Raw genomic sequence first — 144,179 nt, 5'->3', positions numbered from 1 at the left:
AAGTGAAGGCTGTCAACTCGGGTATTTCTCTTCAACAAGAAGACACATCTGCTAAATCAGCGGGTGTCAAAACTTTCGTTAGAAAGAAGGTTGTGAAGAAAACCCCAGTTGGAAAAAGTGCTGAAAAAGCTGAGATTTTGCAGCCTGATGCGATGATTGAGCCATCCAAGTTATCTGAAGATAATGTGAAAAGTGATGCTGGTCCAACTGTGACACCTGGAGATGCCCCGGTAAAAACGATTAAGAGGAAAATAATAAGAAGGGTGGTTAAACGGAAGGTAACAGTGGGAGAAGCCACCGAGAAAGTTTCTGTTACAAAAGATGACAGCAAAGAGGCAACCATAGAAGGAAAAAAAGAGACAGTGGCTTCTGGTGACCAGATGATTGTGGAGAAACAAGATAAGGATGTCGATACCAAAAAAGCGCATGAGTTACTGACCCCTGCGAAGCAAGGAAGGAGTAATGAGAAGCTTACAGTTAAAAAAAGTACCTCCGATCCAAAGACTGGCAATGGGAGTGAGAAGCAAAAGGCTTCTAATAAAGGGCATCATGTTGATAAGAAGGAAAAGCCAAAAGAAAAGGAGAAAGCGAAGGATAGTAAAGATAAAACCAATGGAAAATCAATCAAGGAGGTTTCAGAAAAGAAAAGGCTTGAAGAACCTCCACGTCACCCAGGCTTTATTCTCCGAACAAATGGCAGCAAAGATTCTAAAGTATGGTAATTTTGTAGAAATTTCAAGTTTAAACGTTCTTTCCTTATGCTTAACAAAGTTACTATTAATGTGTCAATTATTTATAATTGTCCTATTGTAGCTGAGGTCAATATCTCTATCGCTGGATTCACTTTTGGACTATACTGACAAGGATATTGAGGAATCAAACTTTGAGGTTTGTATATTTTGCAATTGGGCCTAGGACCATTCATAATCACTATTTTTATGTGTTCACCTACTTTGTTCTAGTTGGGATTGAATTTGAGTTATTGCTACTATGCACGGATGTTCGATGCTAGCTTATAATCGCTTCATCTGACCTTTGGTTGGACAGCCAAACAGAACTTCTGATAATATTTTTGTTCACCGAATTTTTGCATCTCACCAACTCAAAATATATACTTTAGTATTAAGGATAAGATAGCCAGCTTATGATTTGACATTCTCTTTCTTTCCTTCTACAGCTTTCTCTGTTTGCGGAAACATTGAGTGAAATGCTGCAATATCAAATGGGAAGCCGTATTCTATTGTTTCTCCAGGTTAATTTTGTTTTTTTGTTCTAATCTCATTGTATTACATGCACACGAATCGATATCGTTCTCATTAACATATGCACACATGAGAAATGGTTATGGTGTATAAGGATTGTATCCTGTTCCCATCGTTTCTCAGTGGATCTAATTTTAGTCCTGATCTACTTATCTTCATCTTGCCTATCTGTGTTTCTTTTTCTTTTTGTATAGCAAGTACGCATAAAATTTCTGAGGAAGAGGTACCAAAGGAAAAGACAAAGGGAAGAGAATTCAAAAGAAACTGACCAGAAATCATCAGAAAAACGTCCAAAGACTGATGATTCTAAACCTGCTAAAGTAGATGCAGATGGTGAAGCTCATCCGGATGAGAAGAGTGTTCCTAAGGACACCACTCCCATTGATAATGTAATGGGTAATAGTGAAGAAGATCCCAAGGAATATGATGATAATGCAGAAGAAGATCCAGAAGAGGATCCTGAAGAGGATCCTGAAGAAGATCCTGAAGAAGATCCCGAAGAGGATCCAGAGGAGGATGAAGAGATGCAGGAATGCAATGCCGAAAACAACTTATCAAATCAGGCAAGGGTTTTCATTATTGCCTATATTTTGTTTATGAAGTTGTTATGTATGTTTGTATTTATGGATGTGTATGTTGTTTAGCATCCTAATACAATTTCTTAACTAATAATTCTCTTCTATACTTGAGTGAGATTGCAGAATGCCAGTTTCTTTTTATTATTATTTTGTCTTCATAAGACATCTAAAATAACTCAAGGATTCCTACTTCATATCATTTACAGGAAGATGCTGAAGTTCTCAAGAAAGATGAAGACTCTATTGTTAAACCTGAACCAGTGGATAATCTGAAAGATGAAGCCGGAAGTTCCAAGGAAAACCAGGACATAAAGCCCATAGTACATTCTTCGAATAAGGAAAAGGTAAAAATAACAAGCGATTAAACACCAAACAAACCACTTTATTTATTGGGTTCATTCTTGATGCATTTTCATGTGGAGTGAGTACAACATTCTTCTGTTTGTAAGTTTTTTCTGTATATATATATTTGAGAGGCCTCGTCTCACAATACCTGTTATTTGGTTAACAATTTTATAGGGAAATGCTGTAGATGATGTGAAATCTGAAAAGGGGAGTAGTTCAGAGGAAAAAAAGTCAAAGCATTCTGAGATAGAAAAGCAAGTGACAAAAAATAAAATGGCCCCAGCTAGTGTTGACAAGGAATTACTGAAGGTGACTTTTATCACTTCTCTTGTGGATTATGTTCTAACTGGAATTCTGTTATAAATATTTTAAGCCTTTTTTTTTCGTTTTTGGGAAATCAGGCATTCAGGTATTTTGATCGTAACAGAGCTGGATACATTAGGGTAAGAAATTAAGTCTTCATATATAGGAGTTGATAATGAGTATGGATGGATGCCTTAATCTTTGTACATTTTTTCAGGTTGAAGATATGAGGTTGATAATACACAACTTGGGGAATTTCCTATCTCATAGGGATGTAAAGGTGCGTACCATTTTCGTTAGATATAGATACAGATGGATGGGATTTTGCGTAATCGCATTTCCCATATGAAAATTGATTTGGTTCAAGATTGTTTCTCCATCATGATATCGATTCTCGATTTGATATTATTGTGATTTTTTGTAATAATTTGGATGATTCTGTTGTCTATGATTGATCAGGAGCTTGTGCAGAGTGCACTTCTGGAGAGCAACACTGGGAGGGATGATCGAATACTCTACAATAAGCTTCTTGTCAGCAACAGATTCTGATGCAATTTGTATTGCTTGTTTTCTGCTTCCTTCTTAACAGGATATTTCTAAATAATGTTACATTTCTTTCTTTTGAGGCCCTATTCTAGATGATTTGTCTACTCTACTTTACATTTTTCTATTATTATTATTGTTAGTTCTTTTAACTTCAGTTATATTGGAGAGATTTGCAAAAATATGATCAGTTTGTTTAATGTTCAAAAATTACTTTATCATAAGAGTTTCTTCTCTGTATAATTCATTCTTTGATAGTTGATGTTTTTTAACATATATAGGATGATAATTATAATCTATTGTGCCATTTGTCCTATGCAAAGCAAATGGTTCAATTCGTAAGTCATCTTTTAAAATTACTTATTTATCCTTATTATTTTTATATATTTATATTTATTTATTTTATATATTTAAATTAATTTTATTTATTTAATTATTATATTTTTCTTATACATTAAATTTAATTAATTATTTTGTAATATTTTTTTATTTTTTTATTTAATATTTTTTATATTGATTTTTGAATATTTAATTTTGTTTTTTTATTTCGTTAAAAAAAAAATTTATTTAAAAAAAAAATATGAATTCATTCGTAAATCTTATGTAATGTTTTAAGTATTTTAAAATATATATTTATATATATATAATTAATATAATAAAATATTAAATATTTATATTTTATTAAATTACGACACACTTTAATATTTTATATATTTTAAACAATTATAATATAAAAATAATAATACTTTATATTTTTAATTAAATAATAAAGTAAAAAAATATATATTAAAAATTAATTAATTAATTTTATTTAATGATAAAAAAACTTAATAATTAAATAAAATAAAATAAATAAAATAAGAAAAATAGAGATAAATAAGTAATTTTAGGGTGAGTGAGGAGTGGGGTTAGTGAGAATGTCAGATTGTTGAGAAAAACACTTCCCCATATATAAAATTAAAATTTTTGTGGAGAAGATTATCAATTGTTTTTTTTTTTTTATTAAAATAGTTATTATTTTTAAAAGGAAGGAATGATAATTATATAAGATTTGTGAAGTAGAAGCTGTTGATATCCTTATTTATAATTCTTTTAAGTATCATAAGATTGAACATGAATTAAATATAGCTAATAGCTGATTCATGATTTATCATTAGTGTGTTTTGAGAAATCCATCCATTCCGATTATTTCTTTTTCTCTTAATTCTTTTTTGATTGAGAGCCTAGGAAAAGCTATGCTATGCTCTACCATTAAAATTATTTCCAAGGCTACGATAGTGGCAGAACACTAAGCAATTCACGTATCATTTTCTACGAACGACTTTTGATTTACTACCGTCCTACAGGCTTGACTTTTTATCGAGCTACGAACATGAGTAGATAGACGGCATAGTGGGGCTAAAGGGTTGCCTTTTCAATCCATCTCTGACCTCGACCACAAAAGGATATTTTCAAAGATAAGCTCCTAAACTAATTGTTTTCAAAAAGTAGGTTCATCATTGCACTATTCTATTTGGTAAAAGAATTTATGAAAATGGTAAAAAATCATCTATCAATAGAATTTATCTAACAAATTTTATGTAACATGGTTTACAAATTTGCCTTTTATTTATTTATTTAAAACATAACTTGTTTAAATCATATTTTTCATAGAATCGCCTTCTATTTTTATTTCAACAAAATGTGACAAAACATAGTTTTCTAAAATGTCACGCCATTATTATAACTTAAGTGAGTATTGGGATTAAAGCTACCAAAAAGCACACTTGCTAGGCTTTTTAATTTCTCCATGTTCTCACTTATAATTGTTTATTTATTTTGGTGGGATATTGAAAGTTATGGATGCCAATTAATTGTATTCTAGCAATTATTTATAAATAAATTAAAATAAATGTCAGTCTTTGGTTATAAAAAAAAGATCAACTCCACGTGGATTTCAAATAATGCTGAATTGAATGTGTACTTGCTCATAATAATATAAAATAAAATTTCTGAAAAAAACAAAATTACACATATATATTCTAATATAAACATAACATTAATAGTCCAACTATTCTTGGCTAGTGGTAGGCTCTAGCCAAGTCCTAAAAATAGGAAACAAATCAAATCTTCCAACTTTAAATGTGTTATATAACTTTAAATTAAAGTTAAAATCAAGATTCTCGAGAAAATTTGATTCTTGATTCGGGACTAAAAATAAATGTATTAAGTAATTGATTTTTTTTGTCGAAGATGTGACTAAACATCGTTTCTAAATTACCTCTAAGTTAAATTAGTACATGATAACGATCCCATACCAAAATAGCAATGGACAATTTAGTAAACCATCCTTACTAGTATACCACAAATTAATTTAACCCACTTACTATCTTTATCCCCAAACAAACCTTCAACACTATTGAAATAAAGGTGCATTTATTGAACTTCATGATGTGTAAATTTTTTATCTATGAATATTATTGAGGCATCGATAATAATTTCATTTTACCAGTGTTTCATTACATTCCAAATAAGATATTATTTAATAATTTTGTGTTACTCTTTTATTATTTCATTTCACAATTTCTCTATTTATGTCATTTTTTCCTTGTCATTCTTCATCGGTGTATTTAATGCGATATAAGGTTGTGATGAAATTACGAGGCTAAGTTTGAACTATGACAATTTGTAAAGAATATTATAACAAAAAAAAAACTACTATGAAGATTAAGCTTCAACTAGATATTTCATTAAACTATAATAAAAAATTCAATAAATCACATCTAACTCAATCTATAATATATATTAAAAGAAGAGTTACAATTACTTAACATATTTGGAGGTTTATGACATTATGACTTCTTTATTATGTTTAAGTTGAAGCTTAAGTTACAAGATGAGATACATTATAATTGTCAATTGACCACATATATAATTAATTCATTTCACATGTAACAACTTCTGCTTGACATATTCTTGAAATTGTTATTTAAATTTTTAGGAAAATTGTCACAAAAATACAATTAAGAGATTTTATTTTCATACAACTAACATAAAAAACAACCAAATACATTCCATCAAAACAATGAAATTCAATGGCTCTCAAAATCAACTCTCGAACACAAATAAAACAGATACTTTTAATTATTTTGAATCAAGTCAAAGAGAACTTCTAAATTATTAAATTGATACTAGATATCATAGCATATTAGTATGTCAATCACATAATTAAACCCAAGAAAAAAACAAATTAATACTTCATATTTTTTTTTTTTAATTAGGACTGTTTAGAAACATATTTTTGTTGTTTTTTATAAATTTAAAGGGAATATATTGTATTAATATGTATTTTTTTAAAATGAAATAATTTTATTAATTCATATTTTTCTAAAGATAGTTTATTATTTTTTTTTTAAAACATACATTGTCATATTGAGAGTAGTTTAAGCCATAAAAAAAAAAATACAGTCAAATATATTTTGAATCCCTTGAAGAACTTTGAACAAGATAGTCCATATAATCAACTTCTCTGTAAAACGGACATTTGTAGAGACGATTATCGGGCATTTGTAACGATTCCTTATCAATCAGACATTTGTAGGACGAGACAAGTTGTCGTCGCCGGTATTATATAATTCATGGTTTTGTGTTTGTTTTATTGTTGATTTAAATTAAATGATATAAAAATGTGGAATCTCAAATGGGCTATGTTGATTAAAGTTAGACAATATTGTGAATTGAAAAAAAAATAAAAAGATCTTAAAGAATAAGATCAATGTTCTAAATAACGGTGGCAATGTAGTACCTCGCGTCCTTAGGCAGTGACTCGGCCGGTTCAAATATTTTCGCTATATAAGTATAAATATAATAAAGATATTTTATATTTACTTTTTTTACCAAAATAATATTCATAAAACATAATACCATTTAAAAAAAATAAGACTACAAGTCTAATTAATCTTCTAAACCATCTATACATGTAAGGATGACAATGGGACGATTCGGGGTTGGGAATGTATTTATCATCCCTGCCTCGTTTTTATTTTGGAAATTTTTTTAATATCATTCCCGTCCCGTTTGGTTTGGGAGAATCCCACGGGACACCGTTAATAAAATATTTTAACAAAAAATAAAATAAAAAAATATGCAATAAAATTATATAAATAAATTTTTTAAAATAATATATATTGTAATATATTGAAATTTTATATTAAAGAAATAAACTTACTATTATTATAAAAATATAATGAATAAATACATATATTGATGATTTAATATATTTAATTTTGTTTATAGTGTTCGGGGCAAAATCGGTGTGAGATTGGGGCAGAGCGAGAGACACAAATATCATACCCGTCCCATTCCCGTTCAGTTTCGGGGGAAAACCATCCCAAAATGGGTAATTTGGTTCGGTTTTCACGGGATGATTTTAAATTGTCATCCTTATATACATGCACCATCAACTATATTCATAATTCTCTCATTACCAGACTCAAAATCAACATTTTTTTCAAGTTCTTCATATGATGTATCTAAATTCTCGTCAAATTCTCCAATGGTGATGTCTCTTCACTTCTCCTTGGTTTAAGTACTTCGTATTCTCCGAAGTCTCTACTATCATTTTCCAAATAAGTTCCAAAACCTGACTCGACCTCATCTTTAACACCAACCTCGAAAAATCAATCTTGAGCTTCACTAGTTTGAGAGCATAAAATCAAAAACTCCACCTATTTCTCTTTTATTTTCTTCTTTATAAGATAGTTATTGAATTTCACATATACTATATTATTCAACTAGAAACTATAAATAATAAACAGATTATACAACTATTAATATTAAAATTAATTATTTATAAACAATAATTAAAAATATATATATATATAAATAATTAAATCGCTAATGTAGAAAAAAGTCGTGGTCCAGTATGCTCATTAAAAGTTTTGTTTTTATTGTCTTAACTATGCTAAAATATCTATGCCTTCATGTGGAATGCATTAAGTTTAATATTATTTTTTGACTTATTCTTGTCAAGGAGATGCTTACAAATATATATATTTTTTTCATCCCATTTTCAAAAAAAGTTGTTCACAAGTCAGATTTGATGTGATGATTATAAAAAAATCTCTTAAATGCGTTGTTCGGTTAATTGTGCAAATAACCATTTCAAAATATTTTGACGAAATTATTCCGTTGCGTAACGCAAATGACAGATCATATCGCAAAGAAAAAACCTGTGAAAAGTCCAAAAAGATCGTGTCCTTCGCGTGACGATCGTACCATTTCGCGTTACGCAACAGGGTAATTTCACCGATTTTCCCTTCGCGTGACGATCATACCTTTCGCTCTATGCGACGGGGATAATTTCGTCTGAATATTTTAAAGTGGTCATTTTCGCAATTAAATGACAAACGCATTTAATACTTTTTAGGGTCATTTCGTCAAATTTTCCGATTTTATCATTTTTAACCTTCGTTTACAAACATCCTAAAGTGTAGGATTACTACCATTATTTATTGAACCCATTATCATTTTTTTTAAAGTGACAAAAAAGTTTTAAAAAATTATTATCAAAACATTATTGTTTTTATACATTTAAAATTTATTTTAATCATGGTTTTGTATAAATATTAAGAAAATCACTTTTTACTTTATTTAATTATAATTATAAAAAGATAATTGTGTTTATAATGATAAACTATAAAACAACCTTTTCAAATAATACTCATTTATGTCATTGTAAAATTTGAATGTTACATGATAATATTATTCTTCATTCAAGCTTCCATTTTTCTTAAGCTCTGGATTCCTTCCATGGTTACTTCTTTCTCTTTCCTACTCAGACTGATCGGAATCGGATACCCAGTTAAACGATCTCTCACAAGTTACAAACCATTTACGTCAACCGTTGTCTTCTTCTTCTTCCTCTCCCAACTGTCCCTTTCTTCTTCTTCTTCCTCTCTCTCTATATCTATCTGTATATATATATATATATATATATATCATGCTCTTCAACTCCTCCTGTTTACATAGCTTTCCTTTTCTATTGTCCTTCAATAGTTGTAGTTGACTGGACTTGTTAAAAGATGACCATTGCGATTATCAGAGAGCAGGATATGGAAAACCCACCTTTGCTTCTCGAATCAGATTACTGTTCAGGACCTCGTAGAATAGCTCTGTTCGTTGAGCCTTCACCCTTTTCGTAAGTTTTAATTTTGTGAAGTCTTTGTGTTTGATGATTTGACTTTGAGAAATTAAGGAAACCGATCTGAAAGTTTTGATCAGATGTGTTGTTTGTTCTCTTTAACTTTTCATTGCTGGATCTTGCTGTGATTTGAAGTTTTGGGTTTTTGTTTATGTAGTTATGTCTCTGGATACAAAAATCGGTTTCAGAATTTCATTAAATACCTTAGAGAAATGGGAGATGAGGTGGGTACATTTTACTTTGTTTGACTATGAATAGAATGAATCAAATGAATCAAATGAATCAAATGAATGATTGTTTCAGCAAAGTATAATCTGTTGTTTTGAACTCTTTGATTGTATAATCTGATGAATTTACAATTTGATATGGGTAAAAACTCTAGGTTCTTGTAGTGACAACACATGAAGGTGTGCCAAGTGAATTTTACGGAGCAAAATTAGTTGGATCGCGAAGGTATTATTGCGTTATAAGAAGTTAAGAACGTATTGTTTACTAAACTGTTCCTCTTTTTTTATCTGTTTCATTTCCTTTTCCAGCTTCCCTTTTCCTTGGTACCAAAAGGTTCCACTCTCCCTAGCATTAAGCCCAAGGATAATTTCAGAAGTTGCACAGTTTAAACCTGATATTGTTCATGTCACTTCCCCTGGTGTTATGGTAAATTTCAAGTTTTGCAATCTAATGTAGTTTTACGAAATAACTTGCACCATGTAAAGACTAAAGTTGCAATTTCAATATTGATAGGCATTTGGTGCTCTCACTATTGCGAAGCTATTGGCTGTTCCTCTAGTGATGTCTTATCATACACATGTGCCAGTGTGAGTAAACATTCTTTCATTCGATCTGTCGCTAATCATCGCTATCTTAAGTAAATATATTATGTAGGTCAAAACAGCTTAATCATCAATATAAATATAGCTCAGTAGTGCTGATTCCTTGTGGATTTGGGATGAAAATATGTGGAAAATCAAGTATAGTATCTTATTCTTACAATTTAATTAAAACACATGTATATGTAAAAACAAATCTGCAAAAATAAGGAACAGCTAATTATTCTCATTCTTACTACTGTTTATGCAGTTATATACCAAGATACACATTTAGTTGGCTAGTCAAACCAATGTGGATGGTTATAAGTAAAACATCTCTTCTCCTTGGCCTGGCTCTATTATTCGTGAATCTTCTTGTCAATTGACGAAACTTTTGTTTTTGTTCTTGACAGAATTTCTTCATCAGGCTGCAGATCTCACGCTGGTGCCATCAGCTGCCTTGGCTAAGGAACTTGAAGCTGCTAAAGTGACAGATGGTAAGCAAAGACATGAGGGTTCAGTTTTTGTCAATTTTCCTGCTTCAGCTGCATTTTTTTCACTAAAATGGTGATTAGTAATATTGTTTGCTTTTTATGATAAGGTTTGGGATCTTCCATTTCTTTTATTTCTTTGAATGAATATGTTCATGTCAACATTGCTTGAATTTAGGAATTCATATTTATCTTCTTTCATCTTTCAATTCTTTTGCTGGTTTGGTTGAGGCCTGAACAGTCTGAATCTGTTTAGAGTCACTTCGAGCTTGCTGACAAGGCAGCTGAGTAGATTGTTGACTCGGCTTTGACTACTAGCATGTCGGTCTAGTCAGCTGTTGACTGGGCTCTGTATTTTGATCTTTAACATTTCCATTTGGTTCCTTTTTCTTCTTTAAAGCTGACAAGATCCGGCTGTGGAATAAGGGTGTTGATTCAGATAGTTTCCATCCGCGTTTTTACTCTCATGAGATGCGGTTAAGGCTGAGGTATTGTTGTTGTTGTTTCATCTCCATTAAAGTAAACAGAGAGTGTGTTCATATATAAATGAATTTCTTTCTTTTGTTATCAGCAATGGTGAGCCTGATAGACCTTTGATAGTACATGTTGGACGACTTGGAGTGGAAAAGAGTTTGGAGTTACTAAAAAGGTTTGTTTTTCTTTTCTATTGATAAATTTTAATGCTCCCCTGCTATTCTGTAATACAGATCACCTTTCCCTTTCCCTCTCACTCGATCTCTCTTCTCTTTATCATTTCCCACTAGGATGTTCCAATAAACAATCTTCATTCCATTTATTCGTTCTCTTCCTCGATTACTTCAAACTCGAATCTTCTACTTTCCTTTTTATCGTATGTGAAGTTAAATTCCAAGTTGTAACACACTCTTTCGAACTTGAATTTTTATTTCTCTCATTTACCTTTTCATTGCTCCTTCTCCACTTTTAATAAGGAGCACACACCTCTGTAAACCAAGTACATTATCCCCTTTCAATGATATTCATGATTGTAAAGTCAACAACTTGAAAGCTTCATTACTTGTACACCGAAGGCCTTCCACACTAATTTCATCTTCATCATCAAGCGCATATTCCACAAGTTCAAGATCACTTACTCCATTTAGGAGCCTCAAAAGAAGGCCTACTTATGTGGAAGAAGCTCAAGGTGCATAGATCTTGGTGAGATGGGTTTTGACCTTTTGTGTTTCATTGGTTGGAGGTTCTTATTCAATTATAATCTCCACCCTTGTAGGTTATTGGGCCTTCTTGTCAATGTCTTTTCTTCATATCCCTTTCTTCTTTTCTCTCGCCATTGTTTTATGTTTGTATTGCAAGAAGTCATAACCAACATTAAATTTAATATCAGTTTAACATTCGTTATGACTTCATGTGTTCGAGAGTTGGTATAAATAGGTTAAATTTCATGTGCTGTCCTTTTTCTTGATCGCTGTTGTGCCCCTATTGATTGAACAGGATAATGGACCAGCTACCCGAGGCACGGATTGCTATCATTGGAGACGGTCCATACAGGTAATTATGATACTTATAAGCAAAAATCATATAGGCACATTGTATTCTAGTATAGTAACAAGAACCTGCCTATGGTAGTAACTACTAGAAACGTTTTAATGGGTGTCTCAATTGTCTTCCCATTCTATATCCATGCTTGTTACCTATGTTTGAAGCTGTTTCAACAAGTACGTTGGCTTCATTATATGAAAACACATTTATCTCCAATTTCTCTTTTGGGTTGAAAACAAGATGTATGTTAATCTATTCTGGTCCATAGGCAAATCTAGATATGCCTAATGAAGAGAATTGTTCTTTCAGTTGGAGGTAGTATCCGATTGGGCTCGATGACGAGTTCAAAATATATTTTTTTGATAAAAGGACGAACCTTTTATTTATAAAGAGAGAAAATAAATGTTGTGAACAAATAAATAACAAATATTCCTGTTAGTCACATTTCTAAAATAATGTAAGAAATTAAGAAATTTTGAGTGGAGTTAGCAACTTTGTTCCATATTCCACTTTGAGTAATTGTATACTCTTGAATCTCCTTCCAAATTACTTCAAATTGTTTCTAGGTTTGGAACCAAAAACTCTTGAAATTTCTTTCGTTCAAGATGTCATGGACACAAGCTGCCAACAAACATTTGTATTTAGTTGAAAAACGAACATTTATATAGATTCAAAAGATTTAATGACAATCGTCTAGTTGGATCATCGCCTTTGAATTTGGCACGATTGCTAGGGTATCCAGTTAACCATTTATGCCAAACGTATATGTATCTAGAAATTCATTATATGACCGTCAAAAACTCTCAATCTATCTCTGAGACTCTGACTAATCATTAAATTCTGTTTCCAAAAGTGATCTCAATTGTATCCACAAGAGAAAAAGTGTTTCCAAAGAAATTGAACAGTTTCTCATCTACATTCATATATTGTATCCAGATCCATGTATTGATTTTAAATCTTTCTCTCCGAGTTTGTTGTATAAATGCTGAGTTCTTCATCTGCGCGACACACAGGGAGGAGCTAGAAAAGTTGTTAGTTGGTTTGCCAGCAGTTTTCACAGGCATGTTAGGAGGAGAAGAGCTCTCCCAAGCATACGCAAGTGGTGACATTTTCGTGATGCCATCCGAATCAGAAACACTAGGCCAAGTCGTTTTGGAAGCAATGGCCTCCGGCCTTCCAGTTGTGGCTGCACGTGCAGGGGGTATCATGGACATCATTCCAGAAGATCAGGAGGGCAAGACGGGGTTTTGCTTCAGACCTTCTGATGTAGATGACTGTGTACAGAAACTGAAGTCGCTCTTGGACAGTTATGAACTTAGAGAAACTATAGGAAAATCTGCACGCGAAGAAATGGAGAAATACGACTGGCGAGAAGCCACCAAAACTATAAGAAACGAGAATTACAATGATGCTATCAGGTTCTGGAGGAAGAACAGAGCGATTCTTCTCAGACCTATCCAGTGGCTGTTCAAACGCATTTACCAAACGCCGGAAGAGCAGGATTACAAGTAGAAACTATACTATAAAATGGCTTGAGACGCCCTCTCTGGCTTCAAAGATGGGGCATTTTGCTTAGATATATGTAGTGGCTATTTGTATAATATATTCAAGTGGAACAAATTAGAGGTTCAGTTATGATTTTTAGGCATTGTTTTATCTTATTCTTTTGCGGTTTGTTATGTTTTCTTGGTGTGGCTTACGAGCTGGAATAGTTCGAGAATGACGAAAGTTTATCAAAATGTGTCTATTTATCACCAAGGTTTCGTTGATTTGTATCAATGATTAGCGAGAATTTTAGTTTGATATAAGACAGCATTGTAGTTCAAGTTCATGCATAGCTGCATTTGATCCCTTAATAATACAGCCTTTTATTAAAGGCCTTGTTGTAGGTATTTAAATAACCTAACCTTGTTAAGTTGATTTTTTTAAATGGAATTCTTTAGGTAAAAAACTAAAATGAGATTAACATATAAATAATAAAGATATATATTTCATAAAAAAAAATGATATTGGAGGTGTTTAGTGTTTTAATTGAATTGAATTGAATAGAATAGAATAGGACTAATAAAGGAAAAAAAAAGTTTATTAAGATAGTAAATTCTATTCGAACGAGAAATGAATAACAAAATTTAGGAGTTTGAGAATTTTCAAATAGTCATTTTGGATTTAATGGTCAATTTGATTTGATCGATTGATTTTATTTGTTCCACCAAAATAATATAATTAACTAAAATTTAGTTTAAAACAATAAAATGTTAATTTATAGCAATTTTAAAAGAAAAACAATTTAAGCAACGACAAAGAATGACATGAAAAAAACGTTACTCAATAAATTATCAAAAATAATGAAATTGCATATTCAACCTTCTTGTGACAAATACGACTAATCATAATACAATATTTTTCATTCACATAACATTCGTAAAAGTTTCACCGTGAATAACATTTTATTCAAATAATATGAATTTTGAATGAAATCGTTGACTTCAAAATTTCTCCGAACATAAATTATATAGAAACATCTTAGCAAACAACTTATAACAATGTCTAATATCCATGTCTTATCAACGCAAAATGTTTTTTAAAATGAGGACATTTCTTATGTTCCTATCAAAAATAAACTTAACTATTCTCAATAAGATTGAAGTATAACTCTTAGTATCGTTCGATCTGGGTTATTTAAATAACTCAAATTAATCGAACATTATTTCACACTTCTTTTCATCTATTACATCACTCAAATCATTAAAAAAATATTAAAATATTTTATATTTTAAATTATTATTTATTATTTTGTTATTAAAATATCTTATATTTTAAATTATTATTTAATATATTTAAATATTTTTATTAAATAAATTATAACTCTTCAAAATTATTATCATTTCTATCTAAAATATTGTTTCTATATCAATAAAGCATTGTAAAGTTGAGTTTAATTGTTTGAAAAGGGATCGATTTTTCTTACATATTTTATGTCTCTATTACTACAGAAAATTGGATAAATAAATAATACTAATATTTAATTTATGTTTTAATTTCTTCATACTATTTTATTCACACATGCCATTGATATAAATAGCTTATTTTATTCACACATGCCATGTTTTCTCTAGTTACTTTTGACTTAATTGGCAACTTGCTGGGTTAATATTATTAATCATCATCATATAATATTACAAAATTTTATTATTTTATTTTTTTGAGATAAAGAAACTAGTATATATGATCACTTTCACACATTCATAACTTTTATTTTATGTATTTTAAGTTGAATTTTTTTTATTGAAAATGAAAACTGACCAAATTCAAAATAATTTGAGCTTCTTTGAGGTAGTTTTATTTTATTTTTAAAAAGAAAAACCATTTTTTTTTATCAATTTTGTTTTAGAAAAGTGACTGCATCCCACTTTTATTTAAAATATTTATAGTTAAAATTAATTTCTAATATCTTAGAAGGACTATTATCACTTTAATTACGTACCACTATTATTTTAATAAAATATTAAAATTAAATTTTATATTTTATATTTAAGTAATTTGTTTTAAAAATAATAAAATATTTTTTTAAAATTAATTAATTATCATTAAATTCAAATAAGAGTGGTATATATTAAAATAAACCATTATAATTATATAAACAATTTACAAAAATAAAACTCTCATTAAACAAAATCAACGATCATTTAATTTGTTAATTTGTTGAGAGTTCCTCCAAAGAAAACTCATGTGTTAAAGTAGAACAAACTGAACGAATCATTGAAATAGTGTCGGAAGATTCTACCAAATATTCTGAGCGATAAATTTATCTTTAATCGAGGGTTGGTAAACAATGACAAAAAAAATTATAAAATAAAAATAAGTCATCTATAGCATATTATGGTAAAAATTCGTACAAATCATAAGAGAATATTTTAAGAGATTCTCAATTAAAAATCAAATCTATTAGTTTTTTATTATTGTTAATAAAGGATTAACACGAATTCGAGAAATAATCACCAACACGATAAAATTGTATCAATAACAAACAATCTATCAACGATTTAGAGTATTATTCGGGTTACAAAAATTTGAGAGGAAAAATCAAAACAAAGCACATCATTACCTTAAATCTGAGTTATAATCACAATCAATAAATAATCAACATGCTCTCAAACTAAACCATGTTGCAAATGACATTAAAAAAAAGGTCATATAATGTTTGGGGTTCTTTAGTTGGTCAAAGATCCCTTTTGTTTTGTTGGCCACCCATTTTCTTTAAAATGTGTCAATCAGTACATAATAATTATTTGTTATTATATTATATTTATATGTTTAGATCTGAACTCCCTTCTTTCTTTTATATTCCTCTCATTCAACATTTTACTTACTTTTTTTCTTTTCTTTTATTTTTAAAGCTGAATAAGTTGTTTTTTCTTTGTATTAAAGTTGTATCATGTATGTTATAAATTATTCTCAAAACTATCTTGGGCTTGTTTGAACAAATGGTTTTATTTTTTTAAGGTATTTTTGTTAAAATTTTGTATCTTATTTAAATTTTTATTTATTTTATATGTGTTTAATATTTAATAATAATATATATATATATATATATATTTATATAGTATTTAGATAAATATATTTTTTAAATGTTGATGTAAAATTTCTTTTACAAATTATTAATAATAATAAATATCTCAGCCCTCAATTATACATCATTTCATTGATAATATAATATAAATTATCTAGCAAATATATTTATATATATATATATAAACTCAAACAATCTTACTATTTTTTTAATATTCTTTATAGTAGAAGCTATTTATTAATTAATATAACGACTATATAAAAAAAAGTAAAAGGTCCTAAGAAAGATATATATAATTTGTGAAGCTCTTTATTATTTATCTGATTCATAAAATTGTATTTTGTTATTTTTTAATAACCATTAAAAGATGGATAATCAACTAAAATATTATAGACAGAAACATTTGACGTTGAGTTTTAAGAATTTTTGACTTATTCGTTCTTTAAATATATTTGAAGTTAATTTTTTTAATTTTTTATTAAAATTTAGATATTACTTTTATTTTATTTAAATCATTTTATTATTCAATTTATTAAATTAAATACTATTATGTTATTCTTATAAATTTTAAATATAAATATACATTATAATAATTCAATCAATTTAAAACTCAAATAAGTTACATTTTATAAAATAAAAAATCTTTAAAAAAACATTTTCTCAAATAACCAGCATCAAACAAACAAGCTCTAAAGAGAAAGAAATATGACAAAAACATCAGCACTTTATCAGCTAAAGTTGATGATTAATGAGCATCCTTTTTATATCTTTGTTATCTTATTCATTATTAATATTATTAGGCCGTGTTTGTTAGATAATATTAAACTGTAGGTATAAAATAATAATACCAACAGTAAATTTAATTAATTGTTTGATTGATTATTTTATATAAACAGTGTTTGAAAACTATATAATTTATGCTTCAAACTAGGTACAAGTTTGTACCTAGTAAAACCTGTTACAAGTTTATATAAACAAATATATTCCATATTTACCCTTAACTTTTACTTTTATTATTTTCTTTATTTGAAAGTCTTATTTTTACATTTACCCTTCTATTTTAATTATGTTTTTTTTTTCTTCCTATTTGATATGTTATTTACATTTTTTGTAATGTATAAAAAGTTAATATATGGATCATTTACTCCCTCAATTTCAAAAATGTTAAAATTATTTTAAAAATGTATTATATATAGATTATATTTAAATATATATAATATTAAATAAATAAAAATTTAAATAAATAATTGGTACTATAAAATATATAAGATAATTTAATATATTGTGGTAAAAATAATAAAAGAATTAAAATTAAATAAATATTAATTTAACAATTAAATTAAATTTATATAAATATAAAGGGTAAAATTGTCTTTTACATTTTATACAACATTTTTATATTACCAACCAAACACAAAATTATAAAATCTATACAATTTATAACCCTCTTATATTTTCAACCAAATACAAATAACATATATAATTTATACCTCTTAATACCCCTTTACAACTTATACCCCTTACAATTAATACCTATATAATTAATACCATATAACGAACGCTATCTTATTATTTTGTATTATCTATTCTACATTATTATTATTATTATTATTATTATTATTATTATATATAAGAAATGATTGGGAAATAGAATTTGAGGGAAATTAAGCTGTAAAATTAATAAATTTTTTCTCTCTTCTTTCTTCACTTTTTTTTTTTTTTAACCGGTGACAAGTCATTCTCTTTTCTAAATTTCATCCATTATCAAACTCCTAGGTAGGGATGACAATGAGGCAGTTCGGGACGGAAATACATTTACCATTCCCGCTCTGTTTTAATTTTGAGGATTTTTTTAATACTATCCCCGTCCTGTTCGTTTTTTTTTTTTGTTTCAGGGAATCCCGCAGTGCATCGTTAATTTTTTTTAAAAAAAAATAAATAAAAATTATACAATAAAATTATATAAACTGATTTTTTTAATATAATATATATTATAATATATTAAAATTTTATATTATTATAAAGAAATAACTTTACTCCTCATATAAAATATAGTAAGTAAATAAATAAATATATTGATAATTTAATATATTTAATTATATTTATGGTGTTATGGGTAGAATCGGGGTAAAATTGGGGTGGGGCGGGTCGGGCGGGGGACACAAATACCATCCCCGTTCGGTTTCGGAGAAAAACAGTCTCAAACGAGACAATTTGATTCGGTTTTCGCGGGGCGATTTCAAATTGTCATCCCTACCCTTAACTATCTTAAAAATAAAGTTTGAGTGGAAAGCACAGTAATTCATCCTTATAAGCCCCAATTACAGCTTGGTGAAGATTCAGAGTTTCATGGGTTAAAGAAAAATTGTTTAATAAAAAAAAATTATAAAAAAATCAGGGTTTATTAATTAAAATACTTTAATAAAAAAAAATTATAATTCCATATATGAAATGATAGTTGAATTTAAGATAAAAATTAACAAAAGATCTACCAACCCAATATCAAACAAAACCCAATATCAAACAAGCTTTAATTTTAGTTATTTAAAAAAAAAGAATGATATTTCAAGTTAATAAGTTTCTTAATTAATCCAAGCTTTTTATTAGAATAATAGTAAAATTGACTTGTCATATTATTTTAATCTCAAATTTAATTTATTATTAGTTTAATAACACTAACTATCTAATTTGTTTAATTAGATGATTTTTTTTCGATTTTGTTAAAATTTTATTTTAATATAAAAACTAATTTTATAACCTAAGATCTCAAATTACAATATATTATTTTTAAAATACAAATAACAAACTATAATAGAACAAGAAAGCCAAGTTTAATATACAAATAAACCATTATTTAAAATAATAAATTGAATCTATTTAGGATCATAAAATTTCATTTGTACAAAAAGAACAAAATAGTAATAATAACTTGTTACAACTTTTTTTTAATCAAATTTTGAACATTTTTTTTAAATTAGTATTGTCTAACAATTAATCCCTTTCATAATTATAATAACTTTTAAAATTTGTTTAAATAAAAAAGTAATTTTTTTATTTGATATGAAATATAAAATCAAATTAGACAAAAAAAAATTACATAAAAATATATTAAATAAATAATTTTTTATAAATTTGTAGATCATGTTATAAAAACTTTTTTTAATCTGAAATATAATTTGTTTAATTGAAAAAAAAATGATGTACCAAAACTTGTTATGTAATAGGATATAAAATTTATTTTTCATCTAACAAAAACTTAGATAAGATTAAACTCTATTAGGTGCATTTGTTTCATTCTCTGCTAAAAAGCGGTTTAAAAAAAATAAAAATAATGGTGTTCGATGAAAAAGTAAATTGTTTAATTTTTTTAATTTGTTAAATTACTATAAAGATAAAATAAATAAAAGTATTTTAATCTTTTGAATTATAAAAAGAGTTATTTGATAATTATAATGATAATAATATAATAGAGATAATTTATAAAATAATTGCTGGAATCCCATAAAACCTATCTCAAACAAACTCTAAAGGCTTGTACGGTAAGTTTTTTTGAATAACCTCGGTAGGTGTAATGCTATCAAAATCGAGAGTTTGCGTAGAATCGTTAACTAGTTGTAAACTCGTAAAATCTAGAGTTTACGTGAAATCGTAAGAGTTTAATTTGATAAAATAATAGTTATATATTATTATTATTTATATATATATAATTAAGTATTTTGTACTTAGTCAATTTTAAGAAATTATATCTTTTAATATAAAATTAATTAAAAAATAATAATAAGTAATAATAACACTATAAAAATTATATTTATAAAATTAATTATATTAATTAATTAATTTAAATAAATAATAATTTTAATTTTTAATTTAATTAATATAAATTTTTATTTTTAGAAGTAAAATCGTATAAAATCGTAAAATCGAAATTATTTATAAACTCGTAAAATCTTATTATCGGAAATTTAAAATCGTAAGAGTTTACCTATTGAAGAGTTTACTTAAAATCAGACTCGTTAAACATATGTGAAATCGTAAAATCGTAAGATTTTAAGAGTCAACTCGAGATTTTAACAGCCTTGGGTAGGTGGGTGGGTTGGACGACATACATCTTAGCTGTAGAAAAAATTTGACGGCGGGTGATGGTTTTAAGGAGACTTAGATATTTTTTTGGATAAAATAACTTAAAAGATATTGATATATATAAATAAAATAAAAAATAATTTTTTAAATAGAGGTAGGTGTTCATCGATTCAGTTTTGGGGTTATCCCGAGTTACTTAATTCGGGTTTTTAGAATTTTATATTTTTTAAACAAATTCAAAAACTGAATAGAATATTGAAATTCGAATTCGGTTTATTCGAATTCGGTAAATTCAAATTCTGGTCGAATTCGGTCAGATATTCGGTTTAGACCAAATATTTAACACACTTACACAATTGTAGTATTTATTACAATAATTGTACTTAACAATTGTAGTATTTATTATAATAATTGCACTTACACATTTTTTTACCATTACCTTAATAAATTTAAGGGGAGTCTTATAGATTTAGAAAAACTAGCAGTTCACCTAATTTAATATATAATAAAATATATAATAATTTAATTATATCTATTAAAAATATAATAAAATATATAATAAAAAATGAATTCAGTTTTCGATTTGGTTTTCAAGTCCCAACTCGAAAACTAAACCGAAAACCATATTTGAATTCAAATTTGTTTAAAATTCGATTCGAAAATCGAAAATAAAATTTGAATTCGGTCCGATATTCGGTTCAGATCAAATATTGAACACCCCTAAATAAAAAATATTTTAATATTTTGGTTAATAAATTAAATAATTTAATATATAAAGGGAAAATGAAATGATGTTTGATTATGTTATGTTATTTAAATAACCCAAAACCGAACCATGACTAAGAGCTTGTTTGATGTTTGTTATTAGATAAAACTCACTTTTTATCTCAAAACTCAAATATCACATTAACAATCTATTAATCAATTTTATCTATTTAAAAAACTAAAATTACCTTCTAATTAAATTTAACATTAATATATATATATATATATATATATATATTAAATAAAAAGTTCAATGATAATTTGATCTTCAAGATCTTTTTAGGAGAAAACCCATCTAATAATTAAAATTTTGTCTAATAGAAAGTTAAATTATTTAAGAATTTAAATATAATAATAATGAAGTTAAGAATATTTGATATTTCACTTGATAAGTTAAATAATTTAATAATTAAAATGTTACTACTGAAAAAAAAAATAATTCAAAATGATACAAGTTAAATGAGCTCTGGCTTGTTTTGATTTGTTTTTTTAAATGAGTTTTAAGTTAATCAAACTATAATTTTGAAAAGTATAGATTTATTTAGTAAAAATAATTTAGAGGGTTAATATATAATAATAAAATAAATAATATTTTAATATCTTAGTAAATGAATCAGGTGATAGAATAATTGAAAGAATTAAATGATATTTGATTAAGTTGATTAATTTAAATAACATGAAATCAAACTGATTTTTGATTATTTGATAAATAAATTTTTTTACTTTTTTTTTTCCAAATAAACATAGCATTTACGTCCATGTGAATAATGTATAAATGCTCTATATACTATAATATTGTTTAGTGAACAGTACTATAAGAGTATAAATGGTAAGAAGCTATTAAGATATATAAATTATACCGTACTAAGTTTAAGTATAAATTATATAAATTTTATTATTTTATGTTTAGTTTGTGATAAAAAAAAAATATAAGAAAGTAATAAAAAGTATAAAAATTATTTTACTCTTATATTTATATAAATTATTTTTAATTATTATTTTAATATTTATCTTAAAGATAGTTATAATTATTAATTATATTAAAATAAATAAAAATAATATTTAATTATCATATGAATATATTTTTTTAAAATAATACTAGTTTATATTATTTTATATATAATTTAACTTATATAGTTATATAACTAAAATTTATATATATTAATTAATATTTTTTTAATTTGTATTTAAAATTTGTTTATTATTATAAATATTTGTATATTTAAAAAATATTATTAAATTTTTGTGTATAATAAAATATTAATAATAATAATTTTATAAAATAATATTGAAATTATAATGGTATAATTGTTTATTTATTAATATTATTATTTAAATTAGAAATAGTTAAATATAAATTAATATTTAGTTATAGTTTATTATTATTATTATTATATTTTGAATATAATACAAAAAGAAATAAAATATGAATAATTTTATAAAATTAAAGGATAAAATACAAATATTAAATTTTATAAAATTTTATACATTTTTGTACCAAATAAAAGTAGGTACTATCATACTATTTTGTAAGTATAATTTATACTTAAATAGTACTGTTAATTATAATATTAATATACCAAACAACAATTATACTTTACTAGAGTATATTTATAAGGTATACCTCACAAATGTAGGGCATTAACAAATTATAAGATGTGAATCAAACAAAGCCTTAACATAAAATAAACATTTTCTTCTTTTCTTCTTTCAACAGTGATGCTCCAGTTATTCAGAGCTGTCCAAATTCTGATTGTTGCCTGCAAACTAGACAGACAAGTCCTTTTCTGCAAACAGTTCACATATTATAATAACAAAAATGATTTTTGTTCTTTTATTTAATATATGAACTGTTTTTTTTAACTATTATCTATCATATAAATAATATAATGGTTCTAAACTGATATTTTGAATTCAGCTTACAAATTGATTTTTATGGAATAAATTATCATGAATAAATAAAGTAATATATATATATATGAACAAATAAAAATACTAAAATAATGTTTTGTGGTGTTCAGTTTAGTTTATTTAAAATATTGAGTGATGTTATTTTTAAGAATGAAATATTTAGTTATGGTTTGATATGAGTTTATTACAAGAAAGAAACTAAAAAAAATTAATATTTTTTATTTTTAAAAATATAATTTTTTAAAATATTTTTTTAATAAATTAAAAGACCTGATTGATGAGATAAAGAAATAATAATATTTTATTATGGTTTGATTTTATGTAGATGAAGTTTTTAAAGAATATTAATATATATTTTTTAAATATTTAATATTTTAAATATTGAATAAAGTAAATATATATATGATAAAATAATATTTGATAAGAAAAACCATGTGTTTTCAATTTTTCCATAAACACAATTAAATTTTTAATATATTAACATGTATATATTTTTAAAGAATTCGTTTATATAATTTTATTATTTTTTAAAAAAAAAATAGTAAGAAATTCCTTAAATTTGAACATAAATATCCGAAATAAAATAGAGATGATAAATACATTTTCCGTATCTTATCAATATTATATGCCTAAATCACTAAATCAGCAATATGAGATAATTCAAAACAACATTACTAATCTAATCTAGTACTAATCTAGCAAAGACAGCAGCATGAGATAATTCAAAACAACATTATTAATCTAGCAAAGAATGATTTCATTCTAGTAGCTATTTGAAGGAACTAACTGATCATAAGAAAGATAGCATCATTATATATAATGATGATCATCATGATTGCTTGATTTTGACCACAATGATAACTCTCTTTTATACCCACCACCACCAACAACTAAACTAAACTAAGAACATTCAGACACAACAACAACAACTAAAAACTAACATCAATCAATCTAAACAACTTCTTCAATGCAGTTGCAGCACACTCCTAGCAATCTTGCTGTTCTTAACATCTCATCCTCTTCTACTGCCACTATTGTTCATCATCATCATCATTTCACCTCTCTTTTTCCCAAAAGAACCCAAATTGTATGAAGAATCTCTTGATCTTCTTAAACTCCTATTCCCTTCCCCAACCCCCCTTCTCATCTCCGGCCAAGACTCTGAATAAGATCTCCCAATCCCATTTCTACCTTCATCTTTATTATTATTATTCCTTCTATGGATGAATAATCCCCAAATGTTCCAACCCTTCTTCATCCACTTTTTAGATTTCTTCATACCCTTTTCTTCATCTTCTGAATCCCATTCTCTGTAATCAACACCAGCCTTCATTTGATCGAGTTCTGCAACCACTGAAGCTGCAGTCTTCCTTATTGAACTCGACCGATCAAGGCTCTTCCTCCTGCGTGAACTCGAATCATAGTATTCTCTAGTCTGTATAGATCCTCCAGGAACTCTTTCGTTTTCTTTAATGTAATTCTGATTCAGACCTTCTAATGGAATTTCTGTATCTGATCTCGAAACATGAATTATTGGAGAATCCTCTACAACAGATAGCATTGGTGGAAGACGGGGAAATGTCCGGCCAATTAAGTGACCATCCCATGAAGCTCGAGGTTCATCGAAGGAGTAACGAGGATCTTCAAACGACATACGGCCGGCGTCGAGGGAGAAACGGCCGGCGTCGAGTGAGAATCTTGGATCGGTATCGCAGGAACGACGGCCGAAGCCGTAATCAGCGATTTCTGATTGAGTTTCGTGAAACTGACGTGAAATTGGTTTCTCAACAGGTAATGCAACGGAGGAAACATCGAGATTACGTTTCTTTACCTTTTGCTTTTGCCTCCATTTCTGCCATTTCTTACTGAAAACTGAAGCAGCTGCCCAAAAACTTCCCGCCATTGAAGAAGAAGAAGGTTTCTTCGTCTGTAAATCGAGATCTATGTGAATATGATCCTTCATTGTCTTGATTTCCTCCTGTACAATGGATACTATCTCTTCTACTGCTTCCGAAACCCTAATTTCATCTCCGTCGCAGTCGTCTTCAATTTCTCCCTGTTCTTCTTCCTGTTCTTCTTCCTCCTTCGATTCCAGAACAGGTACATTCACAGAACTGATAATCTCAACCGGCTGATCAATTTTGGAGATGAATTTACGTTCTCCTTCCTGATTAAACAGATTCCATAGAGTACTACGAGTTCTTACATCGCATGACTTCCGTTGCGGCTCAACAATTCCTGTAAACCTCTCGTTTTTAGAAGCGGAAAACGATTTCGTACGACGGAGCTCCGGTAAGAATGAAGATGCAGCGGAAGCCTTATTTCTACCGGAGACTCTGAAAATAGACTTAATAGCTGCGGCGGCGGCGTTGGAAGGTCGACGGGAAGATGAAGAGGCCGGAGATTCATTATCTAGTGTACTGAGACGTTCGCAGAGACAAGTAGGGCAGAAACCGTTATACTGTTCGCTTGGATGACGGTCACAGCTGAACGATAACCGGTGAGGTTGTTGTGGCGGAAGCAGTTGTTCGTCTGATGGATTCATAACCGGCGAAAATGAAGAATGAAGAATCAATTAGTACATTGTATGATGAGAGAAAGAGGAATTGAATTCGAAGAGATTAGGTTTTCAGAGGTTAGAACAATGGCGTCTAACGGGAGAATCAACGAAGAAGAAGAAGAAAGGTTAGAGAGAGAAAGAGAAAGTGTGTGTTTGTGTGTGAGAGAGAAAGATAGTATCAGTAAAAGATAAAGTAAAAGGAAAACAAAATTTCTCGTCTCCCTAAGTTTCACTTTTTTTTTACTTCTATACGGAATTCATACAACTGACTGAAACTACTATTTTGCCCTTCATTTTATTAACTAATTTCCGATTTTGATTTTTTAAATGTTAATTTTTTTTTAAAAGTTAATCAGATGTACTTTTTTGGAATTCATTTATATATTATATTTTTTTTGATACATAGAAAAAGAAAAAAAAATATAATGTAATATTAGTTTATATTATTATAATAATTTATTATACAATTAAAACTTATTTTATCTTATTTAAAATACATTAAATGCAATTAGAAGTAATAGATGTAGGAGTATATAGTCATGTTAGCTTTTTAAGTTACACAAAAATAAATTTGTTTAAATTATAATATAATTTTTAATAAATTTTATTTAATACAAAGTAATTCAATTGACTAAAATCTTAATTAAGAATACAGAGATTAAGAGTTTTTAATAAAAAAAGAATTATAAAATTAAACTGAAATAGTCATTAATATTTAATATAAACTCAAAGTATTCTATTTAATATTTAATTATTTATTTAGAAAATTATATTTTATCCACATGTAATATATATTAAAGAAAAGAAATGGAGTAGTATAATATAAAAAACAAAACAAAACAAAAATCAACTAATCTTGAACGCCTAGAAATAAATAATAAAAATTAGATCTAACTAGAATCACACTCCACAACTAATCATGCCCCCTCTTCTAGATAGAATCAAATGAATCAGTGACATTTGGATCTCTATAAAAAATATTGATATTAAAGAAAAGAAAAATGTACTATAATTATATAGTTAAAATGTAAATAATATGATATTCATTACGAGATATAAAATATGATATTTTAATATAAAATTAATAAGATAGTTAAATCGGCCGGTTAGACACACTAGTAAAAAATGCATCATCACCTAGAACGATTGAAAACTCCCGAAAATAATTATTTCATAGAGAGAAAACCTTCGCTCTCATTGATATTTATTAAAATCACCGAGAGTAACACTTCGCTCTTGCTGATATTTCTTAATACCGAGTCATTGGTTTCTCCTTTTAGTGAATTTCATTTATTATTTATCTCCGAGGACACCCGATGACACCCTCGTTGATTTGTTTCTAATATTGCCCTTACGCATACGCTTCTTCCTTTCTTCCTCATTTCTTCTTTATTTCTTCTTCTTTTCGCTTCCATCGGTGTCGCTCCATTTCCTTCTAATTCTCGTGCCTCCGATTCTGACATCTTCCTCATTTTGATTCACCCAAAATATTTGATTCTCACACTCCGTCATTGCCCGATTTCCACCACCCTGTTTACTGCTTCCACCCGATTTTTCCGATGAACACGAAACTCTCTTACGCCCAAGAAGAAGAAGAAGCAACAAGGTAATGTATTCCATTTGCGTGTTCTTTTCTGCTACTGGATTATAAACTTTTTTGCGTATTCTTTTCTGTAGCTGGATTAAAAACTATATTTGATTTTGTTGCTACTGGATTTAGGGATTACAAACAATATTTGATTTTGTTGAGGATTTAGGGATTAGAAACTCCCTTTGCTTGATTTTGTTTAGGATTTAGGGATTATATATCTATGTTTTTTTTGTTAACGGTAAGTGTTAATATCTTATTTTACTAACTTTCATTCTCTAATACATAATAATAATTAATCTAGTGTCTTTATAGAATCGTTTTGAGGCAGAGTCGGAACCTATTGAGTATTATCAGAAACAAATAATGGAACATGTTAAGGTGACTTGAGATAGGTACCGATGTGATCTCAACCAGAATCATGTTAAAGCTCATGATTTGGATATAGAAGCGCTATCAGAGCACACAAACCAAATAAATATACGAAAGATGATTAGAATTACATTTTGGATCGTCACTTTCTCTGAGACGATTTCTGGGTGAATTTTTAAATTTTGAACTTTATATATCCTTGTTTATAATATAACTAAGTATTAATTGATGTTTTCAAAAATAGGTAAGAAGTGAGCGAAATTCACAAAATATGAAGAATTTTTTAATGACACGTCATGCGGGGAGTGTGTCAATTCTCAAGTGTTAGCAAAAATGGTAAGTGTATCTATTCGAGACTCCCATAATATGTTAACTACATTTTGATAATTGACAATGTTAACATTTAATCTTCACAGGAGAGGACTACGAGTATGGCGCCATCACACATATTTTTTTTTACGAGACATACAGTAAAAAAAGAACAAGTGATGACTCTACTCGTGTGGTGGATCCCCATATACAAGAGAAAATTATAAGTCTACTACATATTTTCTATACTTATTGATGTTATGATTAACTAATCAACTTTTGTTTCTTTTTGTAGGATGTGATGCGTCGAACGCTCAAAAGAAATCCCGATATGTCCGATTATGTGCTGACCGAGAACGTTTTTGGAAGACAAGAGCACATGAGGGTCATTGGAATGGGATACGGGGTGAAGCCCACCCAGTTTAGAAGAGATTTGCGTGGTGGAAGCCAATTGCAACGGAGAGAGCAATAGTACGAGCAATTGCATACTGAATTACAAGAGGAGACTTTGAAAAGAGAACAAATGAAGTCTCTAATATTTGAGACAAAAAGACAAGAACTTGATACAAAAAAACAAGCTCTTAATGCACAAAGACAAATGGAAATACAAATGAAAAAACAAAAAGAAGAATTTTATAACCAGTTAGCGGCGTTTATGGCGAGTTATCCTCAACCTCTGGATCATTCTGGTATATGATATATTATTTAGACTTGCTTTTATCTTTTAATACTTTGACCAATATATTGGATAATTGGGATTTTGGTTTATTAGATTATTGTATTTTTGAATGAATTGAGATTTAAGTTTATTGGATGATTGTATTTTTGGATTATTGAGATTTTAGTATATGAAATTTGATAATTTTAATTTGTGTATGATTTATGTCTGAAATTGTTTGGTTTAAATAAGTAATATTCGGTTTACAATCGTTTTATTTAAAAAAAAAAAAAACTCTATCATAGCCAAGAGCAATAGGCTTCATTAATAACTCTGAGACTCTTTATAAAGCTCTCATTAATAACTTAAAGTCTTCTCCGAGAGCAGTGTTAATGCTTAATGCTCTCGGTAACAATTACAAGTCTTCATTGAGCGCCTTTTATTACTACATATTCCCTCGCAAATATTTTTTTCCACCGACAACTGTATCACTAAGATGTTGCGAGGGAATTTATCGTTCTCATTGAATACTATAACCGAATGCATTTTGCCCTTCTCCAAGTGTTTTTACTCTCCTTAAAAATCATTTTTTTTTATTAGTGACAAGACTTACACCAAAACGATGACTACCCTTTAGTGAGAATAATTTATTTTTATTTGAAAACGAAATTAGTTTATTAGTCAAAAATAAGTTTTAATTTAAATTAAGAAACACAACCTAGTTGGAACCTATGGTTCAAATTTTGACTATATATAAAATAAGAAATATTTATACATTGAGTTATGTTATTCATTTTGTACTATTTGAAATTTTAAACCATTTCAAATAAAAATAAATATAGAATGAACAATTTTAAACAAAATTATGTATAAAAATATTTAAAACTCAAGTAAATTATATATATTTTTATGTGAATTTTCTAATCACATTGGAAAATCAAAACCATAATGATTATACTCATAATTAGCTAACCTATAATGAATTCTAAATAAAAATAAATAATTATAAAAAAAAAAAAAAGTTCAACAAAAAGGATGATCAGCGCTTAGACCTTCTTCGGTACTAGGTTTAAGTTCAAGTTTTGGAGGCTGACGCTGTTGTTGATGATGATGATGGTCCTCCGGTGCTGATTGATGCTGAAGCAACAATTCCGGTTGTTGTTGTTGTTGAAATTGATAAACACCATCATGATGATGATGTTGTTGATGAGAATTACCCAAATCCAGAAGAGGTTGATCATGCATTTGAACCTGTTTAATTAGTAACATCTACAATATCAGATCCAATCCACCATTATTATAAAAAATGAGATTTCCTCACCATCTCTAGCTTATCTCCCATTCCAGCAAATTGTTGCAACTCCATCATCTGTTGTTGTTGTTGATGATAGAACTGTTGTTGTTGTTGTTGTTGATGTTGATGATCCCTAACCATCAATTGTTGTCCATCAGGCTGCTGCTGCATCCCTCCTATCAACTGATGATGATGATGATGCTGCGACATGTGAGGTCCAGGTCCAGGTCCGCCGGGAAAGACCGAAGAAGCGTGTGAGAGGTTGTTCGAGTGTTGTTGTTGTAGATCGTTTGGAGGATGAGATGATAGATTTGGTATAAGAGCAGAAGAACCAATATATCCAGCTAATTCTCCTCTTGCCATAGCTAGATCATATTGGATTTTACTTAACCGGTGTTGAAGAACAGATATTATGCCTACGCAACCGTATACCGGATCGCGAAGGCGGAATTCGGCTTCATATGAGAGGGAATTCACAGCTTCTTCACGTTGTGAGGCGTGTAATTCGCTTAAGAGCTTCGAAACATTGCTCGCTCCGAACACTCTGTGGACATTGGCGAACTTTTGAGGATTGTCCGGTGGGAAATAGGGAGCAAATACGCATTCGTGCGTACATTTACGACGGAGGAACTTGCATGCTGCACATGGAGACGAAGACATTTGTTTTATGAATCAGCAGATCTTCTGCAATGCATGAAGAAATCAAATCAATATAAAGATAAAAGGAAATCAATCAATGAATAATCAATAATCGATGATACATGGATCCATCCATGGAAGAAGAAGAAGAAGAGAAGATGATCTGATTTATATGACAGTTTCCGTAAAAGTCTCTCTCCCCTCCCACTCACCCCACACACTCCCATCTCTCTCTCTATCAACTAGGGTTTCAACACATCTTGTTCAGAGTTTTTCGGAGATATCATGCATACTTTTTCTTTTATTTTATATAAAAAAAGGTTTGAACTTTTCTAATTAATTCTTACTCTAACTGAAAACGGTTTCAAATCATACCATTTTTATTATTTTATATAAAAAATATTAATATTATTATATTATTATTGTTTTTTTTTTTTAAACTAAAAAAATATAATATTCTTATTCTACATTTTATTCGATAAAACAATTATCTTTTCACATATTTTTTTTATGAAGGAATATCTCATTTCTCATCTTATGACCTTACACTTTCACGGTCTCAAGACTTTCAATTGATACTACCTTATTATACATTGGGCAAACCACATCTCAATCACAACATTTTTTTTATTGCTTATCATTTTTTTTCTCTTTAATTTTAAATTGTACATGCATTAAAATATTTAATAATTTCTCTCTTTTCAATTTTTTATTATTTTAAAAAATATATTTAATAATTTAACTCTCTTTAATTTTTTTATTATAAAATGATAATAAATATTATTTCATTTGAAATTGGATCATAAATTATTTAACTTAAACTAGAACCTAATAAATATAACTCAAATACTAATATTAAACCTAAATAAAAAGAAAATTCTATAGTAATTAAGTTATAATATTATGTGCTGAATTAAATTTTTAATAAATCTTATATGAGGATGAAAGGGTAAAAAAGAAGAGTCTTTTTTTTTTTTTTTTAGAGAGAAGTAAGATAGAGAACTTAAACAAAATAATAGTTTAGTAATATATATATATATATATATATAATTAATATATATATTTTTAAAATATATTTTATTAATTTGATTTATTCATTCTATTTATTATAACTTAATAATTTTTAAATTTAACTTTTAATTTTCTCTCATATTATGTATATTTATTGATTTATTAATTTTTTTAAATTATTACTTTTAAAAATATATAAATTAATTAATTAATTTAAATATATAAATAAATAATTACAAATTAATAGATAAAAAATATATAAAACAAAATTTTCCTAAAGGTTCTCCTTTTGTCCCAATATAGTTTCACTATAAAGTTTTTTTTTTAATAAATAAAAGAGAATAAATTATTAAGAAAGAAATAATTAAAATGCATTTATAGTGACATGTACAATAATTTTAAAAAATATTTATAATAATAAAAAATACAAAAAGAGAAATTATTAAGTATTTTTTAATAATAAAAATTAAAAAAAAAATCATTAAATGTGTCCTATTTAAATATTTAAAAGAGAGGAAAAGAAAATGTAAATATTAAAAAAAATAAAAAATAAATATAGACTTAATCAGCAAGTCTAATTAGCAGTCCATACATCATTCATTCGTTTGTCTAATCAGCGCTCCACACATCATTCATTCCTTTCGTTACCTTTTGCTACAAATATTTGGCTTCCATATAATTACTCATTTTATATATATATATATATTTTATTTATTATTTATGAAATAGTATAAAAATTTGAAGTTTTGTTATAAGGGAAAATTGTTTATTGATTTGATAATTTCTTTCTCTCACACACAACAATCGCACACTCTTTTATATTAAATCGAGACTAGGAAGATCTAGGGGAAATTGGAAATTTGACGAAATGACCATAAAGAATGACTTATTTTGTATCCATGGTCACCCGATAATTTTTATTGCTTTGGTGACCACTTTATTTTTTTGGAGGAAAATACCTTTATCTCGTAACGTGAATTGAAAAAGTTCTTTATATAAATACTTATTTTTTTTTCATTTACGTTAGTTCCTTTCTCTCTCTTCTCTCTCTACTCATTCTTCTCTCTTAGACGAAGGCAACGACGGTGGAACCCTAAATGAAAACATCATACAGATCGATACTAAAACCCCATTTTTAATATCATGTGTTAATCGATCATGCAGATCGATTTACGTGTTTATTTTCATTATCTTCATTTCAAACCCTAAATTGATTTAACTTGTTCTTATTGTTCATATTGGTTCATATTTTGTTCATTTTATTGTTCATATTGATTTTCATATTCGTTGTTCATATTGTCGATGATGATATTTGTAGATAATTTTGTCGATGATCATGGGTTCTGTTTTAGGGAAGATTCACTTTTCGCTTCATGTTTCGCTAAGTTCTTCCCGTGACGTAAAGTCATTCGCGTTTTGCTAAGTTCTTCACGTTTCTTTAAGGACTTCGCGTTTCTCTAAAGGTCAAGATTTTTTGTTATTTATAGTTAACCATGACTTCATTTGATAAGGTATTTACATCACTCATGGTTTTGAAGAGAATTTGTCTTAACAAAATAAACCTTAATAATATTTACATAGAAACATTTAGATTCTTCACAAAATGCCTTTGAAGAAACGATCATTGAGCTTCCGTTAAGATGGTATGAAATCGATTTTGTAAGTCATTAAGAAAAATAATTAATGACTAACGAAATTGATTTCAAACCATCTTCTCTTACCTAGAACTCAATGATCGCTTCTTCAAAGGCCTTTTCTGAAGAATCTAAATGTTTCCATGTAAAATTAATAAGATTTATTTTGTTAACACATATTTTCTTCAAAACCATGACTTTGTTATTGATACATTGTCAAACGAGAGAGATTACCTATAAATAAATAAAATTGTACTTAACGTTTCGTTAAGGACTTCGTGTCTCGTTAAGGACTTATGTTTCTCTAAGGAAGTCGAAGAGGCGCGCATTTTTGCACGCGCTATACCTTATTTAAATATTCTTTTCTGTGTGCGATGAACATTTCATTTCTTCTCTCCCTCGCGAAAGCCTCGTCTCTTTCTAGCCTCTGTTAACTTAACTGCTCCCTGCCTTGACGATTCTTCCTGCTCGTCTTCTCATCCGTCATTAATCAGGTTTGTTTAGTTTTTTGTTTAAACCGTCTTATGTTAATGTTTTTGGTTTACACCTTCTTATGTTAAGGTTTTGGTTTTTGCTCGTCTTATGTTAAGTTTTTATGTTCATGGTTTCTCAATGGGTCTTCCCTCGCTATGGGTTTAGGGCTTCGCTAAGTACTTCACGTTTCACTATGTACTTCGCATTTCGCTTAGGGTTTGCGATGGTATTTTTATTTGTTCTTACATTTTTGTTGTTTTTTTTAGATGGAAAAAACCACAGTTACTGAGTTTCCCGATAGGATTTCTTAGAAAAGTGCCCTCTGCCTCAAGAAGATTGCTAAAAAGTTCGATACAATCTTTTGAAGAGGGTTTATAACACCTAATTTAGATATTTATTCATAGCTCCAATCTTGCAGTTCTCAGGAACTATTGTACATTATATGTTGCTTAGGAGGGTAAGCTCAAACTCTAAGGAGATAACATTCATGGTCAATGGGTAGAAACTTGTATTTGGTATAAAGGAGTATGACTTGGTTACAAGCCTAAACTTCGACAGATTTCCTTTGTGATCGAAGAAGATGAATGTCGAGGTTTTTCACCTCTCTTAGTGAAATATTTTAAAGGGAATACAAATGTACGAATGAACGAGTTGAAGAATGTTTTTATGAAATTCACTGATAAAGAAGATGCATGGAAGATGTGGCTGGTATGCCTGATTTGCCAGTACCTATTTGCATTTGACCCAAGGAGGAAGGTATTTGAAAAAATCCTCCATATGGTGGAACACGAGAAAACTTTCCTCAAATTTCCATGGGGGTATGTCTCCTTTAGAGCCACCCTCAAGGGTTTGAACAAGAACATGAAACGTCTTATTTTCTTATATTTTAACAAGAAGAAAATGATTACTCATCCTTATGCTCTTTTTGCTTATAACGTTTATGGGTTCGCACTGGCATTTCAAATGTGGACATATGAGGTCATCAAAAGCTTTGTCCTAAATTCGCCAAAAGGAATGAGTTTAATGAGCCTCTACACCCAAGGTTGTTAGTTTATCATTCCAACAAAAAGAACACCTTGAACGAGATAAAGTTTGCCCTTCAGACCACGGATCTGACTGAGATGGAAGAGTCCTCCATGGAGAAGAGGTTATATGGTGGTGTGGACTTTGAACAAATAGACGAGTCAACTGATGATTTGTTTGAGGGATTTACAGATGGGAAGATATACAAAGATGAAGTTGAAGTTGAAGTTGAAGATGAAGAACCTACTCTCAAACCTGCCACCAGGAAGAGAAAGACTGAAGTTACTCTCAAAGAAGCAGCCAACCTGAAGAGGAAGCTTGCTTATGAATCGAGTCCCCTCCGACATTATTCCAAACCTCCCAATGACAACATTCCTAGTCCCCCACCGCGACGTCAAGTCCTCCATCACCTCCAACACCTTATGTTGGATGTAAATGTGATGATTGAAGGAGGAGATAAAAGAGCTGAAAATAGAGATCATCAAAGAGCTGAAAATTACCATCAAAGAAACTCAAGAAACTCACCATGTTTATATGAAAAAGTTGGTTATTAGTATGTCCGAACAATTATTAGCCAAATCTAACCAAAAGATGGTCATTTTATTAGCCAAATTAGATAATATGGAGGAGAAGAAAAAGAAAAAGAAGAAGAGCAAAGTGGACAAGAAAAGGAGAAGATTGAGGTTAGATATTGAAATTTGTACTTAACGTTTCTCTAAGTACTTCACGTTTCGCTAAGGACTTCGTGTAATGTGAAGGACTTCGCGTAACGTAATAAAACTTCACGTAACGCTAAGGCCTTCGTGTTTCGCTAAGGACATATCTGACCAGAATATTGTTCTATTTTGTAGGAGATGAAGACGAATGAAAATGAGGAGATGAAGGTGAAGGATGAGAAGAAGGTAGTGGAAGGTGGAGTAGGAGGAGGTGCAACATGAGACGGTAGAGTAGGAGGAGGTGGAGCAGGAGAATGTGGTGGTGGAGGGTGTGGAAATGGAGATGAAGATGAAGGTGGATGAAGCGGAGAAGAAGGTGGTGGATGGTGTGGAGAAGAGTGTGGAAGGTGAGGAGAAAAGTGTGGAGGGTGAAAAGGAGAAGGATGAGGAGAGTGTGGTGGAGGATGAAATGTTGCTCACTGAAATGATGCTGCAAGGAATTGATAATAATAATAAGAAGAAGGTTGAAGAAGACGATGATTTCAAATTATACAACACTCCTCCTAAAACAACATATGTGCGAAATAGGAGGATGAGGAAGCCGAAAACAATTTTCTCGTACATCAACCCTCCTTTGAAAAAACTGGCAAAGACAAATGATCCATTAACAGTTAATCCCCTTAAAAAATTTGATGATGAGCTGCTCGAAGAAGTACAAACATGGATGAATGATCCAAAAAACATAAATGAGAAAAATAATGTCGATACTTGCGAAGCAGGGAAGGAGGTGTTTGTTAAAATTCTAATAAGGTTCACCTGGATTCAAGATACTGTAAGTCGTGCAATTCATTTTTAATGTTATTCTAACAAGGTTCTTTGAAATATACTTACTGAATATTTTCCCATTGTGCTGGAAATCGACTCATGATGCCACTTGTTGAGAAAAAGGATTGCAGCATATCCCACGACTTATAAGAATTCTAAAGTGACAATAGAGGATTGCTTATTCGCAGATAAGCTAAGGCAAAAGTACAAAACTTTTCATAACGCTCCTGAAAAGTATGACCACGAAGAATTTCAAGAATATTTCTTTGGTGCTGAACGTAGATATATACCTGACTGGGCATCAATAGACGATATATATGTGCCTTTGAACATTATAAACAAGCACGGGATACTTTGCGTAGCTCGTTTACAAAAGAATCACATTGATGTTTATGACTGTGATTCTTATATTTTTAAGAATTTGGAACCATACATGAGACCGTTGTGTGACATGATTCTACATTTATTTGCAAAGGAAGCCTCTGATGCTGAGCTAAGAAAGTTCCCTAACTTCAACTTCAAGCCCATGACATTCAAAAGGCTTCCACACCCCAAAGGCAAAATTGCACCTAAGATAGGGGAAATCCCTAGAGCAACCGAAAGCGGGGACTGTGGTGTGTTCATGTTAATGTATATGGAATACTTAACTGCAAACCAAGGTGTGTGAACTCAAATGAAATGGAGTTTTGGAGATAGAAGTTTGCGGTCAGGTTATTCCATCAAATTATAGAACCATAGTATTGTAATCTTGAATTGAATTTTGGAGAGAACTTGAATTGAATATTTTGTACTTGTAATTTGATGTGAATATTTTGTACTTCAAAACCAAGGTTTTGAAGTGAATATTTTGTACTTGTAATGTAAATGTAATATTAAAATATTTGTATATTTTGTACTTGTAATGTAAATGTTAAAATATTTGTAGTTGAATTTTGTATAATTTGAAGGACTTCATGTTTCGCTACAGACTTCGCATAAAGCTCAGGCCTTCGTGTTTTGCTAAGGACTTCGCGTAACGGGGTGGCCTTCCCGTTTCGCTAAGGTCTTCGCGTCTCGCTAAGGACTTCGTGTGATGGGATGGCCTTCGCATTTTGCTAAGGTCTTCGCGTCTTGCTAAGGTCTTCACGTCCCGTTACCATAATGTTTCAAGAAATCAAATCCTTACAGCTATATTGAAACAACAAGGTATCATCGATTAATCCAAGAAACTAAGGAAGGACACTAAATTGAAAACCTTGGAAAACCTTCATTTGAAAATCTTGGAAGTGAAACTTCAAGGTTGAAGTGCAGTAAGGAATGATACTAAATTGAGTATCTTTCCTTGCCTGCATGTATGTGTAATAGAAATTTTACCTCTATTTATAAACAAAAGAAACATAAAAAGAAGTGTAACTTTAACTTTAATTTTAAACTTTAACTTTAAAACATTAACTTTAAACATTAACATAAAAAGAAACATAATGCATGAAACTACCACAATTCAATTCAATTAACAACATAAGGAACACTACTTATCACAAACCATCACAATTCAATTCAATTAACAACATAAGGAACACTACAAGTTATCACAAATCACCACAATCTGAAATATATAGTACACTAGATGAGTTAAAATAAATGGTTCAAGCTAAAGGCTCGTACAATTGAGATGATGGTTTATACTATTGAGATGATGATGCTCTTGCAGTAGATGGTGCAGACATCACTACTTTTCATGTTTCCCTATTATGTCCTAGACGAGTACATGATACGGACCTCACCTTGGGATAACCTACGCTTTGTTTGTGACCACCCTTTCTTAAATTTAACAGGTGGTTTTAGACACACGCGTTGTTTGCCCAATTGTCTTCATCACCAACAGGATAACATGTCTCCGCATATGCATTCATCCAAGATTCAGTTGTGTAATACTTGTGAGCATGGAAAATAGAACGATAAAATAATTGGTTAAATAGATTGAACATGTGAGATGAATAATACATTGAACAGAAGTCATAAGAAACCGAATTGCAGTGACGGGCAACAGCCATTGCATGCGTACAAGGAAGACCTGAAACTTCAAATACCCTACAAGTGTAGTTCATGTGTTTCAAATGGACTTTAAAATAGGACTCATTGTCATGCACATAAAACTCGAATCGGTTAAGCGATGATTGATACTGTATAAAATATGTCCTTCTCGAATCCCTCATGTAATAACTTTTCATAAGTTGGAGATAAAAGTTCTTGGTGGTTGGACGCTTTTTCTCTTTAATCATTAAACCAATGTTGTATTGTGAATCTTAAATACTCAGTCATTGTTATAATGAGATACTTTATGGCTTCCCTACTCTGACTATTAAAACTCTCAGCATAACTGCTTGTGAGTTGATTGTATCGCTTACTGGGGAAAAATGCTCTACTCCATCTTTGGAATCCATTTTCTTCCAAATAGGCAGTAATCCTTTGATCTTTAACCCTGATCTTATCAAAAAATGATTAAAATTGAGAACTGTGTACGCACGAAAAGCCAAATCAAACTCCATCTGACATTTATCAGTTTTGAATTTGGCCATATCATCTTTATGTGATATGTGCACGCACCGTGGTCTGCTTCTAGAAAAACATCACACAAGGCATTGGCAATGCTTGGGTGTCTATCGGATACGAAGACGATATCATCAATTAATCCAATTGTTTCTCTCAGTTTTTGCATAAAATAAGTCCATGAGTTATTAATCTCTGAATCAACAACGCCGAAAGCGACATGATATAGTTTCTCATTCGCTTCCAATGCAATAGCCACCAATAGTTGACCTCCCACATTATGCTTAAGAAAATTGGAATCAACGCACAATATATGACGATAAAAGGCTTTGAAACCCCTAATTGAGAGGCCTAGGGACATGAACATATACTTTAAGTGGTCGAGCTCGTCTGTCTGGATGTCTGTTATGGTACCCAGATTATTCTTCTCTAGCATGTACAGGTATGATTGCAATTTTCTATAGGAATCTTATACCGTTCCTCGCACCGCCATTAAAGTCTTTTCCCTTGCCCTTGAAGCCTTATTATAAGTCAAAAATATCTCATAAGTTGTCTGCATGTCTTTAATTATTTTATTAGGTAAGTGGTTATATTGATGGTCCATGTACTTACTCTTCATGCACTGCCCAATAACATATGCTGGTGTTTGCATTTTTTTCTCTGGCCTCGACAAAACTGAGCATGAGTGTTGTTGGTCGAGTTTCCGGATCTCAAACATCTTAGATAATTTACCTTTCACAGCACGCAATCTCCACTTGCATGTCTCATCCAAACATTTAACACACGAAAGATGTTTTCTTGACTTCTCCACTTTGAATTCAAAATGATTAGTCATTGCATATTTATATAGCCTCGGTTGAAGTTATTTTTTATTATCAAACAACGCACCGACTTCCAATACGGTTTCACTACTTAATGCTATCGCAAATGAGGGGTCTATCGGTGATGTGTCTGTCGGGTCTGTCGATGGTGTACCCATTGATAATCTTCTTGCACTAGATGGTGTACCTATTGATGTTCTTGCACTAGTTGGTGTACCCATTGATGCTCTTATTGTAGTAGACTGTGTAGGTATTGATGCTCTTGCACTAGATAGTGTATCAATTGATTCTCTTGCACTAGATGGTGTAGGTATTGCACTAGTAGTAGCATGCAAGTTCTGAGTAAGTGGGATGTGAGGCAAAGAGTTTTCTCCTGCTTTATTTTGACTTTCAAAGATATCGAGGGTACAACCTCTAGTACAATTTTTTGAGTAAGTGATGGTGGTAGTATACTTTCTTGAGTTGGGTATGTAAGAAGTGGTATATTTTCTTTAGTAAATGGTGACTTCTCTACTATAGAGACACACAATGGTGACACAGTTCCACCCGAAAACAAGCGTGATAAATATGTGCTCACATCCTCATCTTGATCAATAACAATAGGGGGAGGATTTGTGATACGCGGAACATCATACTTGACTTGCAGCACTAAATCATATGTAAATTTCTGCACATTAAGTCTATCATAGATGATATGAACTAATTCGGCAAACGTAGTATTTTGGGGTAAATCCAATGTTTTGATTGAAGTGCCATGAAAATACATTATACAATCAGCATCAAATTTTCACTCTCTATTATAGAACACGAATACTTCAGCTGCAATAGAAAACATGAATGAATGGATAAATAATACTATTGAAGTGCAGTGAAAAAGGAAGTCCTTCGTGTAATAGGAAGGGCTTCGCGTAACGGGAAGGGCTTCGCGTAACGGGAAGGGCTTCGCGTAACGGGAAGGGCTTCGCGTAACGAGAAGGCCTTCGCGAAACGTGAAGTCTCATCGGATAAACAATAAACAACAATAGTATATGTGATTCGAATATGCAGAAACCGAACAACAATAAACGTGAAGTCTCATCGGATAAACATACCATGTGGAACAGTGCTCGTGCTCGTCGTGCTCATTGTCCGTCGTCGAATATCGCCACCGCCGTCGTCGAAGATCGCCGTCGCCGTTTAGGGTTAGAGAGAAGGAGGAGAAGAGCGGGAAGAGAGAGAAAGAGAAGAAGAGAAATGAAAAAATATGTCGAAGTTATATTAAATAGTAAATGTATTATTTACTTTTCACACTTTTCCATTTCGCGTAACACGAAGTCCCTTTGCGTTACGCGATAAGGGTATTTTCGTTCAAATAAATAAAGTGATCACCAAAGCAATAAAAGTTATGTGTCACCACGAATGCAAATAAGTGAGTTATTAGGGTCATTTCGTCAAATTTTTCTAGGATCCGATCTTTTTTTAATGGAGCCTATTTAAATTTATTTTATTTTATTATTTTATATTAGGAATAAATTAATCTTTATTTAAAAAATATTAATTATCAATTAAATTATTAAATAATATAATATATGTTATTATTAAACTTAATAATTAAAATAATAATATATTTAAAGTATATTATATATATATATATATACTTTAATATATATATAATTAATAAAATTTAAATAAATTCTAACATGAAAATATATATTTAATCAATTTCTATATATTCAATTAATATCTCATTAATTATTTAAAAATAATAAATAAATCAATAAAATTGAAAGAACAATAATAAAAATAAATAAAAATATTAAAATTTTCTCATTTTAATTAAAAACCAAAAATGATATTCTATCTATCTATCATTTAAAAGCAAAAATTATATAACATTTTTAGTATTTCAATTAAACAACAATTAATAACTTATACTTTCTTTATAATATATATTCATATATAATTTATACAGTGTAGCATTATATATTAAAATATTTGTATGAAAATGAGACAAAATGGACAATTTTCTTAAATTTGGACCGACAATAGAAACAAAGAAGCATTTGCCTCCATACCCAAATAAGCTAATCTATGTAATAGCATGAGGTATAAAGTAGTGATCAACTTTACCTTTTTCTTTATATATAAAGCAACAAAAAGATTAATTACAATAAGATTTAAAAAAATTATTTTATTTTTTTAATTTAAAAACTAACACCACTTCTTATCGTCATGATTTTCAGTCAATTTAAGAATTACAAACGAGAATCAAACTAAATGTTTAACATAACAAGTTTAATTAAAGTTATACATATTGTAAATTTTTAATGTTTTAATTCAGATATAAAAAAAAATGTTATTAAAAAAGGCCAAGTCTCTCTTAAATAATAAGTCTTAAGTCCAAAATGGATAAGTGATCCCTAGTATTTATATTATACTTACAATTATATTTGTAGAGATAGAAATTACTTTTTAATAAATTTTTAATTCACATTTTCTTTTTAAATTAAGATTTATTCACTAGAAAAAAAAACTCCACACATAGGTTTTATAAAAGAAAATAATGTAATATAAAACCAATTGTTTCATAATTATTATAAAATTCTATTAATGTAGACTCATACATAACAATTTTCATCCATGGACTTATAATTAATTTGCTAGTGTTATAAGTTTATAACCACAACAATGTTATTTCACATTTTTTCATGAATTTTAAATGTTTTGTTGGTTAATTTTGTCACACACTTAATTGAGTATTTTAAAATCAAAACTTTCATACCAACCTCTTAATAATTAACTTAGTATTAATGCAACAAAATCATTTATTCAAGATTATTTGAGCATTGTATTTCTTGTGGAATGATCAAAAGTTGAATTATTAAGTGAAAATGTATTAAATATATAATTAATATTTATTTAAAATTATTGAAATAACCTAGAATAATTAATGATTTAAGAAAAGTTAATTAGCAACAAAATAAATTTATTTTTTGAATTTCAAACCTGTTGGAATGAAAGCTGATCAAACTGCAAGAATATCCTGCCACGGTCAGACTACGGTTTTGGAAATACATCATCAGTATGAATCTGTACGTTGCTAATTTTAAAAATAAATTATATAATTTTTTTAATTAAATTAATAATGAAACAAAGTAAATAAAACAAATTCACAAGATTATATTTTCATGGATCTTATAATTTCTGTTACTTTATTAAGATCAATGTTCCATTATTGATAGAGAAATCAATTATTAAAGATATTTATTGAATTGTGAATGAGTGCATCTTATTATAACTAAGTTGTGTTATACCGAATTTAAAAATACTTTATAAAGTTATATATGCATATGAGTTGTTTAAACAAGAAATAATAATAAAATTATGTAACTAAATTAAGTTATACTTCAAAATATTATCACATCTAAATGATCATTAATATGATAATTGAGATAATTTCCATTGAAACCCAGACACAAATTAACTTTGAGAAAAATTCCAAAGAATTATATGAGATGGATGTGTATGAAAATTGATGAGAATAATTGTTTTATTTATTTTAAGATAGAAGAAATAGTCTCCTAGCTGCTACTACTACCTTTTCTTTTAAGAATTTTATTTACATAATAATATTTATTTTCATCTGCAGATAGATGCATGGAGCCCAGTATGATGTTGAATTCAGTGCTTTCATTTCATATATAATTGGGCTGTTTTTTATCAATGGAATATAATAAATGATTCTAAATGGTTTTCAAATCATATTTTCAATGATTGTAAGGAAATGGAATTCAAGGTAATTTTCATGTTTTCTTGAATAACCATGCATTTTATTGATAATAAGAAGAAGTTACAATTATTTATGACATATTATTGAGCTTTTTCGACGTAATTGTATAAGTAAATCTATAAGACTTTTATCACTTAATCTAAAAATTAAGTAGGGATCATTTGCGGACTAATTAGAGCATCCCCATCCTTGTACCCATACATAGGTACAAATATGTGCCACATCAGCAGCCACATCACAAATAAATTATACCTCTCAATTTATACCTCTATTCCCCAACCATCTCAAGTACAATTATGGTCCCACAATCCACATCATCTAATTCATGCAATATTTTTTAATTCAATAATTCAAGTAATCTTGTTTTATTTTTTATTATATTAATTTGTTTAAATTAATAAAACTAATATTTATAAATTATATTAAAAAATTGAAAAAAATCAATAATTTTTAAAAATAATTTAAGAAATTATCATCACAATAATACTTGAAAAAAATAGACTACTAAATCATATTTTGTTAAATAAAAAATTAAATAAAACGGTTTATTTTTTAAAAAATTTAAATGTTTATTTTTTTTTTATAAAAAAGTGGGGGTGGGGACCACTTTTTTTGACTTTTTCTCATTTGTAGCAAAACTTTGCTACTCAATTTTCTCTCTCCTAATTTGTACCCATTTTCCCATTAGTGTATCCAGGTACAAATTTTGTCCACATCAGATTTGTACCTACCGATGGGGATGCTCTTAGGCGTCATGTTTGACAATATATATATTTGTATTGGCAAAATATTTTTTCTCAATCTTGAAAGTCTCCATTTTTGTTATCAACTCATCATGAAACCTTATAAAAAAAACATCAAACACTCATAGAGGACAAGAAAGTAACTTCATATCCTTCATTTTTTTTCTTTAGCATGATGTAATTTTTTTAACCATTAATTCATCACAAATAACTAACAAAAGATAATTGAATTAAGCAAAATGGGTCTATAAAGTTTTAAAAGAAAAAAAAACATGTTAGTTAATAATTAGAAAGTGAAAAAAAAAATTGTTTTGAGTAAAAGCATATATTATAAAAAATAGACAGAAAGAATCATTTTGCTCCATCCCCAAATATATATAGCTAAGATAGGCATGAGGCATAAAGTGATATCATGTCCTAAACTTTACCTTCTTTTTTTATATAATAAAGCTACAAGTATTAATGAACTACCATTCCTTTTAAAAACACCTTTTATTTTTATATATATTTTGGATTCATATTCATTAATTTAATTCTTTTGTATAAAGTCCTCAAGGCCATAATGTTTTTTAGTTTTGAATGAAAATACAAGTTTTCTAAAAAAAGTTGGGTGTCTCTTAACTGAGTTTGAATAAAAAAAAATGTTATTAAATATTAATTTTATAACATTATTTTTATCTAAATCAATATTAGAAGAAAATATAAAAAAATAAAGTTTTTAATTAGATAAATTTAAATAATGAATTCAAACACACATCCGGTTCTGATCGGATCCATGTTTCCAAATAAGGTTGCAGCTTTTTTTTATTTGTTTAATTGATCAAATCCAAAGGTGATAATCTTAGTTTGATGTGTTTTTTATTTTATTTTGATCCAAAATCTAACAATCCTATCATATTTTTTTTTTATGAAGTATTAAATTAATCAACTAAACAAAATTATTTTTGTTTTATTTTTATAAAATTAAAAATTTTAAATATAAAAAAAACATTATTATAATTAGAAGCTCAATTAACATATTTTTTCATATTAAAACTATCAAAAATCTCTAAAATAATACAGCATTGAAAAGATTTTGGTGATATGTATTAAGAATAAATCTCAGACTTATGTCTTACTATATTCTCTTATCTTAAATAAATATCACATTTAATATTATCATTTTTTTTCCTATATATTTTTTTCCCTATACAACAATATTCCTGATAAGAAGGTTAAATATTTTGTTTGAACCAAATATTCGATCGAATTCAAATTAACCAAATTCTTTATGGTATCGAAACTCTGGCTTAGTCACAATCTACATTCCCTCTCGTTTCATAGGAAAAGTGAGGAGTGAGTAACAAGTGAGGAAAGATCAAACTCAAGTCAAGGGGTAAGGTGTAGTCAGCCTCCCCGCTCACGTTTCGGCCTTCGGGTTTCTAAGGTTAGATTCTTGAAACAGCAGTCCTAGGAGGGAAGTTTTGGGGGATATACATCGTCGGTTGGCGAGCGAGATATTTCGATTCTTCACGGTTGGTTCTGCCGGCCATCTACTAAGATGACTTTCATTGTCAATTTGTCTTGCTTGCCATCGACCTTGTTTTGGTGTGAGTTTCTTTTGAGTTAGGATGTCACTCGTCGTCGCATTATCTGTCTTGACAACGAATTGTGAACCGCCTTCTCTTTTTCAAATAATGCACTATTATTTTGTTTTCATTTTCAATTTTTCATTGAGTTTTGAATTAATTCGAATTCAAATACGGTTTTCAAATTGATTTTCAATTAGGTTTTAACTCAAAAACCAAATCGAAAATCAAAATTATTTTATTATTATTTATTTTATTTTATATAATTTATTATATAATAATTTCTCTCTCATATGTAGGAGTGAGCCTTATATTAGGAAGTCCAGGAGTAATATTACTCCTTTAGTTTTCGAATTAAATTTCTATTTTCGTCGTTCAACATTTATCTCTTCCATTGAACATATTAATTCAAATTTTGTTTTTGAATTAGAATAATTCAAAATCAAGATTTAGCAATAAAAGAAAAAAGAAAATTGAATTCGGTTCGAATTCAAATTATTTGAAATTGATCCAAATATTAAATTCAAATTTGGTTAAGTTTTATTATAATTTATTCGAATTTGATTCGTTTTCGAATTGAGTAAATTTTAAAAAAAAAGAACCAACGAACTCGAATAACTCGAAAACAGAACCGATGAACACCCTCTTATAAATCCACAATTTCATTTATAGCGTCGTCCTCACCAAAGTGGTCTACATCTTCGTACAATCGACGCCGCTATTAAAATATTGAAGGGTGTCACCAATTTTTGAAGGTTTCCATTCATTGGCACAAGAGTTTTAGAAAAATGATTTTAAAAAAAATGGAAGCTGGAGTTGGGCCAGTCACCTTTAATTCAAATGAGTATGTACTTAAAGCTGAGTGAAATGCACCCAAATTCCAAATAACATCATATTTCTCAATAAAGACAACTCACCAAAGCAATTACAATATATATACTCTATTTGTTTTAGAACGACGGTTCCGCTTCTCTTCAGATGTGATTAATCCCCGCAGACTAAGCATATAGCTCACAAACACAGTTAATCACCGCGACTAATTCTTGCTCAAAAATCTCTAGGATTATTTTCATTTTCTCAATTTTACCATTAGCTGCCTCCTCTAATAAATTAATGGAATCCAAAAAGAATTTATTAATGGAATCCAAAAAGAAGTGTCTCGATTCTGTTATAATGGTTAGTGAGTATGTTGTAGTTCGAGTGTAAATGACTCAACTCAAATTTTGAACTTTATTCGATAAAATTGCCCAAGTTCGAACATCAAATAATAATTGGGCCAAATAAATATAACAAGTTGTTGCCTTGTTGGTGAATATAAGTTAGAAGTTAGGAAAAACATGAACCTTATTGTTGAAACAAATGCTCCAATTGTTCAATATGAAAGCTAATAATGACTTGAAGAACACTAAAATTAGTGTTTAAGAGAGATCTGAAATAATTTGTTTGAATTTCATTAACAACTGAAATTTATGAAAATGAGATTCAGTTATAATTTTTATTCTATTTTTTAAATATAAGAATTATAGTTTTCTAAACATATGAATTTAATTATAATTGAATATAATTATTATAAAATTTTATTATATGTAAGTTTGTTTATTTGATTCTAGACTTATCTCTTTTATTATTATTATTGTTGTTTTAGAGTTTCTATGAATCATTTATTAATAAGGTCGTACATTTTTTTAATTAATTGTATGTAAGTCCAATTTTATAATATAATCATATTCGCATTTTTGGATCGGACACGAGTTAATGGGTTGGATTGGGCAAGGGAAGCATCTCGGTCGCGAACGATTTTTCTCGATCATTGTCGATATGTTCTTTAGTCGTGTGTTCTTGCAAGAACACATCGTTGACAAAAATAACCCTAATCCAAAATCTAGCTAAATCAAAATGTTAATTGACATGTTTATAACAAGAATTCAACATCAAACAATAATCCATGACATTAGAAATCAAAGAACTTGAGGGTGTTCTTCACCAAAATAATATTTTTTTAGTCTTTTAAAATCTCATGTTTAGGGGTTATAAACAACACATTCATATTACACACAACAAATCAAATATTTTTGAGCCTTATCTTCAAATAAGGTTCAAGAAAATGATCAAATCAAATCAAAACCTTTTTCAAATTTATGCGTTTTAAATATAAATGAATAGAACAAATCCGAAAATATATAAAGTTATATTAATCACTCACACAATCAGAACATGCCTACAATAATTCGAAAATAAAAATATGATGATATTATAAAATTATGTTTACAAACATTGAAAAAATATTTAGAACATTACAATGGCTATAAATAGTCCTATGAACAACTCCTAAGAAACACCAATAAAAGAAATCTAGTCTAGAATAAAGGAGACTATCTTGATGTGTTTAAAGAAAAATCAAAAGTAAGGAAAAATTGAGAGTTGGTTCCTATATTTTTCTATGATTCTCTAAACTTCTCAGTGAATAAAATAGAAGAAAAAAAAAACATGTTTTGAGCCAATTATAGGTTTAAACTAGATAATTTTGGAAACTATTTGGCTGTCAAACTTGAGTAGCAAAATTTAAAATGTGTGACTCTCCTTTTTTTCAAATTTGTTGGAATATTTGAATTATACACACTTCAATTTTCAAGAGTCAATTTGAAGCCCCAATCAAAAATATGTCTTTTTCAAATTTTCAAAAAAGAATAGGGATTTGTTGGAGGCCAAAATAACCTTGCAACCTCCTTCCAACGATTTGTGTTCCTTCAATTTGACAGTTCAGATGAGTTCCCTTGGCGATCAATGTGCAAGGGAAACTAATCCCTAATAGGTTGGCTACTTGTTGATCCAAGAGACTTTCATCGAGTCTTCCCAAATCAACGATTTAGATGACGATTCAGGTGCGGTTCATGTTGGCCTCTCATTCGATAACTCCAATTCGCACTTGCCTCGCCATTCGACGACTTTTTTTTTGACAAAATCCAACTACATACTTTTTTCCTTTTTTTCAAATTGCCTACAAAACAAACAAAATAATATTTATAACCGATAAAACCAATTTAACATATTTATTTTAATTATTTGAATTTTATATCTCGAAATTAATTATTTTTAAAGTACAATTAATACAACACCGTCTCCAAAAATAATAATTTATTTAAAATATGTGTAACGAGCTCTTAAATGAATCCTCATAAAAATAAAAGGTTCGAGATTAAAAATATATTATAAATTGAGGAGTAAAAATGAGTAAGGATGACAATTTGAAACCGCCCCGCAAAAACCGAACCGAATTGCTCCGTTTGGTACAGTTTTCCTCCGAAACCGAACGGAGATGGGGCGGGAATGGTATTTGTGTTCCCGCCCCAATATCACCCCGACTATACCCCGAACACTATAAAACATAATTAAATATATTAAATTACCAATATATTTATTTTTTCACTATATTTTATAAGAGGTGTAAGTTTATTTATTTATAATAATATAAAATTTCAATATATTATAATATATATTATATTAAAAATCTGTTTTTATAATTTTTTTATTTTTTATTTTTAATATTTTTTTAAAATGGTGCCTGCGGGGATCCCCGAAACCGAACAAACCGAACGAGATGGGAATGATATTAAAAAAATCCCCGAAATAAAAACGGTGCAAAGATGGTAAATGAATTCTCCGCCCCAAATCGCCCCATTGTCATCCCTAGTCTACAATGTATACACCGAAATTTAAAAAAAACTACGTACCGTACCAAAAATCAACGTTTTCAATATTTTATGGTACCGTATTTACCGAAAATATTGATAATTTTTCACCTTAATAATTCTTATCTTTAAGGATGTATGAGTTTTTTTTTTAATATATATATATATATATTGTAAATTAATATATAAAAATAATGATTTTAAAAGAAAACAATTTGTAATGTTTCTATTTTCTTATCTTGGAAGGTGAGATGGTCGTTGGTCTTCCTCTTGAGCCAATTTGATAAGAGAGATAAGAGAGAGGCCGCTTGTCGGCTAAAACCTGCTCCGATCTCATCGGCTTCCCCGATCTCATCGTCTGCTCCGACGAAGACCTATCCTCTTCAGTGCTGCCGGACGGACGGACGTTCAATTTCCCAATTGGTATGTTAATTTATGCTTTAAGAGAAAAATAAGGAACAATTCTTTGACTCTTTGAAACTAGTTGGTAACTGGAGCAATCAACAACAAATACCCATTACTCTATCATCTACCATTTCACATCTAGTTGATCAAATGGTTTTCCATGGTGTTTTGATCGTTTGAAACAAAACCCTGATTAGATTTCCCCAATCTGATTGAAAACAGTGGTGTGGGTTTCAATTGGTATTAAAGATCAAGGTTTCAAATTGGGATTTAGGGTTAAAGGGTTGTGGTGGTGGGGGAATGAATTTCAGGAGCATGGATGAATTTTGGCCATTTTATATGAACCAACATTCGAAACCAGCAACAAGGAGATGGCATTTTGCAGGCACAGTTGCTAGCATTCTGTGTTTGACATACTCATTGTGTTTCAATTGGTGGTTACTATTTCTGGTTCCATTTTTGGGTTATGGATTGGCTTGGTACAGTCATTTCTTTGTTGAAGGTAATACTCCAGCTACATTTGGTCATCCAGTTTGGTCTCTTTTGTGTGATTTCAAGATGTTTGGTTTGATGCTAACTGGTCAATTGGATAGGGAAATCAAGAGGCTTGGTAAGAGGCCTGTTTTGCAGGTCTTTTGATTTCTTCTTCATTTGGAACTGATCATATATTATATTGTTCCTTCCCTTCTTTGTTTCATTACACAATTGTTATTTTTTCTTTCTCAAATGCTTGTACTTGTTTCTCTTATTGTTATCAATCATTGAAAAGTCTTCAACTTTTAGGATTCTGATGCTAAGGGTCTTAAAAGCATTCTGATTGAAGGGGGTTATAACTGCTTGAGGTTATACATGTTAAATTTGAAACTGGGATTCTTTTGAAATTTAATAATGGTGGAGATTTCATATGCTTCTCATAATTGTGATAAGTACATTGTTTTATTTTCGACTGCTCGTGATCGAGTTGCTTTTGGCTTTAAGATCAAATTGAAACCTTGTGTTTTAACTATCCTGCAATATGTATTTGGTTTGATACTAATGCTTATTTTTGAAACCAGAGTTTATTATATCTAAAGAAGATATTAGACTTGTCAACATGGTCTATATTTCAATTTAAAATGTTTGAGGTGAGAAATTGAGTAAAAGATAGTGCCCAATTGAACATGGGTGCTAAATAAATAACCAAGAGCATCGTTAGTTGCCTACCCTCAACAAACTTGTTTATCCTTGTCCCTCCGAATGTAAGGACGACACAGAAAGAAACAAGAAAATGAAGAAGAAAACCTTCATATGATCCGAGTCTTTATGCAAATGCAAGAAAGAATTATGACCCACCAAATTTGTATTTTGCTCATTTATGAATCTGGGATAGTTGCATAATCGAATAAGAAGGCCCGAAATAATGATTGAGAATGAACATTTAACAATTTATCGAGAAAGACAAGTTGTAAGAGTATTTGAGAAACTACTTTGCACTTGGTTTATAGTTTGAATAGCCATTGATATGATGAAAATGAAACACCGAAAATATTTGTTTGTTTTTATAAAATGGTCAGGATGTGAAGTTTTGAATTTATGACCTTGATGATAGAAATGACTGGATTTTTGAAAATTTGATACTCGGAGGTTTTTCGGAGTCGGGTAAGGATAATTGTAAGTCTGGAACTGTGAATGCAAATCGGAGTCGGGTAAAGATAGTTGTAAGTCTGGAATTGTGAATGCAAATTGGAGTCGGGTACGGATAATTGGAGTCTAGGATGGGAAATGATATTTGTATTCAGGTATGGAGTTGGGATTGGAAACGAAAATTGGGATGGGAAATGAACCGCCGCCTCGAGTCCTTCGGAGAATTCTACAATCATTTCTATCAGAAAACATTTACTCTTTAAGCCAATTCTTTAGTTTAAACTATTTAATGAGTTTATTTTACATTGAATTATGTAATACTTATTATTTAAAAAAATGTTAATAGAGTACAGCCTAACACTATTATAGATATGTATAATATATATTATTTCTAAATACACAAACTAATTTAATATAAAGAGTATGAGTTTTTCTTGAACAAAATGATAATTTTGACCAATTGTTATTGCATAAAAAAAATTAATGTTAAATCAACATAGATAATAAATCATTTTGACTTATTACTTTTAACCTCAATTATTATTTATATATATGTTAACAAGGTAAACTTAATTTGAAGGGTATTTGTTAATTTAACTTTATATTATTTCACATGCATTTAGTGTTTATTTAAGATGGTTGTGAGGTGGCAATATTTTTTAATTTATTGCAAGAATGTCTTATTATTACAGAATCTGTGTTTTTTTTCATGTTTGACGAAGGGATAATAACAGCCTACCCAATCATTTTAATATGTCTTTTATTTATTAATTTAAAATCACCTTTTGAAAATTATATACTATGAGAAATAAGTGTTTGTATTAATACTAGAAAGTATGATGAAATTTGATAATTTTTTTAAAATAAAACATAAATAAAAAAGAATGAAAATAATGACTATGGATGTAGGGATGACAATGAGACGCTTCGGGACAGGAAATGCATTTATCATTTTCGTCCCGTTTTTATTTCGAAAATTTTTTTAATAACATTCTCGTCCCGTTTTTACTTCGAGAATTTTTTTAATACCATTCCCGCCTCGTTCGATTTCGGAGAATCTCTGCGGGGCACCGTTTATACCATATTTAAAAATAAAATAAATTATACAATAAAATTATATTAACGAATTTTTTAATATAATATATATTGTAATATATTAAAATTTTATATTATTATAAAAAAATAAACTAATCACTCTTATAAAAATATATAATGAATAAATAAAATATTAAAGATTTTATATATTTAATTGTCTTTATACTGTTCGGGGGCAGAATCGGGGTGAGATCGAGGCGGGTCAGGGCATAGGACACAAATGCCACCCCGTTTCATCCCCGGTCAACTACTGATCAACCGGGGAATAACCGCCCCATACGGGTAAGGATGGCAATTTGAAACCGCCCCGCGAAAACCGAACCGAATTGCCCCATTTGGGACGGTTTTTCCCCGAAACTGAACAAGGATGAGGCGGGATGGTATTTGTGTCCCCCGCCCCGACCCGCCCCGATTTTACCCCGTTTTCACTCCGATTCTGCTCCGAATACCATAAATATAATTAAATATATTAAATCACCAATATATTTATTTACTATATTTTATAAGAGTATTAAAATTATTTCTTTATAATAATATAAAATTTTAATACATTATAATATATATTATATTAAAAAATTCGTTTATATAATTTTATTGTATAATTTTTATTTATTTTTTTAAATAAAAATTATTAACGGTGCCCCGCGGGATTCCCCAAAACAGAAAAAAACCGAACGGGACGGGGATGGTATTAAAAAAATCCCCGAAATTAAAACGGGACGGGGATGATAATTGCATTCCCCGCCCCAAACCGCCTCATTGCCATCCCTACATACGGGGCAATTCAGTTCGGTTACCGCAAGACGGTTTCAAATTGTCATCCTTACTCTGGTGGGATGTTTTATTTTTTTTAGGGGAAAAACGACTTAGCGTCATTTCATTAAAAATTCTTCAAAACGGGAAAAAAAAACCCACGAGTTTAAGAGATAATTCTAGACAGACCTATAATGATTTTGAAGTTGTAACATTCTCTCTGGTGGGATGTTATTATATATGGTAACGATGGATTAAAGCGGTGAATTTAATTACTATTCCCGTCTCATTCTATTTTAGAGATTTTTTTTAGTATCATCTCCATCTCGTTCAGCCGTTCAGTTTTAGAAAATCCCTGTGGGGCACCATTATATCATATTCTTAAAAATTTGAATAAATAAATAAGAAAGGATCGAGAGAATTTAGAAAAAAGAATCTAATTTACTTAAATATAAAATAAAAAAGTTATCACTTTTTTTTTCATTTTTTCTAGTTAATATTACTTACATGATTTCTTCTCTTATTTATCTCTCAATTTTCTTTCCCCTATTACTTCTCTAAATAAATATATTGATAATATTATATATTTAATTGTGTTTATAAGTATTCGTATTTATAAGTATTCGTAATATAATGAGGGTAAAATGACATAAATACCATCTTCGTCTCATCCCAGTGAATTAACGATAAAACCGAATAAAACCTTTCAGATGGAATATTGCATATTGATGTTATAAAGTAATTTTTTGATAAATTTATTAAAAAAATATTATTATAGAATATTTTGTATAATAATTTTTACTTTTGACCACCAAAGTGAAAATTTATGTTTCAAAAAAGTCTCAAAATGAAATAACCACATAACTATTAGCAAACCCGGTCTAGCCGGACGCTCGGACCGACCCTTAATGGCTCACAAATAGCAGAGTCTCTCTATCTCTTTGTACTATTAACGGCTAAACCGAACAAATCTGGTTCAATCACTCTCTCTCTCTTCTCGCATAAGAATTATCGACGCCTCCACATACTATAACAGGCGGAAAAACCAAATGTAAACTGTCCGCTTGACGATCTTCTCAATTCTCATTGCTTAACTCTCTCTCTCTACTTCCTTCAATCGCTACTTCGGCTCGATACTTCAATCAGATCTTCCTTTCCCAGCGATCTAGCTCGAATTCCAGCAAAAATCTCCTTTCAGTCTACGGTATGCTTCTTTGATTGTTCAAATCTTATTCAGTTACCTAATTCATGTATTTTAGTGTTTTCGTTTCTTGTTGAACTACCTGGAGCTTAAATTAACCTTCATATCGATGAAATCAGAACAAATTTTCTCTGTTAAATAGTATCACGCTCTTCAGTTTCATAGAATTGTTGAATGCTTAACATTTGTTAGTTAACATTTACACAAGTTTATGCATGGTTACTTTTAAAGTCTGATTTGGTTGATTTAGGAGAAGAATTGAAGTATGGCTTCGATTCCTCACTCTCTGGTGATGTCTAGCGGAAATTTGGCTTCCGCTGCTTCAGTTTCTGATCTTCTCCGTAGCTCGAGTAGCGGTGTGCCTTTGAAATCCCTAGGGAGGACACGATTTGGAGTAAAGAGAAGTGAAATGAGTGTGTCAGCGAAATTGAGGAAAGTGAAGAAGCATGAATATCCATGGCCAGATGATGCAGATCTCAATGTGAAGGGTGGGCCACTCGTTCATTTATCTCATTTCAAACCTTTGAAAGAGAAGCCGAAGCCAGTTACTTTAGACTTTGAGAAACCTTTGATGGATCTGCAGAAGAAGATAGTCGATGTAAGTCAGCTTAACACATGATAACTTGATAATTATTTAGTCTGAATCGTACTCTTTCCCTTGATTTGTAGGTGCAAAAGATGGCTAATGAAACTGGTCTGGATTTCAGTGATCAAATTATCTTACTTGAGACTAAGTATCAGCAGGTTCAGTTAATATGCTTTCACATTGTCTTTTGCACAGTATGAATTCAACTGTCAGTAGGTATTCGAATGTTGATTAAATTATCCGACCTATTGTGGAAGTTATTGGGATTTTAAGCTTGGTGTCATTTGGAAAATCTTATTTGAAGGGTGCTGAAGAATAATATAATGTTGGAAATAATCGTCAAGAGGCAAAGTTTTGAATTAGTATATGAGATATCCATTTGAGAATCTGAAGTAATTATACTGAGTTTCTTGTTATTCTTATTTTCCTCCAAGTTTCAGGTGAACATTTAACTGGCATGTGAATACTTGAAACTCATGTAACATGCACACAAGTTTAACAAATTTCTTCAGTCTCAGATTCACATTCTGTAGACATTATTGTATTTTCTGCAATGTAAATTATTCACCTACAATTTTGTTTTTTTCAACCAGTTAGAAATAGAGGGACTAGTGTCCATTGTCAATATCCAAGTTTGTTGGATGCCATGCTAAGTGTTATTGATGACAATTTAAATTATATATAATTGGAATAAAAGGCATTCTTATCATGTGCACACAATTAGGTATATCAAAGAATAAAGCTAACACATCTGCACTTCATGGTTCTGTTTGAAAGTTTTTGTTGTGCTGTCATGTGTTTGCATCTTTTGATTAGAACTTCTAGCATGAATAATCCGTTTGTCACCGAGTGAAATTCAGTCGCAATTTAACAGTAATCATTTGAAAGTGCAGGATAACAGTAAGTCGATATTCCTTGTTATCATGTGGAACCCTAAAGTGTAGTGTTACATTCTATAATTGTTGCATTAGAAAAAAAACTTCACCCTACTGGAGTTTCCATTTGTGATGTTTGAAGAATATAAATATATTCTAACACATTAATTATTGTGTTGTCAGGCTTTAAAGGATTTGTACACTCATCTTACTCCTATACAGCGAGTTAATATTGCTAGGCACCCAAACAGGCCAACTTTTCTGGATCATATTTTTAATATCACTGAAAGGGTACTACTGTTTTTTCAGTTTCTTAAGGAATCTGTTTGTTAATAGACTTGACTGCTTATGTAAATTGTGCACTTATTCTTTTGCTATGTCAGTTTGTGGAGCTTCATGGAGATCGATGTGGTTATGACGATCCCGCAATTGTTACTGGTATTGGAACCATAGATGGTAAAAATTACATGTTCATGGGTCATCAGAAAGGTAGAAATACAAAAGAGAACATTCAACGTAATTTTGGGATGCCTACTCCTCATGGGTATGTAACTTGGCTTGACCTACATGTATTTTTATTCATATTGATGTTTTAACTAATGCTTTGATTATGTAATTAATCAGTTACCGTAAGGCATTGCGCATGATGTACTATGCTGACCATCATGGATTCCCAATTATTACTTTCATAGACACTCCAGGGGCATATGCAGACCTTAAATCAGAAGAACTAGGCCAGGTATGTTAATTGTATTTACATGTTTAATTTTCAATGTGACAGACTGACAGTTAAACTCAACTTGTTATCTTTTGAATGTAGGGTGAAGCCATAGCCCACAACTTGAGGACTATGTTTGGTTTGAAGGTACCAATTATTTCCATTGTAATTGGAGAAGGCGGTTCTGGCGGGGCTCTAGCAATTGGATGTGCCAACAAAATGCTAATGCTTGAAAATGCCGTCTTTTATGTTGCCAGGTAATTTAGGCTGTAGTACTTATAAACAATACGAATTTTCTCTCAATCTCGATGAAGATTAGTTCTGTCTTCAGTACTCCTAGTACAGACCGCTACTTGGTGTGCAAATATGAAAACTATTAGCAAAAGGTACAAACTTCCAAATGTGACGATGCCTTCAAATATAAAAGTGACACATATACATTTATGCATTTGAAGGCATTGGTTCATTAACATAAAGCATCACAACAGTTTGCTGCCGTTTCATTGATTGTTATAAAATTGAGATATTACCTTGAGTGATGTGATTTTCATTTTAGTCAAGGCTTTTACTAGGATTCTCATATCATTGATCGAGTTCAGTTTAGTTTATAGTTTACAATCACATTCTTGAGCCATGTCACTTGTTATATTTTATTATCTTTTTAATGCCAATTGATTAAAATGGTGTAACCTTAAAACGGCAAGCGAATCTATCCCATATTAATACTTCTTTGCATGGTTCATATAAGAACACAACATGTTTCACAACTGACTCAAGTAATAATCATGTGTTTGTCATGCTACACTTAATAAGGGCAGCAGTCGGCATATTAAGTCTATTATGTAATAAGGGTAAACCGGTAATATTATGTAATGGTAGAAGTAAATGAAATAATATGATACAAGAAGAGATAAGAAAATAATGGCCTAAGCCAATGAGAAGTTTGGAGAAAAACCTTCATAGATCAGAGAAAGCAAAGCACAACCCATAAACAGTTAAGGGATTCCAATGGATACAAAACTCATTAAGAAGAGATGGCTGATTTGTGCTAAGTAAAGATTCTCAATTAAGGGTACAACTTATTCAAATATTCCATGAGTCAACAGTGGGCATTTAGGTTTCACAATGACCTCAAAGAAGCTACAACAAGTATACTTGGTCAGCTTCCATTTCTTCTATATTTTGGAGCTTCTAGCTTCCATTTCCTCTCCACTGTTTTCTTAGTCTAATTTGGCCGCAAAGCACACTCTATGTTTCCCATCCCTTTCAATCTATTCTACTTAAATCTGCCATTATCCCATTTCCTTTTATTTCTCTTTTATCCCATCTCCTTCTTGATATTGTGTAATTGGCTTTAACTATTACAGAAAGCCACACCTTAAATCTTCCATTCTATGCAATTGAAGCCTGACTAAGCTGAAAAGTAGCGGCCATGTTAGTTTCTCTTGATAAGGTTCATCTTAAGTGTGAGATTCATGTTGAATATCACGTTACATGGTTGATGTTCAATTTGTGTTTTCGGAAATATTGTAGTTAATATGGAACTTTAGTTGGTCACTCCAAAACATAAGAATTATTTTAACTATCCAACATATTCTGGGTAACAAATTTTCCAGGTTCTTCAATGTGAGAACATAAATTGTGATCATGCACGAATTATATATATATATATATATATATATATATATATATATATATATATATATATATATATATATATATATATATATATATATATATATATATAAACTCCCTTTTTCTTGGAGAAAAGAAGATAAACTCCCATCTGCAGGTTTACACATTTTGTTGAAAGGTTGCATCTTATGTTGCGAACACATCCTATTTTATAAAGTCTGAAATTGTAATCTACATCAGGTTATTTTAGTGATGTAGTCATATTCTGGTGGTATGCAAACAAGGCATTAGGGGTATACACATTGTTGACATCGAGCCTATTTGTAAACTTGTATTTGTCACGTCTCTATCACAATCACCACCATCGAGTTAAAATTGAAAGTGAATTTTTTCGTTTGGTATAAGATTTTTTTGTGATGCCCGCATTATTTTTTTGATGATGATCAAAATTATACTGTAACTTTTGTTGCATCATTTGTATACAAATTATTTTCTAAATCATGATCCAAAGTATTGTGTAATTTTTTTGGTATATAGATTTTTTTTCTAGATAATGATGAGATTATTTTTCAGATCATGAAACAAATTACTTTTTAGATAATTTTGATTTTTGACAATCTAACTAGTATAGATTTTTTTCAGATTATCATCAACATGAAAAATGGTATACCAAAACAGATATTTGTTTAGCTATGCCTGCTGAGTCTTCTCTTTGCTGAGTGTTTTTGTAATGTTTCTTTTGATCATGTCCGCTTAAAACATTTTGTAGGATCCTTTAGATGATTTAGTTAGTCTTTATTTTGTTTCCTATTGTGCAGCCCAGAAGCTTGTGCAGCAATTTTGTGGAAGAGTGCCAAAGCTGCACCAAAGGTGTGCATCATATTCTTCTCTTAAGCGATCAAAAGGATTTTGGTTATGCTTTTTTTATAGTTTTCTTTTTGTATAATCATTCATCTTTATTATTTTCCCTGATATCTAGGCAGCTGAGAAGCTAAAAATAACTTCTGGAGAGTTGTGCAAGCTCGGCATTGCAGATGGGATTATTCCGGTAAGATACTTGTCCACAATGCATACACTTAAAATTTGTGCGAAATCATATAATTTATTTTTCATTGAACTTAACTACACTGTGGGTACATTTGGAACTAAAAAAGAGGAAAATTATCCCTTAGAATTGGACAAGCCACAAACCTTTCTCTCCCCGTGTCATGGTAGTGTATAAGGAAATAAGACATCTTTTTTTTTTGGATGAAAGAATAGAGGAGTTTTTACTGTTCTAGCCTGTGGTATTTCTAACTGCACTATTTGGAGCATGTTTGATCTTGGTTTTAGTTTGAAATAACTGTTTTCTTTTTTGGAAAAAATAGTGTTTGATGAAAAAGTAGTCTATTTGGGTTAGGTGATAAAATATTCTTTTTCTTTTTTTTAAAGATGTCAACTTTTTATTAGAAACAGAGCGCAAGAAGTCTTCAAACATTACAAAGTTGTGAAAGAGGAATAAAAGAAAACAAAAATAATGGCACAAGAGAGTTCAATGCCAATAAGATCAAAAAATTATTATTTAATATTTCAAATCGTGATATATCTGGATTCAAACCTGGATGAGAAATATGACACAAAAATGGTATTTCTAAACTAAGTCGTTGATGATGGAATACTGATTTACAACAAACAAGGCCTGGCATAACATTTGGCTAGGAATAAGTTACAATTGAATTCCTCTTTTTCATTCTTCTGCTGCAACAGATTCTTTGGTTTTCATTTGTTAACACCAAATCTTCTATGATATTCTGGCATTTTTGCAGGAACCACTTGGTGGTGCTCATGCTGATCCACACTGGACCTCGCAACAAATAAAAACTGCAATTCTGGATTCTATGGATGTATGTTATCACAATCACATTGAAAAATCGCAAAACAAATATAGAAAGAAAAAAAGTATTGGAAGTGTGATTGAGGCAAATTCATAATTTTTTATGGAACAGTTTTGAGTTATATTTTAGCTTGACCCCTCATAGTTTCTTATCAAGTTCTAGCTAACATGTCTATTCAATACAGGAGCTCAACAAAATGGATACAGAAAACCTTCTAAAGCATAGGAGTCTAAAGTACAGAAAAATTGGTGGTTTCCAAGAAGGAGTTCCTGTTGACCCAAAGAAGAAGGTCAACATGAAAAAGAAAGAAGAACCAATTGTTAAGCCAGGAAAGAGTTGTGAGGAGTTGGAAGGCGAAGTGGAAGATCTGAAACAGAAAATTCTGAAAGCCAAAGAATCGTCTAGTTTGCCTCCAGAAGAGGGTCTGAATGAAATGTTAAAGAAACTGAAAATAGAAGTTGATTACGAATTCTCCGAGGCAATGAAATCCCTTGGCTTAAAAGACAAGCTAACATCACTTCAGGAGGATTTTGATAAAGCCCGAAATTCACAAGATCAAGCACTTACTATTTCTCTGAAGGACAAGATTGAGAAGCTCAAGCATGAATTCAAACAGATTCTTCATACTGCTCCTAATTATCCAAGCTTGAAGTATAAAGCTGACATGTTGTCTGAAATTTCTAAAGCCAAGGATCATTCTGAGAATAACAGTAAAGCCAGTGCTTTGAAACAGGAAATTAATATCAAGTTTAAAGAGGTTTTGGATAGGCCAGACATAAAATCGAAAATGGAGGCATTGAAAAGTGAAATCGAAGCTTCAGGTTTACAATCAGTGACAGAGTTAAGTGAAGATCAAAAGGAGAAAATATTGCAGATAAAACAGGAGATCGAAGTAGAATTAGGGGAGATTCTTAAACAAATGGATTTGCATGTACAACCGCGTTCTGTTTCCAATATGAAGAATAAGGTAGAGGAGCTTAATCAAGAAACAATGGCAGTGATGGAAGATATGATTAATTCATCTGATTTGAAGAACCAGATTGAGCTGTTGAAACTGGAAAAGGCAAAAGCTGGACAAAATAATTTAAGTCCGGAAACTAAAAGTAAGATCCAAGCTATGGAGGATGAAATAAAGAAGACGATTTTTGATGCTATGAATTCGTCGGCTTTGAAAGAGAAATATGAGAGGCTGACTTCTGAACTTTCTAATGAAGAAGACAATTCTAGTAGTGTTGATGAATCAAGAGTCAATTTTGAAGCAAAGCGCAGTTTTGTCTGAGGTAAATTCAACTTATTTTTGAATATTTATAGCTTATAATTATATGTGCTAGTTACATATTAGACTAAATAGGTGATTAATGATATTATTGATTGGATTATATTTGATTCCATATCCTGCAGAACTTAAATGACAACAAATGAAGCTGGACAGATGATACACTAAGTGAAATGGCTTCAAATCTTCTCCATATTTTACTTATTTTAAGGTGATTTTACTATGGACTTTTCATTAGATTCTCTCTTTGTTCTTGATTTCTACTCTTTTTCTTCGTTTGTTGGTTGGTTGGTTACTTGTATTAATTGCTGGTTAGGTTGTGTTTCAAATGTATGTATAAATTTGTAAGGATTTAAATCCGACATAAATTATACACTTTTTTTCTGGTTAGGTCGATGTGCTAATTTCTTAACTAAGTTCTTTTACCTACTTGCATTCTTATATAGGACTATGGTTGATCCGTTTTTAGCTAAATATTTAGGGTTTAGAGTTTAAAATTTATCAGTTTATACATTGTTAATTGTTATCATCCAAATTGTTAATTGTTATCATCCAATTAAATATATAAAATTGTTATCATCCAATATCCAACCATGTAGTTAAATGCTACATAGAAGTTCATACAAATTTTTGTTTAGAATACCTACATTTTTCTTGCTAAGAGTTTAGAATACTTACTCAAATATTCATTATACAATGATAACAAAACTTATTAGAAAAAATGATTTATTTTGTATGATTTTATTTTTCACAATAACTTGATAAATGTAAGAAAATAAATAAATAATGAAAGTGATTTTTTTTTTCTTATATGAAAAATTATGATTGAAATAGAAAAAAATTCATTTAATATTTTTGTAACTGTTTTATTAATATTTTATATTATACTTTTGACCACATTATCCTTGTCATTATTATTTTATTTTCTTATTATAACTTTTTTTTTCATAAATACAAATTTGTTTATGTATAAGGATCAATTATTTTAAATCAATTTTAATACATACAAAATTTTATAATTAAGACATAATTATTATTAAAGTTTAATAATTTTAAATAATTATTTGAGAATTAAGAAAAATATTTAGTTTATTCAAATTCTTATAATTATATAATTATAACAAAAAATTAATATATTTTTACAAATGAAATTTAAATAATATATACTAAAACCTTTTATAAATTAGTAATGGTTGGAACAATAGGTTACATATTGAATAATTTATTAATTTAAAAAGGTTTTACTTCTTTAATTTTTAAATTAAATGTATAGTTTTAATAAGTCTATTAAAATCTCGAGTTAACTCTTAAAATCTTACAATTTCACATCAGATTGAGTCTGATTTTAAGTAAACTCTTAAATAGGTAAACTCTTCCGATTTTAAATTTACAATAATAAGATTTTACGAGTTTATAAATAATTTCGATTTTACGATTTTATGGGTATGCATTATCGGCACAAAATGGATATGAATCACTTGCTAGATTATCCTGGTGAAAATAATAAATGTTATGAGGTTCAAACCATTGAAGAAATTGTGAGGGATACCATTCAAAATCCGATCGATGACAAAGTTGAAGATGATTCAATAGCTTTGGAATCGGTCACTCGGAAAGAAACATTACAAACGGCAACAACTTTTCACAACTTTTTGTTGCAATACAATAAGACAATACCCCAACTCTTAAGTGTAATGAGGAGATTTAAATATGAATTCAATATATATTTGAAGATCAACAAAAATAAAAATAAAAATGACTATAAATTCTTTTTTTTACTATAGAATCTTAAAATTAGAAATCTTTAGTAATTATTAATTTATAGTTTATATATACTGAGATTTCAAACAAAATTACTATCTTATTATTTGATCAATTGAGGTTCGATTTTGTACTGGTCTCAAATTGGAACCGGATAAATTATTAATTTTTTCGAGATTATTAATTTATTGAGTATTAATTTATAGAGGTTTTACTGTATATTCTATATGGAGATAGAATAGACACATTTTTTTATTAATTATATATATTATAAAAAATTAATATCTCACACCATAATTAAATAAAAATAAAAATAAAATATTAATTTTCTCGTTTATTTCTCAATATATAATATTTATGTAAAAATCATATAAATAATTCACCAAATTAATTTCTTGTACAACAAATATTTAGCCTCTCAACTATGCTATAGAAAAAATCACAAAGTGAATAACATAAAATTTTCTACATTTGATCAGACATCTTAAAGATGGTGATGATAGTTTAGATAGTTAATTTGATTCAACATATTCACTCCATTTTATTATTTATTGGATCCAATATTTTATCAACCAATGTACACAGGTTTGAGCTAAATAGGCAAAAATGAATTGGTAGAATGGGTTGGATTGGATCATCATTTGAATAAAGAAAATAATCGAACGTCAGGTATTTCCATTCATACTATGGATTATTTGAACATAACGAAATCAATGTATTTTTCAATGTGACAAATGGATGCTTCAATTTTTTCTGAATGTGTAATTGTAGTATGTGAACATTTGTATAATGTTAAGATTCTATAATTTTATCTTGTAAGAGTATGAGTTGTTGCTTTTGTTATTTTATGAGGTGGGTTGACATGTTTGATTTGTTCTTGGGTATTGTTTTAGAGTTTTTATCTCAAAATTTTACTTATTTAATATTGATATTCAAGAGTGAATGATGTTAAATAAAAAGTACAATATTTATCGTAGTTAAAGATGACAATTTAAAATTGTCCCTTGAAAATCGAACCGAATTGTCCCGTTTGAGATAATTTTTCCCCAAAATTGAACGGGATTGGGTGGGGATAATATTTGTGTCCCCGCCTTGTCCCGATCTTATTCTGATTCTGCCTCGAACACTGTAAACATAATTAAATATATTAAATCACCAATATATTTATTTATTCATTATATTTTATAAGAGTAGTAAGTTTATTTCATTATAATAATATAAAATTTTAATATATTAGAATATATATTATATTAAAAATTTCGTTTATATAAAAAAAATTTAAAATATTTTATTAACGGTGTCCCGCAGGGACTCTCCGAAACTAAACTAAACATAACCGCCCCCGTCCCGAAATAAAAACGGGACGGAATGGTAAATACATTCTCCGTCCCGAACCTCCCCATTGTCATCCCTAATCACAGCATTATCTTTGAGTGTGTTTGATAGGTTTATTTACACTAATTTGTTTAAATTATTTATTTTTAACCATTATATGTTCTTATTTTGGAATAGAAATTAATATATAAAATATATCATGAACAAATGCGGGGATAGCTCAGTTGGGAGAGCGTCAGACTGAAGATCTGAAGGTCAGGTGTTTGATCCACCTTCACCGCAAATTTTTATTTTTTTTAATTTTCTATTCAACTTGTTTAAAATTTTAAAATTGGAATGAATGAGATATCCATTATGATAAAGAAACATCAAATTTAATTTTTCTGGCCAAATTAATGAAAAGTTCAACAAAAGTCACATTAACCAAGGTGATGGAAATAAATCAAGTATGTACAAGTTAATTAAAGACAACTTACAAATAAATAAAAGAATAAGAGAATATAAAAACATAACTTTGAGATAGAAATTACAAAACTCAAATCAAGTCAAAGATGATCTATTATAGGAGAAGAAAGACTAATTTTCTATCATACTTGATTCAATAAGGAAGGTTGCAATCTTTCTAATTTCTTTATTCTTTCTTTGAACTTATTTTTCTCATTTTTGGTCTATTCTTTATCGACGACTTTAAAATTTTTGACCATTTTATTCGCATTTTAAAAGTGAGATAAAACATTGATAAATATCACCTCACAATATGTTTTTCTAAAATAAATATTTTTTCTATTATTGTTTTGTTGGAGGCTTATGTTTTAATTTATTTATTTTATCAACAATACACTAATTATAGTTGAGAACCACCTCATTCAAATTAATAGAAAAAGAAAATAATTAGTTTCAAGATGTTTGGTGTGTCTCAAACCTTAAATTTTTCACATTACTTTTTCTTCAAATTTTTTGAAAAATGAAATATATTGTATCTAAAAAATAATCATTATCAAATGTAAAATTCATTTTAACAATTTATCCTAATGATATCACAATTATTTTAGAGATTATATTCTCTTAAAAAAAATCTAAAAATTATATAAAATATTAATTCTTAAACAACAATTTATTTATCTTTAAACAAAGTGTAAGTTAATATGAAATATATATATATATTATTTCAATCCCTCTTCTAGTCTAGTGACAATAAGTGGTGAATATTCTTAACTTTTTTTTGTTAGGTCTGTTTGAGCTCAGCGACAAATTTATTCATGGTTAATGGTTAGATGTGTTTGTCTATATGCTTTAATCCCTTGATGTCACATTCTTTATATATATTATTTATTTATTTATACTAATATTATTAATTATTAGGAGAGAGTTGCTGGATTATATTATTTTAAATAAATATTTTTAATAGATTTAACAAAATTAATTAATTATTTACTTTTTTTAATATTAATTTTTAAGATATATATTTAATTTGATTAATTATTATTATTAAAATTTATTTTTAAGAATATATATTTAAATAAAATATTATCTATTAAAAATATAATTATATACTGCTTTTAATATTAATAGTATATAACTGAAGTGTAATGCATAAATATAAAATAATCTTACATATATTATATATTTATGTGTTTTAATATATAAAATTGTACCTATAGTTGTCATACTTAACATATTTATATTATATATATATAATAATAGTAAAAATATTAAAAAACAACTGTATCTCTAATTATTCTCAAGGTTTCTCCCTTTAAAAGAACTCTTAAAAAAAAAAAGTAAAAAATTTGGAATTGTCTCTTGTGTGAAAGAGGATGAAATTTGGGAGAAAAAATGGTGAGGAATGATGAGAGTTTTATGTCAGAATTTAATTCGAATAGTTTTCTTAACAATTGAGGATCACAATTGATGATCGTTTGCCGCTCATATCATTCGATTGATTGTGATCTTTATTCAACATATCTTCTTAGTAACAAATTATATAAAGTTACCAAATTTGAATTGTTTTTTTGTCTTTTTTTTAATAGATAACACTGAAACTAACTGATCTTTCATATAGAGCCCTCTTATATATATTTTTTCATTATTATTATTATTTTTTTTTTTATGAATTTCTCACTTTCTTTTTTACAATATACATAAATGTATTTGAAAGAACATTTTCTTGCGTTGTCAATGACAATTTTCACTTATCGCTCATAATATTTGGTAGAGATTTTTTTGACACTATTTAATCGATTTGTTCAATTTACTCTACTTTATATTATAATCTACAAAACTTACAAGATTGTTCGATCTTCTTTATTAGTTATTAGAATTTAATTCTTTTAAATATGTAATATTATTTAACACCTAAATTTTTATTTAGTTGATATTATTTTGTAATTTAATTTTCGATAGTAATTTTTTATTTTAATTAATGAAAATTAATTTATTAAAAAAAAAATCATGTATATATAATTTAAATATGATAACAATATTTAATTGGGCATTTATCAAATTTTTTATAAATTTCGAAAACAATAATGGTGAATCTCTAATTAGTAAAATATCAAGTCTTCTAAACAATAATCTCTTAAAGTCTCTAGATTTGCTCTTCTTGTTCTTGTGGCAAAACAAAAGGCAAGAAAAAGCAAAATGAGTGTGTTTTTTTCTCTCAACCCTTTAACTTTAAGGCTGTAAATTGAGAACCAGTAAACCCCACCAGACCCTTTGCATTTTCATCTTCTTCCTTCATCATCTCTGCTGCTCCAGGGACAATCCTCGTGTACATACTCATAATCATCACTGCGGGAATCTGCTCATTGAAAGCCATTGAATTCTTGACAAAATTTCTCACTTTTTGACTTCTTGGAGAAATGGGTTCATCTGATCGATTGTTTAATAGGCAACGAACGATTCATCAGATCCTCGGCGGAGGAATTGGTAAGATCAGTAGGATCATTCCTTCTTTATCAGTCAGTCATTGGTGGTATAACGCTCTTAAGAACTAATTGCTCCTTGATCTGCAGAAAATTAGCTATAAAGTTTATGTTTTTTTTGACTTGTTTGAGATTCTGATCTGGTTGCCGGTTCTGATTGATTCTGGGTTTTAGCTTCAATAGTTTTGATTTCATTTACTTATCAGATTTGTCAACCAAAGAAGGGAATGATTTTGTGGGTTTATGAATTTGGATGCATTTGTGATATCCTTTGTTTAACCTTTGACACTTATTGCAGTTGCAGATGTGATTCTTTGGAGAAGAAAGGATTTAACAATGGGGATTATGATTGTAACAGTAGCTTCTTGGTTGATGTTTGAGAAATCTGGCTATACTTTATTATCATTTGTTTCTAGTGTTCTTTTGCTCTTATCTTCCATTCTTTTCTTTTGGGCCAAATCTGCTGCAATTCTAAACAGGTCAGTTTTCTAATTCATTGTTTTTTGCATTTCTAGATCATAACATTTTCATTTTTCCAGTTCAAGAACACTTTTTAATCATGATAATATATGTATAATCTTTGTGAATCTCCATTAATATTGCTTAAATCCTGGGTTTGATGTTATGAGAATAAGTCTCGATTGTTTTTCCGTTTTGATGAGTATGAGATGACATGGCAACCACATCGTACCTCGTGGTGCTGATGTAGCACATGTTTTCTTAACTTTGTATATTTATAATTCTTCTGTAAACGAAACGAGGAACACAAACAGTGAGTTTGTCATGTAGAATAACATAACGAGACGAGATGATAGCCTACTTTTATAAGAATGTGTGCCAAAATTCTAACCACACATCTTTGGTACGAACGTGAAATATGGTTTATTTGAAAACACTTTCTGGAGTTGGAGTTGGGCATGAGTCTAAGTTTAGAGGAGAAAACTTTCAAAACTTTCCTTGGAATTTTGTTTTTATGTGAAGTATCTCATTTGAATGTTAGTTTAGATGGGATGATGTTTTGAAATAAAGCTTAATTAGACACATAAAATTTAACAGAGATTCAGATTCAACTTCAGATCTGAAGTGTTTTCAAATGGACAGGACTCCTGCAATCCCTAAATATAGATTGTAGTCAATGTAGTTTTTCATGTCTTAGGTGTACACATAAATTTGTTAGTTATTTACGTGTTTTCTATGTTTTTGTATCTATCATTTTTTGACAGGCCTGCTCCACCATTACCCGATTTACATTTATCCAAAGAAACAATGAATGAGATAGCTTCTCTTGTCCTTGATAATATTAATGCATTGTTATCAATATCACATGACATCGCTCTAGGAAAGGACACGGAAATGTTCTTGAGAGTATCGGGGTGGCTGGGGCTAATTTACATTATAGGTGGGCTAACGGATTTCATAACATTGGCCTATTCGAGTAAGTTTCATTCTTCTCAAATCATATCATTTTTTTTTTGTTTCGAACTCTTGTTTTAATCTATTTTGTGTCTGGCAGGTCTTGTGGTTCTTCTTACTCTCCCAGCTCTCTATGAAAAGTTTGCGGATTGTATAGATGGATTTATATTGACGGTTTACAGAAGATCGAGGCAATTCTATGTTTGGTTCAATGTGGAATATATCGCGAGGGTAAGGACAATGATCTTGGAAAAGCAGAAACTTAGCTGACTTTGTTTTTTAACACAAATTTTGTGAGGTTTGTTGTAAAGTCTTTCTTGGCTGCTGGAGTTTGGTTGGTTGTTTTGTAAAAGGTCTTTCTTTTATTTTTCTTGCTTGAAGAGGAAAATTGTATTTTGAATTTTAACTCTATATATGTAAGTGTTTATAAATTATTCTTATTCTATGTTTTTTATAAAAACAATATATTGGATTTAGGAGTTATAAAGAGAAATAAAGGAATAGATGATTTTTTTATCCAAGTTTATTCTTGAGGTTATGTTATGTTAGTAAAGAACTTTAAGACTTGTCAAATTCAATTATATTTCACCAATAGGTTAAAATAATAATTTGAACAAAATCATTTACTTAAATTTGATACAATACTTGTAGTCTTAAAGACAATTCACTAGGTAAAAAAATATATAATTGAGAGTAATCACAAGTTTGAGTTTGACTATATTAAATATTTTTTTTTAAGCTCAACTCAACTATTTACCGACTCGAATAGGCTCGAGCTCGACTCGGTTAAAGTCAAGCCGAGTTTTGACCAAACGAACAGCCTACTCATTTGCGGCCCTAAAACAAGACAACACATAATACCATTGATTACCACTAATAATGTTTTTGTTAGTAGGAAACAAACATAATACCATTGATTACCACTAATAATGTTTGTTAGTAGGAAACAAAAATAATATTTTTTTCATCTAGGTAAGTTTTTATGGTATAAAACCATTCATACAAATACAAAATCATGTCTTAAATTGAGGTGTCATGTTGAGTATGTGTAACTTTCTAAATTCAAATAAAAATAATAATAATAATTAAAGACTGTGTTATCTGTAATCTTAATTATTTTAATAAAATAAAAAAAAAAATCTTGTTATACCCATTTTAGAACTAAAATTTTGTTACATCACAATTCAAGTTTGGATAAATATACTACTTTGAATGATTGGAAGGAAATTGATTATTCAAGAATACAAACGGAATAATTAATCCTTCCTTTGTATAGTAGAAGCAATAATTTAGTTTTTCGCCTTAAAACACTTATTGGATACCAAGAAACAGTTCAAAACCATGACAAACCGAGAAGCAAAGTTCATATTCCCCCATCAAACACCTTTCTTGTATGCTCAAGGCGCCTCTATTTTTCTAACAAGTTTCTTGGCCTGTTGAAACAAAAGTGAAAAAGACAAGTTACATAATGATCCTATTTAGAAACAACTAGATTCAAATCCAAGATCCTAAACAAAAGTGAAAAAGACAAGATTATGTTTCAAAACTAATTTATTGATTTTTTCTCATCTTGATACAGAAAACTATAAGTGTTTTACCTGTTCCAATGTTAGAAACATGATGACATTCCAAGATCCTAAACGTCCAAAGTTTGGCAGAAAACCCTTGTAGAAAGCTAAGGGTCCCTGCACAATCCCAACATCAAAGCTCATTATCATGACTTCAAGAATAATTAAGAAGGAACAATTATGCTGTAGAAACAACAAAAGGTGTACTAAACACAAAACATGATTTCAAACATCTGAAATTTCCAACCAGCTGTAATAAAAAGAAAAATGTATACCTCATTCTTTAAAGTCTTCATGAAGCAATCGAGTGTGTTCTTGTAAGTTGAATCTCCCATCATTCTTGACTTAACCTAGAGCGACAACCATTCAAGTTAAGCATCTTATTTTCAGAAATCATTGTTAATAGAAAAAAAAATGTGTTGTACATCACCAATTTCCTTTTGTTCCATAGTGACATAGTCCGGTACTAAAATAATGGGTATTTATTCAATATCTTGGAAATTTTTAAACAACATTTTTTTAAAACAACTAATCATTTAGGAGGCTAGTACAACATCTCACTGCTATGAAATCGCACTTCAATCTGACAATTTCATTCCAAGTTTCTTGCCACTAAGAAAGCTTTCGAGTAAAAGTGTGACTTAGGCCTGGATTGGGTTATTGAAATGAATTTGATGACTCGTCTAGTACTTATTAGAGGAAGATATAATCAAGGAAACATAATGTACAATCATGAGTCCTCATATGGATATAATCTCATGGCAAAGTTATGAAAATCTATGTTAACTAGAGAGGAGATCTAACAAAAATTATAATGAAAACAAATAAGTTTGTTTAGGAAGATGATACAGAGAAATTAACCATACCACATCAACTGGAGAGCCAATACAGACTGCAACAAAACCAGCTCCTAAACCAGACAGCAGATGGGTCACCACATTATCAGTGAAGCCTGGAATTTTTAAAATTGTCTGCATTCCACAAAAAATAAATAAAAAGACTTGCTCAGTCAAAATAATGGGCAAAAAAGTTTACTTAAAACAAAATATGAATTTACTTGCACATGTTAGAATTGTCGAAAAATGAAGAGCGACTTCTTACATACAAGCAATGTCCAAAGGAAGAAAAAAAAAACGAGAGAAAGAAGAATGGGGGAAAACAACAAAAACAACCTATACATTATAAGTTTCATACACTATATATAATCAACTCTACACCATATCCATAATTCTTCCAAAAATCCATCTCATGTTCAATGACTCCCTATTTGCTTTGAGTGGGAATCATACCTAAGACTTCAACCTCTTAAGTTCAAGACTCTTACCACTTAAGCTAACTGGCTCACATTCATATTTCTCACTAACACCCAAACAAAAGTTAACTATTTCTTTGTAATCTTAGCTCTTGCTATGCTTCTTACAATTGTACCTTATTCATCACTCAATCTTAACAGAAGATAATAGAAATGGACAAAATAGAGTATAACTTTTTTACCTCCTTCACTTGATCATAACTAGCTAGTTCAGCAGCATTTATAATGGCATTCCTGGCAACATTAGGGCCCAGTCCTGTCCACAAAGCCTTAACACCTTCCTGTATTATAAAAACATGCAACTTATAAAGAAACTAAAACATAGACTGAAATTCCAGTGTGTGTTGCAACCAAGTAAAAGAAAGGTATCAGATAAGAATAAGGCTATGTTAATATAGAAATAGTTTTTGGAATTAATTCTACGATTTCTCCGAGCATAATACTTCAATACTAATTCTAATTGTACACGTCCAAACATAATCGGAGAAAAAATTACCTGTCTCGCTATAGTAGAATAAGCATTTAGAGCGCCAGAATAACGCCTTGGCACACCAGGAGGCAATTTTCCTTCAGATTGAAGTCGAACTTTCACAAGATCAGTAGGATTTGCAATTGTTATTGCAAGAGCACCGGTGGTAAGTCCAGCCAGTATTTTCTTTGATAAAGGAACATCACCAACGTGATTCTCTCCCACATAGAGATTCCTTACCTATTTACAACACAAAATTAAGAATAAAAAATGGCTGCAAGATAATTAGTAACATAGATATCCAGACTAGGTTACTGACCGGTTCATACAATCCAATTCTTAGTCCTCCAAATAGGCATTGACGATGTAAGCCCGGAACAATGCCCTTCCAAAGGGAAGAAATTCCTTCTTCCTTCGCAATGGTTGCAACTGTCCCCAACATTCCCCTGTATTTTGGTAATGATATTGCTTCGCCTAGGCCTGCTTTCTTCTGAAGTTGAAGTCTTACTTTGGCAGTGTCCAATGGAATTGTAAACAACTGTATTAACAAATGAAATCATCATTATAGCACACAATAATCTAAGAGAATCCAAATAAACGATTATCCCATCATCAACTACTTCTATCAAATCATCAATACTAATAGAATTTGTTCATTTAACCTCAAATAAACTACATTTTCATCAAACATTTTATTTATAAACCAGATTTTTTGCAAAATATAACTTCCCAGATCAAACATGCTCTAATTGTTTCTAGTAAAATTCACATTGGGAACAGTTTTGTTTTTCAAACCAATGCAATAACCTCACATTTTTGTCCTCCTTCATTGTTAATTTGGTATAACCACTATAAATATGACCACCTTCATAATGGAATCATAAATAAATTTGATCACGGATCGGGTTCATTCGGTAATCTGGCTCTAATAAATCAGTTTATACTCTATCAAAATCTTATATACGGGCCCTATGTGTGGCATCAAATGTATCAAATATAGGGTCAGTTTGCCCGTTTTTTCATATCTGACCCTATAAATCCACAACTTCAAAGCAATTAATTAAACGAAATCAAATATAAAGACACCAACTTCAAATAAGCCTCCAATTGAACAAACTTTGTTTGTTACAACAAATTCACCAATGTATTCAATACTAACAAATAATAATTGTTTAAAATCCAGTTTTTTAATTGAATAAACGTAACAATAGATAGAATACAAAGCTTACATTTTCTTATTCATAGGCATGCTAAAAATTGATATTTAACCCGAATAAATAAACGAACTTCAATAGTTTGATATCAACCAATTTTGAGTACAAACTAGGGTTTGGTTAATTTATTTGGCCAAATATCAATCCAGTCATAATAGCTCAATTTATACTCTATCAAAACCCTATATCCAGCAGATCAGGAGGGTTGGGCTGCTCACCTACAGCCTAAAAAGCATCTCAAGTAATTAGGCGGGGATCAAACAAAGTTATCATCATTTGAGCAAGTGTACCACTTTGGAAATTCAAAGACCTAGTTCTTAAGAATAGATATCGACTATAAAGAATTAAGGATACCCACTTGAGATCTCCTTAAGAAATGGACAAAATTCCACGAGGTGATGATCTATTGAATCCTAACTAGAATAAGATATTGCAGGATATAAGCAAAGACTCAAAATTTCATCTATAAACCCTTGATAAGTATCAAACTTGAATGAAAATTGTTGATCTAACTGTTCAAAACAAAAGATTCAAACTTTATCAGTCCTGTAACTCAAGATGTAGAATGTGCATGCATAAATTTATGGGATAATAAGTGTAACCCATGATGTAGAATGTCTTTATAAGGGTACCTCGGCTGTGCAAGCAGCGAATGCGCTGCTGGCGAAGGTTCCAGCAAAGGAGATATCCGATTTTCCCTTCTGATCGGCCACCATTGCAGAGATTTGCTGGAAGAAGTAGAATTTGGTAGTCCTTAAACACTGTAGGATGATATGTAGAGAGAAGAGGGAGGGGGGTGATTATTTATATGGGTATAGAATCTCGAGAAAAGGAAAGGATAGAGAAAAGAAGAAGGCTGCGCAAGCAAGCAATATTGGGCTTTTTAGGGTCTCTTCTGTGATCTCCATCGTCACTTCCATCGAATTTCAAAATAAGAAAATGCTTTCCTCGTAGGCACTTAGTTGTAAGTCCAATCGACTATTGACTGGGGCCACTTTCTCTTCATTTTTTTTATTTTTATTTTTTATTTTTTATAAATTGTTTATTTGTCACAATATTATATATTTTACAATACTATAGTGTATAGAATTTTTTTTATTCACACCGTGATACCATTAAAATATCGAATATTTACAATATATCAGATTTTAATATAATATCGGGTATCATACTTAATAATATTAAAAAAAAAAATATTTTTTTTTGTAAATTAAGTCTTTATAAATAAATTAATATGAAAAAAAAATTATAAAAAAAAATAAATTTGTTAAGATTATAAATAAAATAGATATTTCTAGAATTTAACTTAAGTCAGTTAGAAAAGTAAATTAATTTAATAAGATTTTATTTTATTTTGTTAAAAAGTTGCACGCAATGTAAATCTAATTATTAAAATGGAAATTAAAATTTTATTAGATATAAATAAATATTATTTTGATATATATAGATATTTTGAAAATTTCGTACTCTTGTCATATCGATAATTTTGGTATAAGTATCATATCTTACCATTTTTTATATATATTGAAAAAATTCGATATTTTATGTATTTTGCATTATGATATTTTTGATAGGTTGAAAAAAAATAAATTATGCTCATAATTATATTATCAAATCAATCCTTCTATCAATTAAAATATAAAATATTTTATTTTTATTTTTATTAAATTTATATTTTAAATATATAAAAAATATATTTTAATAATTAAATTAATTAAAAATCTATCAATCTACTTTTCATTTTATCAAACAAATATCTTTTTAGATAAAATTCCAATAAAAAATCAAAATAACTAAATCTAACATACTCTAACAGAATAAATATGCCTTTTATTTTTTTTTAATAATGTACTGTTAAAATTTATATATATATATAATAACACTTACTTTTAATTTATTCATTCATTTATCAAGATGCTTGAACACTACATAGATATGAATTATAATGAATTTTTGTTATATTTTATGAGTCAAAATACTCTACATTGAATTTTATAACTATTTTTTAGGAAGGTAAGAAGCTATGATGAACTTATAATTATGTCATTCATTTTAAATTAAGGTATAGTAAATAAAATCGAACTCGTTACATTTATATTTTTTTAAACTACTTTTTGACACTTAAACACTTAAACTATCTTAATGAGAAAATTTTATAACTAATAAAACGAGTAGTCGAAAAAAAAATTATAGTTTGATTTTCTCCCATTATAAATCTACGTCCTCCTGTTATACAGAGTTCACAAATTGTTACAAATTTTACTGTTGAAATTCATTGGGTTAGTCCACGTAATTAAACTTAATATTTTTATTTCAATTTTGTTTAGACAAATAATCTGATCAAATACACCATTTTAAAAAAAAAACAATGACATAAAACAATGTTCATGACGATTTAGTTAGAAACAAAACAACCCACCCCGAGTAATTAAGTCGAAATAAACTAAAGAAGAGATATAACTCCGTAACATTTGTTGACTAATCTCTTTATTCTCCTTGTTTATAATTTGGCTAAACTTGTATTTTAGCAAAGAAATCAATTTAATATATAATGTTTTACCCTTAAAATTCTCCTTTCTGGAGATGCCAAATCTTGACTCTTATTCATGGATTTGCCTTTGAATGGTCTTGGAGAGATTTATTATTATTTTTTTTTAAAATTAATAAATCCCACTATTTCGTTTTAAATGAAATTTTTATTATTTTTGACAAGATTTGTGATAAAGGTTGGTCTTAGGGAGGAGATAAAGACTTGTGAGAGCTGATAAAAAAAAAAGTGATATTATATAACATTTTAACACTTGTATGACTTATTTTTAAACTAAGAAAAATATTATGACTTGGCAAAGAATATGTTCAAAATATTTAATATATAATATTTAATAATTATTCTTAATAGAGTAATATTTATTATTTATATTAATATATCTACCTAACTAAAATTTTATTACAAATACAAGTATTTATCTTTTTAAATGACCCATGGGAAGACTTAAACCATGATTATTACCTACATAAATACAAGTATTGTTTAGAGATTAATTTAATTTTATGTAATGAATATTATGTAATAAATATAATCAATATAATATATTGAAAATATAATATAAAGATAATATATATAAGTAAGATATTATCACAATTTGATAATATCTCACCGATATATTATATTTATATTATATTTTCAATATATTATATTAATTATATTTATTATTATGTAATGTTCACAAATAAAATAATTAACTAAAAAATATATTATTTACTTGCAAAGTAGAAAAAGAAGAGTTGTGTTTTCACTTCTAAATGTTCAAAGATCTTCTGTAATCTGATATAAGATTGATCTAAGAACATGTTTAAGTTTTGGTTTGTCAATTCATTGCATCCTAACTTGTTAAAATATTCATTTAATTTATCCATTCTTTCTTAAATTTATTTTATTTTTTAAAATAAGAGTTCGGCACAATTATGTATCCCTATTTCAACTTAAGGTATTTCTATTAAAAATCGAATTTGAGATTCTTAATCTCTTAATTAAAACTCTTTGCTCTCGAGTTACCCTAATTTGTTATTCTTCTTAAATTTAGTGCAATGGATTAGAGTATTAGTTTACTTATTCAAAGTTTTTTTTTTTATTTTAGTTAAGATGAATTCTATTTAAAAAATCTGTTTTAAATTAATGAAAACAAATAAAGTGTTTATTTGTATTATCTTTTGAAATCCTTTTAAAGTTGAGTCTTAATTTGATTCAATTCTAAACTAGTTTGATATGTTTGGTTTTGGATCATGAAAATGATTTTTTGAAAACACATAAAATAGTGGTCCAATGGGTATGTCATGTTTTCTCTTGCTCTGTCCCAGTTTGCTGCCTATTTTTGTAAAATTTAAATACTAAATAAATTTATTTTAAGTTGAAAATTGTCAGATAGATATGGTCATTTTCTTAAAGCCATGTCATTTGTGAGAAAAAAAAAATGTAAAATGATTATCTCTTATCGATATCTTTGCTCCCCTCTCATAGGGGAGGGGCAAAATAGTATTTTTTTTTTTAAAAAGTATTTACATTTTTGTCCCTCCCTATGAGAGAGGAACACAAATATCGGGAACAGAAACACAAATATCGGGAACAGAAGATCCTGCTTCATAAAAGTATCTTAAGTTGAGTTTAAAACTGTTTTTCTAAGCTTTCTTAAAATTGCTTCAATATGATTTGTCTGTTTTATATATTTCAAATAAGGCCTAAAACATTTTGATTTTCATGAAATAAATAAAGTAGATTTGATATCTTAACATATATATACTTAGGATTCAATTTCTAATTTTGCATTCTATTCACAATCAAAGTTACAAAAGTAAATAGGGTTGTGAAACACTGAAACCACATTTAATTTCATTTAAATTTCCTATTCTCTTGAAGTTTGGTTTGGTTTGAACTTTAATGAAACTCACATGAAAAAATTTAACGATGTTTTGCTTCTATGCTTTTAAATGATGAATGGACATGATATCATTAACATGTTTGTGTCCTTGAATTTGCTAGATTTAATTAAATGCTTTGATATGATATTAATGTATGTTTTTTAACCCGGGTATTTAGTATAAAAAAAAAAAAACAAGAGGTACTCTGAAAAATAAGGAATTGTTCCGATGGAATGAAACATTTTCTTCTATCGTAGATTGGTCGTAAATACAGGACTAAGCCGTTATTCTTGACAAAGTTTTTTTTTGAAGATACAGAAAACTCCAAGGTCTAGATAAAATTTTGTAATACCCTTTTATCTCATCCTTTTAATTGACATAGCCCAAATCCTCTAGTAAAATTAGGATGACTCAACCCTTCATTCATAACTCCACTTAAATCATATTGATTTTAGTAAAAATCGAACCTAGAGCTACCCTAAAATGTGAACATTTTAACCAATTTAACAAAATAAATCCATAAGAAGACGATCCCAATGCGATTTCTAACCAGCCACACATTTCATAACACATGCATAGCAGAAATTCATTGTCGGTTTCTAATTCATATCCTCGAGAATCAAGAAGAAGGTAGTGAAGAATTAATAATGAGAAAACATATACAACAAATAGCATATATCTGGATGATGTATATAAGTTGAAGAACCTTATCAATATTCAGATCTGATTAGTGATACAACAGAGATTGATTACAAGCAGCGGGTATACAATGTGTAAACTTCTTTTCCTGCATAAATGGTGGAGGGGAGGAGAATTGGAGAAAATGACTAGAAATTCTACAAACTGAATTGATGAAGCAAAAGACAGAATATGAGTTGGGGAGGGAACTGTCTAGATTTTATAAAGAACAGCAGCTGCCATTTTCACAATACCTGAAACCTTGAAGACGACAGCTGAAACAAACAAGAAAACCACGATTGTCGGGTTTTCCATGAGACTATAATCGTTTGAAAAAATAATAGTTTGAATTAACAACAAGGGTATGTTCAGAACATTTTGTTCTGTACAAGAAGAAGGAAGATGGATGGCTCAGTTTATATCTCATTTGCTCCTCTTCTTTGCTTCACTGTACAAAATAACTCCAATTACTGTAAGAACATAACCAGACATTCCGGTCACTGAAACGGGGTTCCTGAATAGTAAAATTGAAACAACAACCGCGACAGCTCCCTTTGCGTTTCCTAACACCTGGAGAAAATTTAACCAATCTCTCTCAAGTCAAAACTAGCCAAAAGTATGCAATATCAGCAAGAATTCATTCAAATTCCAAAAGATTCAGCTCAAATTAGGCTAAAAATTAAGTTTATTTCCTAACTCGTAACTTAGTAAAAACCTCCAAAAGACAATCTTAACCCTGAAAATCAATCAAATTACGTCATTATAAGGGTAAAAGTCTTTCCGACATTAATTCTACATTTTATCCAATCAACTTACTTCAAACTCATTCACCGCTTCAAATTCAGTATTCAAAATTTATTATCAGTTATAACGAACACACTCTTAGTTACTCAGTGTTCGTGTTCCCCCTTACTCTAGTTTCTGCATTTATTCATCTCATCAGTGAACTAAAACGAATTCTGCTATATTCAAGCTAAGCTAAGTTAAGATACACTTCCTTACAATACAGAGAATTACGACTTTTCCTTAAAAATCACAATAAAAGTCATTTGTCGCAGTAAACATATAACAAAAACAGCCAAGATTTCCACAATTGGAGAAAATTTTCCGATGAACGTACCTGAAGTGTCAACGCGCTTGTGTGTTTGGTGACTAGAAAATTGGTCAAGTTGACGCAATACGCCAACGAAGAATTGAACAACAAATACCACACAATTTTGACATCGTTTCTTGCAAGAGCTACCGTGATCCCAACAACATTTTCCTCCATCAACAAAGTAGCAGGAAGTAATAATCCTACAGCTATGGGTGACATGTAGAGAAGAAGGTTCATAGAATTTAGCTTCTCCCTGTCAGTTCATAAGAGGATAATTTCTTAGCCAAATCAATCTCATATAAATGTGGGTGATAAACTGATAACTATAATTATAACTATATACCCTTCAGATGAAAGCAAGATTCCTTGAACAACTGATTTCAAAGCCCTAGCTGCAGTAGCTCCAAGACACATTATGAAACCAAATAGATGAAAACTTGGTTCACCCTACAATCAAAGAACATTCATTGATTTCACATTCTAATTTACACAATTTCCAACAAACAGTATAGAGAAAGATCAAAATTACCCACCCCACTAGCTATGAAAACACCAGCAACAACAGGAATAAGAGTGACATAAGTGAGCCAAGCTTCTCTCTTCACAGTCATCAAGTAAGCAAAAACCGCAGTAAAGAATGGCGTAGTAGCCCCAACTGCCTGATTAAAGGAAACAGGAAGATATCTCAAGGAGATATTCCCACCAACAACTGAAAAACAGAAAATCAAACTTAGGGCAGCAATTTTAGCAAATTGAACCCTCGATCGGATAGCTTGAAGTGGGACAAACTTCATCCAAACAATGGCGGCGTAACTGAGAATTGAACAGGCCATCATATGACACATGGTAAGGAAGATCGGGTATTTGAAACCGTAGTTACTTAACAAGTATTTGTTAAGAAGAAGAACACCGATGTTGGATGCATACCAAGAAGAAACAAGACCGATCGTGACCCATCGGCCGGAGGCCGATCCCTTCATTGGAAATGAGATAAAAGGGTGAGATTTGATTAGGGTTTACAGAAGCACAGTAATTGTGTCGGTGGGTATTGAAGAAGATTAAAAATGGTGATTGAAAATGGGGGAAGAAAGGGAAAGGTTTTAGAGAGAGATGAGAATGAAGATTCTTAATTCAATCAATCCCCATCTTTTTTTTTTCTTTTGTAATAGCGCGTATATAGATAGATAGATATAGATAGATATAGACTTTGTATGTATATAAACAAGATATGGAGCTGTGAAGAAAGGCGCGAGCTTTTTTTTTCACAGAGTTGTTTTAACAGAGCAGCAGGACTGCAAGATGATGATGAGAGAGAGAGAGAGAACGCGTGGGCGCGTGTATTTTTATTTATTGACTTTAGTAGTAGTAGGAGGAGATGCATTTGTATTATTTATATTATTTTCCTTATAACTACCTTCTCAAAACATTAATCTAAGTGGATTAATAATTTATTGTTTATTTGAAAATTATTTCAAAGTCAACTCATTTAGTCATATCAAATTAGGATTTGTTCAATGGTAGAAAGGACAATCTGATAAAGGTGTAAAAATTCAGATCCAATCGAAAGCAATAGGTAAGTTATCGAAAGGTATATAAAAAATAACGTAGGTTATAATATCAAAAATATTGATTTCGTAGATATACCAAAATAGTAAGAGATGATACGTGGATTATAAGATTTCATAAACTATTTATGAGAATATTAGTTTTATTGTTTCTATATCGTTTTCTCTCCCGAAAAGCGTTGAGGCTAATCGTCCACATCCCATTGTTCAGAAGGATGAGTCGGGATTTAAAAAATAGGTGTAGTCCAATAGGGTACTTCTTATGCTTTATCATATTATTAAAAAATAAAAGTTATCTTCGGAGAGGTCACATTGATGACCAAGAAAACTCTTTCGAAGGAGCAAGCTTCAACGCTCCCCAAAACAACAGAGTCATCATTGTAGGGAGGGTAAAGAGAATCCAACGAAAAGCGGTATTTCATTCCCTTGTTTTGTCGTGGCACACAAATAAATTATCGGTATCGTAAAAATATAAGATTTTCAAATTTTCAATATTCACATCGTAATTATATAAAATTTTTAGTAAAATTAAATGGATATCAATATTAATAAATTTATTAATTTTTTTAAATAGTTTTGAATCTCACTTTATAAGTATCATTTTAGAAACTTAGATTTTGAAAATGAACTCAAAATAAAATTAAATTTTAATATTATTCGGTAGGAACGGTATGGTCATACTTGTATCATGTCGAGATTTCGGTACACAAGAATAAAATACAGTAACAGGTAATAGTATGTTCCTTCTACACTGAAAATATGGTTTTATTTTATATGTCGTACCAGACCACCTTCAAACATGACCATTCAGTTTATTAGCTTAGTAACGGTTCAACAAGCAAACTCGACTAATAATTATTAAAAATTTAAAAATATATAATTGAGTTAAACTATATTGTGAAAGCTAAACCTATTAATTAATAATTAAGTTTTTATATCATTAAATATTTAAAAACTACAACTAATAATAATAATGATAGATTTTTTTTAATATATATGTTTAGGCTAACCTAATTTATTTGCAACCTTTTATTATTATTATTGATGTTGTTATTTGTTTAAAAAATATATATACTTATTTAGTAATTAGTTTGTATGAACAAATAAAACTAATCAAATTGACTGAATCAATCTTTTTATCAAAGACAAACCAAAACGCTCTCAAATCGATTTCAAATAAGTCAAATTTCAACGATTTTGTTGTGCATTAACATTTTAGTATACAATCCGACATAATTGAATCATTCATGCTCTTGCAATCTGGCATCTAACTTGCACATATTTAATGAATATCAAGTATTTATGCCTTTTACGAGTACGTGGTCTTCGTCAGGCACCAAGAGCATGGTATAAAGCTTTGAGTTCGTTCTTATTATTTTTTGACTTTCTTTAATCTAAAACAGACTCTTCTATGTTCATGTTTCATAGAGATGATGCTCGCCTCTTTGTACTTGTCTATGTTGACGATCTTATTATCACCGGCTCCTCTACTGAGCTCATCACGGCTGTAACAACTCATCTGGTGAAATCCTTTTTGGTCATTGATCTTGGTCACTTGACGTACTTCCTAGGTGTTGAAGTTGCTAAGTGTTAGGAGGGTCTCTTCTTGTCTCAGCACAAATACACATTGGACCTCTTATACAACTTCAAGTTGGATGGTGCTAAACCTGTTTCTACCCTAATGTCAACCAAAAAGACTATCATCTTTGGGTCATCTAATGCTACTGAATATCGTAGTGCTATTGGTGGTCTTCAGTACATCACTCTTACCTGCCCTGATATTGCCTTCAGGGTGAACAAGCTTGCTCAGCACATGGCCTCACATCTCGCCTCGCAAGGATGCTGTTAAGAGATTGTTCAGGTACATGGGCTTCTTCTCCGTTGCTTCTCCCTTCTCACTCTCCGTTGAAATTAATGTTTTTAATTAATTATGGTATTGATTAAAATAATATAAAAGGTTGTAAGTTACGTTATTTAATTCTAAAATAGGAAAATATTTTTATCTTGATTATATATTTATTTAGTAATGGTACGATTGATTGAAGAACAAGAAAATAATAACTATGTTCAACCAACATAGTTATTATTTTCTTGTTCTTCAATCATACCATCACTAGATCTTCTAATTCTTTGATTTCAGTTAGTAAGAGAGATCTTGAAATAAGAAATAGACCCTAGAAGCTAAACTAAAAAAGGGTATCTTGAGCAATTGCAATAATCGGGTTCATTGATATTCTTGGTATAGTAGATGTTATCACACATACAATTAGACTCAATTTAATGGAATTGTTTGAACTTAAAGGGGATCTTCTATAATCTCGCACGTGAGGGGACGCTTGTGATAAATTTTTTTCTATCTTAAAATTAAATAATGTAACTTATAATCTTTGATATTATCCTAATCAATACCATAATTAATTAAAAAATATTAATTTCAACAATATGTCATTCCTTATTTTTCTCTTCAACCCAACAATCTCACCCATTCTTTGACTTTTGGCGGTGATCTCGTTGACGGGAAATCGACATCCGCCTATGTTGTCTTTCTTGGGTCTAATCCTATCTCGTGGCGGTCACGAAAACAGTGCAGGGTTGCTCGCTCTTCCATCGAGGCCGAGTATAGGGCCTTGGCCACTACAACTTCTAAAGTTTGTTGGCTTCATCATCTCTTTGCCGACCTTGGAATTTCGTTCGCTTCCCACGCCGCGGATTTTGTGTGACAACATGGGTGCCACTCAACTCGCTCTCAATCTGGCGGCACATTGCTATTGACCTTCACTTTGTTCGTGATGTTGTCTCAAAAAAGGTTGCATTTTTGTGTCTTATGTCAATATTCAATATCAGTCAACAGATTTGTTAACAAAGTCATTGACTCGAGCTCCCTTCCAAAATCTTCGTTCAAAACTTTATGTAGCCGACGACATGCCAATTTTGCGGGGCGTGTAAGGAATATATATACATATATATATATATATTTAAAAATAAAAGAAATAAATCAATCAAATAATATATAATTGATTTATTCAAATAATTTGTAATATTGTATTTCCTTCTTAAAAATATTTAATTCATTCTTATCATCTTTTATATATAAAAGGTAGGTTGATATCAATAATAAATTATTCAAAAATTTCAGAAGTTAATATGTATTATAATAGGAAAATGATTATGATAAAAAATTAATAATAAGTTTTTATGTAATTTTGTCAATTAAAAAAAAAATATTAATTATATAACAGCAATTTAGCACATGTTATGTTTTTAAAATAGTAAGACTTCCATTAAATGTCCAATGAGACATCCAAGTTATCTAGTATAACTGCACGGATGGAACAGGATACTAGTGGTCTTATTATGCATTTATTACAAAAACAAAACAAATAATAAATTACTTTAAGCAAATTATTTATAAACTAATTAATAAAATTAAAATTATTATTCTGATAAAAATAACATATAACTTGTAATGTTAATAGCATTGATCAAATTATTTCAATATATAAAGTAAACTAAATAAAAAATTATAAATATAAATATATTTATATAAGGTAAATATCTTCCTAATAAACTAACATTTATGTTAAGAAAAAAAATGGTCGGCTCCGAATTTAAATCCCAAGTGTCATATAAGTTATAATACATGTATCATTAGTCTTAATATATCATAGTAATATTTAATATGAATATTAATAGACTATTTTTATTTTAAATCGATTTGAATCATTCTGATCTAAACAATATTTGATCATCGATTATAGGGTCATACATACGGTTTTAAAATTATAAATCGGTCTATTAGCTAGGGTACGTAAGATATATGGTTTATTCAAATAACCGATGTTGCCATGATCTCTTACTCTCAAAACGTTTTTAGTTAGAATTTAACTTATGACAATTTAGTCTAACTTTTATCACTTGAATACCTTGATGGGTTATTAATAATTGAAATTATTGAGAATTTGAGTAATTGACCCATTGTGATAAAATTATTTAATTGGATGTAAGATAAATAATTTTCCTATAAATTAAGGTTCATGATGACCGGCATAGCCGGTAAAGCTTGTGATAGGCATAGAAGTTGGCCAAATGTCATAAATGAGATAGGGATTTTATTTAAAAAAATATTAATAGAGCTTAATTAAATGCATTTATATATATGAACAAGAGTTGAGGCACCATAATCTTATCCGGCCCTTTAGGAATTTGTAAATTCATGGATAGAAAAACCCTTAACCCTATGTGTAGGGTACAACACTTGTAAACAAATTGAAGGAAGGGTATAATAAATAAAAAGAAAGGGACATAGTTATAAGGAAATAATATACATGGGTTTTCAAGAAACCCTAATTCTTGATCTATTAGGGTTTGATTCTTACACATAACTAATGTAGTATTTCCATATCCCTCTTCTTTTTTTTGCCTTGTTTGTTTCGGTTATTCTAAAATTATATAGTGAAATCGTAAAGACCATAAACTAGAATCTACTTTTATTTTCTTTTTAAGATCAAACCTCGTTTACAAAGTGAATAGTTCAATATGTTCTTTTACTAAATCAAAAGTTTGTACAAGATTTACGAATTATTTAGTTTGTTTTAGAAGTCGAAAAATTGCGACTTCATCTACACGTTTAAAAATAAAGCGCTTAAACTATTTTGTCATGTTCTTTAAAATATGTATAATACTAGAAGAAAACATTTAAAAAAAGGTAAATTGCTCATTAGTCATCAATATTAAAAGTTTAAGTTATTGACATATTAAGTGTGAACTTACGGAAGGTTCTTTCAATAAATTTAAACACTAGCTTATATATAATTATTTTTTTTAGCTTATATATATAATATATATAAACAAGGATTTGTTCTTAACATTCAACATATTGTACATACAAAATATAATTTTAAACAAATTTCTAATGATAAAAATATTAGTATTATATTAAGTAAATTTGAGTAATCTTTTTATAATAAGTGATATCGATATTTTCATTATATGTGAAGTCACTAACCACATATGAATTTGTTTATTTAAAAAGTGATATTGAATTTCATATAAAAATAATAAAATTTCACTAGAATAATCCTAATAATAATATTTTTTAATTAAAATGAAAAAGAAAAAATAGAAGTGAATAGTTTATTATTATATAGTTTTTTTTATTGATATAATAATAAAATCAATAAATATAATAGCGCGTGAAAGATACTATCAAAAGCCGAGACTGAGCTTAGAAAAATAACCATCCAAATAATATATTTTTTTAAGAAAAGGGTAAACAACTATGTAGGTCCTTGAATTTATTTAATAAGTGAAATCCGACTCTTAAACTTAGCTTCTTTTACAATTAACATTTGAAAATTCTTTAAACCTTAAAACTTGTCATATAATATTCAATTATTATAACTTTCATTATTTCATTACTCTCTATGAAGTTTATCATTATATATAAAAACAATTAAAATGACGACATTATTTTTATTTATTCTTTATTTGAATTTAATTCTAGAAGCTGCTAATACAATTCATAATTGACACTTTTTAATATAAAAAATGTGACATTTAGATAACATAATTATTTTATTATTCTCTATTATATATATATATCAAATTAAAGATGTTTATTCTCTTATAAAGTTAGTATTATGTTAAGTAATGTTTTTTTAAAGTATTTTATATTGTTCATAATTTGGATGATGCTATATTTGTTATGTATTTAAAAAATTTAACGTTTTTTTTTATATATATTTTAAAATTAAGAGTATATAAATTTGAATATTAAAAAAAAAAAGGAAATCACGTTTAAAATGGGAATGACCTAATAAAAAGAAAGAAAATGGGGCATAAGAAAAGCGCGTTGTGTTCAAAGCACATGGAATGTGGGGCCCACGGCGTGATGTGTTAGTTACAAATAATTACTCAAATTTAAACTTATATTAATGGTGAGATGTAAGAACTTGACTTGTGCTTTTTTTAAAAAAATAAATATATAAAAATAATTTTATTTTTTCATAATAAATATTAAATAATGTGATGTGTACTTTCAACTAATTTAGTTTGTTTGTGACATTCTAATTTAATAATAAGTGACAACATATTTATTTTATTTTCAAAAAATAATATAAATACATTTAAGATGGGAAATTAAGGACAATAATACAACTCTTTTAAATTGGAATTTCATAACAGTAGGATGAGAATAAAAACATAAAGAAAAATTAATTACTTTTTTTAATTTTAAAAAATGAACAATTTTTAAAAATATTAACCATACTTTAACTTAATTAGTTTTTTAAGTAAGAATTGAACTTTTTAAATAATACCCTTATACTCAAGTTAATTTAACAAATTATATATATAAAAAATCAATTAATGTTAGATCACAATGATCTAATTATTTTTTCACATTGCCAATTAATAAGAAAAAATATATTTTTTTTAATTTGGTTAAAGATTTTTTTTTTGTTATATAATTTATTTCTTCTTTTAAATTTGTATAGTGATATTTTTAAATCATAATCTTATATAACCTTTTAACACAGTCATTTTAGTGTTATTCTTAACAACATAATTTTTTATTTATTTTAATGTAAGAAACTATCATGCATCACCTACCGTCATAACTGTTAACTGTAATTTTTTGAAAATAAAACATAAGATTAAACATTAATAAATATGCAATTCAATTGATTAAACAAATACTGACACAACCTTAACTGTATTAGAAGTACTTGTGTCTTAAGTTTTTAAGACCATTGACAAAACATCTCAATCGATGATCAAATCACAGGTTCTTTTCAAGCAAATGTGAGATTCAAAAGTAGCTAAGGTAAAGAAGAGACTAGTAGTATTATACTATTATGCAATAAACTTTTCAAATAAAAAATAAATTAAGAAAGGTTTGACCACCACTCAAAAGCTTCAAAGTTAGGCAGATAGATGTAGATACTACACTATTACTTTTCAGGCAAAACTCACTACATACATGACTCAATACAAGAACCACTAATTGTTTTATATTCAATTTCTATGTGCCTAACTTCCATATTAGAAAAAACAACAAAAATGCTAAGATATCACTAGAATGCCAAACTCCTCCATCACTAACATTATCGAGTTTTCATACCCCAAACAAGAAGTGCCAATACAAAAATCTGACATGGACCACACAACTTCAAATGATCCATGAACAAACAAAACAAAGAAAATGACAGACCAAATTAAATGTCTTGATGCTGCTGCTGGTTTCCATCTTACCCCCTATTGATTGCAAGCAAGTGGACAAAAATTATGTCAATATTATTATCATACAATTTCATATTAGGAAAATAAATATAAATGGTTTACAAGTTAAAGAGATTTTGCGGAGGAAGAAGATGTAGATTATATGTATTTGAAACATTGGCTCAATTTCGAAACATTTATTGTTTTTTGTTTTCAGTATTTGACAATGTTTCGAGTTACAAAAACAAAGATCTTTCTGTCTCCAAACATTCGACATACAGAACCGAGGATTAGAGGGGAGTAGATTAACTTTCCAATCAATATCCAAACAATACTATAAAAGTCTATCCTCAGTCACATGTATATATATATATACACAACATTAATCAATAATATTACCAATTGTGTACTCTATCTATATTCTAACTCTCATAGCCTTCTATTTTCAAGAACATTTCAAATCTTCATTGTCCTCGGTGAAGGTTTAAAAAACATTAAAATCAAAAGAAAGAAAACAAAGAGACTTTGATTCTACTTCGGGGTTTGATTATGTATTATGCCGAAAAACCAACAAGAGATTCTATTCCTGTATCGAATGGGTAAACAAACTTAGCACCAATAGCTTCTGATATTAGAGTTGACCACTACATTTGGAAGGTTTTCATTGGCTTTCAAAAACACATCCTTTTAGTTGCTTGCACTCGCCCTCCATTCCGGTCAAACGTGTAGAAATCCATGTTTCTTCATTCCACAGAGGATTTCTTATTAAACAAGAAAATAAATATACTGTCAAAATTTAAGCATTTTGAATCCCCTTCTACAATCGCTTTGCTAGGACCATCTTCAAACACTCCCTTGCGAAGATTTTGGAACCATTTTCTAATGTTGCATCATTATGAAATCTTCAAACATTATCTTTGGAATTGTTTCCGTGATATTTCCTTTGGACAAGAACGAATCTCGATCACAAACTAACATTTTCATCATTTTGTCTTTCTTCTTCTTGGGGAGTTTATGTTTTTCTACCTAAGAGAAGTAATGTCTTCTTTGAAGGAACATTTTCTTGACCCTTGACGGCTCTTGCAACTCTTTCAATGGACCACTATTACCTTTATGATATCATTTGCCATTTCATATTCTTCTAATCACATGATATTTATTCACAAGGATTCTAGATGTTGGAATAGAGTAGTTTGGTGATTAACTGTTCTCACATGTCTTCCACGGAAACTTATATTGTATTAAGCTCAATTTGCTTCTTGGTTTCCACAATGATTGTACCTTGCAATCTTAATCATTTCTTGGTTATCGAAGATGAATGACTTTTGGTAGAGACTAGAGTGGGGTGGTCATAATTTGTTGATACAGATCTATCGAATTCCACAAGTGGATAGACAATAGCTCTGATACAATTGTTACAAAGGAAACTTGGGATAGAACTAGAGACAACAAGAGGTGAGAGGGTGTATACTAACTTTCAATTCAATATACAACCATACAATTTCATGCATAATACTATAAAAGTCTATCCTCACATATTTTTTACAAAACCTTAATCAAGAATATCAATTGAATCTCCAACTAAGTGTTCCCTATTTATATCTTAACTAATAATTCGAGGACTACTTTGCATATTCTATCTTCAAGAACATTTCCCCTTTACTATACCTAACCCTAAGACATGTTTGTTGCATTCATTTGGCCAAGATGATACCATGCTCAGATTGAGAGGCCACATAATCTTGATTAAGTGTTCTGCCTCATTCAACTAAATGTTTACCGCAAACTCAAGAATTCAATAAATGAACTGATCCTATTAGACAACAGAGAAGTACACATACATACTTCCACCATTTGGTTATGCTCAAGCTAACCAACATACAATTTCTTCCATAGGTAGAAACTCAAATAATAAGTTTTGGAGTGTCAAGCTAGTTCTCCTTGATTAAAAAAAAAAGAAACTCAAATAATTATTTTTCAGGAAATCCTCTAGGAAAAATGAAAAAGACAATCCAAATAATAAAGAACTTTGAAGAACGAAAAGTCAAAATAAAGCATGAAAGAACAAAATGAGGAACTCATAGCCTAAAATAAGGCTTCTTAAGTAATTAAATGTGAATTGCTTCTTAAGTATTTAAATGTGAACTGATAATAAGGATTGCACTCTGTGAAGTGCCAATCTCCAGAAGTGTTTTATAAAAAAATGTTTAAAACTATATTTACATTCTATCTGATGACTCAATGTTTGAAAAACAAAAATTATTATGGAGTAGGGAAGTATTACGATAAAGAAGGATTAGGGCTAATGTCCTATGGTTTGAGTAGCTGTTAGTGGCGATTACAAATAGAATAGTATAAAGATTAGTTGTTGTCATGAAATTAATTGGTAGAAAACTCTTGTAGTGTTTCTATCTCTCCTTCCTCTCCCAATAATAATTCTCAAATGCTCCTAGATTGTTAAGAGTTTTTATCTTCCTCCTTCATTCTCATTCTAGTTCTATTGTTCACCATTCAATTCAAGGTAATCTTCCCTTCGTTCTCATTCTAGTTCTATTGTTTATCATTCAATTCAAGGTATTATTTGGTAATTGAGCTAGGTTAACTGTCAATTTCTAATTAACAGTATTTCAGAAAGTTCAGAGAGACTTAACAAAGCTAAAAAACACCATAATAAGACACATTATCACAGAACCAGATAGGGTCAGTTTTTAAGAACCATTCAACAAAAACTAATACTAAGTAGTTTTTTTACCAAGAAGCAATGCATATTATTGAAAAACAACCATATTAAACAGACAACTCACCTCAGATATTGCTTGGGTACATGAAAACCCTCACTCTATCCCCCTGATAATAGAAGGAATACAAATCAGTAAACCAGAATAATACCATTACAATATGATCTAAAAGATACGAAATTGTATTTACCATAGATTTGGGAGGAAGGTTAGACTTGAACTTAGCTCGAACAACTCCACTGTTACCATGAGGACGTGAGACCTTCCCCCAAATGCAAATGCAACGGTAGTGTGATCCGTTCTTCTTCACCTTGGCCTTGTATATATAGGCAATGCGTTTCCCTTGGTACCATGTCACTTCCTCTTTCGTGTTAACTCCCTCGATCTGTAACAATGAAGTGCTCGGATACTGATTTGACTTCGATCTAAAACCAATAAATACAACAGTCATGAAGACATTCAACTTAAGTATATTACGATTTCTAAAAGAGAGAGGATAATCAGTCGTACCTTTTGTATCCTAAAATCGTGCCTCGCACATAAAGCCTAAAACGAAATCAGTGTGAGTAAATCCACATCTTAAACACAGACAGAGAAATGGAAATGACAAGAGATTTCTACCTGATAGTTTCTCCTTGACGCCCCTTCACCATGGCTATTGCTGTGAAGATTCCTTCCAATGGCGAAAGAATGATAGAGAAGCTAAACCCTAATATGAAAGGCGGTTGTTGATCAATAAAGGCGGGACTAAAGGTGGGAAGAAAACAAGTTTACCCATATTTGCGGGTCGGGTCGGGTCGAATTAGATCGGGTGGTTTCGGGTTTAGTCGAACTATCAAACATTTTCATTCGAACATGACAATATAAGTTTTATTACTATTAAAGTATATATAACTAACAACATTAATAATCATCGTATACCTTATTATATGATAATTATAAACAAATAAATAAAATATATGCGTCATTAATTTAACTACTCTACTGAATTTTAGTGAATCTATAACTTTTTATTTTCTGTAAAAAAGAATATATAAATATTTTTAAAATTGTCTTTTGCTGAACTTTTGTAAATAATTTTTTTAATAATTCATTTATATTTGTTTATAACCTAATTATATTTTTCAATAAATGATTAAATAATATACACCTAAATTAGATTATAAGTTCAAAACATACTTATAACATTTTTAATTTTATTTTTATCCGTTTTAAATTTATGGGCGGGTCAACTCACAATCCAACCTAAATATCCATTTACTCTCACATATATATTCCAATTAACCACAGTTCTTGACCCAGAGACAATTTAAAAATTAAGAATCATTATTTTAAATGTAAAATGTTATTAGCTTGGTTGGTTAAAGTGTTGTACTTGTTATGTTAGGTTGCAAATTCGAAACATACTTATAACATTTTTAATTTTATTTTAAACTTTTTAAATTTATGGCGGGTCAACCCAAAATCCGACCCAAGTATTCATTTACTCTCACATATATATCCAAATTAATCACATCTCTCGACCCGACAATCCGAACACTTTAAAAATTAAGCAACATTATATATATATATATGTATATTAGTTAGTTAAAAAGTTGAATTTATATTGTTAAAATGTTCCGCGTTCATCTAATTTGGTGTTAAATTTAAAATATAAAGTGTTATTAGTCTAGTTGGTTAAATAAGTTGTACTTGTTTGGTTATGTTGCAAATTTGAAACATACATATAATATTTTTAATTTTATTTTTAACCGTTTTAAATTTATAGGCGGGTCAACCCACAATTTGACTGAAATATCATTTACTCTCATATATATATATATATATTCAAATTAACAAAAAAAAATTAAGCTACCACATTTCATTCCTCCCTCAACCTGTCAGTTCTGTATTTGTTTTTTCCATTCATTCTCTTTTCGGGAATCAATCATTTTCTAGGTAAGTTAAAATCTTTTGAATGATTGTGTAATAATATGTTTAGCTAATAATATGTTCTTGTTTATAACATTTTTTTTTTTTTATGATGTTTACTAATTTTTATATAAATTAATCTTTTTTAATTTAGACACATATTTTAAAGTTAGTTAAAAAATATTTGTTATGGGAAGGTTGAGGTGTTAATATATCTTCTATGTAATTATCAAAGTTAAATTATTAACATATATTTATGAATTAATGTATTAATAATAATTGAAATAATAAAATAATTTTAAATTATAAAAATTAATATTGTGAATAAAATTACTTATTCAATTTGATTTATATATTCAAGTTAAATAATTATAAATAAATAACTAACCTAATAAAAATTATGTTAAATAAAATAGAACAATAGACTCATTTTTTCATATAATTTATTTTTTTAATGTTTATATAATGTATTTAATTTTTATTTTTATAATTAAGTTAATTTTTATTTAATTTAGTAGGGTTGTTCCTTCACGTGTTACAATCTCTAAAGGTCGTTAGAGATTGCGCGAATAAATATGAACAACAAATCTAGATTCTAAAGATTGAGCGAATTCTCTAAACCCTTCACCCTCGACTGCACTAAAAGCTAATTTGTCTTTAAAAATCATTTTTGTCAAACACTTTCTAGAAGCTTCATAATTGTAGTGAGTGGTTTTCAAATGATCACCTCCAACACCTTTTTTGGTATCAAAACACAAAACAGTTTGTTTTGTCAATGAATTTCTAATGGGAGAATTTTTACATTGTGTCCTTAAATGATTCCACATATTACTTGTCCCATTAGTTTTGGAGGCACATGCATAATCTTTTCCACAATAGTTGCAAAGTGACCTAGGTGGATTTGAATCTACTAGCTTTGTAAAGTGATCCCAAACTTGAGATGCTTTTCTATTTGATTTAGGAATATTGATAGTATCAGATTCTTCTCTTTTCCTTTTACCAATAGTAGCTTCATTAGCTTCAATAGTAACTTGAGTATCACTAACTCCATTACTAGATCCATTAGTAACTTGAGTATTCCTAACTTCGTTAGGAACTTGAGTATTATGTTGAGATTGAAACTGAAGTTCTTGCTTATCCATTTAATATCAATCTACATTATAAATATACAATATATTTAAAATTTAAAATATGAATGATTATTGAATATTGATTATTCAATCTGCCAAATGAATACCTAATTGCTAATAGTTCACCAAATGAATACAAATTCCATCACAAGACACTAAAAGTAAGAAAAGTTAAACTTAATAAAACATACCAGGCTTGCCGAACTAATTGCAGATGTTAGAATTTAGATCGAGTTGTCAAACTATTGTAGTCTCTAATCTCTATTGAAATCGGTTGAACTATCATATATTGAAAGTGTAGAACACTTGCACTATATCATTAACTTCTCAGCAAAAAATAAAGATTTTTGAAGTTCAACTTATCAAAAGTTCAAAACATACCAGGCTTTCAACATAAATGATTAAAATTACAAATTTAAAATAAAATTATTGATTAAAATTATTTTATTTAAATTTATCATTGAGTTTATGATTTATAAAAAAAATTATATATAAAAATTAAAAGTATTAATCTTATTATAAATAATTTATGGTTTTAAAATATATATATATTTTTTAAATTAAACCATTAAGTTAGAATATAATCATAGTATTTAAATTAACAATTTTAATTTGGTCCACTGGTCCAGCATGTTCGGTGATACATTATTGGTTAGTTCATAAATAAATTTACTATTTAACTAATTAAAAAATAGAAAAAGGTTAATTTTATTATCAAATTTAACGGAATATTCACGTATATTACTGAACTAATTTTTGTTCGTTTATATCACTGTAGTTGAACTTAATATTCATCTATATCACTGGTTAACAAAAACATCCAAGGCCGTTAAATTTTCCGTTAAATGATGACAAATTTGATTGACATGTCATTCTTTTTAAATTAATATATATTATTTTTTATTTTATTTTTATTTATAATTTCTAAATAATAAATTTTTTATATTTTTAGAGACATTAATCAAACAATATATACATTTTGAGAGACAATAATAATAATTCACTTTTTTTATTAATATATTTTTAACATTTATTTTTATTAACGAATTTTATTATTTAAAAATGTAAACAAAAATAAATGTTGAAAATATATTAATTAAAAAAAATGAATTATTATTAATATTTCTCAAAATGTATAATTTATTTGATTAATATCTTTGAAAATGTAAATTAAGTTTTATTATTTAAAATAGTGAATAAAAATAAATATATAATATATATTAATTTTATAAAAAATGACATGTCAATCACACATATCATCATTTAACAGAAAACTTAACAGATTTGGATGTTTTTGTCTAGCAGTTATATAGGTGAACATTAAACTCAAGCACAATGATATAAACGAACAAAAATTAGTTCAGTGATATACGTGAATATTTCGTTATAGTTCGATGATAAAATTGACATTCTTCCTATTAAAAAATATTAAACTCAATTTTTTAATACACACGAAATTTTATGGTTATTTGTTACAAAGGCTTCATACAATTTGACTTGAAAAATTCAGTTTATTAAATAAGTTGAAAATTTGCAACTAATTTTTTTTTATAGTGCATGAAAATAAAAATAATATCAATTTCTAAAATAAAAAAAATATAAAATATGATTTTATTTCAAATTTAACAGTATGAAATTGAATTTTTCACTAAATTACAAATATGAAATTATAGCACAAACAATACCAACAACAAAACTTAACTTAACACAAAGAATTGAAAAAAACATTCATCCCAAAAAAGGTGACATTTTCCAATAATATTAGTCTCTTAACATTGGGGGAAATCTGATGGAGGAGGGGGCAGAGTAGTAGATGGTGTACCTCCATTTTCAACTTCAAAAGCCATAGCCAATCCCCATGGCAAATGAACATCCAAATGACAATGCATTATCCAAATTCCCGGATTATCTGCGGTGAATCTAACGACAGCCCAACCTCCGACGGGTACGCCAATCGTGTTACGAATTTGCGCGTTCACGAGGTTCATTTTGTTCGCATCTTTATCGCGGTTATAGTTTCCGAAACCTTGAGCCAAGACATGAAAATTAAATCCATGCAAATGTATGGGATGGTTCTCGATTCCAATCAATGCCGTGTTTTGCAAAACCATCTCGACCGTAGAATTGTACTTGAGCTTCTTTACCTTAGTTGACTTCGATGTGAACAAGATTGAGTTGTTGTTGCTGTTGTTTGGATTAGTGTAATCGAACACTAAAGGTGGATTGTTGGGAAAATCTCGTGTGTAGATTCCGTTCACATCGCGAAAGTGAGCCTCCAACATCGATAGTTTGCTAGGCAACACGAAAGATTCGTTGTTCATGCTCGCAGCCAATCGCTGCCCGGACGGGCCTCCGCAAGTTGCGTTGTTGCTACCGGTCCCGTTTCCACATGGAACCAAGCCCAAGTTTATGGTGATAAACATGTGTTCGTCAATGTTTTGTGGGACAGGCACCCAATGGGGTCCGTTAACGAGCCCGGTTAGGTTGCTTGAGAATTTGTATGCCGTGGGCGTGTCGTTGAAGGCGGGTAGAGGTGGCATGATTGGGGTTAACGAGGGTGTGGCGGTTTTATAGATGATGATACCGGTTGTGGTTGTGTTATCGAAAGGGACACCAGCAGCACTGGCGTAGGGTCGAGCCGCAATGTAGTAAGAGCCCGGTGCTTGGTCGGCTGATAGTAACACGTCGGTGGTTTGACCCGGGGCGATGACAACAACGTCGGTTATATATGGCTTGGTGTATGCTGCATCGACGGCTACAACCGTCATTTTATGGTTGGCTATCTTGAAAAATAGTTGGTTATTGAGTGCAGCGTTGATGATCCGAAGTAAATATGTTTTTCCTTTCTCGACGGTTAGCGTGTAGGTACCTGAAATCGTGTATAATTATTTGAACCATTATTTTATGAAAATATATAGAATTGTTGTGTTTACTCTTTTAAACATATAGTAACGCAATAATTTGTTAAATTGCGTGTTTACTATTTTATCTTAACAAAACATTAATAAATAAGTGTAATTTATTTTCTAGTAATTATTTATTTTTCCTTTGAATGTTACTTACTATTCTTAGAACATGGGTAAAGGTCACCGGGTCGTCCGTTAATTGTATAAGCATCAGAGTTGTTTGGGGCTCCTCCGCTAACAAGCGCTTGGTTCTCGACGTCAATAACATTAGCGTTCCACCACTCTCCTACAATTTATCGATTTACGATTATATATTCACAAAACATAAAATAATTTGATGTAAAAGTTCGATCAATTAGTAATTCCTTTACCTAGGACAATAGGGTATTCTCTATGAGGTTTAGGGAAGGGGTAAGTGTGCCCGATTCTAGGTCGTATTATTAGTGCGCCATAAACGGTGGCTCGAAGCCATTGAACGTGAGCATGCCACCAAAGAGTCCCTTCTTGACCGGTTATGTTGAACCGATAAGTGTAGCTATTACCGGGTCTTATTGGACATTGAGTCACGAAGTCGGGACCGTCAGACCAACCACTTAAACGTTGAAAAATCCCATGCCTGCAAAGGAAAAAAATAAAAATCAAGTGTCACTCTCACACAATTTACTATAATATTTGTGGTTAGTTGACATTTTAATATATACTTATGGACTAATTAATTGAAATTTATGTTATTGACATCTATTTCTAACTTAGAAGTTATCCAATCTAGTCACATTACATAATTGTTTTTTCTTCTTCATCCACTTTTTTAATATAAACTTTGAAGTTAAAAATAAAATGGTTAAGCCAATTGAAAGTTAGAGATAAATAAAGTATTAGGTACCAATGGATAGTGATGTTATATGGAGACTTGTTAACAACATGCACAACGAGTGTATCACCCTCATGAACCCTAATCGTTGGTCCCGGAAGACTTCCATTAACAACAGTTATCACTCGACTCTGGCAAAGTCGTTGAACGGTCAAGTTTTGCACCTGAAAAAATGTTATATTATAAAACACATATATTATATACTTGAATCTCAATTAAAACACTAAGGTACAAAGAAAGATTACATGAAAAGAATGTTCGACAATGGCAGCCGATGCGAGTGAGAAGAAAGCGATAAGAGATAAAACACATGCTTGCAATAACATTCGATTTGCCATGGCTAGAGAGAAATTAAGGTTTGATTGTGTGGTTTGCATGGAAATGTTTTCTATTTGGCTATGATTTATATAGAAAAACAAATAGACATATATTTTAATGTTTTAAGTTTGAAAACATTTAATTATATTTTATTTAGCCTAGATTAGGTAGAGAAACTTGCAATAAACATATAGGGCAGGGGGGGTTCTTCAACCTCTTTCATGATTGCGTATACACAAAGATAATATTAAATTTCTTCAATATTGACTATAAATTAAATTCCCACTTACAAAATTTTGGTTATGTAACAGATTGAGTTGGCCATCAATATAATTAATTAGTCTAAATTGGAACCTTCCATGGTTGAATATTTAGATTAGTTGAGTTGGCAAGCCATTGAAATTAAATCTCACTTTCAAGAAAATCAAATATTATTATTTTTAACCTTTCTACTATTCAACATTTGGAGCCACTAAGATCTTTGTTAATTACTTATATATGAAGACAAGTCATAATATACCTTTTTGTTTGTTTTTTAAAATATTCTTTTTAATTGACTAAGATATGTCAATTAATTTGTGTAAAATAATACATAAATTATAAACCAGCTATGACGTAAATAAGCACATGTTTAGTTAATAAGTAAAAAAAAATAATAATAATCAACATATTAGTAACAAACTAAGAATATGAAAAAAATAAAATAGAATGTGAAATGAAGAAAAGAATAATAACATACATGAAAAATATTGAATAAATTTTTACAATAATAAACATGATCTTAGAAAAGTATATCGGAAATAAGTTTCTCGCATATATATAAAAGAAAAAATATAAGGTAAGTAAATCATGAGATGAAATATAAACATTAAAACTTCACACATAAATGTTATTTTTGGTCTAAAAATGTTAGGTTGACGATGAAACAATGAAAACATTATCAACTCCGGATTCACTTGTTTTCGAGCTCCTCCTAGTTCATAGATAATTTATGACAATTCATTTTATAACATGAACACATTTTTGATAATTTTATAATTTTATAATTTAATAAATTAATAAATGTGATTATTCTTTAAAATAAAACCACCCATCTTAAACTCAAACAGCAACAAAATGATATATATAAGTTTTAAAAGTTAATGACAATTAATTAAATAGATTAAGTTTTATAAGAATTGAACAAATACCCTTCCTTGTGAAGATTTTCTCAAAAGTCATAAATATATAATCCGATGTCGTCCAGCGGTTAGGATATCTGGCTTTCACCCAGGGGACCCGGGTTCGATTCCCGGCATCGGAACTTTTTACATTATTCAAATTAAAAAAAATATATTTTATTTTTATAAAATGCCTTGTGAAATTGGTTGTTTGTGATAAGTTGTTAGCTCAACAATTCTTATTATTTTTTGTTGTTAGTTTTGGTGGTGGGAATGTCCCAACTCCTTTTAACCAACTATTGATCCATCTATTTAATAAATTGAATTTTTTTATATATTAGTATACATTAATCTGTTTAAATATTATGAAAAGATAAATAATAAATATATTGTTTAAAATAATAAAATACATAAACTTTTTCTTTTAAAATAAATAAATATTTGATTAATAAAATACATAATGTTGATTATTGTGAACACAAAAATTAAAAGTTATTATTAGATACATGTTTCAAATAAAGTGAAAGAATATATATATATATTTATGAGTGTGGAGATTAAATTAGACTTAGAGTTTTGTCAAAATCTAACTAAGAAATAAAAAAAAAATCTGAATTTATCTAGTTAGGTTTGATAATATTGTGACTTATTTATATATATACTTTTATTTATTTTTATAGATATATTTTAAATTATTTTTTTAGACTTATATTTTTTTTATTATTCAATTAACTCATAACAAAATAAAAAAATATATTTAATTGATCTCTATGCCTCACAACTTCAAGGATATAAAATTTTTAAATACATACATTTTGTTTATTTCATTCTATTAATGATCATTCTTATATAAAAAAAAATTATTCGACAATGAGTTTGAGATATATATATATATAATTTGAACCCTAATAAGTAATAATGCTAAAATGTGGAGTGTATGTGCATTGATCTAAAATGTCAACATTGTTCTAGTTCATTTGAATTTGAATTATTTAAGGCAAACTAATCAATTAGTTAGTTGTTTTAAAATTTTGTACATGTTTTAAAAACGATATTTATAAAATTTAATTAATTATTTTAAATGAAGACATTGTTATGTATATGAGAGAAAAAAACCCTATCCCGAGTTCCCGAGTTCTAAAGACAGTTCAATACAATTGTGCATCCTTCATTTCGAATTTCAACTCAAACAAACACATCTAACAACGTTCAAACTCAATCAACCACAAACCAAACAAATATGTTCCAAAAAATCAACAAATAAGAAAATAAAGCAAACCAACTCATAATATCTTTCTAGAAGAAAATGTTCAATATTAAGTTTCCAAATATATTCAATTTATCGCAATGAATAAAGTCCTAAGGTGAGCTTATTGGTATGATGAATATCTCAAATGTAAAAGTAGACCAAGGACAATTGGATATAAAGTCCAATAGTACCATTTAAAGGGTTCTTCTTTGTTTGTTTAAGACAACTAGGAGAAACAACATTTTATATATATAGAAATGATGTTTGAACGATTAATTTCGTCAACAAAACAAAATTACTTAGGGTATGTTTGGCTGGTAGTAAAAGGGGTACTACATTATTAGTATAGTATAAATTATACCAATAGTGTTTTAATACGATGTTTTTTATATTTTTACTATTGGTCTAAATTTATTCTCCTATATAATTTGTAACTCATATTTGACATAATATAGTAACTAGTCCCTAGGTACAATACTATATTCATATCATTTAATTTTTAATTTTTTTATTATACTCTTTATTAATACTATATTATTATATAATATATTAAATATATTTTATTTAGTTTTAACAATATTATTACTATATATAATTATTTTTAATATTGATATTTTTTAAATAATTTAATATTTTAATTAAAAATATTTATTTATTTTTATAACGATAATTTTATTAATTATTATTTTCTATATTATAAATAATATTTTTATTTTATTACAATTATTAATAATATTTAAATTAAATAAATATAATTTATCGTTTATATTATAATTAATTTTTTATATGTTAATTAAATTTACATTAATTATTAAATAATAGTACAATAATTTATAACAATAAACAATATTATTTATAATATAAATAAATATAAAATAATAATAATTAATATTTATACAACTTATACTACATCCTTATACTATATATCAAACACAAATATAAACCATATACAGCTTATATCATTTCTTATAATTTATACCAAACATCAATAACCTATATAATTTATATTACTCTATATTATTTACACATCGTTACAATTTATACATATATACAACTTATACCCTATAAAATTTGTACCACATACCAAACGCTACCTAAAAATATGATATAACCCACTAATTTTATTTTATTTTTATAAGAAATTAATTATCATTAAATTCAAAATAAATTATACATAGGATATTAATTAGTAAACAATACAAGATACCCTCTACAAAATCAAAATCAATAATTAAAAATCTAGATATTAAATTGCATAAAAAATTTATAAAAATTAAGCTCTCATTAAAAATGATCCAACGATTATGCAATTTAATGAAATTCTTCTAAAGATCATTTGAGTTCTTAAACGATGATGGTTGTAATAGAGTAAGTCGAACGAACCAATAAAACGTTGTCGGAAAAATCTCTACCAAAGATTTTAAGCGGCATTTAAAAATATTCCTATGCGAGAGTTGATAAACAACGTCGGAAAAGATCTTGCCAAATAAATGGATCATCTACATGTATGGCTGAAATAGTGAGAAATTCATACAAACAATGGGAGATCCTATAAAAGGTCCTCCATATGAAAAATAATCGAGTAATTTTTTTATTGAAAAAATAAAAAATAACTTCAAATTCAATATTTCATCTACTTTGTTGTTAAGAATGGGACGGACACACACTAGAAAAAGGATCACCAACACAATCAAAATATATTAACAACAAACAACTCTTTGACGATTAGAAGTATTATTCATACTAGAATATAAAAATTGACCATCTACATATATGGCCGGAATAGTGAGAAATTCATACAAATCATATGAGGATACTTGTAAAATGTCATCTATATAAAAGATTAAATCGAGTAACTTTTTATTGAAAAAATGAAGATAACTCCACATTCGATTATTTCATCTCCTTTGTTGTTAAGAAGAGGATGGACACAAACTCGAGAAAGGTTCACCAACACAATTGAAAGGTATTAGCAACAAACGACCCACCAACGATTGGAAATATTATTCGGACTAGAATATAAAAATGGATCATCTACATATATGACCGAAATAGTGAAAAATTTAAACAAATCATAGTAGGATACTTGTAAGAAGTCATCCATATGAAAGATCAAATCGTGTAACTTTTTATTGAAAAAATGATTATAACTCTAAATTCGATTATTTCATCTCCTTTGATGTTAAGAAGGGGACGGACAGAGACTCAAGAAATGATCACCAACACAATCGAAAAGTATTAGCAATAAACGACCCATCGACGATAAGAAGTATTACTGGACTAGAATATAAAAATGAATATCTACATATAAACCGAAATAGTGAGAAATTCATACAAATCATAGGAGAATACTTGTAAGAAGTCATCCATAAGAAAGTTCAAATCGAGTAACTTTTTATTGAAAAAATAAAAATAACTCTAAATTCGATTATTTTATCTCATTTCTTGTTAAGAAGGGGACTAACACAGACTCAAGAAAGGATCACCAACACAATAGAAAGTTTTAGCAATAAATGATCTACCGACGATTGAAAGTATTATTCGAACTAGAATATAAAAATGGATCATCTACATATATGACCGAAATAGTAATTGAGAAATTCATACAAATCATAGGAGGATACTTGTAAAATGTCATCCATATGAAAGATCAAATCAAATAATTTTTTATTGAAAAAATAAAAATAACTCTAAATTCGATTATTTTATATCCTTTATTGCTAAAAGAGACGGACATGAACTCGAGAAAGAATTATCAACACAATCGTAAGTTATTAGCAACAAACGACCCACCGACGATTGGAAGTATTATTTGGACTAGAATATAATAATGGATCATCTACATATATGGCTGAAATAGTGAGAAATTCATACAAATCATAGGAGGATACCTGTAAGAGGTCCTCCATATTATAGATCAAATAAAGTAACTTTTTGTTGAAAAAAATAAAATAACTACAAATTCGATTATTCCATCTCCTTTGTTGTTAACAAGGGGACGAACAAGGACTCGAGAAAGGATCACTAACAAAATCGAAAGTTATTAACAACAAACGACTCACCGACGATTGAAAGTATTATTCAGACTAGAATATAAAAATGGATCATATATATATATATATGGGAGAAATAGTGAGAAATGCATACCAATCATTGGAGTATACCTGTAAGAGATCCTTCATATGAAAGATAAAATCGAATAACTTATTATTGAAAAAATGAAAATAACTCCAAATTCGATTATTTCATCTCCTTTGTTGCTAACAAGGGGACGAACACGAACTCGAGAAAGGATCAGCAACACAATCAAAAAGTATTAGCAACAAACGACACACCAACGATTGGAGGTATTATTCGGACTAGAATATAAAAATGGATCATCTACATATATGGTGAATTAATTAGAAATTTATACAGATCATAGGAGGATACCTTGTAAGAGTTCATCCATATGAAAGATCAAATCGAGTTATTTTTTATTTAAAAAATGAAAATAACTTAAAATTCGATTATTTCATATCCTTTGTTGTTAAGAAGGGGACGGACACAGACTCAAGAAAAGGATCACCAATACAATCGAAAGGTATTAACAATAAACGACTCACCGACAATTAGAAGTATTATTCGAACGATAATATAAAAATGGATCATCTCCATATATAGCCGTAATAGTGAGAAATTCATACAAATAGTAGGAGGATACCTATAAGAGGTCCTCCATACAAAAGATCAAATCGGTTAACTTTTTATTGTAAAAATGAAAATAACTCCAAATTTGATTATATCATCTCCTTTGTTGTTAAGAAGGGGACGGACATGGACTCGAGAAAGGATCACCAACACAATCGAAAGGTATTAGTAATAAACTACCGACGATTGAAAGTATTATTCAGACTAGAGTATATAAAAATGGATCATCTACATATACGATCAAAATAGTGAGAAATTCATACAAATCATAGAATGATATCTGTAAGAGGTCATCCATATGAAAGATCAAATCGAGTAACTTTTTTTTTGAAAAAATAAAAAAAAACTCCAAATTCAATTATTTAATCTCCTTTGTTGTTAAGAAGGGGGCGAACACACACTCGAGAAAAGATCACCAACAGAATCGAAATGTATTAGCATCAAATGAATCACCGACGATTATAAGTATTATTCAGACTAGAATATAAAAATGAATCATCTACATATATGTACGAAATAGTTGGTAATTCATACAAATCATAAAAGATTATCTGTAAGACGTCATCCATATTAAAGATCAAATCGAGTAACTTTTTATTTAAAAAATGAAATTAACTTCAAATTCGATTATTTCATCTAATTTGTTATTAAGAAGGGGTCGGACACGGACTCGAAAAATGATTACCTATACAATCAAAATATATTAGCAACAAACGACCCACCGACGATTGAAATTACTATTCAGACTAGAATATAAAAATGGCTCATCTATATATATGGCCGAAATAATGATAAATTCAATAAAACATAGGATAATACCTATAAGAGGTCATCCATATGAAAAATTAAATCGAGTAACTTTTTATTGAAAAAATGAAAATAAGTCCAAATTCGATTATTTCATCTCTTTTGTTGTTGAGAAGGGGATGAGCACGGACTCGAGAATTGATCATCAACACAATCGAAGGGTATTAACAACAAACGGCCCACCAACAATTAAGATTATTATTCAGACTAGAACCACTCGAGACGAAAAAACCGATTCAACTAAAGATGATGACGTTGGACCAAACAAAACGCAACATCAATATGAATGAACAATGGTTTTTTCGTGTTGTCTTTCATATAAAAACTAAGACATCCTGTTTTACTTAATAAAAAACATTAGAGTGGCCAAATTTTTTTGACCTATTCGTAATTTTCCCAAAACTATTTCTATCCTCCCCAAATCAATTCATTTCATGGATCCGATCCTAACCGATTTGTATTTTCAAAATGCTTTTTTATATGGGTTTCTTTCCTGAGCAGTGTCTATTGTATAATTGAATGGGAGAGTCTTTCATTTTCTAATTTGGTTTTTATAAAATTCAAAATTATAAAGAAAAATTCCACATTTTTAAAATTAAAAAGATTATATTTCTAAACAAAATTATATTGTTTCTATAGTAATGGAATATCATAATATTCAGTGACCTATTAAAAATTTCAAATGAGGTGAACTGAGATAAAAATAAAATCTGGGGAGCTTGAAATATATATATTTTCTTATTTTGAGAATTAGAGAAATGAATAGTTAATTAAATTTAAATTATTAAAAAATTAGGGGTTATATCATAGTATTTTTTTTAACTTGAGGTTTTCATGGTTTCACTTACTTTTTTGACATATTTAATTTTAACTATTGTGTAATTTGATCTTAAAAGAATATACATGTTGAATTTAAATTTAAATAAAATAATGAATTATTTATTCTATAAATTATTCTTACATTATTCTATTTATAAAAAATTTCATATAATTATAAGAAATAAATAATGTCATTAATAAGTTATGTTAAGTAAATATTATTTTATTGCATAATATAAAAATGAATATTGTTTGGTGCATTGAAACACCCACTCATTGATATAAATAGATTTTTATATTTGTAAAACTTCAACTAAAAGTTTTTCAAATAAAAAGAATTATTTTTATTGGGCCCATCATTATATATTAATAGTTAGTTTGGGCTTTGAATAAATAATGAAGCCCATCCATTTATAAAACCCTATATTCTAGTTCCAGGCCTTATTTATTAAACAGATTCAGCCGCTGCTAGGGTTTGATAATCTAGGGTTAAATCTTCTCGCTCTAAGCTCGCCTCTCTTTCTCTCTCTTCCTCCCAAGCACCAGCCGGTTCAGGTCAGTCTTTCTCATCAGCTTGATCGAATGCGTAATTCGTATACTTTACTTGATCTGCTATGAATCTGATTGATTACTTATAATTTACAGTTATTCTCGGCTTGATCTAATGTCTAACCCGTTCTTCTATGATATAATATGCTCTGATTATATTGATTTTCATACTAGAAGCAATTCCACAGCATTTACGGAGTTATTCTCATCTTGATCTGATATTCAATATGTTTTTTGAGTGTCTGAAGTAGAAAAAAGGCATCCTTTTGTTGAATTTGGGGAAGTAGATGTTCAATAAAACAAAAATGTCTCTTGTAACCGCATCAATAGTCTGTTTATCTGTTGAAATCCAATCTGGGTTTGGTTATAAAGGATTAGTTTCATTACAAGTGATGTTCTTTTTGTTTGCTTACCAGATTATTTAGATTTTTGATACTTGATTGATTTCCGAATAAACATTGTGATTGTTGTTATCTTATTTCATGTGAAGTTGGTAAGTTGTTGCTGGCAAGATGGGTCGTGTGAGAACCAAAACAGTGAAGAAGTCATCAAGGCAGATAATTGAGAGATACTATTCAAAAATGACATTGGATTTCCATGTTAACAAGAAGGTTTTGGAAGAGGTTGCTATTATCCCTTCAAAACGTTTGAGGAACAAGATTGCTGGATTTTCAACCCATTTGATGAAACGTATCCAGAGAGGTCCAGTTAGGGGAATATCACTAAAGCTTCAAGAAGAGGAGCGTGAGAGGAGAATGGACTATGTTCCTGAGGAATCTGCTATCAAGACTGATGTTATTGAAGTTGACAAGGAGACTCTTGACATGCTTTCTGCACTTGGAATGAGTGATCTTCCTGGTGTTATTAAGGCTGAGGTTGAACCACAGACATTCCCAAGCTCTGCTCCTTTTGGAAGAGGTGCCGGTGCTGGTGGTGCTTTTAAGAAGAGATATTAAGTGAGTTTTTTTACTCTTTAGATGATGGTTTTTATTTATTGTCTTTAATGAAATAGTTTCTGAAAGACTGAATTTGGTTGCTTTATTTTGTTTTGTTTCTTCCTTGAGAATGATAATGTTGCTGTATCTTTTTGCATCACATTGGTTACTATTATGTATTTTTGGCTATTTTCAAGTAATGTTGAATTTCTTTTCTTAGGAGAACTATTTGTCTCAATTCAATTCTCCATTAGAGATGAAATCCCTTCTTTTGCTATGACATTCATTATGGTAAACATACTCTTTTCTATTTTTTTGGAATGTTTTTTGAGACATTGATTGGGTATGTCTTAAGACTTTAGGGACACTTGGGTATGAATTTATTGTGGGTTTTTAAGTTTGAACACAGCCATAAAAATGCTTAGGCTGTATTCCAAGTTGCTGCATTGACCCCTTGATAAAACTAAATATACTTGTATCAAATTTGATATCCTTGCCTATGATCTTTTGTTAAAAAATATATACATATTATTTTTTTCATTGATGTTACTATTAAATATGAATGATAAAACAAACCAATATACACAAAAACTAAGAAGTTTGTAGATTTTATTGACAATTTTGTTTTATAATTGTTAATAATAACATATTTTTGGAAATGATTTTGTTAAAATATTCTTTTGATAATTTTCCTAAGTTATGTTTATTTTCTTAACTAACTATTAAAAACTTGAACTAGTTAAATAAAATTATAAAAAAAGGTGATTTATATTTACAAATTAAAAAAGAATTTATTTAGTTAAATTAATTAATATCATAAATATAACTTTTTTTTATCATTTGTTTATTATTATTATTTTAATAAATTTTATTCTTAGTTATATATTTTTTAAAATTGATGAATGTTATAAAAATATTTAATTATATATAAAATAATAATATATAACTAATAATCTTTTAAATTAACTATCAGTATTTAAAATAAAATACTTGTTTATATATAACATATATATCTAATATATATTTTAAATCAATGTTTATTAAGATGTCAATGTACAATTTTACGATTAACATCGTGTAACCTATCAATAATAAGTTTAATTATGTTTATAGTGTTCGGGACAAAATCAAAGTGAGATCATGGCGGGTCGGGGCGGGGGACTCAAAAACATCCCCGGACAATCCCCATTCGGTTTCGGGGAAAACCGTCCCAAATAGGGCAAATCAGTTCAGTTTTCGTTGGGCGGTTTCAAATTTTCATCCTTAGTCATCGACTTCGGTACTTACTCAAGAACACTGGTCCTCAGACTCAGTCCTAACTCAAGAACACCGTTCCTTGACCTCGGTCCTAACTCAAGAACACCAATCATTGGTCTCGGTCATAAGTCAATTTTCTTAGTCCTTGGTCTCGGTCAGGACCAAGAGTTCTCGGTCGTCGGGGACCAAGTGTTCTTCATTTCGTATGAAGAATTGTAGGTTTGTATCTTTTGATATAGATCATGACATGATCTATAAGTTGCAAACAACTCATATGAATGTAAAAATCATAATCATTAACTCTAAACACGATCAATCAAACTATATAACAATTGAATTTCCAAAATGGTTTTTAGAGAAAAATTTGGGAACATTTTATTTAGGCCATCTCATGGCCAAATTCTTGTTCCAACAGCTGTGAAATGATGTTTATAGTCGAACACAACAAAAATAAAAACATCAATCAAGCTCTGTAACAATTTTTAAAACTGAAATTCAATTTTTTTTTTAAATTTTAGTTGGATCAAACATGATCGGGGTGTTGATTTTATGATTTGGAAATCATCCTAACATGTTTACAAACATGTTAGGCAGTTAATTGAATAAAAATTCAAGTCTAAAAGCTCAAGAACACAAAATTCAAAATTTTCAAATTAATTTTGTGTTTTTTTTATTAAGGTTGAATTGATGAAATCTCTTTCGATAGAAAACTTAGAAAACATCTATGGATTGATTTCGGTTATAGAAAGAACAAAATTGAGCTCTGTAACCGATCCCTCTGGTCTATGTCCCGTTCCATAGCTTATCACGTGTTTGTGAGACACGTGGCAATATGGAAGGACTACCGCGAGGCATCTCGAGGTTCGATAATTTCAACATTGGTATGCATGCCAGGCATCTTTTAAAATGAAACATTTAGTTTTTAAAAGATTTTGAAAATACCTGGAGCAGTAAGAAATTAATTATGTAAAAATAATTAATCATTTGTTCAAACATTAATAATTTAGGAGGCTAAATAACAATTTTAACATGACCCTATTTAAGTCAATTAAACATAATTAATTTAAAGATTATTTATTTGAAAATTAGAGTCGCCAAGAGATTTTATGAAAATTAATAAAATGATTCGTGTACAAATGTATTTATACCAGAGTTTCTAAAATAGGTGGTTCGTTGTCTGTTTATGCTCGGGAAATGGCTTTCGCGCTATGTCCTCTTCTCCCGCCTAAGGACGGTTTTCAAACTCTTTCTAAAATAAACAAAGTTTGACTTCTATAAATCTAATTATAACATTGCTTATCTTTAATTAGTAGTCCAGGGGTCCTAAATGATGATAGACTTTAAATAATTGTACAAAATCATTTAAAGAAGGTGTGTACCTGTTGCGTTGATTTTCAGATTTAACAAAACCTGAAAATATTAAAAAAATATATTAAAGAGTATAATCAAACAAGACATTAACAAAACATTTGTTTTGGGAAACATCCCATAGATTCTTGAGAGTTACTTTCTGACCTTGAGAATACAATTTTTTTAGAAAATGGGGTTTAGTTCCAAATTGGCCTAAGGATTAAATCCTAGGTTCGAGTCTGATCTTGTCAATCTGGGCTTAATTGGATTTGAGAGGTTCAATCTTGAGTGAGGGTTCGGACTTAGGCCTAGGTCAGTAATGGTCTTAGGCTAAGTGGGGGTTTGATCCTAGGATAGGGCTTAGGGATTGGCCTAGGTTAAGATGAGGCTAGGCTTAATTGTTGGTCCTAGGTTAGGTGTCAAGGTCAATCATAGGTCAAGTGGCAAGGTCTGTCCTATGTTAATTTGGTCTAGGTTTGTTTTGTCGGTCCTAAGCTAATTCTCTCGGTCCTAGGTTCATGGTCCTATGCGGTTTCCTCGGTCGGGCGGCACGGTTCTGGACATGTTTTCTCGGTCCTAAGGCAAAATTCCAAGACCGGGTGTTCTTGTTTTGGTCTGAAACTTCAGAATGCCATAACTTTTGATTGGGATGTCCAAATCACAATCCGTAAGTTGCAGTAGGTTCGTATGATCATGAAAAACAAAAGCACTAGTATAAATCACGATTTTGAAGATCATAAGAGGATCAATTTCAAAACACCATTTTTAGATCAAATTTTGGGATCTTTTAAATTAGGCCATTTCAAGGCCTCATTTTTGTTCCATTATCTTTGAAATGATGAATATAGTTAATTCATACCAAACCAAGAACATCATTACAACATTAAAATTATTTATTAAAATTGAATCAAAATCTAACTTTTTAAAAAAAACTAAATTTGATCAAACATGTTCAAAAGGGTGAAACAATCACTTGGAATTTATTCCTACATGTTAAGAATCATGTATAATTACTATTTGGATTAACAAATCCAACATAGAAACAAGAAAAACAAAATTTAAAAATCCAGTTTTTTTTAACTTTTTTTTCAAAATTGATCAAAAATTGATCAAAACATGATTACAGTTACATAGAAATTATACCAACATGTTTATAAACTTGTAATACAACTAATTGAACCAACAAAATCAAATTAAAAGCAAGAACACAGAATTTTCAAAATCCAAAATTTAAAACTTTTTTCTCAAATTTTAGCTTGATCAAACATAATAAAAATTTAATTACAGTTGTTTGGAAATCATTCATACATGTGTAAAAACATATATAGCAACTTCTTGAACCAAAAAAACCGAGTTTAATCCAAGAACACAAGAATTCAAAAAATCTAGTTTTTAAGCTAATTTTCTGAAAATTTTGATTCATGGAGATTTGATCTATCTTCTTTCAACAGAAATCATATATATGATAAATAGAACTATTCTTAACTAAGAAATTTCATAATCAACGTTCATAACAAGATCAAACCGATCAAACAAGAAAATTAAAAACATACAAAATTTTCAATTACAAATCGAAAATCAAGGCTTCTGGAATCATACCAACTGTTGGAAAACATTCCTAAGTAGTGTTAGAAGTGATCCAGAAGCTTGGATCGAAGCTTGGCTCACCGTAGAAAGTTTTGTAGAAGACTGTTCTTGGCCGGAAATTGTAGGTCTTCGATTGGGGCGATTTGATGTGTAATTTGTAATTATTGTTTGATGGATTGGTAGTAGAGGGATAGGAGACTATTTATAGTGCTCGAATGTCGGCTGTAGAAAGCCAATTTGAGTCGTCTTTGATCGCTGATGTTCTTATCCCTAATTCGTGGCAGTCTTATGACTCTTATCTCGGGGAAGATAAGGCTTCTAGATAAGGGGAAAACGTAGGCGCTGACGAGGGGATCATGTGGGCGAAAAAATCAAAGGATTTGATCGCCTGTGGACGAAGCTAGAGCTTTTGGAAGAAACACGTCAGTGAGGTCGCGATTCCGGCGACCCCTGAGTCCCAGCGAAGAAGACGAACAAAACGGCGTCGTTTTGAGTAACGGAACGTCGAGTTCCGTCTGGTTCTGTCAGCGGTAAGCTTGGTTGACTAACGGGGTTAGTCTGTGTTCCGTTAGTTGATCTGGTGCGGGCGTGCGAGCGTGGTTCCGCTACAGCTGGGTGTCTGGCGCGCTCTAGGCTGTCGGATGAGATCTGGGCGCTCATCTGATGGTTCAGAATCCTGCTGTAAAGTTTTGAACATAAAATCAGCCACACAGGATTATGCAGTTTTAAATTTTATTTAAAAGGTTACTAAAAATCGAGTTTAATTCCTTTTAAATTCATTTTTTCACCAAAAATTTCACAAAAATTATTTCTAAAATTATAATAACAATTATGATCATGTTTTATTTATTTTTTGGAATTTTGAGGTATTTTATTTAATTGATTTAAGTCATGAATTAAACATAAATCATGAATAAATTCTAATTAAATATTTTTAACCTCTTCCTTAGTCTAATTTGGGTGAAATATATGTAAATATTTTATGCTCAAATTATTTTTAGAATTTTGGAAAGTTTCATTAATTAAGGTTTAATTATGACAATAAGTAATCCTTAATTAGATTTTAATTCCTTTTTTAAAGTTATTTTGAATATAAAAATCCAAAATACTATTTTAATATTGTTAAACATAATAATATTATTTTTCAAATAGGGTAAGTCAAATTTTCCCAATCGAACTTGGAAAAATCCAATTTTGATTTCTAATTCGAATTACAGATGAACTAGAAGCTTACTAGTGATTGAAGAACACTCCAATGATGTGTATGAAACTTTCCTAACCCTAGATAAAAGCTTAGATCGTCGAAGAAATTTTTACAAAAATTAGTCGCCGAATTTCATTTGAATTCTTTGAATTAGACTGTAATTTGTGATGTTTTTTCGATGAATTGGAAGAAGGATACCTAGAGACTATTTATACCAAACTAGGTCGATTATCATAATCGAATTCGAATTCGATTTGTCTTCTGAAATCTTTCTTCAACGTTTCTGTTTTGTCTTCGACATCATATCAAGGGTATATGTTTTGACTATTGATCCTATTGGAATTGAAGGTGAGGTAGGGACGTGTACGTTGGTGAAAGAATGGAGGAATAAGGTTGAGTAATGGCGGAGATAGACACCCTGGAAGATTGCCAGCATCGAGCGCGACCCCGACATTCACGAAGAAGAACAAAACGACGTTGTTTTATTTAATCAAAACGCGTTGTTGTGTTTCTGTTGGCGTTTCGTTGGCGATTGGGCAATTGGGGTAACGGGATTAGCGTCCCCGTTAGTTGATTGGGTGTGGATCCGGGCACGCGCTTATTCCATTGCAACCAAATGTGTGGCGTCTTCTTGGGCGCTGGATGAAAATCCAGCGTTGATCTGATGGCTATGAATCCTGTTGTAAAATTTTAATATAATTTTTGCCACACATAATTATCACTTTATATTTTTAATAAAATGATTATTTAAATCAATTTTTTAATTTTTTTGCGTTTTTCTTCACAAATTAATACACAAAAATATTTATGACAACATAATAAAAATTATGATCATTTATTTTATTTTTAAATATTTTGGGGTATTTATTTAATTATTTTATGCCATAAATTATACATAATTTATGTTTAAAATCATAATTAAATTATTTTAACCTCTTCTTGGGTATAATTTGGATAAAATAAATACAATATCTTAAACTCAAATTATTTTTGAATTTTTAATTAATTTTTCTAATTAAGTTTAATTATCACAATAATTAACCCTAATTGGATTTTTAATGTCTTTTTGGTTATTTTAAATATAAAGATTCAAAATATTATTTTAATATTATTATAAAAACAATAATATTATTATAAATTAAGGTATGCTACATTTTCATACTTACAAAATTAATAATTCAAAATTTATTTAAAACAATATTACAAAATTAACATTAATAATAGTATAGTAATAATTCATTCATTCATATATATATATATATAGAGAAAGTGTGTAATTAGGATGTTGTTTGACGAGGGATAATAGACCGGTAACAATTAAAAGTGATTAAAAAATATGAATCGAATATTTGATTGACCAAAGTGTGAGATTACGAATCTAAATATCATTTTAGATTGGTGATTTATTTTCTTAGGGATAGGAGACGTTTTACAGTGTGATTGGTATGTAGTTTGTCGAAAGATAAGAGGTCGGTAACAGAGGATTGTGAGGTCACGAGATTAGAGGTCAATTAAGATTGGTGGTTGATTTGTTGAATGATACAAGACATGTGAAACTATGATTGAGATTGGTGGTTTTCTGGTAATTGTTCACAGGAAGAGTTGTTCTAACAACTTATCCCTTTTGGTTTTGTAGAAGTGTCCTTCGCAACTGGGTGAAACATCAATCAGTTGTGTTGAGGGGAGCTTTGACTTTGAATATGACAAAATGTTCTTCACAATTGGATTAAAACCATCGGCTTTTGGGGAACTTTTATTGTTTAGGGAATATTTCAACAAAACATGTTTTTCTTTTGTTTTACGAAATGACCTTCACAACTGGGTGAAACATCAACCGTGCATTTGGTCATATCTCGTTACAAGAAAGGGATTTATGTTACTTTATCATGCTTTATGACGCTTTACTTGTTTACGGCGTGTGGAGATTTAATAAAAGTTACTTGGGGATGGACTATTTCCAATTATGTTTCAAATAAGGTTTGAAAATAGAAGAAATCTTGATCTTATCCACAAATCATAGAAACTTGGATTCGAAATTTGTTCGGGACTAAGCTACGAGCATTCCTGTAATTAGTAGAGATTATCTCGTTTAAAGAGCCCGAGTTCCTTTTCCTCCCATGTTAAGATATAGATGATAAATTCAATCTCGTGCGGACGATTATCCAAACTCTTAATTTGTAAGGAAGGTGACAGAGACGTGAAGTCAAGTTCAACTATATTCTTGGTTGATTTTTCCATGGGCCGCAATCCTTCTAAAGTTCGATTATTCCTAGTATAGTTGTAGAGAGAGTTTTAAGTTTTTGGTTTGGGGATTTTTTTTCCTTCTTTTTTAGGATTCCAAGGTGTATTTGGGGGAATCGATATGTTTTGCTCTTGCAATTGTCATCGGGACAGCCGCCCGAGTGAGCCTAAACGGTAATTTCAACACCTCAACCTACACGAGTGCGTTTATATTCTTTTGGTTCTCGGGATATATCTAGAGGAATCAATACGTTTTTCTCTTGCAATAGTCATCGGGACAGTCGCCCGAGTGAGCATAAACGATGATTTCACCTCAAACTAATGGGAGCATATTATATATATATATATATATTTATATAGTTTTTTTAAGTCTTGAGTCTAACTCTCTTTGTTCTCTTGTACAAAGGGGAATGGGACATCCTATCAAAGGGGAAGAGGATAAGTAATCAGATTGTTTGACCGAAATGAAAGTAAAGTCTTGATATGAGAGGTCGATTAAAATTAGTGGGGATAAAAAATGTGGAATGATATGGTTTGGGTTAATCAATGTAAGTAAGGTCACGCTATGAGAGGTCGATTGGGGAATTGAAGGGTCAAAGTGAGGGTAAAAGAGATTGATAACGTTGGAGATGGTTGATTTGACCGAAATAAAATTGTGTTCGGTCACACAATATGATAGGTTAATTAAGGTGTTGATAAATGTGAAATGAGATGGTTAGTTATCCGAAGTGAGGATAAAAAATTCAGGTTGTATATTGTAAAATATGTGAGGAGATGAGTCATGAGAACAAAGGTCAGTTGGGTATGGTGAACAAAGTGAAGAGTAAAAGATATAGGTGATGTTGGAGATTGTTGATTTGACCGAAGTGAAAGTGTAAGGTCACATATGAGAGGTCAATTATTGAGGTGGATAAATATGGAATGAGATGGATGGTTAGCTGAATTGAGGATAAAGAAGGTCAGGTTGTATTATTGTAAATATGTTAGGAGATGAGTTGTTTGACGAAGTGAAAGCAATGTCTCGAGATGAGAGGTCAATTATGAATTAATGGATAAATGTGGAATGAGATGGTTAATTAGTCAAAGTGAAATTAAGGTAACGAGATGAGAGGTCAATTGAGGTAGATAAATGTGGAATGAGATGTATGGCTAGCCGAAGTGAGAATAAGAATGTCGAGTTGTATATTATAAAATATGTGAGAAGATGAATTATTTGATGAAGTGAAAGTAAAGTCTTCGAGAGAATAGAGATCGATTGTGATTGGTGGATAAATATGGAATGAGATGATTTTTGATTAGCCAAAGTGAAAGTAAGGTAAAGAGATAAAGGTCAATTGGGAAAGAAATTGATATTTGTGATTAAAATATGCGAGAAATTTAGTTGTTTAACCGAAGTGAAAATTAAGGTCACGAGATGAGAAGTACGATTTGAATTGATAGAGAATTGTGGAATGAGATGGTTGGTCAGTCTGAATGCTTTAAGGTCATGAGATGAGAGGTCGATTGAGCATTGATGGGTTAAAGTGAGGGTAAAAAAGAGATTGGTAATGTTTGAGATTTTTGATTTGACCAAAGTGAATGTGTAAGGTCATGAGAGGTTCATTGGAAAAAAATATGTGATGAGATATATAAGAAGATGAGTTGTTTTATCAAAATGAATAAAATGTGGAATTAGAGTGTTCTATTTTTTTATTTTAATATATTATTTGTGATTTATTAAAAAAAATTAAACATTGAATACATATTATTATAATTTTTTTGTTTATATTTTATCTATGTGCATCACCCGAGAATCTTATTAATATGTAATAGTGATGCATACCATTAATGTATAAATAATAAAGTGGTTATATTTTAGTGTTAAGAATTCCACGTTGTGGCTGTGGAGACCTGAGCTCGAATCCCAATAGCCACAAATTATTCTTTTTATACTCATCAAAGTAGTTTAGTGGTAAGAGTCGACTTAAGACTTAAGATATCAAAATGTCATTCTAAAAAAAGTTTAATTGGTCGACAACCTCAAAAAATATATCCCACGTCCTTTTTAATTAATCCAGATATGGAATAGGCTCATGAAATAATTAGATTTGCCTTTTAATTATTTTATGTTGAGTATAATTCTACTTTGGCAAATTTTCATAGTGGTTTTCCACTCAAATAAAAGAAATAAAATAACAAAGTGGTTGTAGTTTAGAGGTAAGAATTTCATGCTGTGGTTGTGGAGACTTGGACTTGAATCTAGCAGCCATAAATTACTCTTTTTAATTTCCACCAAAGTAGTTCAGTGATAATAATCGACTTAAGAGACCAAAATGTCATTCTAAAATAAGTTTGATGGGTCGACAACCTAAAAAAAAACCCGCTTTTAATTAATCCAGATATGGGAATCGGCTCATAAAAATAATTAGATTTACCTTTCAATTATTTTATGTTGGGTAGAATTCTACTTTGGAAAAATTCCATAGTGGTTTTCGAATCAAATAAAAGAAATAAAATAACTAAGTGGCTGTAGTTTAGTGGTAAGAATTCCACGTTGTGGCCGTGGAGACCTGGGCTCGAATCCCAGCAGCCACAAATTACTCATTTTTATTACCACCAAAGTAGTTCAGTGGGTAAAGAAACGACTTAAGAGACTAAAATGTCATTCTAAATGAAGTTTGATGGGTCGACAACCTACAAAAAACATATCACTCGTCCCTTTTAATTAATCCAGATATGGGAATCGGCTTGTGAAAGTAATTATATTTAACTTTCAATTATTTTATGTTGGGTATAATTCTACTTTGGTAAAATTCCATAGTGGTTTTCTAGTCAAATAAAATAACAAACTGGCTGTAGTTTAGTAGTAAGAATTTCATGTTGTGGTTGTTGGAGACTTGGACTTGAATCTTAACCGCCAAAAATTACTCATTTTTATTTCCACCAAAGTAGTTTAGTGTTAATAATCGACTTGAGAGACCAAAATGTCATTCTAAAAGAAGTTTGATGGTTGGACAACCTCAAAAAAAACATATCCGACATCCCTTTTAATTAATCCAGATATGAGAATCGACTCATGAAAGTAATTAGATTTACCTTTCAATTATTTTATGTTGGGTAGAATTCTACTTTGACAAATTTCCATAGTAGTTTTACACTAAAATAAAAGATACAAACTAACAAAGTGGTTGTAGTTTAGTGGTAAGAATTCCACGTTGTGGCCGTGGAGACTTGGGCTCGAATCCTAGCAGCCACAAATTACTCTTTTTTATTCCCATCAGAGTAGTTCAGTGACCTGGGCTCGAATCCCAACGGCCACAAGATTACTCTTTTTTATTCCCACCAAAGTAGTTCAGTGAAAAATCGACTTAAGAGACCAAAATGTCATTCTAAATGAAGTTTGATGGGTCTCTTTTTTATTCCCACCAAAGTAGTTCAGTGAAGAATCGACTTAAGAGACCAAAATGTCATCTATATATATATAATGATGCTTAATTTTTAAAGTGTCCGGATTGCCGGGTCGAGAACTGTGGTTAATTTGGATATATGTGAGAGTAATGGATACTTGAGTCGGATTGTGGGTTGACCCGCCCATAAATTTAAAACGGTTAAAAATAAAATTAAAAATGTTATAGGTATGGTTCGAACTTGCAACCTAACAAAATAAATACAACCTTTTAACCAACTAAGCTAATAACAATTTATAATTTAAATTCAATCCAAAATTTGATAAACGCGTGACATTTTAACAATATAAGTTAAACTTTTTAACTAAGTAATCTATATATATATATATATATAATGATGCTTAATTTTTAAAGTGTCCGGATTGTCGGGTCGAGAGCTGTTGTTAATTTGGATATATGTGAAGGTAAATGGATACTTGAGTCGGATTGTGGGTTGACCCGCCCATAAAAATTTTACCGTAATATTTTTTATTACGGTTTTTTATATTATTATTCGTGCAAATGCACGGAATATATGCTAGTTCTAAATAAAGTTTGATGGGTCGTCAACCTAAAAAAACATATCACTCGTCCCTTTTAATTAATCCAGATATGGGAATTGGCTCATGAAAGTAATTAGATTTACCTTTCAAATATTTTATATTGGGTAGAATTCTACTTTGGAAAAATTCCATAGTACTTTTCTACTCAAATAAAAAACATAAAATAACATAAGTGGTTGTAGTTTAGTGTTAAGAATTTTACGTTGTGGCCCTAGAGACCTGGGCTCGAATTCGCAGTCACAATTTATTCTTTTCAGTGGTAAGAATTCACTTAAGAGACCAAAATATTATTATAAAAAAAGTTTGTTGGATCGACAACCTCAAAAAAATATATCCCACGTCCCTTTTAGTTAATACAGATATGAGAATCGTCTCATGAAAGTAATTAGATTTACCTTTCAATTATTTTATATTGGTTGATTTTCCACTCAAATAAAAAAAATAGAGAATTGATTTATTTTAACTTAGTCAACCCAAGCTCAGAGAATCTTTCATGTATAACACGAATGAGGCCATCAACTCCTATAAGGTACAGGAGAATGTGGCTAGAACAGTGGGCTTACCTTCTTCAACACTAGTGTTGAATCGATTTAAATATTTGAGTCTTCTTAATTAACCGTCCCAATTCTATATCGGATATGATTATATATATATATATATATTAATTAGAATTTTATATATCAAACACTATGTATATTATGATTATATATATATATATATATATATATATATATATATATATTATGATTTTATAATTGTTGGGGCTTATTTAAAAGTGTAATCGTGTAATTTGAAAAGTTGAAGATTTTGTTTTGAGAATATCGTTTTCAATCTCAGTTTTGTGTCGATTAGGGTTTCGGGGGACCAAATGTTATATAAACTCGTGTCATATCCCTATATTAATATTATCTTTTCTTATGGACGTAGTCAAGTTTTATCATAGTGAACCACGTTAAATTTGTGTGTTTTCTTTATTGTTTACGTAATCCCTCGTATTCCGCTCTAACCACTCGACTTTACCCTAATGATGTCGATTCTTAACATATAATTCAATAGGAAACATGCATGCAATAGTGACATTGTCACTGATAATAAGTTTCGTAGCGTTTTGTTCTAAGATTTTTTTAGAGACAAATACGGTGACAGTCAAGAATAACACCAAAATTATTGCCTCCACCCGCATTGCGTGGCCCAAAATATATCCAAGACATTTTCTTTTACATCCAACATGGAAATAGTCTCACCTTTTAGCTAGACCAATGTCGACCGATACTAATAGTGGCACAATCTCGATATGCTAGTTTTATTAATGAACAAACACTGCACCTTCAAATAAAGGAAGAGAAAAATTTTTTCCTTTTGACAGCATTTAAATTTATGGTTAACTACTAGTTGATTACACTCAAACATGACTGCGTTTGGGTGGATCCTTTTTACCCCCATTTTAACTATTTTTTCAAAAGTATATTTTTACCGCCTAATGAATCAAACAAACATTGTCAACAACTTCAAACTTAAAAGAGAGCTTTAATGTTTGGTTTGGTATTAGATTTGCTCTGCAACATGATCCATTGTTTATTCATCTTGTATACATATCATGATTCAAAATATTAAGTATAATTCTTTTACTTCATTTGGTACATGATTAGATTAAGTTGAGGAGATATGCAAATTACCATTCATCTTGATGACAAATTAAGCCGAACAAAGATGATTGAAGAATTCCTTTCCCCATTAAAGATCAAATTTGCAGATTTATGAGTCTAAAATTTGAAAGGTAAGGTCCACAGCTTTCGATTCAACCAAATGGCCAACTGGATAGAATTCAAAACTGTCAGTTCATTCTGAAGCAAACATCATTTAAGAAGTTTTGTTTCCATCATTGGGACAAACATCATTCATGTTCCACAAACCACCACCACCATTTTGATGCTAAAGGGTAGTTATTCTATTCACCAACCATTTAATATTTGTGATCATGGCTAACCTGACACCTCACAGTTATGGTCCCGCTTAAACTTAAAACGTTTACAATAAAGTCGAACTCGTGATCTTTTTGGTCTTTTAAACTGAATCTTACCACTAAACTATCTTGGTTTGGTGGGTTGCTCTCATCTTTTTTAACTTTAAAGATTCCTATACCTTATTCAGGTTATGCCTGTTTTAACATGACTAGCTGTATTTCCACTTTCAAGAATCTTACCATTCAAAGGATTTCTCAATCTCTGTAAGAATTCACAACTATAATAATAAGATAAGTCTAATTTTAGTAGTAGTAGAGTAATACTTATTTAAAATATATGTTTTAATAAAAATGCATATTTAAATATGTTTAGATTTAAATTTAACTAAATATTAAATTTTCTCAACTTCTAGAAAGAAGAAATTTGGACTCTTCATTCGGTTGAATATATAGTTTTGATATAAAATATAAATAAATTATAATAAGATGTAAGGTCTATTTAAATAAATAATTGTATTAATTTAATTTCCACTTAAAATATATTAATTAAAACGATGATATACATCTTTGTTTTAAAGTTGTATCAATTTGACATTTTTCATCTTAGTTTAATAAGAAATTAATATTATATTTTAAAATTAGTTTACAAAATTTCTAAATATAAATTACTCAATATATAATGTCCAATATTAAAAAAAAAAGGTCAAAATCCACCAAATACATGATATATCCAATATTGCTCTCCAATATCAAAGTAACCATAACTATTTGGGTGTCGATTTTTTTTTTATTTTTTCATCCATGAGATTCTTATCAAAATTTTAGTAATTTGAGACTTTTCTCAAATGAACAAAAATATGTGTTATTTTATATTAACGTATTATTTTTGTTTTTTTAATTAATTTGTCGCGTTTTTAAATAGAATGATATTTAAAAACGTTTTGACGTAATTTATTAAATTAAGTATTGTTTTCGAGATTTACGAATTTTTATTTGTTAAATTTAGTTTATGTAGCTAAAAAATTGTATAATATAAAGGAAAATTTGAAAAATTTTGAATAAAAATAGATTTTATTTTTTATTTTTTAAATACTTTTATAAGGACAAAACATTGTGTACGATCTACAAATTTGAACGTAATTATATTTTAAATTGAGTATTTATTTTCAAGATATATGTTCAAAACTTCTAAATATGGTTTCAATGCCTTAAAAAATGTGTAACATGTGAAAACATATTGAAAGATCTAAAAAAAAAAAAAAAGAAATAAAAAATTTATACAAATGTGATAAATTAAATAAAAAAATAAAATTAATTTTTATGAAAATTTTAAATAACTAAAATAATTATGGTGAAAATCTCATAACACAAAATTCAAGCATCAATAACAATTAGACATATAATCAAATTTATGATTAGAACATGATTTATACAATTAACAGATAGGTAGTTTAACTAACACAAATTATAAATATTTTTATTTATTTGTTAAAAGCAGTGTTAATTTATTTTATTTTTTAGACTATAAATAGATGAAATCATCATCTTGATTCTTGAACCTAAAAAGTTTGATCCAAGTAATTGGCCCAATCCACTGATCCATTTGAACCTAATTTTAATCAACTACAAAAAAATAAATAAAACCTTTCTCTCTCTTTCTGATCCCCAAAACCTCAGTCATCTTCTCCGGCGAATTTCCTTCCATTTTCCATCAATGAATCTTCAGCTTAATCGTCCATCTTCACCTTACAATGTAAGTTTCCAATTCCAATCTCCATTCAATTCCTTCCTTCCTTCAATTCTAACCTAATCAAATATTTACAGTCCTTGTATCAATCGGAGCTTCGTCTCATTTCTCCATCATCATCATCGTCGTCGTCTTCTAAGCTCATACAATGTTTCAGTAACGCAACCAAACTTACTTTCTCGCCTGAATTCAAACGAATTCGTCACCGTAAGCATTTCCATCTCCTTACACATTCTTTCAATTCGTAACCCTAATCCAATCCAATCCAATCCACTGTTTACATCAGCAGCATTCCTAAGGAAACCGTTACAAGTGTTACAAGTCAAGAGTGAAGAAGACTCCAAAGAAATCACAACCACAGGCGAAAGCATCTTACTAAACGAACAATCACTCGAACACCAACTCCAGATCGCAGTACAAGAAGAAGACTACGCCAAAGCAGCTAAACTAAGAGACCGTCTCCGCATTCTCCAAGAAGATACAGTCGCAGCTGTTTTAGCAGCAAATGCTAGATTCTATAACTCGTTTAGAACCGGGGATTTGGCTGCAATGCAAGCTCTTTGGGCGAAGAGGGACAATGTTTGCGTTGTTCACCCGGGTGTAAGTGGGATATCGGGTTATGATCTTGTGATGGGTAGTTGGGAGTTTGTTTGGGCTGATTATGATTTCCCGTTGAAGATTGATACTAAAGAAGTTCAAGTTCATGTTAGAGGCGATATGGGTTATGTTACTTGCATTGAGATGGTGAGGACTAAAGGGAAGACTTGGGGGAGACAGTTTGCGACTAATGTGTTTGAGAGAATTGGCGGGCAATGGTTCATTTCTATTCACCATGCTTCTTATATCGATATCTGATTTTCGTTTCATTCAATTCAAATCCGTATTGGATGTATGTATGTACTACATTTCGATTGCTTTCTTCGTGCTAGTTTTTGTATCAAAAGGTTAATAATGGTTTGAATTGAGATGAAATATGGAAAAAAAAAACTAAACGTAGATTCTCATTATGACCCCGAGTGAAAAGTGTGTATGGGACAAGTGGAATACCGTGTGAATCAAGTTTTAATCACGACCACACAACCTAAATAACAACACATATGAACACGATACAGATACGACTAAACTCTTCCTACAGGAGATGCCGGTGGAGAAGGAACGTACTTGGCTGGGGTCATCCATCGCGGTTTAGCCCCATCCAGCTCGTTTGACGATAACAAATCTTCAGCAACTTTAGCTTTCGAAACATTGATAATGGTTTAGTTTTTGTATCAAAAGGTTAATAATGGTTTGAATTGAGATGAAATATGGAAAAAAAAAACTAAACGTAGATTCTCATTATGACCCCGAGTGAAAAGTGTGTATGGGACAAGTGGAATACCGTGTGAATCAAGTTTTAATCACGACCACACAACCTAAATAACAACACATATGAACACGATACAGATACGACTAAACTCTTCCTACAGGAGATGCCGGTGGAGAAGGAACGTACTTGGCTGGGGTCATCCATCGCGGTTTAGCCCCATCCAGCTCGTTTGACGATAACAAATCTTCAGCAACTTTAGCTTTCGAAACATTGATTGCTTCAAATGAATCGTTTAATCCTTTACCACCACCACCACCTATGACAGCAGTTGATATGAACAATGCCTGCAACAAAGAGATCGAATTCCTAAACTCAACCGAGTAAACCCCCTTGTTCATTGCTGACAAGCTGAAGATTGGTTTCATCTCGCAAGTATTATCACCCTGAGCGCATATCAATTAGAACAAAATGCTTAGATAAGAAAGTCAAATCATACATCAAACAAGATCTAAGAAACCCAAATCATACCTGAAGGAAAAGATTAAGATGGTCAGGGTTGAAAGATTCTCCATAAACTTTGGAGCTCCTGTCCTCGTTCTTGCTCGTAAGAATACGAAGTTGGCAGCCGACATCCCAACCGCCACAATCACACTTCCCACACATTTTCCATCTATCAACTAACGGTAACAAAACTCCTTTATTCGGCAAGCTATGTCTGCCAGCAGAAACAACAACAGTCGTCTTGTTCAAGAGCTCATTTTCACTCAATTCCTCCTTTGTAATAACAGCAGCAACTTCCCTGTTCGGAGTCAGTTCAGGAGTTTCTTCATCTGACAGGCTCGGATCGACAGAATACAGCACTGACTCCCTCACTGAAAGTTCTTCGTCCAACCTCGAAATCTTCATATGGCCAATGGTATTAAAACCAAACCCAAAATTCCGTTCTTTATTCCATTGATTTAACCAGATACCACTCTTCTTCTTCTTAATTTCATGAACAGAATAGAATGAATAAACGCAGGAACAATCATCCTTCATGGAATTAGGCAATCTTTTCATAGCGACAATAATATCACTGCTGTTGTCCACAACGAGTTTAAAAAGAGGAGCCCCGTTTCGAGAACTAACGTGCAGAAGAGCTTTAACCGTTTCGAGAACCATTTCACTAGAGTTAGAGGTACCTTCCAATGGCGGAACATTCTTGCTGGACTGATCTGAATGTTTCAATAAAGGGTCTAGTAACCTCCTTAAAGGACTGGACTTTGCTCTAGTATGACAGCTGGTCCTGCTTTCGGAAGCTATCGGGCCAGACCTAACTGAAAGATCGTTGCTTTTACTCTCCTTATAACTCAGACTTCTACTAAGCTTGCCAAGGCTGAGGCTGAATAGTCTGTTAGGCGATGCATGGCTCCTTTTGGCGGAAACAGGTTCTGAAAGTGGAGTTGATTCCTCTTTGAACTCCTCACCATTTGAGACATCTGGTAATGGACATGAATGAGCAGTCTCATAAACATGATTTGATTCCTCTTTTGAAGGTGTTTTCATTACATTTGAATGTTCATGATCAGGAACTATCTTCTGACAAGTGGAAGAAGTATTGTGCCTTCTACCATCTAGCTTGCTGCGGGAAACTAGGGGAGACTGTCGATACTTGGAATTTTGTTTCTTCGGAAAAACCTCTTCAGAGATAAATGTATTGGCATAATGTTTCCGATTCCCCACTTTCAATTCAGAACTATGGTTGGCAGAATGTTTGGGTAACAAGAGAACGATACTTTTATGACCACCACCCGAGTCCTGTTTCTGATCATTATTAGATCCTTCCCTATTGCCAGCAGTAGTAAATCTCGTATTCATATCTCTAGAACCCTTGTTGCCTCCTGACAAACTCTTCTTCTTATCCATGTTTCTTTGAGTAACCATAAGCATTCGTTGAGAATTCTTAATCAAATCCAAGCTATTCATCGTATCAGCATCCTCATCTTTGATAACCTTTTCGCATTGTCGTGTCTCACTCTGTATCGAAGCAGAAACAGTAGATGTATACGACACTCTCGACAAAGAAACATCTCGTTTACACTTCAGTTGATTACAGTTTTCACTTTTCTTCCATTTCTCTAACCTATCCCAATCAAGAACACCAAAATTCAAAGCCTTCTTATCATCCTTAACATTGTCTCGCTGCAGATAGCTAGGCAAATTCGACATATGCTTCACAAGTTCATCTTTCGACGATGATGATAGCACCCTTCTCCCTCTTTCTTCATGGTTCTTTTTATAGATTTGATCAAATCCATATTTTGAAGTTTGTGTTTCTCTACATCTTGTGCTTACATGTTTCTTCTTCTCAATAACATCTGGAATCTTTGTACTCCTTTGAAAATTATGCCCCATCTTTTTAACAAGTTTTAATTTTTACTATAATTCACAAATTAACCTACAGAATACAATAATAAACATATAGTTAATCATATTTACATGCATTCTGAACTATCTTCAAATTAGTCGTTAAATACATCAAAATTATCTCAAGAAGGTGAAACGTCGTATGTCAAGAAATCATCTGAAAACCTAATCGATGAAACAAAATTGATAATAAACAAGATAAATAAAGAACAATGAGAAGAACATTTACCAGATCTGCTGCATTGAGACGAAACAGTCATCTACGGTCTGATAAAGAACCAGGAATGATGAAATTTAGAGATTTGAAAAGGGAAAAAGAAAGTAGGAAGGATTCCTGCAAGAACTGGAGATATGTTCAATAATTCCTCGAAGTTCGCACGCGCCGAGGAAGAAGAAGAAGGTGGTCTATATGCAGAGCCTAGAGAGAGAAATATACCGCGAAATCTGCTTCACTGAACTCTGTAAATGCCACTAATATCGCATGTGTGTGTTTTAGTGTGTGTGAGAGAAAGATCGGACGGCGGATAATGGAGAAAGGAGGTGGCGGAGTATTTTTGGGACCCACTTATATATGGGCGAAACGCTTTTTTTTTTTTTATTATTATTATTATTATTATCTTTTTTAAGGATTAATTTAAAATTATTACTTTTTCATTAAACTCATTAAAACACAACGCACTAATTATCAACCATCCAATTAAAGAGAAAACACATCATTATTCTTATTTACCTTTTTATTATATTATTATTTATTTATTTATTATATCCTATATTTTAAAATTCATTTATATGTTGGTATGCATTTTTATTTTGAGAGAAATAAGTATTTTAATTCATTTATAAAATGATCTTAGAATAATTTTTAAATAGAAAATAAACTATGGTTTAAATTTATATTAGGAAATAAAAATCATATATAATCTGTAATAGTAATAAAATAATCAAGTTTATGATCCTAAATGGATAAAACTAGAGCTTGTTTGGTAGTATGTTTTTTTCACTTATAAATTATTAATACATAATGATAAAATTTGTTTTGAAAAAATTAAAAATATTTTAATTAATGATTTGAATGATATAATGTATAAAATAATGGTTGATTATGATTGTATTTTAAATTATATATACTTTATTTCTAAAAAAAAATATTAAATATAAATATTTTAATAATTTAATTTAAATACTTAATTTGATTGAGTTTATAATCTAAAATAATTAATTTTATTTAATAAACTAATTTGATACTTATAATTACAACTTCACTTAAACTTGAAAATATTTTTATTAAGAATCTCAGACATTTTTATTTGAATTACCCATTTATTAATCAAACTGTTCCGTTGATATTTTAAAATCAATTATTACTAACAAAAAATATGAAATTAAACTTAATTTGAATAAATAAAAAGGACTACACGAAGGTATTAATAGATATAAAGTTAATGATATAATAGATGGTTGATAATTATTTATTTAGAAAGTATTCTTTGATTGTAATCTTGTGGGAATAAGTTATTTTTTTAAAAGAAACTTAAAATGATATTATATAATTAAAATAATTTTTAAATTTTTAATAATTTTGTTTATAAATTAAGTGATTATTGATGTAATATTTGATGAAGTGATTTTTTATTATAATTAAATTTAAAAAACATACAATTAAATAGATAAGAGCTTGTTGGTAATAATTTATTTTAAAATATTGATCTATGGTAATTTTATTTTGTGGTGATGAGTTTTTTCTTTTGAAAAAAAATAAAAAGATATTAATATATTGATAAAATATTTTATTTAATGTGAATGTAAATAATAAAAACAGTGAATTCGAAACGGTTAGATTGATAGCCATTTGATTGGTTCGAATCTCGAGAAGTGGGCCCAACCCAAGGATGCTGATGTCACGAGAGAAGAGAACTCGTGATTGGGTTGAATCACTGTTTTCTTCCCCTGGCGCTAAGGGGGCCCATTGGGCTCTGAAAGTCTAAAGTTTACTGCTTTTGTATTTTGTCTTTATTCGGAACTATATTACCATTTGTCTTTTAAATAATTTGGAGGGAAAATTATACAATTAATTATACAATTAATTTGGAAGAACATAAATCATTTATTGACCAATTATTATTAATTTTAGGGTAGGTTAGATGTGAAGATTTTTTTTAATATTAATAAAATGTTTCAAGTTTAATTCACAGTAAAAATATCTTAAATTAAAATAGGAAAGAATTATAAAAGTTATCTTCAGTTAAAACAAAAAATTATGAAGACGTTGAGAATCTTATTATATTTTTTAAATTAATGATAAGAAATGCAACTTAACATTAATATACTGCAAAAATTATTTCATTGGACTTAAACTGTGGGTCAATTAATTTTTTTTTGTGGCTATAATATAATATATTATAGTCCTATAACTTTTGATTAATACAACTAACATTGGTTATTGAAGCATTTTATATGAGTTGGTAACAGTATAGTGTAAACACAACAAACATAGTCAAAAAAGTAAAAATAAACTAGAATATAAATATATATATATATATATATATGTTTAATATTTGGAATAATATAACCATATTGAACCATGATAAGTTGGATGATTAGAATAGGGCGATAGATGTATCAAGTTGTTTGTTAGTCGTTTGCAAACATTTTGATTAAAGTTCGATTTGAATTTGATTTTGGCCATGTTTGAGTCGAGTTCAAATCGATTCGTTTAATATTCGAGTAACCTCATGCAACAAGCATACACACACCCAGCCAACCAACCAAGAAGAAAGTATGTTGGCTAACAATTGTATGCAGTTTGTCTCCTCCTTTAGATGAGATGCACATCCACCCTCACTTTCATACTTTGAGGTTATGGGTTCACATCTTAGGAAATGCTAGAAGCGAATTTTTGCTTTTTCAAGGAGTTAGTTTTTAAAATTATTTGTTATCTGGTCCCTTGTCTTAATCTTTTTTTTGTTTGTTAAATGTCTTCAATCGAATAACTATTTCGTCCAAAAAAAGAACTCTAAAAACACTTCGATACCTAAGTACTCTTTCTTAGGCAATTTGTGGTGACAAAGTTGGAAAAACAAGATAGGTCCATATTCCCATGCATAATAAAACAATCAGTCGTAAGGACCTACAACCAAGACAACGACATCCAATGCAAGCAACGTGTTTTGGGGATGCGGGGAGAACATTGTATTGTTCCAAACATATCCGACGTAGAGTTGATTGAATCTTTAAGCACGTGAGTGTGAACCATGGGTACCTAGTAGACGACTATAGATGGAAGCCTATAGTGTTAAACTCGAGCTCATATAATATTTGTTCGATGTCATGTTCTAGTTTTTTTGAGTCGGATGATAAATAATATATTTTATATTAAAAATATTTTTCTATACAAATATTTGAAAATTTAATTTTAGTTCAAATTTTTCGAATCAAATCGAATTTATAGGTAAATAGTATAGTCGAGCTTTAATTTGTGAACTCATTCGAGCTCGAGTTCGAGACGAGATAATAAATACTTAATCAAGTCGAACTCGAGTTCTCGAGCTCAAGCCGACTTGACTCATTTATAGTCCTAGAACAGAGGTTAGAAGAAGGAGTCTATCTTGATGTCATAAGTTGTTTATTACATCACAATAGTTTTTCTTAATTGATGAAACATAATGACTTGATTTAGTTTCTATATATTAATGTCTATATATCTTGTATGTCAACATATATGGGTGTGATTACTTTCTTTATGTTTTTCCTTTTCATCTCTATTTAGATGTCATAATTTGCTATATTGAATTGTACCTTTGTCCAATGTTCTTGATTTTTTTGTTTTCGAAATTAACTTAATTGAATGTTCACATTGTCTGGGGTCTTAAATATATTGTTTTAATTAAATACTTAAATTTTTTATTTGTGACTTGTGAGTAGATAGATAATAGAGAATGAAAATGAATACTTTTAATCAATTCCAAATCAAACAAATGATATTGTTCAGTCTATTTAGATTGATTTGAAATTGAAATATATAGTTTGGGAAATTTTGAAATTGATATAGATTTTGAATTAGATTACAATTCAAACATTAGAATTATAATCTTGGAGAATTTTCAGATAATATCATTATATGGGTATATATGGGCTTGTTCGGATTGGGGTTATTTGAATAACCTAGAGGGAGAAAAAAGTAATGATTGGTTGATGATTTTGAGAAGGTAATGATTATATTTGGTAAAATGACTTAAAGGGTATTGATATATATAAATAAAATAAAAAATAATAATTTAAAATAGAGGGTATTTTAGTATTTTGGTTAATGAAATGAGTGATGTGATTGGTGAGAAATGATTGATTGGAAAACTGATTTGGTATAAATTAAATAAAAAATCTTGGAAGAACAAGGCCTATGTTAGTTTAGCTTGATTTCAATTTCAAATATATTTAGTGATTATATTGTCTATTTTTTAAATAAAATTTTGAATTAACCCTTACATGACGTGTCATGTTTCATATTTTCATTTCTTTTTTAATTAGATTACCTTCAAACTTTATTTAGATGATAATGTTTGGGAATTGTCAAATCAAGCCATTATGGTATGTTTCTGTAGTATGATTTGATTATTTTGTTTTGCTGTAGATTATGGCCTTGTTTGGATTTAAGTTTTTAAAAAAACCTAAAAGGAGAAAATAAATAATGATTGGTGATGATTTTGAGGAGGTGATGATTATTTTTGATAAAAAGACTTAAAGGATATTGATATATATAAATAAAATAATAATTTAAAATAAAGGATATTTTAGTATTTTGATTAATGAATTGAGTGATGTGATTGTTGAGAATTGATTGATTTGAAAATTGATTTGGGTTGGGTTTTTTTAAAAACCCAAAGGCCTCGTTTGATCTTTGGGTTATTTGGATAAAACCCAGGTTTTATCCCAAAACCCAACCATCACATCCCAAATTAAATCAATCATTTTATAAATTAAAATACCAAAATTACCCTTTAATTAAATATTTTATTTTATATTATTAAAAAATAATATTAATATATACATATATATTATATTTATTTTATTACATTATAAAATTTATTTTTATATAATTTAAATTAATAAATTATTTCATTTAAAAAAATTATATTAATTATATTAAATAAAAATAAATTCAAAATATAAATAAAATTCTAACCAACTATATTATCTAATATACCATTTAAAATTTAAATTTATTTTAATAAATAATTATACTAGAAAATAAAGTTAAATATATTTAAATAAAAAATATTATTTAATTTATAAATATATCTCATTTAAATTAAATATTTATAAAGAAATTTATTATTATTATTTTTTTTGGTATAAACTAACTTTAAATTATTTTTCTAAATAAATACTATAATAGATTTGTTTGATTTTTGGTTATTATATTATAAAATTTATTTCATTTAAAATTTTATGTTATTATATTAAATAAAAATAAATACACAATATAAATAAAATTATAATATACTATATTATCTTATATAATATTTAAATTATAATTATAAAATTAGTATTTATTTTAATTTTAATTGATGTATTAATAAAAGTTAATATTATTATATCTATAATTTTTAATATTTATTTTATTATATTATATTTTAAATTTTATTTAAATATAAATTAAATTAATATATTTTTAAAATGTATTGAGAGAGAGGAGAAAAGAAGTAGGGGTATTTTTCGAAATAAAAAATAAAAAACTGGTTTTTTCTTAATTTCATCAAACAAGGTTATTTGGGATAAAACCCGGATAAAACCCCAATAACCCAAAGATCAAACAAGAGGAGAAGAAGCCCTATAATTCAAACCTTATTTTTTGGAATAATAATTTGAATTTTATTTTCTGGGAAATGTCAAATCAAGCCATTAATGATTTTTTTAGCTTGATTTGAAATCAAAATAATTTGTTTGTTTCAAAATTTGAATTAAATTACCTTGAAACTTTTTATGTTTTTGCTAGGAGATGAAACTTTATTTGGAATAATATTAGAATTATAATTTTGTGGAAATAATTTTCTTCTTTTATTTTCATATTTATTTGTTGATGTAGTATTTTATATCCATTATTTATATATTGACCTCTATAAGACTTTGAGAAATGACTAGTTTTTCATTCTTATATTACCAAAAAAGATTATTGAATATTACCATTAATTTAAGTACTTATGAGAAACTATATAAAAAGAAATTTTGAAAAAAAACAATGAGATAAAATGATGTGTCGTAATCTAATCTAATTAACTGAAAAAATAAAAAATATAATATTTTTTTATCTTCACATTTCCCCTTTTTAAGCCAATGAGCTATTTAAAGACTTCCATTCCTATGATAAATAAATAAAATTTTAATTTTAAGTTTGAGAACTTTACAATTAATTTGAAAACAAAAAAAAATCATTATATATATATATATATATATATATATTAATATCTATAAATTTATTTTATCCAAATAATTAACTTTTCTAATAACCATTCCTTTTCATAAGATTTATTCGGTTAAGATTATTCCATTAAGATTATTTAAATAACTTAACAACCCAAAATTAAAAATAAAATAAGAATAATAAATGTTCCTGAGAAAACGACATAATTTGTCTTCTGAAATATATATGGTTCTGCAGCTAGTAGAGACAATGTACAATATGATTACCATTCTGCAATAATAGGACAAAATTCAATTTAGATTAATTCGAATCATTATTCTTCCTATGATTTCCTAATTATTATTTAAAAAATGATTAGGGAGAAAATTTAGGAGAATTACATGTCCTAATCTGATTTGAAAAAATTAATAAATTTTTTCTCTTTTTTCTTTCTCTAATCACCTTTTCTCCTTTTTCATTCAGTGATGTAATGATACGTTATTATATGATTGGGAAAGGAATTTGAGAGAGAATTATGTGAGATTATTGATTGTCCAATTGATTATTATTTGATAGATTTTTTTGATTGAAATGAACATAAGATTGTTCAAAAACAAACCTACAATGGAGGTTGAAGATCGAGAAATAGACGAAAAAGTGATTGAAGATGCCCTTCCACTTGGAGGGTGTTACAGAAAAATATTTTATACATTGGAATGAATTGTTTTGCTGTCCATTATGTAAAAACCATAGTTCTTGAATATATTTATAAATGTTCAGAAAAAGGGTTTCTATTCTATAAGATAGAAACTTTGTGATGATTGAAATATTGTTTTATAATATGATTTTTTAGACTAATATAGAAGTTCTCCAACATTTACATATATTATATTAGCAAAGTAGAATTAACATTTTTGCTATTTGCATATATGAATGGGGTATAAGACTTTTCGATATTATTAGATTGTCATTTGTGTGCTAATGACATGGGGAAATTTTGATCATGAGAGCAATAAGAACAACTCCACCCTAGTGGATAATACCACAATGGAGACAATGTGGTTTCTGCATATGTACTCTTCTTTCTTGTGAATATTTTCAGTCACTTTCAAGTACTGAGAGAGGTGACAAATTTTGTGCTTAATTAAATAGTTAAGTGTGTTTTCCAAAAGAGAAACGAAATCCAACGTTCTAAAAAAATTATCTTTGAAGTTTAGAGTGTTTTGAACTATATTTGTATTGACCACGTGGTGGGAACGAGTAAGATCATCCAGCATTGGTTTAGTCAGTTAAGAATCTTATAAGAGTATGTTAAATTTATTTCAATATTTTCGTACATATAATAATTAGTAATTGTATATTAGTTGTTATCATATAAAAATTAAGGCCCAACTAAAGTGATTTATTGTTTAACTTGTTTAGACATTTATAATGAATATGAAGATATATTTGTATAGAAACATAAATATCATTACTATTTTGTTGATGAGCTGAATAGTAAGAGACTATATTAGGGCTAAGTCTCTAACCCATATAAATAACTATCTATTATGTTACTCTCATCCGACTAAAGGTAGAAGACTTGTTCACTCTAAAAAATATTCAAGAGCTATCAATAATGAGTTCAAACCCTAAACCCCACCCACATCAGACATTCTGATTCAGGTCCATATCCAGAATTGGGAGATCCAATAGACAAAAGATTTGAAGAACGATTTAATGAACCATTATTCATTATAGATCCATCCATGTAAGTTTCCACAACTATAATTTATTTCAATTCATTATATAGAGTATTAAGATTACATACTTTAAATAAATAAAGATTCTAACCATATGCTCTAAGAAGGAGGAAGAACAAATACCGTAAACGTGTCTTCGAGCATTAAGTTTGAGTTTTGACAAAACAATGATGTACATAGAGTCTCGAAAGAGAAAGTTTAGGATGAATTGCATAAATGTTGTTAATATGAGTGATTTGGTCATGCTATACAATTTGTGCTCAATGCAAAGTGGTTGATTGTCAAATTAAGTGCATTGAGAAGGAAAATAGGCTAGGAAAACATATGCGAATTTGTAACAAAGTTAACTACATTCGAAAATCACCGGAAAACTACCATACAGAGATGTACCTAAAATTTATCTATTCCCTTACTCTTCTAATTTCTCAGACTACCCAAGTTTTTTAGGGCATTGAAACTTCATGATTAGATATGATATTTCATTTTTATCTTCATTTTTTATTGGTTAAATGATCTTTTTTGTTTTGTTTTTTAAACCTGTTTCTTTTAAATTTATTACAAATTATATACCTAACTTGTACTAAATTATTTTTATATGAAATGAGTTTTATATATATCTTTTCATTTTTTTTAAATGACACATGTCATAGAAAAAGGTTAAAATTGATAATAAAGCAAAAAGCAAGAAAAATAAAAGTTTTATAAGACACTCCTATAATTGTTTGGCCTTTGCATCTTTTCTTGCCATAAAGAGTTAATAGTTAAAGAAGATGGCCGATATTCGATCTATTATGAGCATTTTGCTTTACTTGACCATGCAACTTCTTTTTTGTTTTTGTACTCCTCAATATACCACTTTTTTTTTAACATCATGTATAACACCACCATTAAACAAAAATAATTATGAGAATAAATGTTAATTTTGTGCATAACGTTGAATGAAAATGTCAAATTTATTCAATTTTACATAAATCTCTAACCATATTAAAATTTCGCACAACTGTCTCAGTCATATCATATTCACGTATTTGTTATATATATTATATCCAAATCTTACATTTTAAACAGACTTTTATCATTCAAAATAAATAAAAATAAATATATTTGTTTACTTTTATTTTATTTATTTTTAATTATAATACTTGTTTAAAAGGGAAGATTTGACTATAAAAAAAATGTCAAGCAACTTAACAAACAAATTTAACACCTCCCTCAAATCTTATTATTTCCCATTCTTCCAATCCAATTTTGTGCATAAAATTGGTATCTACCTATTATTATTATATTGAGTTGAGAATGAAATATTAGAAAATAATATAATTGGGATATTATGTTTTTGTAAGAAAATAATTAATTAACAAAGCTAGCTAAATTTAAACTCAAGATTATGAAAGTTGTATTGAATTGAATTTAGACAAGTTGAATGGACAAGATTTACAAGAACCCTAAGACAAAGAAATAAGAACCTTCCATGGGCCAATGATAGTGTAGTATGTGGGCTTGGTTCAATCATGACCCAATGAAAACAAATTGGATATTATTGGAAAGACAAAATATCATTAAATATTATTAAATTTTTTTTGTTACATTGAATATTATTTAATATAAGTATTTTATTCCAAATTGGATATTATTGGAAAGACAAAATATTATTAATGTTATTAACTTTTTTTGTTGTTACATTGAATATTATTTAATATAAGTAGTTTATCTTTTTAAAGAACCCAAACATGGGATAACGGATTAAGTGTGTACCCCACAAACACACCACTGACAAGCTCGAACTCAGGACCTTAGGGTGAGAATATTTACCTCTTATTGCCGCTAGGCTAGAGTAAAGGATAAAAATTGGACAACAAATTAAGTATGTAGTCCGTAAACACATTTAACAATTTAACCAATTGCGTAATTTATCATCTAATAGACTCGAACCCAGGAACTTAGGGTTGTATCTATTCTTATTGTCGTTAGACTAGAAGAAATGATATGAATCAAAAATTAGTTAAGACGGTAAAATGTAAAATGTTAGTTGGTAGATTTTTACACAAACAATAAAAATAAATATCACCGGATATTACACCTTCTATTATTTTGTTTTCTTCTATCTAAATTCTTACAATAATATCCCTCAATATGTGATTTTATTTTTAAGTATTTTCGATAGTTTAATAATCAAAATAATAAGTATATTTTTTTCAAACTACATGTGTACTGGATATCAACTCACCAAATGGATAGGTATAATTTGTATTTTAACTAGATTTAAAATTTAAAAAAAATGGGATTTAATTTATATGTTTGATTTCCTTTTTTAATTAAGAAACTCCTTATTTTATTAATGTATACATTAAGGTGTTGTATGAACAAAATAATGGATTTCAAATTCAAAAACTTTAACGCGACATAATAATAACATTGTAACTATGTCTGGTCCCATTCCTACACATGATCATGTGAACCTAAATACAAATAAACCTAATAAATAACGCAGGTCCATGTGAACCTAAAATACAAATAAACCTAATAAGTAAAATAAATTGAAAAATTGTAATTCTTGAGTGAAAATTAAGAACATAAACAATTCAATTTTATTTAATTAGTTAGGCCCATTTATCAATTTAACAATGATATAAGAAAAATAATCATTCCAATCGAATTAAAGTTACATATTTACAAATAAATGTGTAAATTTGTAATGATTATCATTTAAAGAACTCTGAGTAAAGTAACTATTGTTCTCTTTTTCTATTCTTTTTCAATCTTTTTAAGGTTGGTTTTTGCTCATCCCTTTTGGCAAGCATAATGTAATTATATGATAAGATTATTTAATTTAACAGATGATAAGTTAATTTTTCATAAAAGACAATAAGGTATGGTTCATAATTTCCATATTGGAATATGATTCATGAACCTAGATGGGCAAAATAGGAAATGAAGAAAAAACACCTAGTTGAAAATGAAGATAGTTTAGGATAGAGACAAGATTGGAAGAAACAAATATTTTAAATTAATTAACCTTAAATAAATGATATATTTTTTATCTAGATAAATTCATGTAGAGACCATTCTTAATAGATATGTCATTAGAGGGGAAATTATTTATTAGAAAAACATGTTAGGATAGGTTTTATTCTTCCAAACCAGATAAATTATTATTATTTGACATTTGAATTTATTAATAAAACAAACAAACAAACTAACACACGAGTTTTGAAGTGACGCAAATCTTGCAACCACTCTCCGACTCCATGGCCATCCAAACTTCCTCAAATTTCAGGGGGAAATTGTTCACATAGACTTAGTACATCCGACCATCTCATTTGTGCCTAGGCACGAGACAATGTCCCGAAGATTAAGGCTCATTAAGAATGTGTCTCTTCCAATCTACAAAAATGTCTTTTTCTTTTCATAATGTTTGTAATATTTCATACATTTTATTAAAAAATGAAAATTACTTATTGTGGTTAAGAACTCTCACAATTATAAAAAATAGTTTTTCAAAGACCAATGTTACAAGTTCAATTCGTCATTTACATGATTTACATGCCTTAAGTTGAAGTGTGTTATGACTTATGACATCAACACATTAATGATTTGGAAGGAACATATATAATTTCCACTTACTAATTGCTAACTGAAAAATAATTATTTAAATTAAAAAAAAAAGTGTTTTCAAATGGACCAGGTTGTTGAGTAATTGATTAATATCTTAATATATATATTAATTTTATTTGATAAAAATAAATAAATATCCACCGACAATTGAAAAGGGATGTAATTTAAAATTAGGTTTAACATTTGAAAGGAATGGGGATGGGATAGGATTGGATCACAAAGTTCAAACAAAGATTCTCAAGGCAATGTGCATTAGGTTAGGTCCACATCACATGCCTTCTAGATCTCGTCTCTTTCCAATTTCTTTCAAATCAACCTAATAATATTCTCCAATCAAATCAACCTAATAATTTTTTAAACCTCTTCCTATTTCAATATAACAAAATTATTTCTTATTTTTCATCAATTTTTAGTGTCATCTATAAATATATATATATAATTAATTATGTTTAATTTTTAAAGTTTTCGAATTGTCGGGTCGAGAATTGTGGTTAATTTGGATATATATGTGAGAGTAAATGGATACTTGGATCGGATTGTGGGTTAACCCGCCCATATTTTAAAACGATTAAAAATAAAATTAAAAATACTATAAGTATGGTTCAAACTTGTAACTTAACAAAAATAAGTACAACCCATAAAAATGCTATATGTATGTGTCGAACTTGCAACCTAACAAAAACAAGTACAACCTTTTAACCAACTAGGCTAATAATACTTTATGTTTTAAATTCAACACCAAATTTGATGAACGTGGTGGTTCATCGGTGTGTTTTAATTGATCATAATTATCTTTTGACTCTGCGCTATAGATTTCACTATTATTAGTGAGTAATAATAGAAGAATTTCGTCATATTTATAGAGATATGGGACATAAATCATATGGATATAGTAAGTCTGGTTTAGGCTACTTTAATTATAGTTTTTACATTTTCCCTTTCACTCGTAGTATGGGAAGAAGTGGACTCTAGAAGTCAAACTAATTAAGTTAAGGAATCAAACTGTATCAATTGTTTTAGAGATCGTTCTGCAATGTGAGAGTAAATGGATACTTGAGTCAGATTGTAGGTTGACCCGCCCATAAATTTAAAATGGTTAAAAATAAAATTAAAAATGCTATCACATTTTTATCGTAATATTTTTTTCACGATTTTTTATATTATTACTCGTACAAATACACGAGACATATGAGACATATGCTAGTTTAACTAATATTACTTGTTTTTATTAGCTAATTCAGAGTAATTAATAATTGCCGAGTTTAATGCTCGAACTCGCGATAGCCAACATTGCGAGCTTTGATTATTGTTTAATATATATTATTTGATAGCTGCATTATTGTAGTCATATTAATCCATACGATATTTAGGTCGATAAAATATCCTACCTACCTATTTATCCAATAGAATACAATACAATACAATTTTTTCATACCCAAGATAAAGATTAGCCTTAGTTTTGGATGCAATGATAAGACTTACAAAAATGTTTTTATTAAGCGTGGAACAACTTGTCATAACCAACCTAACTTAGGTTTTCGTTATTTAGTCGATATTCACGATCAAATAGATAAATGAATTATCCTTTAAAAAATATTCAAAGGAAAAATAATCTTAAGTTTCGATTACTCAAATTGAAAAAAAAAACTGTCCACTAGTTTTTGTTTTGTCTCAATTTTCTCTTTAAACTTGTAAAACTTGATTATATCATTCAGGAAAGATACTAAAATTAGAGATGTGGTGAGTTTAAAAGAAATTTATAATAACTTAAAAATACAATTATGAATAAAACGAGTGGATAAATATAAAGAATTAAATTTTAAAAAATAAAAATTAAAGAATAATGTCAAATTCCAACTCTACAAAAATAAATTCAGGCTAAGTTGAAAGTTCACTCGAACCTTAACGTAGATCCGCCTCTGAAATCATCTATTGCGATATCATTTCCCAAATTTCATATTAAAACTAATACTTTTAAGCACACAATCTATCTTCTTACAGTTTTGGATTTGTCAACAAAATCTTACCGGATTTGATTTGCAACAGAGAAGTATTAATGTTGTCAAGAACTATGTTTGTTTATATTCAATCTTCTGATTCTCCTATAAATTTGATAGTAAATATATGACACAAAAGTTTTTAGCACAGTTTTTAAATACAAGTCTTTTTCATTGTCCATTTGAAAACACCTTTTGGATCTATATATATCTAAGTGAGAAACTTATCATAATTTTGTATGTGTAAACATTTTTTTTAATATCTCAAACAGTCTTTTTAAGTAATTAAATGTTTGAGATTTAATATTTATTAAAAAGTCTTAATTAAAGAGTTTAAAATTATTAATGATTTCTAATTTAGATTCAAATTCAAACAGTGATTTAATAGTGTCATTGTTAAACAAAATTGACACTATCTTTATTAATTTTTGATATATATCTTTTATTTTTAAAAAAGTAAGGCTTAAGTTGTTGAATAATAAATATTGTGATAACTTATTCAAGACAATACATTATTAATTTTTTATTCATATGCTTATAAGAAATCAAATTTTGGATTCAAACTAAACACACTTTAAATGTAATGTTGGTGCCAACTTTCTATTCTTTTAAAAAACTCTTATTTAAATAAAATATTTACCTAAAAAAATATAAATATATTCATGTCAAAATTAAAATGGAACTTTAAAAAGAGTTAAATAATTATGGACACAAATTATTTAAGGAATGGTGGTGGCTTGATGGGGACACATGAAAAAAGATTCAAAGCAAAGATCTGATCATCCCATTATTAAATACCTTGCTTCTTTAAGTTCCAAAATCAATTACAAAAAAAATAATTATATATAAATAACCTCACATCACATGGATACAGCTCAGTCTCACTGCTTTTCATCCACTCATGCTAAGATTTTTCCAATAAATTTCCAATATTTTTTATTTAATTAATCACATTAAAATTATATATATATATATATATATATATATATATATATATATATATATATATATATATATATATATATATATATATATATATATATATATATATATATATATATATATATATGTGGTATGTCTTAATTACAGTCCTCGATGATACTTAAAAACACAGCTGAAATTTAATTGAGCTTAAATAAACAAATGTTATTAAATTTGTTAATATATACATAATTAAAATATATTATAAAACAATATTTTATCTAAATTAAGAGAAAACGAAATGGAAAACTATTAAAAACCGATACAGAACCTGAATTTATGGTTGTGTGGGCTTAAAAAAAATTTAGGTGGACATAAAAGAATAACGAAAAAATTATGAATAAAACAAATTAATATATAAACGTAAGTTTTACTTTTTTTTATTAATTAAATAAAAAACAGTATAATTAGTTAATTATATTGAATTTTTTTTTAAAAAAAAACAAGTATGGTCAAATTTGAACCGTAAAATAAAAATAAAAATAAATTTTTTCGAGGTACAGACGAAATGAGAGATTTTTAAAGACAGGTCCAGACCCAGGATTTATGGTTGGGTTGGGGCTTAAAAAAATTTACGTGAACTTAAATTTTTTTTTTTTTTGAATAAAACGAATATATAAAGGTAAGTTTTATTTTTTTATTAATTAAATAAAAACAGTGAATTATATTTAAAAATTTTAAAAAATGAATGAGTATTGTAATTTGAACCGTAAAATAAAAATAATAATAATTTTTTTTTCAAGGTAGACTACATAGATCGTCTCTGATAATGGATTTCGAGCAGATTAAGTGGGGATAGTTTGGATTGTTACACCCTTTAGTTCATGGTTTGAAATTGATGATAAAAAATTTAATAATAAAATTAATTGAGAAAAAATCAGTAAAGTTTAAATATCTTGTTTTTTTAATTGATAAATTAAATAATATAATATTTATTCATAATAATTTTTAATGGACTAGTTTATTGTATTGAATAATTTTTTTTTAATTTAATTTAATTTATATTTAATTTACATAGATCTTTTAAATAGATAAATGATATCATATATTTTTAAATTTGTAAATAACAAAAACAAAAGTCAAAAGAAGTCTACGTGTTAAGAATCTTGTTATCTTGTTTTTGTTTATCTTGTTTTTGTTTATATTTAATAAATTTTAAAGTAAATAAAATGCTTAAAGTTGTTAAGAAATATATTTGATAGTGTACGGCGTACGTAGTAGGGTCATAGAGTGTTATTACTGTCCCTAGATTTATTAAATTGTATTTCACTATTTTGATCTAATAATTAAATTTTACTTTATTTGTATGCAAAGTTAAATGTTACAATTATTATCATTGTTTTAAGAATATCATAATAAAAAAATAACTTAATTGTTTAGATTTATTTATAAAACTCAAATACATCTAATTTTATTTAGAAAAATGATTAGAAAGTAAATATACGAGAGGGAATTTGAGAAGGAATTACGTGACACAATCTGATTCTCTAAAAAAATAACAATTTTTTTTTCTTTTTCTCTCTTTCCTCGCATTTTCTTCTTTTTATAACTAGTGATATAGTAACGTCATTTTTTACTCCAAATTCTCTTTCAAATTTCCTCTCTCAAATTTCCTCATCTATCCCTCTTCTTTTATTTATTCGTAATAACTTTTTGTTCAAATAAGATTCAACACGTAATATTTTATCTCTTAACTGACTATTATTATTATCTTGGTGAGTATAATAATAATTAAATAGTTAAAAAAAATTAAGTGAAAAGAAATGATTAAAAGAAAATAATTTTTTTTATTAGAAATGAAGAACATAATCATAGCTGTCTCACACACACAAAGTATAGCAGTGGATGTATGTCAGCAAGAAAAGAAAAAAGAAAAAAAAGGGTCAAAGACAAGTCTGCCAAGACAGCAAAATATCATGTGAATTTGAATACTAAAGAATCCAACTTAATTAATAACAACCAGCTGTAATATATTATTAAATATACTTTTCAATCTATATTAGATTTTATGCACCAATTTATTATTATTGTTATTATTTCATGGACACAAAACAAATTTCGAGCATTCAAATTGATATTCGTTTTATTGATAATATCTGAATTACAAAAATATGTATATAATAAAACTAATATAAAATGAAACACCGAATTTGAATCTAGAAATTTATGATTAGTATTCACCTCTAATTATCGTTATGTTAGAAGAGGAATTAATAAAACTAAATACTATGGTTGAATATGAATTTTTTTAAATAAGTGAATCAATTTATTCATATTTAGAATATTAAGGTTGTATTTGACTAAATAAAAATTATAAAAATATGTAAATTAATAAAAATAAGCTGACGAAACAAAACTTGAGGTTTTGTTCTAAAAATACTTACAGATACTTTTAATCAATTAAGTTAAATTATTTTGTTTTAATTTTTAAAGGTATTTTGTTTTTTTAAAACACGAGAAGAATTATAAATATAAATAAATTCAAAAATTTAGAGTAACCCAATTTCCACTAATAAATTGAGGAAATAGGAGTTGTAAATAAACTAAATCAAACATGCCTAAATATTTATACTTTATATATTTTCTTTTACCGTTTTTTCTCTCAATTTATCACTGAATAATTCATTAATAAATTTAAATCAAATAAACGGCTAATAACTCAGTAAATATATGTAGTTGACAAAATATTTTAAATAAATTTCATTATTATTAAATAGTAAGATCCAACCTACAATTTAATTTGATAAAAACAAAAAAAAAATTATATACATGTTTGATTTTATAATTTTT

At 28.9% G+C, this 144,179-nt stretch overlaps 15 protein-coding genes and 3 non-coding genes across 21 annotated transcripts in view; 10 read left to right on the top strand and 8 right to left on the bottom strand.

Moving 5' to 3' along the window:
- LOC124936289 (protein SHORT ROOT IN SALT MEDIUM 1) overlaps positions 1 to 3,255 on the top strand; it is a 10,910-nt gene extending 7,655 nt beyond the window's left edge. For both annotated transcript variants that reach the window (XM_047476778.1, XM_047476777.1), the window contains exons 15-23: positions 1 to 713; positions 814 to 888; positions 1,178 to 1,252; positions 1,457 to 1,825; positions 2,047 to 2,184; positions 2,360 to 2,494; positions 2,587 to 2,628; positions 2,706 to 2,768; positions 2,948 to 3,255. The exon at positions 1 to 713 is cut by the window's left edge and continues 309 nt beyond it. In XM_047476778.1, coding sequence (XP_047332734.1) covers positions 1 to 713; positions 814 to 888; positions 1,178 to 1,252; positions 1,457 to 1,825; positions 2,047 to 2,184; positions 2,360 to 2,494; positions 2,587 to 2,628; positions 2,706 to 2,768; positions 2,948 to 3,037 — 1,700 coding nt within the window. In that variant the 3' untranslated portion in view covers positions 3,038 to 3,255. The remainder of the gene's footprint in view (positions 714 to 813; positions 889 to 1,177; positions 1,253 to 1,456; positions 1,826 to 2,046; positions 2,185 to 2,359; positions 2,495 to 2,586; positions 2,629 to 2,705; positions 2,769 to 2,947) is intronic.
- Positions 3,256 to 8,815: 5,560 nt separating this feature from the next.
- LOC124936101 (sulfoquinovosyl transferase SQD2-like) lies at positions 8,816 to 13,781 on the top strand. Its single transcript, XM_047476560.1, has 11 exons — positions 8,816 to 9,209; positions 9,370 to 9,436; positions 9,595 to 9,665; positions 9,749 to 9,866; positions 9,954 to 10,027; positions 10,290 to 10,345; positions 10,432 to 10,515; positions 10,910 to 10,997; positions 11,081 to 11,158; positions 11,980 to 12,036; positions 13,041 to 13,781. Exons 1-11 carry the CDS (start codon positions 9,094 to 9,096, stop codon positions 13,537 to 13,539), a joined length of 1,308 nt encoding a protein of 435 aa, XP_047332516.1. The 5' UTR covers positions 8,816 to 9,093; the 3' UTR covers positions 13,540 to 13,781.
- Positions 13,782 to 24,154: 10,373 nt separating this feature from the next.
- LOC124935824 (protein OCTOPUS-like) lies at positions 24,155 to 26,081 on the bottom strand. Its single transcript, XM_047476256.1, has one exon. It carries the CDS (start codon positions 25,896 to 25,898, stop codon positions 24,366 to 24,368), a length of 1,533 nt encoding a protein of 510 aa, XP_047332212.1. The 5' UTR covers positions 25,899 to 26,081; the 3' UTR covers positions 24,155 to 24,365.
- Positions 26,082 to 29,863: 3,782 nt separating this feature from the next.
- On the bottom strand, positions 29,864 to 30,794 carry LOC124935343 (protein ASYMMETRIC LEAVES 2-like). Its single transcript, XM_047475781.1, has 2 exons — positions 30,273 to 30,794; positions 29,864 to 30,091 (listed from the first exon to the last, which is right to left on the bottom strand). Exons 1-2 carry the CDS (start codon positions 30,792 to 30,794, stop codon positions 29,864 to 29,866), a joined length of 750 nt encoding a protein of 249 aa, XP_047331737.1.
- Positions 30,795 to 49,745: 18,951 nt separating this feature from the next.
- LOC124935925 lies at positions 49,746 to 50,707 on the top strand. The gene has a single exon (XM_047476367.1). It carries the CDS (start codon positions 50,221 to 50,223, stop codon positions 50,557 to 50,559), a length of 339 nt encoding a protein of 112 aa, XP_047332323.1. The 5' UTR covers positions 49,746 to 50,220; the 3' UTR covers positions 50,560 to 50,707.
- Positions 50,708 to 54,341: 3,634 nt separating this feature from the next.
- On the top strand, positions 54,342 to 61,966 carry LOC124933544 (acetyl-coenzyme A carboxylase carboxyl transferase subunit alpha, chloroplastic-like). The gene is made up of 12 exons (XM_047473958.1): positions 54,342 to 54,595; positions 54,843 to 55,190; positions 55,262 to 55,336; positions 56,237 to 56,344; positions 56,437 to 56,597; positions 56,678 to 56,792; positions 56,874 to 57,028; positions 59,225 to 59,276; positions 59,386 to 59,454; positions 60,212 to 60,289; positions 60,465 to 61,560; positions 61,682 to 61,966. The coding sequence occupies exons 2-11, from the start codon at positions 54,858 to 54,860 to the stop codon at positions 61,557 to 61,559; spliced, it is 2,241 nt and encodes a 746-aa protein (XP_047329914.1). The 5' UTR covers positions 54,342 to 54,595; positions 54,843 to 54,857; the 3' UTR covers position 61,560; positions 61,682 to 61,966.
- Positions 61,967 to 64,861: 2,895 nt separating this feature from the next.
- TRNAF-GAA lies at positions 64,862 to 64,934 on the top strand. The gene has a single exon. It is a non-coding gene; the product is annotated as a tRNA-Phe (tRNA).
- A 2,356-nt stretch (positions 64,935 to 67,290) lies between these two features.
- On the top strand, positions 67,291 to 69,498 carry LOC124936047 (reticulon-like protein B12). The gene is made up of 4 exons (XM_047476499.1): positions 67,291 to 67,580; positions 67,875 to 68,055; positions 68,800 to 69,011; positions 69,090 to 69,498. The coding sequence occupies exons 1-4, from the start codon at positions 67,514 to 67,516 to the stop codon at positions 69,257 to 69,259; spliced, it is 630 nt and encodes a 209-aa protein (XP_047332455.1). The 5' UTR covers positions 67,291 to 67,513; the 3' UTR covers positions 69,260 to 69,498.
- Positions 69,499 to 70,202: 704 nt separating this feature from the next.
- On the bottom strand, positions 70,203 to 74,468 carry LOC124933546 (mitochondrial uncoupling protein 1-like). The gene is made up of 8 exons (XM_047473960.1): positions 74,185 to 74,468; positions 72,658 to 72,876; positions 72,366 to 72,578; positions 72,052 to 72,150; positions 71,424 to 71,528; positions 70,833 to 70,907; positions 70,588 to 70,674; positions 70,203 to 70,422 (listed from the first exon to the last, which is right to left on the bottom strand). The coding sequence occupies exons 1-8, from the start codon at positions 74,266 to 74,268 to the stop codon at positions 70,387 to 70,389; spliced, it is 918 nt and encodes a 305-aa protein (XP_047329916.1). The 5' UTR covers positions 74,269 to 74,468; the 3' UTR covers positions 70,203 to 70,386.
- A 4,160-nt stretch (positions 74,469 to 78,628) lies between these two features.
- Positions 78,629 to 80,915, bottom strand: LOC124933545 (probable sugar phosphate/phosphate translocator At3g11320). Its single transcript, XM_047473959.1, has 4 exons — positions 80,276 to 80,915; positions 80,086 to 80,189; positions 79,767 to 79,995; positions 78,629 to 79,216 (listed from the first exon to the last, which is right to left on the bottom strand). The coding sequence occupies exons 1-4, from the start codon at positions 80,720 to 80,722 to the stop codon at positions 79,070 to 79,072; spliced, it is 927 nt and encodes a 308-aa protein (XP_047329915.1). The 5' UTR covers positions 80,723 to 80,915; the 3' UTR covers positions 78,629 to 79,069.
- Positions 80,916 to 88,377: 7,462 nt separating this feature from the next.
- Positions 88,378 to 91,985, bottom strand: LOC124933547 (60S ribosomal protein L35a-3-like). Its single transcript, XM_047473961.1, has 5 exons — positions 91,885 to 91,985; positions 91,774 to 91,809; positions 91,454 to 91,688; positions 91,330 to 91,372; positions 88,378 to 88,561 (listed from the first exon to the last, which is right to left on the bottom strand). Exons 1-4 carry the CDS (start codon positions 91,914 to 91,916, stop codon positions 91,331 to 91,333), a joined length of 345 nt encoding a protein of 114 aa, XP_047329917.1. The 5' UTR covers positions 91,917 to 91,985; the 3' UTR covers positions 88,378 to 88,561; position 91,330.
- A 1,743-nt stretch (positions 91,986 to 93,728) lies between these two features.
- Positions 93,729 to 94,316, bottom strand: LOC124935342. Its single transcript, XM_047475780.1, has one exon. It carries the CDS (start codon positions 94,314 to 94,316, stop codon positions 93,729 to 93,731), a length of 588 nt encoding a protein of 195 aa, XP_047331736.1.
- A 1,757-nt stretch (positions 94,317 to 96,073) lies between these two features.
- Positions 96,074 to 98,419, bottom strand: LOC124936572 (laccase-7-like). The gene is made up of 5 exons (XM_047477080.1): positions 98,327 to 98,419; positions 98,094 to 98,245; positions 97,582 to 97,826; positions 97,368 to 97,496; positions 96,074 to 97,173 (listed from the first exon to the last, which is right to left on the bottom strand). Exons 1-5 carry the CDS (start codon positions 98,417 to 98,419, stop codon positions 96,074 to 96,076), a joined length of 1,719 nt encoding a protein of 572 aa, XP_047333036.1.
- Positions 98,420 to 99,630: 1,211 nt separating this feature from the next.
- Positions 99,631 to 99,702, top strand: TRNAE-UUC. The gene has a single exon. It is a non-coding gene; the product is annotated as a tRNA-Glu (tRNA).
- Positions 99,703 to 106,578: 6,876 nt separating this feature from the next.
- LOC124934322 (40S ribosomal protein S17-like) lies at positions 106,579 to 107,828 on the top strand. The gene is made up of 2 exons (XM_047474838.1): positions 106,579 to 106,679; positions 107,164 to 107,828. The coding sequence occupies exon 2, from the start codon at positions 107,186 to 107,188 to the stop codon at positions 107,627 to 107,629; it is 444 nt and encodes a 147-aa protein (XP_047330794.1). The 5' UTR covers positions 106,579 to 106,679; positions 107,164 to 107,185; the 3' UTR covers positions 107,630 to 107,828.
- Positions 107,829 to 117,749: 9,921 nt separating this feature from the next.
- TRNAH-GUG lies at positions 117,750 to 117,821 on the top strand. Its single transcript has one exon. It is a non-coding gene; the product is annotated as a tRNA-His (tRNA).
- Positions 117,822 to 122,789: 4,968 nt separating this feature from the next.
- LOC124935695 lies at positions 122,790 to 123,952 on the top strand. 2 transcript variants are annotated; one of them, XM_047476114.1, is made up of 3 exons: positions 122,790 to 122,951; positions 123,023 to 123,152; positions 123,235 to 123,952. In XM_047476114.1, the coding sequence occupies exons 1-3, from the start codon at positions 122,913 to 122,915 to the stop codon at positions 123,798 to 123,800; spliced, it is 735 nt and encodes a 244-aa protein (XP_047332070.1). In that variant the 5' UTR covers positions 122,790 to 122,912; the 3' UTR covers positions 123,801 to 123,952. The 2 variants fall into 2 exon arrangements, with proteins under 2 accessions (XP_047332070.1, XP_047332069.1); XM_047476113.1 differs by having other exon boundaries at positions 123,232 to 123,952.
- LOC124935694 lies at positions 123,920 to 127,113 on the bottom strand. 2 transcript variants are annotated; one of them, XM_047476112.1, is made up of 4 exons: positions 126,887 to 127,113; positions 124,780 to 126,688; positions 124,496 to 124,694; positions 123,920 to 124,164 (listed from the first exon to the last, which is right to left on the bottom strand). In XM_047476112.1, the coding sequence occupies exons 2-4, from the start codon at positions 126,643 to 126,645 to the stop codon at positions 124,064 to 124,066; spliced, it is 2,166 nt and encodes a 721-aa protein (XP_047332068.1). In that variant the 5' UTR covers positions 126,646 to 126,688; positions 126,887 to 127,113; the 3' UTR covers positions 123,920 to 124,063. The 2 variants fall into 2 exon arrangements, with proteins under 2 accessions (XP_047332068.1, XP_047332067.1); XM_047476111.1 differs by lacking the exon at positions 123,920 to 124,164 and having other exon boundaries at positions 124,251 to 124,694.
- Positions 127,114 to 144,179: the final 17,066 nt, after the last annotated feature.

The sequence above is a fragment of the Impatiens glandulifera genome, chromosome 4, assembly GCF_907164915.1.
Source record: "Impatiens glandulifera chromosome 4, dImpGla2.1, whole genome shotgun sequence".
Lineage (NCBI taxonomy): Eukaryota > Viridiplantae > Streptophyta > Magnoliopsida > Ericales > Balsaminaceae > Impatiens > Impatiens glandulifera.
Note: the sequence above shows the minus strand (reverse complement) of the source record. Positions and strands in the feature narration are given on the sequence as shown.

Bases quoted from the DNA above. Each gene is read 5' to 3' on its own strand.
- LOC124936101 (XM_047476560.1), top strand. From the start codon at position 9,094: ATGACCATTGCGATTATCAGAGAGCAGGATATGGAAAACCCACCTTTG. The intron at 10,516-10,909 runs GTAAGCAAAGAC...TCTTCTTTAAAG, and splicing joins AGCTGCTAAAGTGACAGATG to CTGACAAGATCCGGCTGTGG. The intron at 11,159-11,979 runs GTTTGTTTTTCT...TTGATTGAACAG, and splicing joins AGTTTGGAGTTACTAAAAAG to GATAATGGACCAGCTACCCG.
- LOC124936572 (XM_047477080.1), bottom strand. From the start codon at position 98,419: ATGGCAAATCGAATGTTATTGCAAGCATGTGTTTTATCTCTTATCGCT. The intron at 98,246-98,326 runs GTAATCTTTCTT...ACATTTTTTCAG, and splicing joins TTGTCGAACATTCTTTTCAT to GTGCAAAACTTGACCGTTCA. The intron at 97,174-97,367 runs GTAAGTAACATT...ACACGATTTCAG, and splicing joins TTACCCATGTTCTAAGAATA to GTACCTACACGCTAACCGTC.
- LOC124936047 (XM_047476499.1), top strand. From the start codon at position 67,514: ATGGGTTCATCTGATCGATTGTTTAATAGGCAACGAACGATTCATCAG. The intron at 67,581-67,874 runs GTAAGATCAGTA...CACTTATTGCAG, and splicing joins GATCCTCGGCGGAGGAATTG to TTGCAGATGTGATTCTTTGG. The intron at 68,056-68,799 runs GTCAGTTTTCTA...ATTTTTTGACAG, and splicing joins TCTGCTGCAATTCTAAACAG to GCCTGCTCCACCATTACCCG.
- LOC124935824 (XM_047476256.1), bottom strand. From the start codon at position 25,898: ATGAATCCATCAGACGAACAACTGCTTCCGCCACAACAACCTCACCGG.
- LOC124935342 (XM_047475780.1), bottom strand. From the start codon at position 94,316: ATGGATAAGCAAGAACTTCAGTTTCAATCTCAACATAATACTCAAGTT.
- LOC124933545 (XM_047473959.1), bottom strand. From the start codon at position 80,722: ATGAAGGGATCGGCCTCCGGCCGATGGGTCACGATCGGTCTTGTTTCT. The intron at 80,190-80,275 runs GTGGGTAATTTT...CTTTGATTGTAG, and splicing joins GTGTTTTCATAGCTAGTGGG to GGTGAACCAAGTTTTCATCT. The intron at 79,996-80,085 runs GTATATAGTTAT...ATGAACTGACAG, and splicing joins ATCTTGCTTTCATCTGAAGG to GGAGAAGCTAAATTCTATGA.
- LOC124934322 (XM_047474838.1), top strand. From the start codon at position 107,186: ATGGGTCGTGTGAGAACCAAAACAGTGAAGAAGTCATCAAGGCAGATA.
- LOC124935694 (XM_047476112.1), bottom strand. From the start codon at position 126,645: ATGGGGCATAATTTTCAAAGGAGTACAAAGATTCCAGATGTTATTGAG. The intron at 124,695-124,779 runs GTATGATTTGGG...ATATGCGCTCAG, and splicing joins ATCTTAATCTTTTCCTTCAG to GGTGATAATACTTGCGAGAT. The intron at 124,165-124,495 runs ATTTGTTATCGT...AAGTTGCTGAAG, and splicing joins GAAAGCTAAAGTTGCTGAAG to ATTTGTTATCGTCAAACGAG.
- LOC124933544 (XM_047473958.1), top strand. From the start codon at position 54,858: ATGGCTTCGATTCCTCACTCTCTGGTGATGTCTAGCGGAAATTTGGCT. The intron at 57,029-59,224 runs GTAATTTAGGCT...CCTATTGTGCAG, and splicing joins GCCGTCTTTTATGTTGCCAG to CCCAGAAGCTTGTGCAGCAA. The intron at 59,455-60,211 runs GTAAGATACTTG...GCATTTTTGCAG, and splicing joins TTGCAGATGGGATTATTCCG to GAACCACTTGGTGGTGCTCA.
- LOC124935343 (XM_047475781.1), bottom strand. From the start codon at position 30,794: ATGTCTTCGTCTCCATGTGCAGCATGCAAGTTCCTCCGTCGTAAATGT. The intron at 30,092-30,272 runs GTTAGGGATCAT...CTAATTAAACAG, and splicing joins CTGATGGACAACAATTGATG to GTTCAAATGCATGATCAACC.
- LOC124933547 (XM_047473961.1), bottom strand. From the start codon at position 91,916: ATGGTGAAGGGGCGTCAAGGAGAAACTATCAG. The intron at 91,810-91,884 runs GTAGAAATCTCT...ATTTCGTTTTAG, and splicing joins CGTCAAGGAGAAACTATCAG to GCTTTATGTGCGAGGCACGA. The intron at 91,689-91,773 runs GTACGACTGATT...TATTGGTTTTAG, and splicing joins ACGATTTTAGGATACAAAAG to ATCGAAGTCAAATCAGTATC.
- LOC124935695 (XM_047476113.1), top strand. From the start codon at position 122,913: ATGAATCTTCAGCTTAATCGTCCATCTTCACCTTACAAT. The intron at 122,952-123,022 runs GTAAGTTTCCAA...AAATATTTACAG, and splicing joins GTCCATCTTCACCTTACAAT to TCCTTGTATCAATCGGAGCT. The intron at 123,153-123,231 runs GTAAGCATTTCC...TGTTTACATCAG, and splicing joins ATTCAAACGAATTCGTCACC to CAGCATTCCTAAGGAAACCG.
- LOC124935925 (XM_047476367.1), top strand. From the start codon at position 50,221: ATGAATTTCAGGAGCATGGATGAATTTTGGCCATTTTATATGAACCAA.
- LOC124933546 (XM_047473960.1), bottom strand. From the start codon at position 74,268: ATGGTGGCCGATCAGAAGGGAAAATCGGATATCTCCTTTGCTGGAACC. The intron at 72,579-72,657 runs GTCAGTAACCTA...TGTTGTAAATAG, and splicing joins GAATTGGATTGTATGAACCG to GTAAGGAATCTCTATGTGGG. The intron at 70,423-70,587 runs GTAAAACACTTA...TTGTTTCAACAG, and splicing joins TGTTTCTAACATTGGAACAG to GCCAAGAAACTTGTTAGAAA.